The sequence below is a fragment of the Syngnathus leptorhynchus genome, chromosome 4, assembly GCF_054491065.1.
Source record: "Syngnathus leptorhynchus isolate UIUO chromosome 4, UIUO_Slep, whole genome shotgun sequence".
NCBI lineage: Eukaryota > Metazoa > Chordata > Actinopteri > Syngnathiformes > Syngnathidae > Syngnathus > Syngnathus leptorhynchus.
In genome coordinates, this window is record NC_141198.1 from 13,281,432 (window position 1) to 13,392,260 (window position 110,829).

Consider the following 110,829-nt stretch of genomic DNA (forward strand, 5'->3'; position numbering starts at 1 on the left):
GACGTCACTCGGACACTCCATTAGGTACACCAACATTTTCAGGTGTTCCTAATAACAGGCCACTTCATTAGGGAATAATCATGGTCAAAGCTTCAAGGAAAGTGAAAAGTGCCACACCCGCCCTCACCCCCACTTTCTGATTGGCTGTTTGATCTGTGACGTCACTCGGACACTCCATTAGGTACACCCCCATTTTCAGGTGTTAACTCATATAACAAGATAAAACACATAACACATATTGTCATATAAAGCAGTTCACCAAATTTCAGATTTTTATGTTTTAATTGGCAAATATAAAAACAAGGAATAAAACACCAGACAAGTTTTAACAAATGTTTATTTAAAAATTATAATAATAATTCATCCATCCATTCATTTTCTGTACCACTTAGTCTCCACGGGGGTCGCGGGTGTGCTGGAGCCTTTCCAAGCTGTCATCGGGCAGTAGGCGGGGGACACCCTGAACCGGTTGCCAGCCAATCACAGGGCACAAATAATAATAATGATGATAAATATTAAATAATCATAATATTACAAGTACATTTCAAACCAGCAATCCAATGTGAAATGGATTGACCCTAACCCAACCCTAACTCTGCACACAAATAAAAGTAAACAAATAATACACAACCTTTGTCCTCCACTTGTTATAGTTTATACTTGTATATACTGATCGGAACACTGGTTGGAGTTTGATTTTGGCTCTGGTCTTCCTGTGTGGAGTTTGTATGTTCCCCCGATGCCTGCGTGGATTTCCTCCAGGCACTCCGGTTTCCTCTCAACATGCATGGTTGGCCAATTGACTGCTCCAAATTCTCTGTAAATGAGATTATGAGTGTGAATGGTTGTCTACATACTGAGGAGCCATTTTTATTCTTTACATTTTGGTGTAGGGGTAATGGTATAAGCTTTTTACAGTAACCCGGACAGCAGGCCGTGGCACTCTAATCGACTCCACATTACCTCCATGGCAACAGAGATGCGAGATATATAGTGAAAAGACAATACAAGTAGGGTATAATTGAGATCACTAGAAGGAAAAGTAGTATTCCCTGGATGGAGCGTATCATCTGAAGTAAAAGACTAGTTTGTGGTCTACAGAGAGAGCGAGTTCTCCCCCAAAGGAGCTTATTATCCACATATAGACACATCACTTTCCTTCAACAACATGGAGCACTGGTTACGGTACAGTGCACACACACACACACACACACACACACACACACACACACACACACACACACACACACACACACACACACACACACACACACACAGATACACGTTTTCTGTGAAAGCAGGCTCTCAACAGTTTTCAGCACTCTGCTAATCTAAGATGATGAAGTGTCAATGGCACTCTGTTGTGTAAAATCTGTGTGCCCGTGTGTGCCTGTGTGTGCTGGTAGCCATTCTTGGTAGCTTTGTGGGATGTTTTTCATTTTGGTCACTTACTGACAGGCTTCAAATGGACCTCAAATGACTTCCGTTGGAATGTTAGAGGCAAACTTTTATAGTCTCCTCCGGAAAGGATGTCGGACTATCGAACTCGACCACGACCTCTGCGGCCAAGCTGAGGGCCAAGCAGGTACTTTCCATATTTTCTCAGTACGTGGAAATGATTTTTCCACATGAATGTTTCCAAAAGGCCCAACATAATTTTTACAGTCATTCACAATACCCTTGGTTAGTGTTTCCTCTGAAAAATAATTGACGTCACATGGACTGTGATTTTCAGATTTTAGCAAACATTTCCCCTGCATCGGAAATGTGAGGTTACACATGCAACAGTTGGAAATGTTCAGTGTAAATAAAGATAATGAAGAGATTTATTCATAGATGTTCCGGGCGGAAAAATACTATACAAAGTATTAAAATTAAAGCACTTTTTTTTTTTTTAGATAATCACATCCAGCCATGGAAACTTTGCTGCTAGCAGCGATTGTGCAAGCGGAAAAATGTCAGTATCCTCTTAAAATCTAAAACTTTGTCAAAGTTATGATGTGACCTACCATTAAGGAGGGCTGAATGCGATTTTCACAAAAGATGACCTACCCGTGCAAAAAGTTTAAAACCCTTGAAGAGCAGCCTGAAATATTATCACGAAGCAGATTTAATTTAGTGGATTCTGAAATCAAGCCAGTTTGATTTTTGCACTCAAACCAAACTACACTTCCAAGTTAATTTCTTTAAGGACAAGTTGTGGCCTGGAAGGGCACAATTTTTAAAACTAGGCTTTCATTTAATAAGAACTGAAGAACCTGTTTCAAGGCCAATAGTTCAGTCATGAAGAATTTCTCTTTAAAGTTTGGCTTGGAAAGTTTCTGAAGGTCAAAATATGGGAACAAATTCAATCTGTACAAACATATACAAGGATTAACTTGTGGACTGAAAACTCTCAATGATCAGATTTGTTCAGTCATTTCTGCACCCTGTTGCCTTCCAAGACAAAACTATTCTATTCTAACGCCTCCATAAACTGGTGTAGAAAATATATGAACGGACAATCGATGCCTCACTATGCACTACACTTGATTAAGCAACTCACAAAGCATAGGGAGTGAGTGAAAGTACCCCAAAGACCTTCACTGCTTCCTTTTCTTGTGTTTTGAACGTCTCCGGTCTGCTTGGTTTAGTTTGGCCATCAGTCTCAATTAAGCAACTCTCTCCACTTGTTTCACTGGAAATGCAGCATAGTTAATTGGCACTAGCCCAGGACTACAGCCTTGCATTATACTAAGTAGCACAAGATAGAAATAAATGAAGTGAAAAGCCCGTTATTGAAAGTAGGAGATTCAAATCTTCAAGGCTGTTGGGCCCATTATTACAATGAAAAAAAAAGGCACTTTATTTGACTTTCTGGACTAAACATGCAGTAATAGTGCACATAAAGCAAGAATTAAGGACTAGGGCTTGGGCTTGCCTGTTTGTGATTATGCCCCACACAGTCAGATTAGCCATAACGTGTTAAAACACTTCATTGAGGGCTGCCAAGGATGCCCTGCTTTCCATCATGTACAGTGATTTAAGCTTTTTAATGCCAACCTATAAAACAATCACATAAAGTCAGTCGGTTTAAAGGCTGCTATGATTCGCTCCACGGAGGTCCTGAATATTGGAGTAAGGACCCGAAAGCTATACAATGCGAACGATGATGTAAGTCAAATCAATGCGGTCCTGATGGAAAAAAATATCCACAAGCACTTGAATATGCTATTCATGTATATGTGTATATATATATATATATATATATATATATATATATATATATATATATATATATGTATAAAATGGTGAGCTCAAATGAGTTTTTTCTTCATGTTGTAAATACATCAGCCAAACTTTCTCAGTTCAAGGTAGAAGATTTATAGAAATAAAGTGACCCAGAATAACATTTATTCTTACTTTTGTCGCATTACCGATAAATAATATGGTAAATGTGTATTGCTTTCTGGAGGAGAAATAAGGGTGAGATCAATAGGACCATTAAAATGCAGGGAATGAGCATTATTTAGTGCAAGACATGAACATTAGTCAGCCACCCTTTGGGACACGAGCCAGATGATATCACGGCCACTCCAAGCATCCGCCTCGCCATTAGAAAGCGTCAGGAGATCATTTGTTGATTCCCATTTCTGTTTCTGCAAGATGAAGAGCTCTCATTTCCTACATCATTATTGCATTTTTGTTTACGTTCTGTCAGAAGATCAAACGTGAGATAACAAAAAAGCGTGCATGAACGCTTCTGTTATCTCCAAACACAATAACTTTAGATTTTCTCTTTTCATGATTTTTTCCTTTGTTTTTCATAATACATACTAACAAGTATGTCCAAGTACACATTGTAAAAGGAGACTGAAATTGGAAGGCCCAAATTCCGAACCACACACACACACACAAACACACACACACACACACACACACACCCACACACACACACACACACACACAAGCACACACAAAACGCACACACACTTTCTCTCTCCACCACATTCCAAGCGGGTCAGTGAATTTAATATTCAGCTTCTAGTGGCTCTGGTCTTCCATGTCCTTGACCCCGGTGCTACTGGCGGTCACCTCCTACTGGGGGGTCGGCCTGACTGGCATGTTTATAACTGGACAGAACACACACCGTCATCCAGCAAGTATTGAAGAACAGTGGAATATGACTCATTTTAAATAATGACGTGATGACAACCAGTGCAGTGATTTTTTTTTTTAAGCCGAATAACATTTCAATGAAATAATGAATATCTAGTTAATCAAGTTTTCACAATGTGACCAACACAATGTCAAGGTACCATTGTAACTATAATTTATACACATAGTCTCAGAGAGTCAGAGCTAGCCCCAGTTCACCCGAGTTCAAGTGGAACGCCAAGTAACTCTGATGCACTCGACTAGTTCATCGTGATACCTTCTTTTATTAGATAGAAGGAGAGATCAGTCATTATCATTGTCCTCAATCTGGATGAAGGCGATTATATTACCATGGCTACTGCAAATATATTTTTGTATCTGCAGTCACAAAAATTGTTAGTGCATCGTTTTGCAGTTAGTCCTCATTATTTTAACATAAACTCAGTTGTGCTTAGCTAAATGTTTTGTTGTTGTACTACTTTGAGGCTTGTTTAGTAAGCTTGTTATGTTAAATGCGGTGGCACAGTGGGGCACCGGTAAGCACGTCCGCCTCAGAGTTCCAAGATGCAGGGTTCAATTCAGGGTCTGTGTGGAATTGCCATGTTCTTACCATACCTGTGTGGGTTTCCTCTCACATTTCAAAAACATTTATAGTAGGCCGATAGAGCACTATCCATAATTTCCTTAGAGTGAGTCCGAATGGTCGTCACACCTCTAGTCTCGTTGTATCAGGACAGAGTGATTACGCCTTTATTTGTTTTATCCTTTGGGTTTTGTTCACGAGTTTTGTTATTCTTTTTAGTGTTAGGTTGTAACTTGATTGATTTGACACAAATTATAATTGACTTAGTCAAAAAGGTTTTGCAGCATTTGGACTGTAATGGCGCCGTGACCCTTGTTGACTCATTGTGCTTATGCTTTACAACATCAAGCAACATGCTTGAATGTCATCTCTTGCGGTGCACAACATGAACTCAACCACTTGTCAGGAAAGCATATTTGAAAACATTATTTTTCTGACACACGTGTTTGGTTTTGTATCACAAGACTGTAAAATCTACGCCTTGGCTGAATGAGGCTTCGAAAACAATGTGCTCGAGGGCAAATTTTTTATCAGTGTTTTTCCCTTCGGAGTAAATGTGGCTAATTCAAGCCTAAAGTAATTGCCATCAAACGAATGAGCTAAAAAAGCAATAAGAGGGTTATTACAATGACATACCAGCACTAGATCAATGTGAAGTCTTTGCCCTGGAGGTTATCAATTACATTCTAATGATTTTGTCATCCTCTTACAACAATAACTTCCTCCCCGTTTGCTTTTGCTTTGGTGAGCCTTGATTTATGCTTTTAATATTTTTGACGGCAAAAAATTGATGGACAATTGTGTCATTACCAAGATGATGGAAAGAAATACTGTTGCGATTCATTTTCCTTTTCTGCTTTAATTAGTTTACTTTTCCGTCTCATCCATCATTAACCCTGGAAATGAAATGTAGAGTTGAGTGGAAGAAAGAGCAAGAGCTCTCTCTGTGTTTTACATTCCACTTCCAAGGAGAAATAAATGTTGTCTACATTATTCATGGGGTTTTCCATAACTTTAATCCGATTTCCCGCTGACAATATCTCACTTTACAAAGCCTGGCCATTTCTTTCATTTCTGCAAATGCGTGGATGCATTAACAGAGTTGCCGCTGATAGTGTCATATTTCATTGTGTTGCATTGTGTTTAAGTGTACATGATGCAGATTATATCCGGGCTTTTTTTTTTTTTTTTAAGTATCTTGTAGTGACGTCACTTCATGCCTAGACTGGCACTAAACTCCAAAAAAGATCAAAACCTTTACAAAAAAAGTTGACTCAAAACATCAAAATTAGACGATCTCTGTGAGTAGCACATATTTTCGCTGAAATGGATCTTAAATGTCGGACATCTTGAAAAGTTCAAATGAGAAGGCGGGCCTTCCCCACAGTGATTTGATGAACAGATGACGATCCCTCAGTGTCTCTTCATAAAAGATGAGCTATAAGATCAGCAATTAAAATTAACGGACGACTCATCTGACACCAAGAGGATATTTTCATTGGAGCTGTTATGTCTTGTCAAAACCTTCCAGAAATTTGAAACAAATCAACTCAGACATGATAGTGCACAGCAATCAGCTCCTGACATGATCCTAAAAATGATACAACTCAATTAATTGTGTCTTATAACAGTGGATGTTTAAATTGGTGGATCCATGAAGAAGCAATTGCACTATTATTACTATTATTAGAAATTCTGTCATAAAGATTACGATTAACCAAATGTTATTATTCCATGTCATTACTCTTCAAAGTGCGAGCAAAAGCTAATTGGTCTTAAGGCTAACACATTTACTTTTATTCTCTTTGTGATCTCATCCTTAACGGACATTCATCATTTGTTTTGTATGTATTGGATTGAAATACATTTTAAAACATTTAGTATTAGCCATAAAATGGAATAATATAATTTGTGTGACTGACCTGGACCTGGTGGTTAACATTTTTGCTTCACAGTTCTGGGGTTTGAATGTTGGCTCCGACCCACTTGTATGGAAGTTCCAGAGAAATAATATAATTTATTTGATTGTTATGGTAAGTTTCAGATCAGACAAGGAATGCATTACAGATTCATGCAGTTCAGAGGAAAAAAAAACAAAACGGACACGGACAGTCTCATCAGTATATGAATAAGGAGGTTGGGTTGTATCACTTTTTTTTTCTGGCTCTTAATTTGACTATGCTCCCCTTGTGTTTTGGCTTCGTTTCTCAAGTGCAAATTAGCTGTCAGTTTCAACTAGGAAAAGCTCATTTGTGCATGTGTTGAATATTTCACGCAATACATCCACCGACGTGTGAATAAATGTGTAAAAACAAGCAGAGTGGCGACCAGCAAAACCTCGTAGCAGCTTTAGCACGTATGCTGGAGTGACCTTTGTTCCTTTTTTTTTTTCATCAACATTCGAGGATAAAGCAATGATGATCCTTAGTCACCAACCTTCTTTCAGTGGCCGTGAGTGTGATGTTCCTTCAAGCTGATATTTGTAGTGGCGTCACATTCTCCGGTAATCCTCCTCTGGATTGGCTGCAGCTCGTCATCGCTCAGCCCTGAAGGTCACTGTGTGAGGAGCATCAGTAAAACGCAGTGACCTGCAGCAAAACCACCTCAGACCTGAACAAGCCTCTGTCTGTGTTTGCATATTGATTAAAACCGAACCATCAACACGGCTAATTAAGAGAACACTTTCATATTAACTACTATTCTCAAAGTGTGGGCATTAGTGGTATGTGAAACATTCAAAGAGGCCTGAGTATGGTTCAGTTGTTTTTAACTTTAATTTTAATGTTGGTAAAGATGGTGATTGGATAAAAAATATTAGAAGCTGTGACCTACTTTATTCTTTGTCCATTTAGCATCCAAACGTTGAGATTCTCAGTCTTTGAATTTTCCATAGCGCTTGTCTTTATTGGGGTCACAAGTGAGCTTCTGTCTTTCCTGGTCCACTTTGAGCAAGTGGCTGTGCGCTATAGACAAACAAAATTTCACACGTACATTCACACCTATGGACAATTTAGAGTCTTCAAGGAACCTCACATGCTTTGGGGATAAAGGAGGAAGCTGGAGAAAAAAAGATGTAAGCACAAACTTTTTTTAGTCACAGAGATGTTATGTTGCCACCGTAATATAAAGCTTCCATTTTGGTCCTGCTAAATTCTTGTCATTTTTTTTTCTTTCCACCGCCGTCCCCTCACTTCCTCCCACCACCAGGATGTCTCTTCAGCTGACATGCGACACGCCAAATAAATCGTACATCCTGACCTTGAATCCCATCCTGACGAGTGTGAGCGAGCCTGTAAAATATATTCCGCTTATTGCTTATTTCTGGCTCGCCAACTCGCAATAAATACGAGGTTGACAAAGTTGATATGGCCTGGAGGCCTCCCCCCACCCCACCCCTCTGGCCCATCCCAACGCAAATATCTATTCATAAAGAGGCGCGGCATAATTGTGTGATTTATGACCTTTTCACACCACTGGAGCGATTAAGTGAAGACGTCATTCGGAGCTGTCAATCACAGAGCTTGGAAACAAAACAGCACAAGGCTTTAAAAAGACTTGAGAACGACGCCTTCAAAGAAAAACCTTGACGTGTCCTTTCGGGAATGGCGTCGGGTGTAACGATGCACCTGACTGAAAGGCCACCGCCAGCGTTGATGTGCTTCTTCGTTAAGATTGTAACTGAAGACAACACAGGAAAACAACAACATAAACCTCACACTGCACAAAATGAATTCTAAGTTTAAGACAAGTTAATTGCATCAATTATATTCCCAGCACGATCATTTTCTTTCATGAGAAGAATTGAATTGTTAAATTATTTCCTCTATGCAAAATCATCTTTTTGTTACATGAACAGATATAATCAACTGCAAGATGAGTCCCTGTGTTATTAACAGTTGGCCGTCGCAATAATGAATTCTTCTTCAAGAGTGATCATTCATTTGTCTTTTTATGAACAGCGTTCCTTGATGCCTCCCCAATTTGCCAGTGGTCTTTTCCCGTATTCTTCATCACACAGTCAGCGCGGCCTCACAGGTTGCACATGCCAAAATTTTACATTGCATTAAGTTTTTTCCAAGAGGCAGAAGGCAAGTGACTTTTGCTGACTTGAACGACAAAAGATGAGGATAAACTTGCGGTTGCACCCATCCTCCATTTTTTATTTCAATTTCCTTGAAAAACACCAAACAAATGAATTCAACTTCACTTGTGGATTGGGAAGATAAATCAAGTGTATGTCGGAAATAGTTGTAGAGAGAAGATCAAACGTTGACTAATGACGTAGTAGCCACTTCAAGATGAAAGACTGGGAACTAAAAAATTGGCAAACCATCATTGGGTTGTAGAAGGAATGTAGTACATTTTATTCTTCGGTTGTCTTTGGGAAATTTAGCAAACCATTATGGCTAGCCTTCTTGCTAATTTCAGATCTATCCATTTCACTGGCAAAAGAGCACATCTGTGACATTACTCCCAGCAACAGAAAAGCTAGTCTTTCTATGTTCATGTTAGCTACTATGTCTGAATTATCATCAACTTCCTATTTTTATTGTCAGTTTTCCTGTTCAAAGCTGTGAAAACCCACAAAAACTTTGATATAGTGTGGGATACCTCTTGACATCAAACGATCATTCGCAGTCAAAGTAATGATTGGGTGCAAGGCGCATGTCTTTATTGGCGTCTCTGTGGAGACACACCTGCATCTCGACAGCTCCCAGCAGGAAGAACAACTTGATGCTAATTGGCATAATCATGTGAAGTGTCTCCATGTATAAAGTGTCGCTTCGGAGCCTCCGAAAGGGCGCCTCTTTTTCGGAAAGAGATTGGAGAGGCTGGCTTCCTGTGCCATTTGGGGAATTTAAAAAAAAAATGTTAGTATGTTTCAATCCTAGCTGGGAGAAGAAGCACTTGTACCCTCTTCTTATTTTAATCAACTCATCCCTCACCTCCCCAAAAGAAGATTAGCATGAAGTCAAATTGCATGAAATCATCAAGAAAAGTCTGGGGTCCATAAGTGCAGATGGCATAGGGGTAGGGAGTGGGCATGTCCCCCACAGTTTGATTAGGACCCCCAGTTAAGCCGACAAAAAAAAAAAAACTGGTAGAGCAGAGGACTTGTGCTCCTCTTTCATTGGAACGAGCATGGAGCCTGCACAGCGTATGTTGTGCTGCAACTGCTGATGTGATTACGTTCCACCAAAAATGGTTGGGGGTTAGGAATAAGGGTTAGCGATTAGGTTTAGGTGTTAGTGTAAGGGATTAGGGTTTACGGTTAAGGTGAGTGGTTAGGGTTTGTTTTAGAGTTTAGGTTTAGAGCTAGGGGTAATAGGTAGTGTTAAGGTTAGGACTAGGGTTAAGGTTAGGAGGAGGGTTTAGGGGTTTGGGATAAGGTTAGGAGTAGGGTTTATTAGGGTTAATTTTAGCAGTAGGGTGGCGGTCAGGGGCTAGGGGTTAGGATTCGTCAAGTCAAGCGTTTAGGATTAGGATTGGGGGTTAGGGTTTAGGATTAGGGGTTCGGGTTAAATTTGGGGGCTAGTTTAAGGGTTTTGGGTTAGGGTTGATATAAAAGATGGTAGCTCTATTTTAATGGTACGACAACCATAACTGATTCTATTCCTAAATCGTAACCGTTTGCACGAATCAAACCTGACCAGGGAGATCCCAATGAATTTTTAGTCTTTGAACTTGTAATATAACATCTCAAATTATTCTAGCTTCATAAACACTCAGCCACAAGAACACACTAACATCTCTGCAGCTGCCATGTTCTCAGAATGAAGAAAACCCAGGTTCCAGATTCTGACACTATCTCCCTGAGAAAGCAACATCTATACAAAAAGTATTGTGTGTATATGTAGCGATACATATATGTATATAAACTAAATAAACAATTGGTTCTTCAAGGGGTCTTCACCAACCCTCCACACACACACACTTCCCTCATTTCGGTCCTGTGGGCTCACTGGCTTTCAGTCTAATTAGCCGAGATAATGGAGGGTGACGCTAAATGGTGCTGGTGGGGACCAGCAGAAGGTTATTAGGTATCCTCATTAGTGGCCAAGCAATGTGAAAGGCGCTTTAAAGTCTTATTCTGATCCTGATGGATGGACGGTGGTCCCCTGAAGTCTGTCTTAGGAGATCTACGAGTCTGCACTGTGGAGTATGTGGCACATGATGGAGTGTCACAAGAGTTTGCTCGTTCTGTCTATTAGCTCGAATCTTTGCTGATGAGCATTTGATTCGATTTAATAGTGTAACAAACGCCAACACATGCTCACAATCACCAATACGTGACATTTTTACATGCTGAATAACAAGTAGGGGATCAACTATACCCCAGGATGTTTGCGTTTCCACTATTGTCATCAATCATTCATGTCGCAGGCGTCACTTAGTTGTTTCTGGGGAGGGTTTGTGTTGCACAATCTTAACCAACAAAATGTTATAATTGTTCTGTGCTAGGCATGGCCACCATAAGCCTTGAATGATGCAGAGGGGGGTTGATCCTGAATGGAATATAAAATACAAATTCATTCATCTTCCGAACCAGCATGGTATCAACTCAAGGCCTTGGGGCTATATCTGGCCCGTGGAATCATTTCATGTGGTCTGCAAAGGCAAATCATAAGTATTGACTTTCTGTTGTCTTCACTTTTCATGACACTGAGGTATGAGGCATGCACAGTTTGTTACAAATACAAAATACATTGAAAAAAATAGCTAAACCAACCATTATTTACTGGCTTCTGATTGCAAAACTAGTCAATCAATTTGTTGTGTATGAGGTGGTCATACATTAATACGGGTTAACAGTCATAATGGTCCTCCAGGGGACACCATAACTGAATATGGATTTCCGGCAATAGTGAATAAAACGGCAGGCTTGTCATATTTTTCAGTTTTATTGTATTACTCATAGATGCTCAGACACGTGTGTATATACAAATACAGATCATTTTTGTTGGCTTTTTCTCTATTTATATACTGGAAAAGAGCAGGTTTGGAAATATCTTGCTCCACTGATGACAAAGTGAGCACAGGGTACAAAGAGGAAGGACAGCGCGTGATGCGATGAACGCGACACAATCACGAGAAGACAAACATGAACGAGGGCCACACAACCTGGATCCATGGTCTTGACCTCCATTGTTTGGAGGTGAGGGGGATGCACTAGTTCTTCCATGGTACTCAGGAGCGACATCTAGGCCTACACAAGATCGAGGCGGAGGGTTGTTAAAAAGTGGGGAGAGGAGAGGCGATGGGCTCCTGTTTTGTTGACGTGTCAAAGCACAATGGTGGAGGGCGTCTAAGGCATGGGAAACACTCTCGGCTGCCAAAAAGAGGCTCGTCGCTTCCCATTCACGGCAACAGCACCACATGAGAAACACATACCAAACGCAAAGGGCTCGTACATATTTTTGTCCAATTGAGTAACCTTCACATGGATGCGCTCCTCCAAGGAGATGGGCAGCAAGTCCACGGGATGACGTCATCAGAAAGTCTTTCGCAAGAAAATATAAAAAGAAAAAAAAGACAACATGGCCAAGCCCCACTGCAAGTACACAACAATGTCTGGTGGTTTTTGTACAGCACTTTTGTTATCTTGTCACTACAAGGCTTTATGACATCACTCGGATCGTAGATGCAAAGTAAAATGCACGACGTGAATGTGAGCTGAAAATCTAACACACCATAAAGTAAAACAAGCAAAAAAAAAATTTAAAAAAACTTTTTAAAACAATTTTTTTTTTTCTTATGTCATTAAGTTCATGCGCATGCCACATCATGAAATCGGCAAGTTCCTTCCAAATTCCGTCCAGTTCTTTCTCATGCTTTCCCACACTGAAGGCAACAAAAAAAAAAGGGTCCAAGTTAAGTCCTTAAAAATCCTCGCATGAAGAGATGGCAAAGGTTGTCTTCTGCCCACTGGAGTGCGTAACAATTTTTAACATATTAGCTCGCAGCTTCATTAGGCATTGAGGATCTCAGCGTTTGAAAGCACTCAGTAAAACCCAGCAATATTACCATATTCTTTTTTTGTTGTTTTTTTTTTAGAAAAGACATAAGAACCAAATTAATACTTTAATATCAAACACTATTTACAACAAGGACGCTTTCCTAATAATAATAATAATAATAGTTTTATCATCATCATAACAGTAATTATACAGTTTTAACAATGATTTTTTTTTTTTTTTTTAACTTTAGTCATCCAGAAGGTACAAAACAGATGCTATAACCTACCACTACATGTTTGATGGTTGACTACCTCAGGATACACAGTATCCAGTTTTTAAGTTGATCCTCATTTCCAAGGTTAGGCCGTGGTATACAATAAAATAGGATGATAGCAAACTTAAAAAAAAAGACAGGCAGTAATATTGGTAATCATAAAAGAGGGTCAACTTGAAGCTGGTTTTCTGATGGAACGGAAAATGTCCATTGTGACATAGATACCTCATTCATTGACCTGAAGTCAAGCAACAGCTGTGTAGCTAGTGTACATTTTTAGCATAGCTAATAAAAAAAAAGGCTTTGATAGGCTACAAAGGCAGAGACACATTTGAAAAGTTGAAATAAGCAAACATGAAAGTGTTTGAAGGCGCATGAGGGCCACAGTGAAAAGAAAGCAAAAAAAAAAAAAAAAGTAACGTCAAACTACAAGAATCAAGTCGTTATTTGTACTGTAAAAACTATTTATGTGGGGGAAAAAAAATCTATCATTTGGGGCATTAGTTGACCTTTTTTACGATTTTTTAACGTTTCTTATTTGCTTTGAAAATTATGACTTGATTCTCCTCATGTACATTTTTCAGTGTGGCCTTAACACGTTCCAATTGTGAAGAATGAATGATTCCAAACTGCATTTTCCAAAAAGTTTCATGAATTTTTATTCATTTATTTACTTCACACCATGCACCCTCAACAATGATATTACCTTCAGCTACCCCACGTCTCGGAACCCCTCCCGCGGGATTCCATTTCCGTCACTCACCACTTCCCTCAAACAGCAAGGTCACCGTTGCCTTATAACCCCGCCGCCCCAAATGAAATCTACACCCCTTCTCCCGAGACCCCCCTTCCGTCTATTTTTAATACCAGGAATAACTCCCCTTTGCGGCAACATGGGGTCCGCATGCCTATCATTTGAACCTCATTAGAGTCACTTAAACCAGCAATACGAGGAGCCGACATTGGGCATCTACTTTTCTGTGTGTTTTCTGGGGGCTTATTTGGCACTTTTTGGAGTTTTCCCAATCTTTGAGAAAAAGACAGCAGGAGCGATTGTGACGGAATGAAGCTGAATGGTATTAAACACAGTGACTGTATCCTTGATTATAAGTGCTATCTGTATAAAGCAAAAAGGACAGAACTGCTGTGCTTTGCATTGAATTAAGCAGAGCAATGAATCAGTGCCGTGTACCTGCAGCTAGCCTCTTTTAGAATCCACTGACTAATATCTGACCCATTACCACTGGTGAGGTGAAAGGGTCCTTTAAGCTTCTAACAATTTTCAATCTTTGGATTTGGATTATGGATGCGAGCATATAGCGTAAATGGATGGAGCCAAGAGAACAGTTCTTTGTCCAGCTCAGTAAACACAAAATGAGTGTGACTGCTGCCGTGAAATTGCAACTCCTAAAAGACATCGATCCTCCATCTAGTAGCGGCCCACAAAGCGCCTGCTGGGAGTCTACATTTCTCTGTTTTGTTATACGCAGCAAACCACGAGACTTTGGGTTTGGATTTCTTGAATAATCGACAGCGAAGAATTGGATCCAATGTGTGGAATTGATTGTTGATTAATTATGTCTTTTTGTCACAATTGAGGTGGTTCTGTGGATAATATTCCTCTGCCCAACATAACCCTGTTGTGGAAATTGGAGCTCAGAACATGCTGAAAGTAAATTGCATTAAAAAAAAAATACGATTAATTAATCGTTAATTTCCCCCCATTGTCAATTATGGGGAATTTCGTCAAATGCCCATCCTCGGTCATGTATATACAGTAGCTTATCCTCCTCTGACACAGTTGGGTGTTACTATTAAATTAGAAAACAACTGGACATCATTAGGTTAAGGTGCAGGCTGTGCTTGGGCTCCCAAACTGCAAGTCCGTTTCCTTCATTGCCATCGTTTTGACCCGCTGGGTCAAACGTCAGACTTTATGCACCGAGCAGAACACGAAGCCAACACAACGGAGAGAGATACCTACACACTTATGTACAGTCCTTCCTAAGAGTCTACTGTCTTCACTTTCCTACTCTGTAAATGATGCTACTGAACACAACATGGTAAGAACAACAAAACACTGAAGAGATTTGTTGAGCATATGTTTGTGTGTGTGTGTGTGTGTTTGTGTGTGTGTACTGCATTTGTGTGTGCTGAAATGGTTAAAAACAATGTAAAGCGCTGTCACAGGAAAGTAAGAATCACTAAGTGTCAGAAAAAAAAATAGATTTGGCATCTTAGGTTTGCGAGGGGGGTTGTCTCTCCCGCTTTTTTCCCCACTCACAAACGGCGAGACACTTAAAACTTTGTCTGGGGAAAAACAAAAATCGAGGGATTTCTTGCAAAGCCTGCTGGGATGCCCCAATCAAGCAAACAAGCTCCACCCTCAAATCCCACCCCTTTTCCCTGCAACCATGGGCAGATTCAGGCCACGCTGGGTGTAAATTGCCCCTCCGGGACAGGTGGGGGCGCTATAAGATGAAGAGCGCCGCCAGGCTGAGCAGCAATGAAGCCACGAGTCGACTGGAAGGGGGCGGGTGCGGTGCAGCGTTTGTTTCCTCGCTCCGGGAGGGCTCGGCGGGTTCATGGCTCGTGTCGTCTAAACAATGGGGGGGAAAGAATGCCACTTTACATTCAAATATTAACAGTCTTTTGATTCCACATCAAATCCTTCCATTGTTTGTCAGATTAAGTGGGAGTATAAAAATAATAGAGCCACATAAGGATTATTGACTCGTGTTAACTTTATTAGACACTATGTATAGATTAGTGGATTCTGAGTTGCCATATGAACTTGGGTTGCTATGTCATAAAAATACAGTGGTACCTTGATTTGTGAATTTGATTCATTGTGGCACCAAGTTTAAGTCAATTTTGCATACGTCAAAAAGATTCGGTCGTTTCGTTATCAAACAACTCCAAAAATGGAGAGTTGGGTCAAATTGACCTAAATTGTTGGGAAGTCTTTTTTTGATCCAGATAGTTTTTTATTTTGTTTTTTTAGCTGTGTATACGGGGGTCCGTGTTCCCCAATAAACACCACAAATTTGGGGGTCAAGGATAGCGTGAAGAAATAAACTGACCATGTCAAGTGTAGGTGTAACTCTAGTTTTCATTGGCTAATTAGTGAAATCAAAAGCTGTTGGTAAGCGAACAAGTGTGAATTGTGGCTGACAGCAGCTCCATGTGAGTGTTCGCTATTTATATTTCTTTTTTTGACTGTTTTGATCGAGTAAACAGAATAGATTTTATCGGCCACTTGTGAGGGCATTAAAAAACCTTTTTTTTTTCATCTTCACTCGTATTGGAAGCTCGCATTTAACCCCAATTTTGGCTCCCAACTTCTTTAAGAAAAAAAATCAACCAAGCGCCGACTTGTAACGTATGAAATACAAAAGGCCGTGTGAGTCAAAGTACCACTGTAGAGCGTTATTCTCCGAGGTGAGCACTTTCTATGAGCAGTAAAGGAGCAGGACCATGCAAAGGGGCAAAGCAGACATTACAAAGCTAGTATCAGGCAGTGCGCATGCACAGCTCATGTTTTGAAGCAAGCATCGCAAACGACTGAGGCATGCAAAGTGTAGACAGTACTGTAGAAGCAGGCACGGCAGTGTGGGCAAGGGGCCAGGCGCAAAGAGCGGAAGGTAGGGCATCAATGTCAAAGGCCTTTGCACGTCCGCACGTTGTCTTCACATGTCAATGTGCAATGCAATTCTAAACCAAAGTCAGAATATCCTGTCGTGACGACTGCGCCATGTGTGTCCCGACAACAAAATACAGACTCATGAGTACGGAAATGGAATCAAAGACAAAAAATGTAGTTGCAAAAGTGGTTCTAATTTTACTTGCATTTTTTTCTGCTTTAAAAAAAAAATCATCTTAATCTAGAGCTGTGAAAGTCTCAATATCAAATTTTGTAATTCTTGTTAATGTTTTCATCGGAGAGTGACATTATTTAATTTGTCTGAAAATTGCTCCACTAACTTAACCAAATATCTTTGTGAAGGCATGGAGCTTTGTTGGACTTTGAGGAGATCATGCGAGGGATGTGAAGTTCAGACAGCGTGACGAGAGAAAGGCATGGAGGCAGACAGATGTACGAAGAGAGTAAAAAAAAAGCAGGAAGCCATACTAACCTCGTGGTTCTAACGTATTGTCTACTTTGTCGTTAACATCAAAAACACGGTCATGTACACCTATAGTTCTCACACAGCTGTCTATAAACAGAAGATAGGGAGAATGAAATCATCATCAATAGAGGTTTATACACCCCAGGTAGACATTTGAAGCCCCCCTCTCAGCCCTACCAGTCAACACGTCAAGCAACAAAGCTCATGGCAACATTCAGATGAAATACGGAGGACGAGAGCTGGCCTCCTACTTTGGATGTTTGTTTATTTAAGTCAAACATATTCTTAGCGAGTAGCGGCAGTTTGGAGACAAATGAGAGCGGCATGTCGGGACAGCCAGCAAAAAAAGCTTTGTTGTGAATTTCAGAGACGACATCGAGCTCTTTGTTATTGTTGTTTTCTAAACACACTAACTGTGCATTTCAACAGGCTCCACTTACAAAGCCTTGCTTAGCACTTACTTGATGGTCGGACGAAAACCTTCAGCTTCAGGCAGGTTTTCTTCCCGTTCTCAGCGACGGTGGAGGCTGGAAAGCAAAACATTTAAATTGGAGGAGAGGATTAATGATGCATCGCACGCATCGGCCAACAACCAACAAAAAAAAAAAGACATTTAAGGGCTACACTCCAAAGAAATAAAAGGAACATTATGAGAATAGCATTGCCGTGCAAAAACTAAGATCGTCCTTATTTCAACACAGGTGCCACGTATGTATATTTATTTATTTATTTATTTATTTATTTTATCATGGTTTTATTTTGGTAAAAGTAAAACTATGACTTCATTTACTCAAGCTTGAAAAATAAGTATATTATTAGAAAACTGAAAATTTTACATTTTATTTGAAGGAAAATATGAAAAAATGACAACTTTATTTTTCACAAATTAAAAAAAAGTATATCATTCTTGAAAAATCTTCCCTTAGACAAAGCTCAGGTGTGTCTTTTCTGAGTGCTCAGACAAAAGATCCACTCGCAGCTCGTGTACAGGCTGTGCCACATGTGCCCTGTCAGGCAACAGAGTGCTCTTATAATCCCTCGTGCCAATATAGCGTGTGTGCTTGTTGACCACTAATGGCAACGTAGTGTGGCACCAGGTGTTGTCTCCACTAAAACGAGGATTGGGGGTGAGGGGGTCAAACACATGTCACTTGGAGTGCAACGGGACCATCCATCCTGGGGAGCGTTTTAAAAATACACAGGTCACGACTTTGGGTTTTAACACAAAACAATAGTTGTTTTAAAGTACCTTAGTTGTCCTCATCAGACACCCTCAGTCATCACCAAAATGATTCAACTCTTATTAGAGGGGAGCAGATATAAAGATAGCTACTGCTGACTTGCGTTTTTCTAAATGAATATAAAATCCTGAAGACGTTTTCCTATCAAAGGCATACTTATTTTTTTTTTTCCTCCAAATTTCCACAGCTCATCAAGCCTCCATCTTGCCGGTGTTATCCCTCTCGAGTGCTCTGTTAGCGTTAATGTTGACGCTACATCAGCTTTTATGTGCTCCTCGGTCATGTGTCAGCGTGTGCGGTAGGTGACTGGAGATCAGATTAGATGCTCTTTTCCACAGCAGAGTAGAGAGCGCCAGCCCTGATCGTTATTATTTCGACACACGTTAACGAACCTCGGCCATAGTCGCACAATGAATGTTACTCTTCTTATCTTCCACTATTATATTTGACGCACACACAAAGCTAACAAACACACACTTAGTGGCACGCACACATCCTCCAGATGTCTTATCTTCATCATCATCACCATCGTCGTGGGCAGATCTGAGCCCCGGCCATCGACACGAGCTACTTAGTGGCGGCAGCTGGTCGCGAGAGAAATACGGCTGCCACAAAAAAAGGGCAAAGAGCGCGTGGAGGGGTCTCCGTCGTGATGACAGTGAAGCTGAGCCGCTGGCATATTTAGACGTTTGTTCACAGCACACATGGTCTACGGCGAATGAGTTATAAAAACATTACATGAGCGACAAGAGGGCGCTTTTTATTAGTGTGTGTCCACGACAGAGGCCAAAGTTCTCCAAGCTACAAGATATTTACAGCTGCAATTAGATACTCTGAATAGTGAACACAATTAGAAGAAATCTATTTCAATCAAAACTTTTTTATTTTGATGTATTGAACCGCACTGTTGTGAGGAAATTGGGAATGATCTTATATAGCAGCTGACAATAATAGTAAATATACATGACACTTAGGCTTAGTAACTTCTCTATATTTGATTGAAATTAATTTTTACGTGAAAGTTGATATTAAAACTGTGCATCTATATTAATAGTCAACTGGAAATATGCTCCGAAATACGATCCCCAAATGTTTAAAAAGGAAGTCCATGAATTTGGCTCCATCCTAGTGGGAAAAGTCCAGCGGCCAAGCCCGGATGTGTCAATGTCTGGGACGCTCCCCATGACCGGGGTGTGTTGTTGCTTCTACAAAAGAAAGATGAAGCTTTGGCTCCACATGACTGTCTTGTTAGCAGAAAGCTCAAATTCTGAAGAGGATCCCTCCACCCTGGCCCATGCGGCCCATGCCTGTGCCTGTTTATTTTGGATTAACATACGGCATAGAGCCGGTTTATTGTTCTAGTACGCTCTAACATCAACACCTGCTATTCTGGTTCCCATCAGACCAGCCAGCCTCCTCCATCAATCCATGCAGAATGAGCAGAGGGGCGGCTTTGAGAAATGCTGTCCCAGAGATGGGCAGAAGGAGGGGGGGGCTGCAGGGATATTTGGCGGGTCAGGACGGCGGGTCAGGTTACTTCTTCAAGCCCTGTCCCAAAGCTGGTAATGGCCGGTCCCTGCAGTACATTGCATTATGCATCAGCATTAAGGCAAATGGAATGAAGCAGAATCCAATTACGGAAAAACAAACAGGTGGGCTCAACGCGGCTTAGGTGCTGTATTGTTTCAATCACGCATCGAGCCAAACCTTATTGCATCTGTAATGTTATCTGCAAAACACATTTCCTTGACCATTCCGTTGGAAATTTCTGCGGTCGCTGGAAAATATTGTTTATATCATGGGTAAAGAATTTCTTCCTACAAAATGATCTTGGGGTAGCTTGGTGACCAAGTGGTTAGCATGTCTGCCTCACACGAGAGTCCATTTTGTTCAGAGCCTGTTCTGTAATTACTTTTAAATCATGTAAATCAATCTGTATATTTAAAACTGCTTACAATCATAAAATCATAGATATGTCTTAAATTATTTTAAGACTTTTGAAAGATTGTCTTGTTAATGCCAATTAAGACCTTGTTTTTAAATTCATGGTTTCAATGCCTTTTATGCTTTTTTTTTCTTCTAAGGATGCATACTAGGACGAGAATTCAACTGCCATATGCTTTGACCACAGTCTGTAAATAAATACAGCGGCGCTCATTTTAACAATGAAATAGTTAAAGGGTTGCATTTTGAATCTGTCGCCGGCTGTGATAGTGATGACGATGATGATTAGCGCTGACATTTACACGCAGAATTCACATTGAACATCTGCTGTTCTTCAGAGTGCACCATTAACAGGACCTTTATATTGAAATGAGCCGGCGGCAGAGAGCCAACCAGAAGTTATTCCCTTTTATTTTATTCCCAGCATGACATTAGAAATACGGGTGCAGTATGGTTATTACTTTTTTATATATATGTCCAAATGCTCAATAGTGATTGCTAAAACCAAAAACATGTCATATCTATTCAAGTGTTGTGAGATATTTTGAATGAAAATCTCTTCTCAGAGAGGTAATTCATATCGATTATTAATACTAGCAGATTTCTCGTACACGATTTCTTGACTATGACGTCAATGTGGGCGAAACAGAATGAGGATTCCAGTGCAGAACATTCCGAACCGGGTAGCTCTGCCAGCTCACCGGAGAAAGGAACGTCGCGCCGAGTTGGTTTTGGCTTTACGAAAATGCAGCTGTGTTTGGGAACAGCAGATTCCAGGAGTCTGGGTTTATATAAACCAAGAGAGAGGGCCGCACTGATAAATATGGGTAAAACTTTGCTTTGTCATGTGTACATTTGCATTTACTAATGAGAGCATTTGCAAAGTTTGTCTCTAGGGCAAGGAGACAATGAAAGAGTAGACTTCAGAAAAGTTAGAAGTAAGGCAGGCATCCGGGGATGACTTTTAAATAGTGCATCCATTGTCAAGAACAGCATGCACCTAGCAACAAATAGAAGAAAACAGTAAAAACTACAGATCATCATCGAGAATCTACATGCGTGCTCGTGCCTGTCTGCATGCTGTGAGGGAGTAAGAAGATGGAAGAGCATCCACAGTGCTGAGGCCCATTAAGCAGATGCTACTGTGGTGAGCGCGCTACAGGAAAGAAATGATGAAGTAGGGAAATAGAAGAAATTGCATGCACGCAGCTGCGGAGACATGTCCCAATGGCCTGACATCTTCAAGCTTCTAGCCGATGTAAACCAAAGTCATTATTTAGGCAACCAATGCCAAGGTGAAGAGGTCACATCAATGAGGAATAACAAGGGTGAAAGGAAATGGCTCTGTGTTTTCCTTCTTATTTGCTTTCCTGTAAATCACTCCACTATGTTGTTTAACAGCAGATTCTAAGAATTTAACACATACATTCAGGATTGACACCTTGGTGGAATCAGCCCAAACTAATTGAGGTCAAATGTCTACTGATTGTAATTTCCAACCAATTTTCCTCATCCATAATTATCTATAACTTTTAGTGGTGTGTTGAAAATCGACAAGACTAAACTGTGATCCAAAGTTGCATTGACACGTTGGTCGTATTCATATTTAAATCACAATAAACTGTGATTTGTGGAGTTGAGCTTTTTAAAGCAACCACACTATAATAAATCACAGTACATAATGTTTCATTGCTGCACTTAGTCTATCTCCTGCAATCATAATATTGTTGTTATGGCCTTGGTTTCCACCCAAGGCTCAAAGTGCAAGCATGTGTGAGTGTGCATTAATAAGCATAATGACGGAAGAAGGAGGGATAACAATAATGCATGGGAAATAAACAATTGGGAATAATTGGGAATTATCAATACAGGTCACAGGTTAAGGACCAATTATATCGTCTTCATGGTGGTGAATCGAGATCAGCTTCTAAAGACACCCGGTTAAAGCATCACTAATTGTGGTCGGCAAATATGGGAACGCACATCACATACTTAGGATAGGTTTCTTTTTTTTCTCTGAATTCTCTCACGTTTGAGCTCTTTGTCTTGTTTCTGTCTGGTGAGCATGTTTGAAGCTGTTTTGTATCCAAGTATGCATGGACACCAGGTATATCAATCTACTTTGGAATGAACCAGTATGTGAGAATTAATCCACCGAAAGAAAATGGATGAGTGGATGGATGTCGTATGTTCCCAAGTAAACATAAGCTTGACATTATGAGGTCCGACACACTTGGTGAAAATGCTGAGTTTGTGTTTAACTCGTTCAGTGCCAGCCCAGTAAAAATCGATTATTTGACATTTATAGTCGTCAATGGTAGTGAATGAGTTAATATCCTCTTGTGTGCAAATCTTTCTTTTCTCTATATTTTACAATTACACATTTATGAGCCAATAAGGCTTTGATTATGAGGGATGTGAGGTGAACACGGAGGATGTGCTGTGAAAATGGAGGAGCAAAAGAGGAAGTGGGAAAGCCGTCCATCAATCGGGCCCGTAATAACGTATTCTAGACAGGGTGTGGCTACTATCCCTCTTCATTCATGTGCGTAGAAAATAGGCGACACATGCGTATGTGCGTGAAGGTCCAAGGCACATAACTCCATGCCGGTGACAGGCTTGATTCTTCATACAAACAGATGAGAGGGCTGCGTTATGGCAGCACCCATATGCAGGTTCCACCCTTGTGCCGCCAATGGAACGGGCGCCAGCTCTTTGTCACCATTAGTCATCCTCCCAAAGAGCTAACGATCCCGACTCTAAACACTGAACCCCTTTTTAATTTGTCCAGAAACACTATCATCTCTAATGTTTGTAAGAGATGCCAGAGGAAGCAATACAGTATGGAATGAAAAATGCTACTTGATGAAATTTGGAATGCTAGGAATGCAGATCCACTGTACCTAAAGCTGTGGTCTTAGAGAATCACCACACAACCGCATCAAGTATCCCACCCAGTCAGCCTGGCTATCTTTTCAGATGAGCTGATATTGGATATCTGCCCTCTTTCAGATTACTCAAATACAAGATGGTGTTCATATTATGAAAAAAACATGCTTGCATCAGCATTCCAGGAGATGGCTTTCACTTAAACCGCCGCAGCCTTGTGATCCCTGACCCAAGAAGCGCTCCTGCTGTCCTCGCTTATCTCTCCTGTCTGTCCAAGAAACTCACTCACTCCTCACTCTTAATGCTAGCTTTTGCTGAATTGCTTATGTATGTGCTCAGCGCTACGGTTTTAAATCCCGCTGTTGATTTTGACACACACTGACAATAACCCACCTCAGAAGCCAAAGACGCTTTTGCGGGAAAAAAAATCCCCAGCACATTTAAACTGAACTACTATTTTATGAGTGGGTTCCACAAGTAACATTTAATATTTAGCTCCAATGTTGCTACATTTTGCAAAGCACCTCAGTGTCCAATAAAGACATTGCGCCAATAAAAAGGATTTACAATGGAAACTCCGAGGTAGACCGCAATGTGTTTTGGGATGCTGGTTGATGTCAGATTTGTTTGTACTGTATTTCGTAACCTATTTTCATATTGTAATCATCTGTTCCAAGATCATATATTGTTGATTTTTTTTGCACTGACATTTTAACATTCCCAACAGTCATACGTACTTTTTTAATATTATTTTTCTTTGGAGGCATTTTTACAATGTATCAAAACTAGATTTTCAATCAGGCAAAATAAGTTTTTGAAAGAAAAATCATAAAAGTCCCGATTCATGTCAATTATATAATAATTCCAGTTCACTTCTCGTATAATATGCAAATATATATTCCTGACGGTGACATGATGCTGATATTAAACAAAACTGAAGAATGATGACCTCCGTGTGAGTACACTCCCGCTGCCCCACTCATGCTGATGAATCTCTTTTGGTTAGCAGAGCAGAGCGCGCCGCCTCGTCTTATTTAATTTCTTCAGATGCAACAAAAATCACCTCTCGACCCGCAGTAAACTGCAGAGGCGAAAACATCATTAAGCCGCGCTTTCTGCACATAAATATGATGTGACGTCTTAATACTAATCTACAAACAAGAAAGCTAATCAATCATACCACTGACTATTCATTTTTCATCCTGCTTTTGCCTCAGCTGCTGAATTTTATTAGAGATGACAAACGGCCACGATGGCTGTTTATGCATGCATGAACTATATGTATGTATTCCATTAAGGACCGTTTTAAATATGAGTGAGACCTGTAGGGAAATAACGATTGGGGAAACTCCTCATCCAAAATTTCCCAATAAACCATGTCACGAATCCTTTAAAAAATATACTGCTCCCCCTCATATAGTACATGAGTGCAGAATTTATGACTAATCTCGACGTTCAAGGATGGTGACCTTTGTCACAGGACACATTGGCATTTGTGTCTGGTGCAGGTGTGCAGTATGGCCTACTTGGGCGGCTAATGATGCATACAATTTTCTCTGTTAGCTACGCAACACCACACAACACTATGCACTCACACAAGGAAGGCAAATGTGCTACAAGGTCACCGTCTAACTGCTGAGTCTGTGCTGAGCTGCAGAGCTCGTCAACACTTTCAAACTGGAAATGTGATGTAGTGTTTATTTATGCAGCTATGGCAACATTCTATGTTACTTAGATTGGATGTTATTGTCTTAATTACTTTTCCTGCAGGGAACTAAAAGGTCATTCTGTTGCCCTAGTTAATCAAGCACTACATTTGGATGATTGGTGAATATAAAACTATGTTTTTTTTTAGTTTTATTGGATTACTATTGCAGTCAGTTTTTATAAAAAAAAAAAAAATAAACACTCATTAATACGTGGCTCCTTTTTTCTGAGTCTCTTGTCTGTTACGCGAAGGGGCCCCAGGGATCATGTTTAGGGCTCCGATCTATTTATTTATGCTGTTTTAGTAGTTTAACTAATTGGTTGTGGAAACGTTTGTCTGGCAGGTTGATGTTTAGGTGTTCAGCTCTGGTCTCTGTGTGAAGTTTGCATGGTCTTCAGTTGCTTTTGAAGGCGTGGATATGAGCATGAATGGTTAATTTTCTACGTGCTCTGCAACCGACTGGCAAGCAGGTAAGGGTGAACCACGCATCTTGCCCAAAGTCAACTGGGATAAGCGCCAGCTCACCCATTTCCCTGATGTGACGGATGAATGGACATACTTTTTTCAATTAACAGATGGATGGGAAAAGAAATACATGATTAGCAGATTGCCTCCATCAAGCGTGTTTAAGTATTATTTTGATCATCATCTGTTTGCTAGTTGGCGTAAATTCGCAAAGAACACTCCCTGAAACTTTGTACATGGATCACACAAAAGTACTTGAGACGCTTTGAAGACAGATACGAATATGGCTCAATTAATGTATTTCTACTTTTTGACTTAGGCGGCAGCCAGGACGCAATTTGAGTGTTACACATATTTGCTAAATCTTTAAACCTTCCTTACCCACGTCTTTACATTATTAATAGACTTGATCATGGTTTGCCAGCAATTATCCTCGTATCTGTACCAATTAATCCTCTTTGGACCAACCTTGTGCAGCTGATCACAATGCATTGGGCTTCTTGTTTGATTCAGAAATTAACAGTTTAATTACAGAACTCAACATGACGCCTTGACATTAAATCTGCAACATTTACCCCCCAGTCAGAACTCGCTACCAAAAATCCATCTGCTTAGAAAGATATTTGGGTAATGTGGCATTTTATATCCAAACCACCTCACTAGATGGGTACAGCCGCTGAATCGTGACTAAGGCTGCAACTATGAAATATTTTGTCATTTCAATATCCTATTGGAAATTCTATTGAATAAGCTGCTTGGTAAAATAACAATTATGAATACAGAATAGGCCAAATCGTTCATTATTTTATGGTTGCTTTAGTCCCGGTCGTAAGAAGGCTATCTTGTGATGAATGTTGAAACAATTGTTTACAGATAACTGTTGTCACCAGTTTGCAACAGTTGGCTCAAACGCTCTCTTGTTAATACATTGAACCAAGCATGTCAGCACGCTACGCACACAGGAAACAGAGAGTGTCCTGAAACAATATTTAACACTCAGATCACCATAAAGCAAAGCCAGTAGACCTGCTGGTGGCACATAAACAAGATTAGCCAAAGATTTTCCGCAGCTGTGGCATTCAGTTTTGCTCTTTTAAAAGGATTAGAGATAAAAGATTAGAGATAATCAAGTCTGAGCTGCTGTGTTTTTTTCCCCCACCATCTTAACTCCTGAATATTCACAATAACGGCATATTAAACCCAAATGTAACCTGAGAGAATCACAGCAATTAGGTTGCCCGTCTAGTGCTTTAATTTAACTGCCTCAGTTGAATAGTTGTATTTATCACGGGATTATTGGAACTGCATCGGAATACAAAGATGCCGTTTGAGAGGTCTCTTGTACTTCTACTGCAGTGAAAGTTTGCTTGATGGTGGTGATGACGATAGTAGAGAATGAAACAGACGCAAGTAGATGAATGAATGGTACAAGTGTATTTGCCTTAATGTAACTACCCCTCTATCTTCCTTCAGCTCTAGATTCTGTCCACCAAAGAGACAGGCCAATCCGTCAGCGGCCGTCCCGCCTGCTTTTTATGGACATTGGAGCTGGACACAATGGCGGCGGGGAAATCACATGTCAGACGACTTCATGCTAGATGACTTTAATATCCGCCATGCTAGCCAAAGAGCCAGTATGCTAGAATCATTCAATAGCCAATGAAGCCGCGGGACACAAAAGCAATACGCCGTGCTACAGCCAAATGCATGTGTTCCATGGAAGCCTCGTCGGTCGCAGGGTAATTTAATCTGGCCCCCAGGACAAGCATCTCTCAGCAGCAAAAAATAAACGTTACAAGTAGTGACATGAGCAAGTGGGGGAGTTGTGTAACCCACCGCTAACCCCTATCCTGCTCTCCACCTCCTCTCATCTTCATTAGCAAGACACTGTGTAATTTGGGTCAAAATGACAAGGAGTTTATTGCGAATTTTGATAAAGATAAATAGTCAGATAAGTGTAAGGCCTCCAGTTTAGTTTTCCAGCACAGAATCAACAGTAAACTTTGCAAGGGTCCCATTAAGGTGTGGTGGAGCAGGACGAGTGAAAAATGTAAAATTAAGCTTGGATAGCAATCTATGGTTACACTTCAGTTAATGGCGAGCATAAAAAGTTGCCGATGGAGAAAACACATCTTTGCAATCAAAGCCCTAATCGGCTGACCCGTTCTGTGCTGTTGCTTGGGGAGAAAACACAATAGTGTTAGCCAACGGCCGAACGGCTGGACAATTTGGAATTTGACCAACATTTTGCGGAAAAACTTGGAGGTTTGAATCATTATTGTACTGCAGCAGACAACGTTAGAGCATTGATTCCAGACTCCGGAGGCATGGTGGGGGTAATACGCACCAAAAGTCTCCCAATAAATGACACAAGGAAAAGACACCAGCCTTTTCTAAAAGAATGACTCGCAATCCTGAATGATTTTCCAGACAGACATCCATTGGTACGCTACATTAGCTGCTAGCGCTATGAAGCTAGCCATTATTGTGTGAAGGCGAACCATTACACAAATTCACGCGCTTGCTCCCATTTTGCCCCACATTTAGTGAATTCCACCGTTCCAATAGTATGACCCTGGTTAGCTCAGTTGGTAGAGCATCAGACTCCTAACCTCAGTGTCATGTTTTCGATTCCCACATTGGGCAACTGAATGAATATTCCCATTTATATCATCATTTATTTCCCTTTTTATTTTTTAAATTAATTTGGTTTCTCATCATTTATCATCATTTATTTGTCTTTATATTTTTCCCGTTTATCATTTTCCCCATTTATTTTATCATGATTTATCATCATTTATTTCCCTTTTTATTTTCCCGTTTATCATTTTTCCTATTTATCTTTATCATCATTTATTTCTTTTTATTTTTCCAGTTCATCATTTTTCCAGAAATTGCAATTCTAGTTGTTACTGTTATTGTTGTTAAATGTAGAGTGCTCTATTGAAACGGCACTGATTAACTGTTACACTTTTATTTAAAAATGACGAAGAATTTCATTTTACTTCATTTGAAGAGCGATTTGTTGATTTAAAAATGTTTTCAGCCCATTTAACACTGTTAAGTTAATAAATAAATGACATTTAGATTCTAGTTCATTCAATTTCAAGTAGTTTGAAACTGACTGTGTTCCGGCTTTAGAGTACAGTGAAGGCGACTTTATTGTGGGGAATAAGTTCCACGGTTAAAATACTTGATACATGAGGTTTGATCACAAACATGTAGGCCGTGTCGATGAGCAAAGAAATTCCACAAACTTTTGGTGATGCTTCAGGATATATTTGACTAATTTCCACCTAACTTCTCAGTAATGCATCATTTAAAAAAGATGCAAATTTGTATTGTTCATCCCTGGCAGAGGTCTGCCATTCTTGTCAATGTTATGTCTGAGTATTCAGTTAATCTTGCCTGGAGAGAAACTTGTTTTCCCTCATTAGTGCAAAAAGTGCACAAACCTTAAAACGTTCCCTCCAAACAGCTGAATCAATAATGCATAAACCAGACATGAAACTAATGGTCCCCCATTTCAGAACATAAATGTGCCATCAATTTTCAAGTTCTGTATTAAATTTGACATATGCTAGCGACTGCGCCCACTCCTCCATCTCCCAAGAGCAACGTGCCTTTTGTGGGAGGACTAACATCTCTCAATCATCTTTTACCCCATAAAGGCACATTTCAAGTGCCTTAACTTAATCTTATATGAACAGACTAATAACGTGTACAGTATATGAAATATGTTCCAATATAGAAGTGCATCTCAATACATTAGATTATGTCAAAAAAAAAATAGTACTTAAGTTAAAAAAAAGAGAAACCCATAAAATCACTGCATACAAAGTGATGACTAAAGCTTACAGGAAACAAAATCTCAAGAAATAAGATTTCAACTAACAATTAAATGTTTGTAATACACATATTTAGTGTGAATGGGTCATTTCAAACATATTTGTATCTATGTCAAAAAATAAATATATTTCATCTTTTGAATTAACTTCACTTAATTCAACATACCATATTGATCTTTACGAATGTATTGAAGTTTATTTTGACTGGATTCCCTGAACCTTCCATTTGTTGCTCCCGATGCAGTTGAGTAACGGAGGTTTTTGCTTGTTTTAAGCACCCATCAACTTGCGATAACCTCAAAGTGACTCAGTACTAATGCTAAGACGCAGACAACTGAACATTTATCATGAGATGAAGAAGAGGAGTATGATGGAAGGTATATCTTTTGAAGTTTCCAATATAATGCAGCTGGAGAATTGAGCAATAGCCTTCGAGCTACCTCATTATCCACCCTAAAGCCTACAAATAACTTTTCCATTTTAGGGAAAGGTTTTCCACAAAAGTGTCGACCTCAGCGCTCGGTGTGAAAACATGGCTGACAAATTGTGAGCTTGTGTTGGTATTCGTTTTATCTGAAAATGGTAGTATAACCGTTACCTGAATAGATTTATAATTTTATTACAGCAAAGGTTGGCCTGATGGAAGAGATTAATTCTATTTCTGTGATTTATTAATAGGAGAAAATGAATTCAAATTCCTTACTAAGGCCAAACAAAGTCCTGGAGCAAAATTTTAGGGCTTGAGTAAAGTCATAATGGGTGCATTCGTTTTGTGCAGGCATGTTTTGGTGTATTTTTTCTGAATCGTTTAACAAATCACTGTTTCAGGTTGCAATGGGCTAGGAAAACTTATAAATTATATTTGTACATTCTGGGTAATGGAAGCTAGATTCAATTTGGCTAATATTCACTTTTATTTCCATTACATGGCCTATATGAGTCACCAGTTTGGTAAAAATCAGTAAATGTTGCATTTCCACGACCGATTGATACATCACTAAGCTGCCAAGAAACAATCAAATGTAAAGGAATGAAGACTCACAGATGTAGTAATATTCTCTTCCCGGTCTGAACTCAAAGCCCAAGGAGAACGGGGTGAAGAGCTGGAACTTCTCAGAGAACTTGAGCGGCCCGGTGGGCGAGTGCGGCCTGTTACACTCCCAGCGCTTGAAGCCCTTGAAGGTGTGGTCACACGTGCTGTAGCCGTCGTAGTTGACCATGTAGAGGACGTAGCGTTCTGTCCGCTCCACGGGCACAGAGTCCGCATAGTGCGGGCAGTAGACGTCCAGGTAGTCATTTATGCACACGTCGATGTGGTAATCCTCACGATGGAATCTAGAAAACAGAACAAAAAGGATGTTTGAACTATCGCTCAAATTAGCACCGATGAAAGTGTGAAAATTGAGCCCACGTATGCAGACAGCGCTTTCTCGATACTCTGCACTCTGTCAGTGTGGCGTTGAAATTTACTAGCAGCCGGCTCTCATCTTCAAGCTTCAATAAATTTCTTTACACGAGTTTGTTTATATCTATAAATCTGTCATTGCGCCACATACTTCCACACACATCTGCACACACACAGAAAGTGAAATAAAGTGTGGGAAAGAAATGCTTCTCCAGACAAGAAAAAAACACTTTGCCGACAGAAGGACAAATGCAGACGTGGTACAAAAGACCGCGGCGATACAAGGGGGTCCAGATGAGAAATGTCATGATGAGAAAAACATTGCGGCCGATCCCTGGTGGCTGCGCGAGACGAGGCCACACGAGGGCCAGAGGGCTTTGATACATACCGATTCATCAGATGTCGACAACAAACCTAAACACGCACTCAACACATCTCATCTGCTGATGACAGAATAGGTCCCACACCTGCCGAATGCTCCAAATTAGAGAGCAATTGCTGTGAGGGTCCATAGTGGCCTGGCTTCAGGGTCACTGAGAAAACGCCTGTAAAACATGCTAGTATGCGCTTTTAACACTCTCCACAAGTGCTCTCAATGTGACAGTTAAGGCCACAAAATTGGACATAGACACTCATATGCACAGCTGGTGCCACTGACTCAGTTCAACACCGGAAAGGTGAGATGAAATGCTGATAGTATTTTGAGGAAATTTTGCAAGTTGACATCTCCAGACAATTAAAAGTGAGGATTCTCAAAAACTGAACAGACTAAACAACATGGTAAAATACATCAAATAAATAATAATGCAATGTGTAAAGTAACACTAGAGTAGATCACAAAAAACAGAGCAGCAACATTTCTTGATTGCATGGATGTTTTCCCTTCTCAAGGGGACATTGGCTTTTAGGTAAGCTAGTTGTTTACTCCATTACTTGTTGATCTGATTGGACTATAATGGATGTCTCGGGCAGAGCCTAAACAGTTATTTTTTAAGCCCTTGAACTTTTCCCAATTAGTTTCTATTCACTGTTCCCTTGATGGATTTGTGAAACAAACCATCTGGCATGTCGGCTTAGACCTAGTCGGTAAAACGGGACCAAACTTTTAATTGAAAACTTCAGACTATGGGAGGGGTTTTCTTCGAGGACCCCAAAAAGCATGAGAGAAACTTTCGAAGGCTCGGGATTAACATATATAAATCATGGTAAACTCTTTCTCTGTTCCTTCTTAAAACTGTCTAGCAGATGAATTCTCAGAAAACTGCAGGCAGCTTTTCCTTTTTCATCCTTGTTATGCTATTTCTCACTTTATATGCTCTCACTTCAACCTTCTCTAGTTGCGTCATCGGAGAGTTCCGACTCGAGGATGGATTTTGTCGGATCAAGTCGCTGCATATGTACTAGAATGCTGATCCGGCGTCTGCTGCACTACAAATCTACAAAGAAGCAATCCCAACACACATCACACGAGGGTTTTTAATCTCACACAACAATTGCGGCAATCTGCTTGGAGCGCCTTCACTTGTCACTTCATTTGTGTTGGTGTAATTGAATGATTAATGTCACAATAAAGTGGCAAATGTACCCACAGCCATTTTACATTACAGCTTGCATCTGTGTCAGCCGGCTTTGCTTCGTATATTCATTTATGTGCATGTGTGTCTTCGTGTGTGTGTGTGAGCATTTCTCCCCCTCCCTCGCCTGTGTTTACTCTTGCAGGGTAAATACTGTTGTGAAGCGTTTACAAGCAAAGCATCAAGCAGCTCATCTGTAACATCTCATTTAAAACAAGTTTGCTGAGGTCCAGGAAAAGCCACGCATCTCTCTTCCTGTCTTAAAATGTCACCGACTTAATGGTAACATCCTTTTCATCCACCAGTGTGTATGTGATGGAGAGGAGATTTAGAAAGTGTACGTCTGTATGTGTGTAAGTGTGATGTTTCATCTGCCCTTCTCTTCGAGCCTCGGGATTCATGGTGACGACTGGTCCCGACTGTAAATGAAGCCGAGGTTGTTTGGCCGGCTGAGCATGTAAAATCAGATACAAAAGATATGTGTCATGTAACCTAAACATGCAAGAAACACATTTGCAATTCCACGCACACTTGGTTGCCTGTGTTAGCTTTGCCCGATGAGAGCAGGGCGCTTGGCAAAGAAGCAGTGGTGTGAGAGCCAGAAGCTGGCACCAAGTGAGAAACAGTAAGGGAACAAGGAGGAAGAGAGCATTTGGTTCCAAAAAGTGAAAGTTTACATGAGGAAGCAGAATACTTTGACTCACAGTTCCTAGCTTGCGGTGAATCTTTGATACGACCTGAGTGCACACCTCTTTAATGAGGACTACAAATATGGCTGAAAGAAATTACCAAAGCTAAAATGTATGTGCTCCAAGTTACTTCCCAAATATGAGCTCAGCTCAGCTTGGGTCTGTCTGTTTTCCCATTTCTAACTCTCAGAAACCAAAACCACACTGTACTGAACACGGTATTTGGAAGGCGACACGCAAACATCTGGCAAAATGTATAAAATCGAAAATGCTAATCTAAATAAAGAGGCATCATCGGTTGGATCGTTGCCTTGCCATCTTGCGGCTATTCTTAGTATTCTATCAACTGCCTCGCAGCAGGGAGAGGAAGTCATTCTTCATCATAAAATGGACATGTTCAAATATATGGACATCAACATCTGTATGCGACGCACCAGCGAGATTCAAATGAACTGTAGCAGGTAAAATGAGTGAAATGGAGGCAGGGGATAGGCTGTCGTAACAGCGGTGAGCTGAGGGAGCTCTAAAGGTTTTGGGAGAATCTTCGATGACAGACATTGGTAATGTAGTCGCGGAAATTCTTGGCATTCTCTTTTCAACTACCCCTATTAAGAAACTTTATATGTAAATTTGGAGAAGAGGCCTGGACACCCTGGACTGGTCGTCAACCAATCGCAGGGCACATAAAGACAAAACAGTCACTAACTATGGTCAATTTAGAATCTGAGCCAGGTTTCAAACCCTCAACCTCAGATCTGTAATGCCGATGAGCTAACCATTATACCGCTACGCTTCCCATCGCAGCAATTAGAAGTGATTCTAAAAGCTGGCAAAATGAAGCTGGAGATGTTGTGGAATGACTAAGCCAAAAACACACTTAAACAATCCATTCCAGTCATTTTTCCATTTTATAATATACTTCTTCACAATTAACTTGCAAGCTAGGGGACGATATCTGGCACAAAACCAGTTAATTAAGGAGCAGTTTTAAATGGTGGGCTAATTGTAAAATGGTGATAATTACATGCCTGGTTTATGGTGCAGCTGTCTCAAAAGACACCACAAAAGTCAGCCAGGCGAATCAACTGGGGCCAGACATGGCTTGGATTTTCCAAAGTTGGGAGGGAGTCCAAAATCTTATCAGCAACTGATAACAATGATGGTCCAATAGACAGGGTCAAGAAATATCCACACACAAACATGCAGGCTGTAATATGAAGAGTCTAAATTTGGAAACGTGCGACTCGCCATCACACTCTTTGATTGGCTCATTCCCATTTCAATTACACACCCTGGTGACACCGCAGGGAGACAAACGCACACCTATCGGCACACGTGCCATCCCCCGCTCGCATGTCATAATGGACTCCCATCAGGCACTTTTTCAGAGTGGAAAGTGATCCAAGTCCTCCAAATCAGATGAAAAATTGAGATCCAATGGCAATTTTTGCTAAAAGGTGCAGTCCAGTAGAAGTGTCAAGATGGGATAATAGTGCTCCTCCACAATACGTCATCATTTGCACCCCAGTTATATCACAGATTTCTTTTTTTGGGTGGAACATATCCATCTGATTATCTGTGGCGACACCTGACAGAGAAAAAAATAAAAATAAAAAATAAAAATAAAAAATAAAAATCTGCGTTTTGACAGTATACGTATCTCCTCTAATGTTGCCACTTGTGGGGGGAAGGAGAGTTGCAGATGCACTTTTCAGACAATTATTAAACACCCGAAAACGGTAAAACACAGACCGCCCAAGCTGCTGTAGGCCTCAGCTCACATCTAAACTCTTACACACCACCTTATCCTACTTGTTGTTGTTTTTTTATGCTAACAAACGCTACACTAGGAAATTTCTCATCTTGGGCGCTGATCGAAATCAGGTAAGTCATCTCGATTATATTGCCAAAGCTTTACAAACACACAAAAACAGCCACACACCAAACAAACCTTGTGTGGCCGTAAAAAAAAAGCACACAGACCGAATGCCGTTTCGTACTGTCTTGACAGCCGCTCACGTGACAAAGCAATAGCTCTTCCTCCCTTACGTGTAACAGGTCTTTGCAGTATTTTCCTTTTACTTTTCGATTTTTACGCCTCCCTGAGTTCCTCGCTTCACCCGCCTTGCCCGTGACCCTGAATCAGATCTATTTACATTACCACACCTCTCCCTGGTGAAATTCACACATCTGATTTTCAATTTATATCCTCCGGCACTGTTTTGTTTGCCTGATAAATCAAATCACAAACCTAGAAAGTAGAAACGTACAAGGACCTTAACAAGAAAAGAAAAAAAACAGTGCAATCGTTTTCTCCATATTGTGTATCTTGTTGAGTGTTTGTATGCTTGAGAGCCTACGTGTTGGTGACGTGATGGATCATTTGTTGATTTTGGTCCAGAAGGAAAATATGTCAAGAGGGGATGAACTCAGACTGAACCTGTATTTGGATTATCCATGCAAAAACTATCCAGGATCTTTCAACATGTTTTGTATGCTGCAGATGCACCGCGCAAACACTTTGTGGTGGTTTGTGCAGATGTCTAATTACGTACGCACCACCAGTGTGATATAAGAGGAGCAATGCCACATCGTGCACATCAATCTGTTCCAGCATGGTGGTCGAGCAGATTTTGGATTTGGACATTTTTTCCCATAGGAAATAATGTGCAGCACGATCAAAAAGTGGTTAGCACTTCTGCTGAACACTCGAGATGTTTGGGATCAAATCTCAGTTGGAGTGTCTCTGTCTAGAGTTTGCAGGTTTTCCCATTGCTTACGAGACTTTCTATGGGTACTCCAGCTTCTTTAATTACGGTAAAAGAGTCTAAATTCTGCTCTGGTGGCAACTAGTCCGGCTGTTGAAGCTGCTCCATTTTTGGCACATGCCAAATTAAAATGACGTTTCTGCAAAAATTAATTTCTAGCTCAAGGGGTTCAACCTTCGAAATTCCAAGTGTACTGTAATACATTTCTTTGCGATTGCATTTTTCCAAATGGCTCTTCAAGCCAATGTGGTTTTCACCTTGTTACGTCTGATGGCAGGAGACTGTAATGAAGAGCAAGGAGAAGGAGAGCAGCAGATAAGTGCATCCAATATTTCCTCTCCGCAATAATCTTTGCTATTAAATTAATTTCCTCTCACCAGCTCAACATTTCTGCAAGTCTCTTTTCTTCAAAAGCTCAGAGATGGAAAACATTTTTCTCCCTTTTTGTCCGAGGGGCCGACAAGAAATTACAATGCCACCCTCAGTAGTCGTCATATCGAAGTCCAAGACATAAAACAGACTTTCTCGTCTATCACAGAGAACTGCGCTTAGGCTCAGACATGCTTCTGTGGAAGATAACAGTAAAGAGAGGAAATGAATATTTTAAATGGTATGATGACATTTCTGCAACAAAGTCAGACTGGAATGAAAAGAAATACAGACACTCAAAGCGGTTTGAGCAGATGTCCTAAACCCAAATAATGATCACAACCTCTCACAGCAAGCACAACAGTGTTGAATGTAGAGCGCCGTCAGTGGAGTTCTGTTACTATTCGTTATGATTGCCAGAGAATACTAAAAATAATCTTTGCTGTGATTGACAATGATGACGCAACCAACTGATACACAACTTGAGCCAGGTGGGAGTAGTGCCCCAATAGATTCAGCAGATGGCGCTGAACATGCAAAGTTGATTTGAGATGTTATGATTTGTAATCAAATGAATCGTACCATCACGTTCCACATTGTTTGGCCTTGGCATAAATCTGCAAGGAGACGGCGGGAAGCTCTGAGGTATCAAAGTACTGGAACAAAGCAACCGAAGCAGGAGCACTGAAGTCATAGTTGACAGACGCATTCCAGCTTGGCTAACAGGCCGATAGGTTTACGGTCTCAGCGGGAGTTTGGTAAGAAGACACACAGAGTTAAACTGTGTCGTATATTTCCGCTAATGTGGATGCAGGCGGAAAATGTTGCGGATGCTTTTAAAGGCAGACATGTTTTTCTTGGTTATTGTCGCGGCTTGCGCATCATGGTGTATTTTACTCTCTACATGTGGTGTTGCTTTATTGGGGGGTGGTAAGCTGAGAGCAGGTGGTCAAGCTAGTATAATATAGTGTCTGTCAGCAAAGAGAGGCACCTCCTCATACATTCCTTCATCCCGCTCACTTTCATCAAGCCTTTTGCTCATGCTCCCCTTTCGATCTTGTCACCAGCCTGCAACCGCAACCCACCGTTGCCCTGGCCACCACCGTCACCCTCATCTGCCATCTTAACCATATTTATTTCTGCCATTTACGTCTGTCAGTGCTCATTTCGCCCCAGGGACGGAGACAATGAATTAAGAGCAGCGACAGACAAGTTCTTGTTCTGTTCTTCCCGGGCGAATGTTTGATGTCCGCATCAGCTATGCCGTGGCTCAAATCTAAATCAGAGATGTGGAAAAGAATGAAAGAGAGACAAATACTTCCTCTGAGCTCTAGCACTCTGCCAACCGACCATTTTTATGGGTGTGAAACACTGATGTGTGGAGACTGGGGGTGGGTCGGGGGTAAAAGGATTTCTTTATGTCTCGCCCGTCACCAAGGGAGTCTTGGGAAAAATGACACATCCCTCCTGCAACATCCTGTCAGCCCCCGGGGCCATCCTTGTGAATTATAGCCTCCCCAAAGCCACTTCAATGCCTCTGTAAATACTGTACAATGTGTACTGGGATGAAAGGAGACGTGTGCTTCATTCATTGTATGCATGCTCACAGACAGTCCCTTAGTGTCAATTAATAGTCAATTGCATTGGAGACAAATTGGGAGGGGACAGACTATAGCACAATTAAGAACACATAAGCCTCTCCCAGTTGAAGGATTGGCAAAGTTATACATCTCTGCTGAAACAATGTAGTGAGTGACTGGCAAATGGTACTTCACAACTTTACGACTTTCGAAATATGAGAGATCCGTATGATACGGTGACAAAACCCCAATTGTTAAAAAGAATACCTCAGTAACTGTCAATCAAAGTGGAAACATTTTACACTTTTTATGTACCTCTTTAGACTTTTGACAAACCCTATGAAGTGGTAAACAAGTGTATGGGATCTTTAAAATATTGATATGATGCTAAAAAAAAAATACTGTATAAAAATATACATGACTGAGATATCCACTATTGTGTCAAATTGTAGTAGATTGTACTTAATGGAATGTCCAGCAAGTATGGATTCTTAAGTACTCGCTCTAGACCTTTAAAAATAGCCTTTTTGAAAGTGGAAAAAGTGCTCATTGTCTTTTAAATTGATGTGTTTGGCTTGTGAAGTGCTGCACTTGTATGAATAATACAGGAGCGCCACTAAGTAGACTTACATCATCCGCACACTATGAAGCCTCTCTCTATATAGTTTAGTCTTGGATTACTGAAAAATACTTCGATAGCACTCAGTTAAGACACTTTTCTTGTAGAAAGTTGTTTGAATGCCAGCCCCTGACACTATCTGCTTCTCAGATCAAAATGTGAAGAGCTGGACAAAAAAAAAAAAAAAAGAAGCTATATTATGTTCTGAAAACTGCAGAATATTGCGATAAAGACGTGATGGTCAATGACATACACAAACGCTCGTCACGTATGCATTGACACATAATGGCATCCCCCTTAACCATAGACTTTATCTGCTCGCAGACAAAGACACGCTGACCTTCAAAGTGCGTTTCCATGAAGCTGTTTCTGGATGGTAGAATGTCACTGATTCCGTAAAGTCACAACCCTTTCACAGTTAAAAAGCAGCAAGGGTGAGGCTTGCTCACGCCAACAGAGTGCTAAATGATCATTAAAATATATACAGAGACTTAGGTGGCGGAATTTGTCCTGGATAAATAGCTGTTCTCATGAGAGGATTGGATAAATACAAATTAAAACGTATCCACTTTTTCACTCTTTTAATAAAAAAGAAAAGAGGTTGCAATTTATATTTTTATCATGTAACTATTAATTACCGCCAGCTATACAGTTAAATAAATTCACAGTGGAATCTTGTTCCCGGATACTCATTTACTAAAATTATAGAACACATTTTTCGAAAAGAAACAATACAAATAGAAATCTATTGTTGTGTGTAAGGTGTAGCAAAGATAAAAAGTAAGAGCGAGTAAAAAAGTAAAAGCAAGACTTTTAAAGTCAATTTTTTTCTCAAAAGAACAAAAAACAAATCCCCAAGAAAAAGCCAACTCTAATTATGAGTAAATACTTGTCCAAATATTTTCTGAAATCAAAACGTCAGCGGCATTCAACTTGAGATGTTTCCACTGCATATCGGAGAAAAGCACCCAGTGCAAATGACTACCTGGCAGGATCTACGGCTATGATTTCAGAGTTTAGTTTTCCTGAGCCATTGGCTTGTCTGCTGCCATCCAGTGATGACAATATTTTACAACATCATGTCACGCTTACCCTCCCATTATCTGCTAAACTGCACATCGTCTCGGTCGGAGCATAGTTTACGCACCTTGGTAGGCAGGCTTGACGTGCCCGTCACATGACATAAAAACAGCAGTATTTCCTGATAGCTGTCCGCCCACCACCTTGCAAAGTCTGAAATATATCCCTCCCCAAAATAACAAATAATGGAGAGTTTCGTCGGAATAGTGAGAGTGCCATCACAATCAGATCACACGGGTGCCTTTCACCTCACTAGACCGATTTTGAAGTTTACATTTTTCAACAAAGTGAAGAGAGGATTGGGCATATTTTAGGATCGTTTCGAGATGTCACAGATGTCACAACTACTTTGTGGCATATCTGAGTCTTGGGATTGTAAAATAAGGGTCAGAAATTCTCTCAGAACAATCGGTAAGGATGTGTCTCTCTGGTCACATCATTAGGAACATTTTATAAAGGTTATCATGCTTGCTTTTGATTGGGTAACTTTGAAATTACGACCCCATTTTTTGTTAGGTAAGACAAATGAGACACACCGAAAAGAGAAGAGATGAATATTTTACGACCTCGAGTCTGCTTGGCTTCCTGCTTTTTAACACCCTGTCCTGGACTAAGTAGGTCTGCATTTATTTAATGAGTGCTAATGCACACATGCACGTGTCTTTGCCATGATTTATGAAGGGAAGAAGACATAGTGAGGGCGCTCAGGATGACAAGGCGAGAGCTGTAACTCCAGATGGGACAGCAGAGCTTTTGTCAGTGGTGATCCCATACCTCATGACTGTCAAAAAGTTATGCATGCCTTTAGCTGCGGCATGCTACATGTGGAGGGTGGGAGGCCTTATTCGTGTGTGTGTGCTTGGTATGAACGAAGCATCTTACAAGACCTTCTGGGTCAGCCTCCCATGGAGAAGCTGTCAAGGTTCCAGGAGGGGGGTTAAGTGGTGTGTCGGGTACTTTGACTGCATGTCTTATTGCGGATAGTGCCTGCATTCTATTGGGCGGCAAAGGTCACTTGATAATATCGAAACGGGCATGCAAGAACATACACGACGTACATACAATTCTCAATGTTGTACATCACGTGCATCATTATTCCACTCAAATTAATTTGCACAGTTCAGGGCCAGTTTGCAGTTATCCTTGTGCTGCTCTCAATGTGGTTGTCTTCTATGCATGAGGCCTTGCTCGTGGTTGTATTTATTCTCCACAGGCCGTGTACAACAGCAACATATAGACAGCCTTGGTCACGAGAAATAACACACAAAGGGCTGCTTTGTTAAGACGTGGTTAGGGTCAGAAAGTTTTGAGAGAAAAAAAAAACAAAAAACTGAATCCTCACTGCACCGTGCCAAACATGGGAGCAATAATTCAATACTAAACAAATAAAGGAAGCTGTCTGAAAAAGACACCCTTGTGTCTACAGCATTTTTGTCGACCTTAACCTGAAGAAGGTGAATTTGGGAGTAGGAAATAACAAGATTAAGACTTGTAGGCACACAAACAAGCACACACTTCTATAATCGTCTTAAAAAATAAAATAAATCAATAAGGACTTGATCACGTACTTAAAGTCACCTGTCAGTACACAGGAATAATTTTTTTAAACGAGAAAAAAGGAGTTAGGAAACCCCATGATGTCTTCTGGAATTTCTTCTTTTAAGCTTAATTTACTCAAAACTAGAAAAAAAAACCTGCGTGAGAGCGAAAAGGCGGGCAGTTTTGCACCAAGAGCCTAAATGCTTTGATGAGTGCACTTCACATGTGCATTTAAGGTTTTGCTTCCAAATGAGACACGCTTAAAAGAGCCACTTTTGTCCTGCAGGAGCTCTGTCATCTCAGTAGAGATTTGTGTCCAGTTAATACACTAAAAACTGAGCGTGGCTGCTTATGCGGAATGAGGACGCATTGATACGCTACAGAGCAAACGAGTTCATTTGTTCGTAACTCCGAAACAGCATAAATCACCAAACCAAGGACCTGCCGTGAACTAAAAAGCTATCCAATCTTTGGCAAGAAACAGAAAGTGAAACACACACACACACTTTAACATTCAAAATCTGTTCCTCGGTAAAATGTCTGATAATTAAATTGCTCTATTCAAACTAATTGACCTGGTTGAATTTTCCCCGAGGAGGTAAGACAGAAGGTTTTTTGGCTCTGAAATAAGGTCTGCGGGTCGCGTCCGTTACACGCTCTTCACACTTCCAACTGTGAGTTCGTGAACCTTTGAACTCGCCAGTCAGGGCAGGAAATTGACATAAGAAGCTCCTGGAAAGAAAATGAAACATCAACAAGTGGAAGGATTTGTTATATTAGGCAATGATTGTGGCCCCTTTTTGCGCTGTTTAGTTATGAGCGCTTGCCGGGTTGGGCAAACAGAGAGATGTGCACACAAAAGGGGGGTGGGGGTATGAAAGCATGTGTTGACACGCTCAGGACAGGTTTTGGGACTTTTACCGACATGTGTGTTCTAAAGTTAGAGCACTTGGAGAATGCTGCCCATCCTTTTAGTTCATCCATCCTCGAACACTGGCTCGGACGCAGCTGTCTCCTTCATCTCATCCTCTGACCTGAGCTGTCTGTCATTGCTACTGCAAAACGTGTTCACTACTACGAGGTCTTTATAAGGTGATCAGGCGTTCTACGATTTATTGGGTTCAAGTGAAACGGTGTTGTTGCTATTTTTTAAACTTCTTAAAATATTATTGTTTAAAAAAACTAAACGCAAACCACAGTTTTTTTGTTAAGCCAATGACATGCACATTTAAGACACCTTCGTATACGACAGAATTCTGTTCCTAAGGCGGTGATGCAACCCAATTGGAATGACTTGGAATATGACCTACATACACTGAAGCAATAGTAAAGTCATAATTTCAGAAAATGTTCGTTTGAAAACATACGCCCTAAATATAAAACAATCGAATGGAAAAACTAAGTCCTCTTCAAGTGTCTGGTCGTGGACGACAATGACTGGTTCTGAATGTTGCTCTGAGCAACGATAGAGTACTAATTTACACAGTGTTCTGAGATTGCTAAATTATATTTCAATTCAATGATTTTATAAAGACATTTTAAGCATTTCTGAGTATGTTGTGATTTTCTAAGTTTCACTAATAGCATACAGCTGGACTTGCCAATCATCTGAATAATTATCCTGTCCATCACTTCATCTTTATGTGTCTCTCATCACTTTCTCGGCCGGTGTGTTGAAAGATGAAGCGCCTGGCATTGATGTCCCTCTCACGACACAGCAGGGGCCCCCTTCAACAAGAGCGGCCCAAGATCTTCATTTGTGTCTAAGAGTTTCCATTCCGAGCTGCGCTTCTCCACACCTCCTTAAATGTGTCATGGGTCATTTCAAACTCAACAAATGAATTCCATGCAGCAAATCCAACCTCATTCCGTGAGCTTTACACTTTTCAACATCAAGAAGCTGCCGAGAGCTTCCGTCATATCTCCCCACCTTGTTATTTCTTGGAAAACTCAGCCTTCAAGCGGCCAGATAAACACGCCAATGCCCATAAATACTACTGACCTTTTGTTTCCCTTCCAGGCAAAAGAAACATCAGGCAGCGTTTCTTATTTCCTTTTTTCCACACTTCAGGATAGAGACGACATTATCCAAGACTAAGCTTTTATTGCCACCATGAAAACAAAACATGAACGTTTCATGAAAGGCAAGGGTGGGACGGAATGAAACGTGATTATAAAAAACACCAGGCTATCTACATGACCATCTCTGAAGTTCAGCACATCAGCATGTGGCATAGGATGTGCAATCGCACGAGGGGCTCGGCTTCAATATCACTTTCAGACCTTGCTGGTTGTAGTACTCTTCAGTTGGGATGATAACTTGCAGCAGCTCAGGAAAGGAGACGGAGGAAAACCACAGAGTACAATCTTGTTTAAGCAAATCTGACACTAGACAATGGATCAAAGTGATGCCAGATGCAATCAATGTCCGGCAAAATACTACCAATGTTGAAGCTTGCCAAGTCGAACTGTTGACAGCCCCTGTTGAACACACAAACACCACAATCCATCTCCAGATGAAATGAAATTTAATAAGGAATATTCGAAGAGGAGGTGTTATGAATAAACATCAGAGAACATCATTGGCTTGAGAAGATTATTTATGAGGAGAAAGCTGCTCGCTCAGGGAAGGAAGTGCATTTGGGATTCGGTGAAAGGAATTGTGGGAAATATGTCCACATGCCTCTCGGTCACAGTCGGTTGGACATAAATTAAACCAGCGGGCCGGTGGGCATAGCAACACGCGTGCATAAACACACGGGAGCAAATAAACATGCAGAATAATTTAGACAAACGAGTCAAAACAAATCATCAAGTGCCATCCAGTTGATTGACGTTCAACTTCATAGACTCTAAGGGCACCCAAAATATCTAAAAACGACACCGGCTTCCAAATTGATCTTGGCCGTGAACATCAAGAATCTTAAGTGCTCCTCTTGTGATCGTCGTCATCACCCCGGCATCCATACAAGTGACTTAAGACCCATTCAGGGCATCCAGCACAGAAAGCATCTCTTAATCAATAGACAAGCTCGTTAGGGCTGTTTGCTGCACCGAACACACTTTTAGGGAAAGTAGGATGATGACGTAGCTGGACAAAGGTGGGTCAATCCAGCAATACATCGGTGTTTACAGACCTTTACTGGGCCAAGCTACTAGCAGAATTTTACATTGCAAAATAATAAAAATAAAAAAATAAATCCCAATGAGAGCCTCAAGTTGACATTCAACAATGGCATGAAACTGTTTTGATGACGATGACTGAGGGCAGCAAAAAAAGTGCACTGCTGCAAGAAAGTCGAGCGGGATAGAGTCATTACATACATTTAGCATGTATAACGACCTCAGAATAATATTTCTGAAGGCAGTTTTTGAATTGGTTCATGCATTGGCTTTCATTCGAATGTGTAAATTTACCAAACAAAGGTCCTGGCAGTGCACATCTACATCCACAAACAATGCTCAAACATGCATGAAGGTCCGATCTAATCAAGTGCTTTTCTGTTGCGTATGTGTTTGCTTGCGCGCATGTGATCGAAAACCACTAAAAGCCGTTGAGGGATGCCCCAGGGAGCAATCCTTCATGAGCCGTCAACCGAGCGGGCGGACAGGCAAAACCGTGCATACACATCCACACACTTACATGCGCGAGTGCAGCCAAAGTGGTTCCCTAATCAACCCTTGTCAGAACACAGGTAAGGAAGGAAGGAAGGAAGGAAGGAAGGAAGGAAGGAAGGAAGGAAGGAAGGAAGGAAGGAAGGAAGGAAGGACATAAAGGTAAGAATGCAAGGATGGGGACTGGTGCCATCCTCCCAGGACCGCTTTGGCCTTGAGATCGATCGCTTATCACTGTCACCTAATCTGCCCATCTCTCCCTACCCCCAGCTCTCTTTCGTTCTTCCTCACTGCCCCTCTCCTCCACTTGCTCTCTACGATGCAGAGAGGTGTGGAGAAAATGAAGGGCAGACAGAGATATAGGGAGACAGAATGATGGAGTGTGCACCTCTCATGAATAGGATTAGAGAAGAGAAAGAGGCAGAGGAAGTCGAGATGGAGTAAAAAGCAGAGGCAAATAAAGACCAACGGAAAGTGAAGTGGAATGACAGAGGGAAAAGGGTGTAGGTAGGTGGGGTGTTGTCTGGTGGGGCGAGAGTACGGGGTGCAGCCTACTTAGAAATCTACAATAAATTTATCAGAAGCACAACAGCAGATGTTAAAGATGTGAGACTAAAATAACAATGATAAAAACAAGCCGCGGTGGGTACGTATTTAGAAATATCCCACAAAGAAATTGACGTTCAGTTATAGCATGATGGCAAGTACAGCATGTTTGAATTAAAAAAAAGTTCCCATAAAAAAGAATAATGGAAACTGAATCTTTTACTTCCAGAATCAAATTGTCATCATCACAAAACCTTAAACCACACTGAGGGACTAACATTTACGAATGTTGATGGCAAAAGGCGTGTTCAAGTCCGGGTTTATTCAACATCACAAAAGTTTGAAAAACTTTCTCAAAGTTATGTTGGCACATGTCAAACTTCTGGCAAAGGTTGGTGGCCTTATTTACCTTACAGGATAAATGGTCAGTCTGTTTGTCTATCCCAGCGAATGTTTAAAATCGCTTCTGTTCTTTATGAACTATCGCTCACTTCTATATGAGGAAACATACCTGTATTATTGCAACTCTAGCTGGGCTAGCTACCAGTGGGAGTATAATTTGAAAAATGATTAAGTGCTTCCTGCCTATTTAGGTCAGACTAATTGGATAGGTTCAGCTGGTCGTGAGTGGTGAAGTCCCAAACCAGGGCAAGGAATCAAAGGGTGAGCGAGACGCCAACGGCATAAGCCACCCAAAACAAAGTGTCCTGAAAACATCTCATACTGTAACACCATGTAAGACACAAAGAGCATCAAATGCCACAGCTGTGGTCTTTTGAGTAGCCACAGCGCAGCAGGAGAAAACGATCACTGCTCGACTGCTCGACTACGACCACACGTCCTCCTGTGCCCCCCCCCGTCCAGATCGCTTCCTCCCAGCTTGTTGTTTGGCGCCACACGAGAGACCATGGGGAGGAAATGAGACAGATGCACGGGTGAAAGGGTGGGGGGCGGTTACCTCATACATAAAGGACAACTAATATCTGTTGGCCATCTACAGTATGAGCTTGTGCGGGATAAACTGAATCACAGAGATAGAAAAAAAATATTGGGCGGTTGAGTGTATTTCCCAAAGGATCACTTTTAAACAATGAAGAGTAAATTACAGTGAGAGGAAAAGACTTGAAAGTGCCTGTGTGGTGCCTTTGCTCACATTAAGGTGGCAAATTAACACAACATGTGACCTCCTTCAGGGTGGGAGCAGAGAAGGTGGGGCGCTCTAAGTGAGAAAAAATTGATGACGATTCAAAGGGCCCACAAGTGAATGGGGCACGAGAATAAGTATTGTCGGTTTGAAACATTGAAGCGATGGGGCCTACAGTGATATTCTATTCACGGGAACCCAAATCCTCTGGCAAAAGTAAGAACACTGCACCCCTACAAATACAGAGCAGCGAGTAGAAATATTCAGACTTTTGCCTGAAAGCACGCACACATGCACGCATCTTATTGTCAGTGTGCATTAAATTTGCGTTCTGATTAAGTGCAACGACAGCAACAGGCGAGATGCGTCCTCATCTAATTACCTTGCTGAGCTTTTGACCTCAATGAAGGCAGTCTGGTCATTAACAAACATGCCTGACATTTTCAGTCGTGACTCTATATTTTATACTCTTTGTTCCTTTTCAAGGATTGCAATTTCATTTTCTAATACAGCACAATTTGAGTACAATCGGAAAAGCTCGGTTAAGAGCTAAATGTCATCTATGTGAAATTACGGTGCTTTTCCCTAAAATGTAATAAATTGAAGCTGCAAACCTCCATTAGCTACATTACACATCAGTCTGTCTTTTGTATAACACGGCTAATACAATAGAAAAGATAAGCATAATCGCGATTAAACAGCAATATGTGCTAATCTGTGTTGTATAAATACTAGAGTAAATATTCACAATAATAATTTTCAATTATTTTAATCATCATTATTTTTATAATATCAGATTTAAAAAAAAAGATCTCCGAATTTCCTATGCGGTGTCTCTGATTGGCTGCAGGCTGCCAAGTATTATCCGCAGGTGATTTTTTTTTCTGATCGGCAATGAAAGGAATTGATCAGCGTGATCGACGTGTGATTTTCCACAAAAATCAGCCAATTACGATCGGTGGCCCATGACTTTGAACACCAATAACACAAGATGTCTCCTGGCTGGTCCACAAACCACAATAGTAGATAAACTTGAGATGCTAAGACAACAATAGAGATGCTGCACTCTTTATTACTTTTCAGTCTATTGTAATTGTGAAGCTGTTATTTTAAAGTCAAATTTAATACATATTGTTGGTTTAAACGGGTAGAAAATGAACAGTTGTGTGCTTATTGCCACTATGGGACAGAACAGAATGACAGACAGCTGAAACTATCTTTTATTGCATAGCTCATAAAGCCCCACACATGTCTGCATTGCTTTCAACATATCTGTTTGGGGGAAGTCGCCGGTGTAAAACGTGCGTGACACAGCTCCTGTTTTCCCATCCCTTATAAACGCAGATGAGGGTGGGAAAAAAAAAACGAGGGTGACAGGGAGGAAAACAGACAAGTATCCTTCTGGGGGTAGCGCGGGTTGTGGCACCACAACCATCTGCATCATCCATCTAATCTTTGGCTCGTCGCGTTCAATCCATCCTTGGCTCCTCTTAAGCCCCCGGCAGCCTCCGGGAACGCTACGTGATAATCTGTTAGCTTGTTGTGTTGTGTGACAAGTGGGCACAAATGTTTGGGGAGGAAACCTGCAGTTTCTGTTTACAAAATCATCCAGATGAGATTTGGAGCGATGCCGTCGACAAGATTTTACACTGCGTTGAAGCGAGCGTGACCGCTTTTGCATTTGAGCCTCCGAGAGAATCGTTAAGCAATGAGAAACAAAAATGGAATGTTACACTTAGCTATTTTAAGAAATTGCTAAGAAATCTGGCAATATTTACATAAAAACCCCCACCCACCTCCAATTTGTATTCTGCAGAGGAATAAAAGCTATTATTCTCCTGCACATCTCCCAATCTGGATAATTGACAGAGAGAACAGAGAGGGGCAGGCGATGGTCTTTTTCATAAAGCTGGCGCTTTTGAATGCATGAATTTCTTGCCAGTGATCATTAATAAAGAAAAAGCCTGGATTGGCCCTTGATAGCAGAAATCCCTACTCCCTCTGGCTTTCTTCATCCCAGTCCTTCTACTTCTTTTACATCTTCATCTGTCAAATCACACTGAGTCATTTGACTTGCATTTATTTCCCACATTGTAAGCGATATTCCATCCATGCATTTTCTATAGTGATCCTTCGCTTTTCCTCTCAAGATTGAGAAGGGGGATTAGCAAAACCTGTCTGAAATGTTTGCCTAGGGCACAAAGAACTAAAAGGGATTTGTAGGTTTACCCTGTTGCGCCGCCGCCATTCACCTACATGTGTGCAGTGCCGTGCAAAAAAAGATAAAGAAGCACGTACACCTGTAGAATAAGTGAGCCACTGAGCCCCACAGTTATGGATTGAATTAGCGTAATCCCGTCACACTCTATTAATGGAGAAAAGGCTGGAGTAGTTTCTTCGCCTAGTGTGGTCTGCAAATTTTAGCTAACGTGTGTGTGTATGAGACCCCTTTTTGGGTTCATGCTACTGAAAGCAACCTACTGTGCGGAGATATTACAGAATGAATGGCCCTGTTTACGCTACACCGCCCAACAGAGCTCGACATTATTGAAGCATTCAATATCTCTCAATGACCTCCTTCCCCACAGAGATGATTGCGAGACGCGCACTCGAGACTTTAATGAAGAAATTAAACTTTTGAACACTGGTTATCCGCATTTTTGGCACTCTATGAGAGGACCGCAACAGGCTCGCTGGATTGTACAGTATGCGTCAGACATTTCACTCCACACTTTGCCTATTAGAGCTTGAAAATTATGCTTTGGCTCTAGCTTGAGCATATGCCAGGTGATTTCTCGTGAACTAAACAAACAAAAATTAAAGATACTTTGTGAATTGATGTGCACTGAGGTTGAGTTAATCAGACATTGTGAGGTTTTGTGGGCTGCATTAGGCAATTTTTTTAAGGGTATTACAAGTATAATTGTAGAAAATGGATGGAAGGAGACGTGACTTCATCTTGATTTAATTTTCATTAGAATAAGATACACAAATGACTGATGATGTTAAAGAGATGAGGATGTGATTGCAAATGTTCACTAAACATTGCAATCTCATGCCAGGAGTGAATTTAGGAATGGTGGCCTCTTGTGTGTGGACTACCCAAGGTCCACCCAGGGCCAACAGAAACAAAATGAAAGAAAGCGGACAAAGCTTTGCGGACAATCGTCCAATCGGCTTTAAAGAGCTTTCATGAGCTTTTCGATAGACTGGCAACAAAGCCAATTAAAGGTGCTGTGATTGAGCACAAATCCACTCACGGTGGAGCAAATTAGGATGACAAATACCGGCATCAAAGCCATTGCAAACACGCAGAGACAAAGTTATCACATGAGCTCCCCAAGGTAACTTTTCGGATTTCATTAAATGTTTATCACCATTGAGCGACTGCGGAGGAGCAACGGAGGGCCAGAGCGCTGAAGCGCAGAAGCGTTTTTGCTTACAATGCTTCTCTGGCAAAGAATTACTGACTAAACCACTACTGTGTTGAGTTGATACTAAACTCAGTTCTAATGATGACAAGCTTGCTAGCTGTCTGGATCTGACACTTGACAAAATCTATCTTTCCATACATGCTCATCAGGGTTATATTCGACAATAAAAAAACATTAACCTTTCACCTGGCCCTTAATGCACCCTGAGTGGTTTCACTTCAATTATGTACTTTAAACACCTCCATCTTTTACATTCTGTCATTGTGTGTATAATAATTAGTCCTCCCTGAGTGGGCAGGACTTCCAAGCTGCATTGGTCAGCGGTCAAGAGCAGACGCAAGCAATCTAAAGCTGCCGTCTGTCACCAGGGATCCACCCCTGCATTGCTGATTTGATCAGCTTTGATACGCTGCACAGTGGGCCAAGAGCCACCACAGGGGGGTCACAGCAATCAGTGAAATACTTGCACCCCAAGGCCGGATCGTATAAGTGCACATTTATATGCCATGCCGCAAGAAGTCATATAAATGAAAACAGACTCATACAGCCAGTGAGCAGAAAAAAAAATACTGAGTTAACGGGGGAGCACAAACCAAGACAGAGAGATAAAATAAGCAAGGGAGGAGGATGCGCAAGCTAGGAGAGAGACCTTGTATTCATTTTTTTTTTTTTTCCTCGCTCGGGCAAGTGCGTATGTAGTTTTTCGAGACCCCACTTGTAAGTCAGCCCCAGCAGGCAGGCAGTGTGGGAAGGAGAGGGGTGTCAGCTAATCTGGCCATGATTGATGGGGGACTTTGATTCCGCAAAGGTTTATGTAACAACACAGGGACCCTCATGATGATACACACAAACAGTGGATGAGATTTGTTGAAGGCTGCACCATAATGTATTTGACAAACCCTCTTCATCAAATATTGGAAATATTTCTTAACGATGAACTCATCATGCCCATCCCTCAGGTCTATAATGACGAGGACACATCTACTGGTGAATCATATGAATCCCAAGACTACACTGCAATACGTTATAGAGTCTCAAAATGTCTTTCAAGTCTTTTCCCATACATGGTTCTCCACATAGGTCCCCATCAAATTCTGGTTAACTTGAGACTGCTCCCTATTTCAACTAATTGACCTTGTAAATTGCTTGGAAAACATAAACAGTGACCGCCATTATATCATCAAGTGCGCACGTTTGAAGCCATTCAGACTTGACAGCTATGGAGACTGTCGAGTGTACGCCAAAAGGTATCCCTCTCATTTTGAAGTCTAACGGCCCAAATAACAGTGGCCAGATGTGGTGCGTTGATTTTGACTATCAGCACACACAACCAGTGGATACTAAAAAAAATATATATATATACAAATATGGCTCTGTTTCCCTACAGGACCTGCATGGCACATTTTATTTCAACAATCACGAAAACGAGCTAAATCAGCATTGCTCATCTTGAATTACTCATGATTCTGTCTTGATAAAATGTAACCTGGGCAACAACATAATAAACAAACATACTCTCAGGAGCCATAAATGTGGGGCTTACAAAGGCTGATGTCATCTCTCTATGAAGGAAGCAAAGACAAAAGTTTCCCATGCTTCGTCTAACACTTTATTGGACGACAATTTTATTGTTATAGCCTTACAAAGCTCCATCATACAAAACTTTGAGAATTGGAGACAACTAAAACTAATCTATCCGGTATGCTGGAATGAGTTTCAGCCAGGCTTGGCTTGTGGAAGTGAAATAAGAGAAGCAAATATACAAAATTAACATCTAAAGCTATAAATTGTCAAAGACTTTTGTTTTCCTGAATAATGATCTCAAGACTTGATGAAACTGACCAAAGCTGTTTGTTCAGGTTGAGTGTGAAACGTGATTCCCTGGTCACATGCAAACTTCCAAACATTTGCAAGAGTGTTTCTGGCCGATGTTTTCGTGCTAACATGCCAAAGTGAACATTATGCAGGAATGTCTTTGTTGCCAGTCCAACCAAATTGAAATTCCCACATAACGGACATTCAGAAACAACACAGCTCCTCTTTCCTCTTTACCCAATTAAAACTTTTACGGGCTGGCACGCAACAAGGAGGTGAATGCAATTTCCAATAGGCACCTAAACAAGTCTTTGGTCGATCTACAGCCAAGAGGCCTGCGTTCGGCGCCGAATAAGAAACGAGCGACATTGACATTCCGCACGAGCGTTGTTGATGGGGAAACCTTGGCTTGTTCTGCTCTGCTGGGCTGTAATTCTAACGAGAAGCTATTTCTCCGAGAGGGACTGTCATTCCTGGAGTGTTTTACAGCAATTCAACTAATTCAAATTGAGTTTGGTCAGGGAAAAGCGGCGCTGGTTTCAGAATGCGAGCATACAAACATGTTGACATGGCAAATAAACTGACCTCATGCTCATCATGCGATGCTGAATGACAGAATAAAAATGATCACCACGCTGGACTGGAATGACAGTGAAATGTCCCGCTTGTGTAGAAAGAGTCACAGGAGTTATAATAATAACTTATTAATACAGGGTGGCCACAAAGTCACGCACCAATGTTAATATTTATTTTTTGTTAATATAATTTTTTTATTTTTTTATTTCAGATTGATATAACTTTTTTTAATTAACATTGGTGCGTGACTTTGTGGCCACCCTGTATAATAATATACGATAATATTCAGAAATGCAAAGTGTCATTATTAACAAGCTGCAACTGTGAAACTGCTTCCAAATTACATTTAGTTTTATATGTCATGAGGCGTTCATCAAAACCCCTGATTGGTTTTTGTCAGCTTCCCTGCTCTCAACTTTGTTCCTGGTGTAACCAAAGTAATTACCAGAGATTTCTATCTCGTCCCACGGGACAAGAATGAGAGCAAACTCTATCAGGCGAGAACCCACACGCACACACACATAGGAGTAATACTGTCCGATTTATGTTCACGTTCCCTCACCGGCCAGTGAGTGACAGTTTGCTGACGGGCTAATTAGAATCTGATTCACCCATTTAATGAAAAAAAAAAAATTTGATGGAGAGATAGTAACTAGGAGACAGTTTTTCACTTTTCATTTACACTTGGAGTGTTGCACCTTTAATGTAATTGCTTTCAAAATCAAATTACTCATCATTAGAGGCCAAGGTGTACACATTTACACAACCTCGTCCTTGCATGTAAAGGATCTTATACAGAGTAGAGGTGTCGAAATGAATCAAGTAATCAACAATTAATCAATCAAATTAACTCACATCAATTAAAAAAAAAAAAATCAATTCATCTTTAGCGCCATTGGTTATCTTAAAATTGTCCTAATCAGTAACGACTCCGTCCAAAAAGATAGCTTATCTCACCCTCAAACTGTTTTGTGTTTTCTGTATCAGATTGTGATTGGATACAGGCTAATTTAATTTAGTTACAGGGGAATTCCATTTTGTCACAGGGGAATTTCATTTAGTGGTTCTGATGAAGTCTGACGTCGGATCGCAAGCCTCTGACATGCATGAGAAATCTTTGTCATCACTGCGGGGATTCCTTAAACCTATGTACGAAGTGGCTGTGAAATAAAAAATAATTCCGTTACGGGATGAAGCTGCTGAGGATGATATTAAGCAATGCATGAAACAGCCCTGTCACACTTGATGGTTTAATTGTCAAATCCTGACTGGATTTAAAAAGCTCCATATTGTCACAGCAGATTATGCTAAACTGCGTGGCTGTGTTCAAAGCTGCTAGTGAGGCAGGGCTTTTCACTCGGAGGGAAGAGTTCCAAGTAGATTTCATCCGTGGACAAATCCACAGGTTCGTATACTGTACGTATTGGGGGTTAATTACAAGTCATCAGTATATCACTGTCAATTATTTACTTCAAATCCCTGTCCTGAAGGCTTTTAAATTCATGACAGAATATTGTGTTGCAATACAAAATATTTTTTCATCTCAAAACCAGCATGTTTTCTAACTTGTCCAGTATTGTGAATTGTAATGCATGGCCAAACCTTTTGTAGTCTTTTTCTACTTAATTTCCACAGAAAAACGCCTCAAACATTTTTATCTCTGAGCCTTTTTAGAATTCAAGACAAGCCGGAAACTGGAGCAGTGTGCTCTCAAGGACCAACTCGCTGTTCGTCCTCAGTAAGTTGATGGAGCGTTCACCTTATGCCTCATTGCGCCGAGTCATAGTAGCATTGCAGAGGATACGGCATATGGGAGAAAATAAATAAACAAATATCCCAAGTGTCCTCTCACCATCTTGCCAGTATACCGACTCATTGCCGGGGGCTGTTAACCCTACCACCTCGCTCTCACCCCCCCCCCCCCTACAGATTGAGCAGGTCAGACAGCCATTGGCTGCTATGTAGCAGATCCCTCACTGTGCATCATCAAGTTGGATCAAGCGTCACCCAGATGCCTGGAGAGCAGGCTGCCCGCATGCACCGCATCTTAAAGAAATCTGTCACCCTCATCCGTCTGCCTTTTAATGTTGACTCGCCTTCTCTATCGCTCGCTCTCGCTCTGCTCATCTCAAACAATGTGCACCTTTTTTGTCATGCCCTCCGGCGAGCTGTCACGTCTGCCAGGACGTCTAATACGATATCCAAATACACACAACAGACCTGCGAAGCCAGCTGGAAGCCAGGTTGAGTCTTTGGTGTGCGGCGTGGATGGGTAAATCGGTAGTTGTGTCCTTGGGGCAGCTGATTAGTGACTAACTGACACGAGTTCTTGCATGTGTACGCTAGTGGCACATGACAGGTGTGCGTTTCTTTCCTTGTTAGAAGCCATGCTTCATCACCGCTTCAATAATTTCTTGGATATGCAAGAATAAGAATCAAGACCAGACGACAGCTCAACTCAAACTTTGAAACACGCCCCGAGCGGCATACTGGCTCCCAGTTATGTCGCTGAGAGTGGAACAGCAGATGAAGTAATTGGCATGAGTGTGTTTGCAGTAAACAAGAACAAGAGCTGGCAGGCTGTTACTCAGGAATGCACCCTTCTCTCATCTTCAGGTCAATCAAGATAACGCCTCAAAACACTAACATGGGACATCTGAGGAAGATGTGTGATGGCTGCATATCCAAAAATAGATGGACACTGAAATCCAAACAATGTTCATGCAAGAACCCCCCACCACCAACCAATCACAAATAAAAGCCGCCAATCTTAATGAAATAAGTGGAAAGCTGTTATCTTTGCTCAACAGGTTTTAGCAAGAATCAGAATGATGCAGTAAATAATTATTTTTCTCCCCCCTGGTGTCTTTGTGGTCATTTATAATTAACATCTCCTTAACAAGACATTCTCATTTGATCTATTTTAAAAACACACAACAAGCTGTCTGCCACACACTGTCCTCCTATCCTTGTCGAGTCCCTTGATGATTCTGAATTTCTGGGTGGTGCCGTCATGTCACTCTTGAGTTATGATCCAATCTCTAACCACTTCCAACGCCTTCCTTCCCATCCCGTCTGCTGCATGCCGGCAACGCATTTTCATCAACACATGACATACTACGAAGACTATTTTGCGACTCCTTTGAAAATGGCCGTTTGTGTTGATAAACTGCCGCTTTCGGAATAAAACTTCCCCACGCCGTCGGAGTCCGGCTCCCATCCACAACGGCTCCCTCGGGCTAGACGAGATGGAAAACACACAGAGGGATCTCGCGGAAGCTCACTCATACATACAAGATGGGTTTTCCTCTGATCTCGGGGCTTGTGGTGCCCAGTTCGAGTTTGCTCACTCTCAGTTTGGATTACACAAATGTCTCGAGCTGCTGTAACAAAAAAAAACAAAAAAACAAATAGAGACATGTCAACAAAAGCGCATATCCAAGTTGAGCCATTTGTTGACATGTTCTTGGAGAGATGCTGAGCGGGTTTGCATTGGAACACAACACTTGAAATGATTGGTTTGTTGCCGTCGAGTGAGGCGGAATACCTGATAGGGAATAAAATGGATAGCTGAAGATGGGACAGGAAAATAGGAAACTAAGTGAGGAGTCCTAGCTTAGTAATTTACTCCTATGGGTCTGTAAATATGTTGCTTGCTTTGAACTTTACAGACTTGTGTTGCTAACTGTTAGGCCGTTAGATGAGATCTATGATTATCTATACTTTTCGACAAAACTACTTGAATTTACACTTTGTTACGTCACCAAATATTTCGTCAATTTTGTTCCCCCAACATTTGGCTTTCCATCTTCAATCACATTTGTCCCAGTAATCAAGTTATTTAGTGCCCTGAAAGGCTTAAGATTTGGGATGAACCGCACATCACGCAAACTTGAAAGTTGAACGTTGACTTCTTGGAATGGACGACAGAATTTTAGCATTAGACATTAGCTCAGTTTTGCTTTTTTCTCAGCTTTTTGTTTTGTTTTTTTGTTTGTTTTACCGCACACCATCATCGGTTTTTCTTTCCTACACAATGATAGTCAAGAATGTTACAATGTTATTCACCGAGTTAAGTGACATATTTTAGTCAATCAAGGTTTTATGCTTGTCTGCGAAATGATTTCAATTTGAATTGTTTTCTCGAGAAAAAAAAACCCTCGTCAGATTCAGTTTGACTTTAGAGGTTCCATGTACTGACTGTACACTGAATAAAATGGCCTCGAGTAAATGAAATCAAAGTCTCCAAATCAGTATTTTCCTTCTGTCCTTACAACGGATATCAAAGGAGAAAAAAAATAAAAAAAATAAATCATAGCTGGTCCTGGTTGCTAGGCGACCCCATGTCCACGCAGCACACAGCTATTCTGCAAGCTATTTTATTTACTCCATTGCCCGCCCTCTGTTCCTTTTTGTATTTTCTCCAGATTATTTGTACTTGTTTATTGATGTATTATATTATCCATTGCTGCCTGAGAAACAGAGAAAACCCCAACATTGGAAGAGCGTGCTACTAAAGAAAAGGGGGGAAAAGTTTCTTTATTTCATCTTACCTTCTTTTCTCTCCTCTAATCTCAGTATTTATTTTCTCTGCCAGGTTTCTTTCCTCATCTGTCTCCACTCCCCCTCTCACCCCCTCCCCTCTGGTCACCTACAGCCCTTCCTTACTGTATATTATTCTGTCTGACAGCAGCACCGAGGGGCTAGTGTGGGGAAGGGGGTGGGGCAGTTAAAGAGAGCAGTGGTGGCCATTAGCCATGCACCTCTTATCTGCCAAAGGCTGGAAGGATGAATGAGGAAGAGGAGGATGATGTAGTGTGGCTGATCCGAGATTATCTCGGTTGCATGTTTCCTCCCCCCGTTCCTTTATGTTTCGTTTTGTCCTTTGCCTGCATGTTCCTAATGGTTTCCTAATGACAGCTTGCAGGCATCACACACCCCGCCATTTATATCCATCTCGACAGAAAGACTGTGTGTGTATGGGAAAGTACAGTTTAAAAGATTGGAAAGACAATAAAAAGCAGATGAGAGTCATTCAGATTGCGCATACGCTTACACACACTTTGAGCTGGAACCTACCTTGGCATGTGGAAAGCCAGCCTGAGGGTGCACTGCACAAAGGCTTTTGCATCTTATCAAGAGTCGTGCTTGCCACATGTTGCATGCCATTAGTTTAGTAACGACGCTAAGCCTTAGTTTATTTAAACATCAGTGAGCTGCATTAGGTGCAGAATTACAGTCTTTGTTTCTTCAACCCCCTTAAAGGCGAGGACAAACATATAGTTTGAGACATTTTTTTTAAAATATAGCATTAGTGGTTGTTAATGGCGAATGGTGGTTCATGAATGTTGCCCCCCCCCCCTCCCTGAATCTTATATATCTCTTCCGTGACCTTTGAGGGCAGGACTTCCTGTGTCTATTGCCACAATTCTTTTGTTGGGTGTAGAGGGTGTATCCTCTCAAAAGACTTTTGTTTGGTGGGGTCATACATGAGCGTATCAGTTAGAAACTTAGCAAGATGGATTGGTGACATTACATTGCTGTATTACATCACCCAAGTCAAATCAACACAATAGTGGTCACATCATTTATCAGAGAAGGGGGGGTATTACATGGGTTCTGTTCAATAGGTCTTTAGAAATTCACAAAAAGCTAATGTGCAATCTTTGCCCAAAGTAAGAAGTGAACATATGATCACAGTGTTGACGGCTCCTAACACATCATCCTTTCAGATGAGAAAAAGCAAGTCAGTCGGAGAAGAAAAAGCTGACAAGAATAAGGTGACAAAAAAGGTAAGGCGAGTCCGCAGGGAAAGAGGCAGAAGAAAACTGAGAGGCAAGACGGGCTGAATAGAGACAGAGGACGACAGACAATGGAGGTAAATGGAGAACCTGGCAGGTCGTCACAATGCACACTTCAAAAGCATTGCTCCAAAGGTTGGGAAACTCTGCAGCTGTGAGATTGGAAACGTAACCTGCATCTTCAAAACACAAGGCGACGCTGCTATGCAGGCCTCGGCATGGAGGGATGCCCGTTCCATATCGGAAAAAGAGGGAGCAGAACAGAACTATGATGGGCTCTGTGATAATAATCAAACGGGGCATGCAGATCAAGTTTGTTGTTACATTTGAGGACGTCACTTTAGTTGTGTCAGCTCCTCACATCGAGCGCCTGATCCCCCATCTTCTCTTTCAGCTTTAATTCACTTAACATGGCAGAGATGAGACAAAAGAGCTGATAGGTGAGATAATGGAGCTGACTCACGGCCCGGCTATAGCGGGCGTATAAATTGATCCGGCGCTGTACATCCTCTTAAAGTTGAACGCGCGCAGACGGATGCCGGTGGCGGCGAGAGATGAGGATGGAGAGGATAATGAATCCGCTTGTGACCCCGGCCACTTATGATGCCCCTGTCCATTACCCAAATGGACAGCACTCTCTATTGATCACAGCCCTGTCTTGTTCGCTTCTCAATTGCTCTTGTCGTTTCTCATCTTGTTACCTCTTTGCTCATCTGCATCAGTCCACTGATGGCTTTCGTGGGCTATTCATGGGACAATCTGTCAGGGGGAATGCCGACGATTATAAGCGCAAAGGCCATCTGAGCGCACACTTCTCGACCTCAAAAAGCAGGAATGTGCTCAATGGGACCTCTTAAAGATGGCCGTCCGATGGGCTATGCCCAACCGTTTATACCCTAAAAGGTTGTGGGCGAGTGTCCGACTGAGGAGTTACGAGACCAGTAATAGAATCTCCCACTTCTGTCGAGGTCCTCGGCCCTCCCGATGTCCCATCAACTATGAAAACGTCAGCCATGATGAAGAGGGGCTGGAGCAGGTTTATGACATCATCAGTGAGCTGCCAACGCAGAGATATTGCACACTGAGCTTAGACCTGTCCGATCTATCCAAAAGGTCTTGAGTCATGCAAACACTCACAAATTGTAGGGAACGGGATTTTGTGCCTCAAACGTTCATTCTTCTCCAAGCAGAAGGAAGCATGTCAGTAATGCAAGCAGCGCAGGGGAGAGGTTTCAACTCAATCAGAAAGTTACACGTGGAAAACCAAACAGGAAGGCACTGGGATACTGGATATATGCATTTTCCTCCAGTGTTTCTTCTGCCACTTACATGTACCACTTTACAGTGCCAACTCAAGGGGAGTAATGCAATTGCTCATTGAGACACTCCAAACTATTCATACAGAGGAATGTGCACAGACACTTGGACATACAAACAAAGGAATCCACAGACGTATATATGGAGCCTGATCCAAACCGAGGCTTGGTCCCAATTTCTAAACATCTGGTTCGCTCCACTATACCCGCAGAAATGAAAGCGGCTGAGTTTTTGGAAAGCCCCTTTCCCTTGCTGTCGTGGGGATTAACGTTAAGACATGTTCCCCTAACAAGAACTCAAATCCTCGAGGAGATTGAATTTATAAAGTAGAAAAAGCTTCCTTGTGTGTCTTACAAATGAGGTTGTTATTTTACACTCAAGGCCTTAGTGTTTGCCTATTATGTGTGCTTGAGCTCAAGCTCATACGTCTCGATATCACACTGTACTAAACACCCTGTATGTATATATATATATCGGAGTTTGAGGAAACACACTTGGGATATGTACTTGATTTAATTTCCTTGAGCGACTTTGAGGCTAAATGAATCATCACTTTTTATTAAATGCCTTAGGATCTCTATCTGAACGTTCTGATTCAGTTTCAGTGCCAGCCAAATGAACGTTGCATTGAGGAATTGTGCCATAAGAGACATCTATGTGGATGTAGCTCAACTTCTCATAACTGATGTCATTTTCTTCTTTAAAAGGCAAACCCATTGAGATGTGTTTGCGGAGTGTCTTGTGGCGCTGCAATTACGGAGTGCGTCACACGGATACATGCTACATGTTCCTCGTAAATTCGTATGCGAATACGCTGCAGCATAATACTTGAACGCCGGAGAAGAACTGCAAGTGGAGATATAATGACGGATGGAGACTGGAGAGATTAAAAAGAAGAAGGCGGACAGAGATGAGATCAAGCAAGGAGAGTGCAAGAGCGGGATGTGGAGGAGAAGTTCAAAGATTGCTATGTGGATAGTGGTAAATGATAGGGTACAACTAAATGAGGCTATATAATTTGGGGTGTTGAGTAATTATACCAGTTTGACGGAGGTCTGTCAAATCTACCCAATTGCTCGATCCCCCTTGTGTTCCAATGCGCCAGCCTCCTCATGTTTTCCACATTTAGCCACCTTCTCACTCTGTCTGCCCCTCCCTCCCTCCCATTCCAAAGGTTTTAAATGCTCCATCCATCAGAAAGCTTTACCAGCTGCACATCCCGTCTACCCACCTCGTCCACTCGACAATCCTGGAACTTTTGGGCGGGAAGTGTGCATAGCTGTTTTATCGTCGCTAGCCAGGTCTATGAAACGCATTGAAATCGCTGGATGGTTTGCCAAAGAGTTGACTGCGAAGGAGCGTGTGATCATGTGGTGATTTATTTTACCCCAAAAGCATATTACGCAGAGGCGTGAATGTGTGCAAGAGACCTAAAGCTGAAGCAGCAACGGCTTCAAGGACGGCTGGTTGCAAATGTGTGCAAAAAGGAAATGTCGTTTTTTTTCTCAAACATCAATATCACACACCGAGTTGATAAAATCCACATTAGCCAGGCAGGAAACTGGCAATAAAACACAACACATGGAAACAGTCAGGCTCCCGCAAGTTCACAGTCGAACATAAGCTCTTGGATGCGTGTAAACCAGGATGATTAAAGCCGAAACATAAAATAAAAGTCGGGTTGGGATTGATTGAGACATAAAGACGGAGGAATCTTGCGCAAAAGTTTAATTTTCTTTCTTTTCAAACGATATCTGATGTCATCGAGCGTTGGGTTGATGAAAAAACATCAAATCTCGTCTCTTTTGAATTTTGACTTCCTTGGCTATGGGAAATAAACAGTGAGGGAATTCAGCTATTGATTAAACCATCCCTTTATTACAGAACCACCGTTTTTTTTTTAACAACTACAAAAACCAAAGTCGCATGCATTATCCTGCTTCCCAGTTCTATCTGACTGCCCAAGGCCCCTGACTGTGTTTGAACCCTGACCTTGTCACATTCAAATGAGTTTGACAGGGGGTTGGGTGGAATCTAGGGGCGTCAATTTTACACGGAAGAGGTCACCTAGAGCTCGATCCGCAGACAAAAGCCTCACTTGTGATGGGTGTCTGCAGGTCATGATCGGTCACAGCGGGTCAAGGGTCACCCCCATAGCGTAACCTTCTCTCTGTGGTTGGCCTTCTTCTCTTCCTCCCCTCTACCCATCTCTCTTTTCAAATGGTGAGGAAGATCCGAGGAACAATGGCGGTCAACAGCTGCCCACCCCATCATCTCAACAGTAAGGATGCATACTTAACTGGGAGCCATGAGGCTCCTATTTGCTACTTTGTCTATTTTCCAGTTATCTACTATCTTCCCCTGATCACTAACCTTTTTCCTCAGCCAATCTAAATTGTAAGACACCTACGACAGCCTCATTTCCAACAGCCCCTATTCCCAGCTCCCCACTCCACCCCTATCTGCTTTCATTCATTCCCTCTTTACAAGGTCCTCCTATCTGGAGGGCCTCATAGGCCTCCTTCTGCAGCTGGCACTATAAGCTGACCTTTGCCAGAGCAAAACAGCGCTAATGCTTAACCGTGCACAAAAACACAGCGACATATTCAACAAGATATGGGCTATACAAAATGCCGGCCTTGTTCTCCTTTCAATTGGAGGTTAAAGTGAAGCCTTCCTCCCTGTTCTCCACTTGGCCCTCCATTCTGTGCGCGTCTGACCTGTCGAGTCCTTCCTGTCGCACCTTAGTAAGGGGGCTCGCTGTGAACAGTGGTGGCCGATCCGGGTCCAAATGTGATTAATTTGCCACATTCACTGAGGTTGTTGCGCTTACACAATAGAAATGGACTGTCAGGGAGTCCATTAAAAGGCCTGACGAGCCAGAGGGCCCCCATCCCGGGCACTTGGCAACGAGCAGGGGGGTCACTCGCTGCCATCGTGTTGTTTTAAAGTATGTGAAAGGGGTACATACTTTAGTGTTTGAACGCCAGGTGAAACAATATTTTGCTAGCCCGGCACTTCAGAATATTGCACTCTGATGCTTCATAAGAAAAGGTGCAATCTACGGCCTAACGTGAGCCTGTTCAAGTCCTGAGGTAATCAATCATGAAAGGCACGTAATCCCAAAAAAGTGGACTGCACCAGAAATGTTTTAAAATAGTAACGTTTAAATCTCCTACGCAACTGACTTGCAAGTTTAATCTTTGAAGATGCCACAAGGCAGGAGAGTTTTAAAATGTTACCAATTAGCAGTCAAATAACTATAATTATTCTAAGACTCAAACTGAGACTTTAAATTCATCCCTGCACATGTGTACTGTGACTCAAAGCCTCACCGCTTTTGTTTCCATACGCTCTCTTTGCTCTCTCTCTCTCCAGCTCAGACTCATTTACTGGAACGAGTGTTGTAACAATGTGATAATTAGCACTGATTGATGCCGCATATTAATCAGAGCACAGTATTCTTTGACGAGCTTCTTGGCAAGTGAATGATGAGACTGACCCAAGAAAGCTAGAGTCATGGCAACTGAGGCACATCAACGCACCTAGAATGGGGGTGGGGGGCAATAGCTTTTTTTTTTTTAATTATTAGTTGAAAATAAATTGTGGTTATGTGTTGAAATAAAAGGTCAACAGAAGTCAACAGTCTCTGCGAGACCGTTTGAAGCTGCAGGCCAACAAATAAACCTAATGACTTTTTCATCTATGCCTTGGTGGGGTTTCCAAACTGAGGAGAGGGGGCCCAAATAGATCAGTTATTATGAGGTCACCAAGTGATGAATGGGTAAAATGCCGTTTGACTAATTTGATTTATGGTAAAAATGAATTGATGTTGTGTCGGAAGAAGTTCTAAACTGATTGTTAAGCTGTTGAAACAAGTGTATGTTATATCGTTGACCTCAGTTAAAGATGACATTCAGTTTGGTGAAATACAAGTCCAAATTGTAAGGTACATTTACTATGATCAGAAAACAATCGTTTCTGTAACTGTAAGAAAAAAGATAAAATTATTTCGGGTAAGCCACTGACAGAAACGAAGAAAGTTTTCTTGTCAACTCTCTTTTGCAAAAATCTGGAAACATTCTCATTTGAGGTTTGCACTCAGCAGCCTCTGTCCACTTTGTAGTAGATATGACTAAAAATCAATAATTTTCTTGCTTTGACATAGAACAATAATCCCTAAAAGGATCAGTGGTAAGCGGGATCCGGTTGAATGCTGAACATAAACGTCAACAGATGTGGCTGGCTGAGGCCAAAACCATCACATAGAAAACTACAATGAGAATTTCTGCCATAAATGTGGCAAAAGAACTATGGAAGCTATGTATGTTTTATTTTAATTTCAAATGGCTCAATTGGTATTCACACACACAAGGTCTGGAAACAGAGGCACTCAAACCAGATGCATTTAATCGTTCTTCCTGGTCATTCACAGATATGAACCCAGAACTGACAAAACAGAATTGGCAAAAGTGTCTCCATTGTAAAATTGTCCATCACAGCTGAAAGTTTGCGGGGTGGCTGTATCACAAAGCGACCGAGATTACAGGGTGCAAATGTGTAGCTACTGAATGTCGTTTACCATATCAGAGAAAACGCTTCCCTGTTGGTAACAGAAGGAAGCATACGTTGTTTTCGTTCAAAAAATAGATGCTTTGCATTTTTCTCGGCGTGAATGACTGTGCTTAGAGAGCTTTGTTCTGGTGTTGACATATGCTTAAACCCATGAGCCACACTTGCGGCAATGAAGGAGTTCAATTACCCAGCATTGTTTCTTATATGAGACATCCCTCAATGCTTTGAAACCACCGCAGCCAAGTGTCACGTCTCGGTCCAGCTAACAGGAGGTGAGCCTTTTATCTTTTCACAACAATACATGAGAGATCTTTTCACAACAATACATTAGAGACACAAGAAAATCACTATTTTCTTCTGTCAATCCCTGCCTATTTACTACATCTTTAAACTTACCTTAAAGTCTTAGAAGCTCGCTAACCCCTATGAGGGCGCCCGGTCCAATCACAAGCCCAGCCTGGGGGCTCCCCTCTTGGGGCTGTTGGCATTGAATGCTCCCTTAAGGGACCTCAAGACGTGGTGGAGGACAAGCACAGCAGTTTTTCAAACTACTGGGAAGATTTAAGACGCAAGTGTATTAAGACTTTTTTCCCGCCATGTGGATGAGAGATAATAAATAGGATTCCTAATCTAAAAACGACAACAAGGTTGATTTCATAAACAGGATGATGGATTGTATACAGTACTTTTCAAGTTTAACCAAATGGAAAATGACTGGGCATCTTTCTAGCTTCATCACCCACATGATAAACATATAGAATGTTAAAATCATATTTCACTAAACTTCTCTCCGGAAAACAGACCCAGCAACATAAAAAGGTCAACTGCCTCAATATTCGCAGCTGAGTCAGGTCGCCATGCTGATTACGCTACAATAACCATTTTGCACGCTGGATCTACAGGCTCTCAAATCCATGCTCTCCGTGCCTACTGCTACCGCCTACACACACACAAAGACACACACACATTTCACACTCCCCTTCCTCACACGTCCATTTGGAATTAAAACCGACCCCGAGTGTGAGCCCTGTCGGCGCCCCATCCAGACATACATAAACACATTCTCGCACAACCCTCCATAATCACGACCCTTTATGAGGGTCTTAGTATACACCCAAAGCCCTCGGAGACCCCTGTTCCCCACGCCAAGGCGCACCCGTGGAAATAAATGTTGATCTGGTACCACGTGAGAAAAGGGGATATAAAGCGTGCACGCAAATGGGCGAAAAGGAGAAATGCAAAACTCCATTAACACTCAGAGAATGCCCCGGCTTTACATTGGGGACTTGACCTAACCTCCAGCCCTGACCCGCTTTCTCGATTTCTTCATGCTATGGCAGATCAGGGGTAGATTAGATTAAAATCTACACTGCTTTAGTCCTCCGAGTCCTGCAACCTTTAACTCCCTGGTCCAAAAATGAAATAAAAAGCTTTGTCCTCCCCAAGCGTCAGCAAAAAGCAGCGTGGGTGGGAAAGAAAAAGTCTTGAGACAATGCCTTCTCTATAACACTGAGAGGTGGTGGATTTTTTTTTTTTAGGTTGGGATAAAACTGTAAAGACCATGTATAAATAAAGGGTCTCTATTGAACAATTCTTTTCTGCAGTAAAGGAGTGTATTATTGCTATTAAATGACACCTAGTGTGGCCGAAGGCTCCAGCGCTGCCTTTCCGAATCTCATTCTAATCCCCTCTAATGATGTAGCGCTAAACGTCTGGCTTTGACGCCGACAGCTCCTTACACGAGCCCGGTCTTGTGTTCTATTATGTGCCTGAGCCTGCCTTTTCATTCTGCAATATGGCTATAAACATAATAGAGCTACTAGAATGTGTACTGCCAAGCGATCACTCGTAGGGAGGAAATTTACGTGGAAGTTGCAGACAGAATCAAACAAAAATGTACACCCATGATCAAATCTTGAGCATCTACTAAGAATTCCGCTCACGCCTCTGTCCAGTCCCGTGTACGTTACGGCCGCATTTGCTGATTCAGAGACTTTTACAGTGCTTCTGGATAAATCAGTGCTAATTGTGAGTCTGACTGCAGCTCCAACAAGTGACAAACATCTCTGTCAATAAATCACATTTACCACCTATGAAACACCCCCACACCGGAATGCATCCAGAAGCATGAAAAATGAGCAGTAGGCACAAAAGAGGCGAGTGGTGACGGATCTCCTCCCAGGTCTCATATCTGCTCATGCTGTGATTTGGAACATCCCTTAGTGAAGGATGGGAGCGTTGTGTCATTTTGGCTACTGTGGAAGAGGAAGCTGAAATTACATACCTGTAAATCAATTATAACATTAAAAAAAAATCACACAAACATCTGCAATATCTAGTGGGACCGCAATGAGCGAATTCTGACTTGGTAGGAGATTACTCTCCCTTTGCAAACACGGCTCATATCAAAACACATGACCTCTGGAAGATCCCATTAGGCAAATACGGAGTTAGGTCATTGGCAATATGCTGCACGGAGAATAGAATATGAACAGGTGATAAAAGGCTGCGGTTGAATAATAGTCCTCTGCAGGTTTGACTCACCGTCTTATTTTCCTTTCAAATTAATCATCGTGCATGACATCATTAAGTTGAGTAGGACAGGAGCAGAGCGCCTTATTTATCAGAGTATCTGTAATAAACACCTGCATGTTCCCTGACACAAATCTGCATTTCACTCAACAGATAGTCATGTTTCAAACTGGTTGAAAGAAAAAAAAAAGATATGGCGCTCGAAGCCCAAAGGGGAAGAAGATCATTTTCAGCAATCAGTTAGCTCATTTTATTCCCAACTGTAAGAGAGATAGAGTGAGTCAGCGAACCCCAGGATACACCGGAGTGTGATTCATGATGGTTTAAAACAACAACAACAACAACAAAAACATTGCAGCGTCATCACAACTTGAGTAAGGACAAGATACTGTAAAGCAAAATAATAAGTCACAGCTTAGACTGTAGAGTCATAAAAAATGAAAACAAAACTTCCCCTTTAATAAACGTAGTATATAATCTTGCTTTCAAAATGTGCACCAACGCAATTATTAGAGTTACAAAGGAACCATTTAAGTCAAAAGTACCCGAGGCCATACAATTCAAAATTCGACCAAATTTTTTATCATGGTGACAGTTTGGTTCTTGAATGAGTTATTTCTATTTTTATTACCTATGGCAAAAACTGTTCTGTTTCTGGGACATTGTGTTGGACCTCAGATGTACGGCTAGACGTTTGCCCTTCCTCTTGTTAAAACATGCATTCATTTCACTTAAAACATAATTATCGAATGGACCAGATTGATTGTGAAAAGAAACGAGCCAGCAGATTAAAAAGGTTTCTGTACTTTTGTCCTGCTCAAATATGCATCTGATTTGAATTACTCTTAGCCTGTCCCTGGTTAATTATTTTACTAGATTATAAACAATCTTGTTTGTGATAAAAGAACCAGTAAAATAATTGACAAGTGAAAACAAAATGAACTTAGTACAACTGTCCCTGGTTAGTTACTAATGCACATTCCACTTTCTGGTTGCTACGGCAACTCCTTTTGTATTATTTTACTGGTTCTTTTACCACAAACAAGATATTTTAGGTTGCATTACCTGACATGTTTCGGCTTGTACTTCCGCCTTCATCAGTGTCACTGGTGTGACCACAATAATGACACTCTCATGCAAAACCATCATAAGGTGTGACCACACCAGTGACACTCTGATGAAAGAAAGAAAAAAAGCCAAAACATCAGGTAATCCAACCTAAAATATCTTGTATGTGATAAAAGAACCAGTAAAATAATTGACAAGTGAAAACAAAATGAACTTAGTACAACCAACCCCTTTATTATTTTCCCCATTACTTGATAAACAGCAGCTCTTTGCCCTGTATTTCACTCAGCATCACATTCAGCGTCTAGCTGGATTTCTCGAGTCCTCGTCATTCACTTCTGAGCACCGTGGCCTCAGTTTAATATTTGAAAAGAGAGGGGGAGTGAGATCTTGTTATCTCCTCTCCGCTATCTGACCTCCATACAGAATCAGGAGCCTGTCATAAAGCACAAGGCCCAGAGAGAGTAGACGTTCCTGGGGTTACCCCGCCCCAAAGACCCACCGACCAGAGTCCCCTGGCAGGAATAAAAACCGACAGACGGATGAAAGAAGGGATGACCGCCCCCTCCGATCTCCAGCCTGTCTTCTCCATCACCCTCCCGCAGGAAAATTTAATAAAGTCCACATACCACGAGCCACACAGGACAGCGAGAAGGCAACACATGAAAGCAAAAGATGGCAAGATTGAGCGAGGAGGCGATGGAGGGCAGACAGTGATGACTGACCCTCACCCACCGAGTCATCTTAGACCTTCGCAAGTGTCACTGAATCCCGGCGCTCGGATGAAAACAACAAACGGCAACAATGCCACTCACGTACACACCTACAAACATTAACACTTCTTCTGAACTTGGAACTGTACAAATTCTTCAAACACATAACACGGGTGCTTGAGTTAGGGAGGAGGGATTGAGTCTGGCGCAGAGGGGTGCCGGGGTGAAACAAAACATGCCGTGTTGGCATAACAATGCCCTCGGACAGATACTCACAAACGCACACGCCATAAGATTAACATGTGTCCTCTTTAATAGATGATTACTCCCAGCAGGAGACTGGGGAGGGGGAGGCAGCAGGGGGGGGGGGGTGAACATGATTCACAGATCAGACAGGAGAGAGGGGCAAGTTGGAAGTAAGTCAGAAGGGTACCAAAGGAAGAATACCAGAAAAAAAAGAAAAAAAAAAGTAGTTCCGCTGGGTAGTGTGTGAAGACGTGTCAGTGTTGTTTAACGTGTGTGCACTCACTTTGTGTCTTGCTAAGTGTTCACCAACAGATGGTGTCTAATCTATGGAGCCCCTCATGCACCCCCACCTATTTTCCTCTACCTCCTTAAAGCGCAGCAGGAGCTAAGAACCCACTCATTAAGCACAAATGAACTTCCTCTTTCAAAACAACAACACAGAAACACAGACTCTGATCTGACCTGCTATTAGCACATTAGACCGAGCTGCGCCGAAATATATTCAGCACTGACTAATCACCACCTACTTGAAGGTAGTGTTTAAAATGCTAAATATTAAGTCTATCTGCACATATTCATGGATCTTCAAAGGCATAATTGATTTGATGTGGCAAGTCACGAGCGCAAATCCCAGCATGCATGCTAATGTAGGTCTGACAGCACGACTCACAGTTTCAAAAATGTCAAAAATCTGCTCGGAAAACACAATCCAGGCTTGAATTTTTCTTTAGAGGTATAACAAAGAAAATCATGTTTTATTTATGTTTTTTTTTTTAAGAAAATCCGCCTCCAACATAAATCAAATGCAATTCAATGAAGGGTCAAGGGAATTTTGAGATGCGGCTCAAACGTAAACATGAAAATTCAGCGTGAATATTGCCTTCGATCTAGACGCTACACGAAGACTTCCATTTCCAACTAAGTGGCTGCTTGAATTGCATGCATATATCCTTTTGTGTTTTTTTGCCCTGATGTCTTATAACACCGTCGTCTTCAAAACAACAAGACCAAAACAGGATGCGGCCTCCCTACTTATGCGAGAGGTAGCAAAAAATGTTGGTGGTTCTTGGAGGTGTTCCGCACACCTTTGCAGACTTAAGATTTCTTGGGTGACTTTTCTTAGAAGTCAAATTAGTGAAATACATTTTGTCATGAAATTGCTGCCATTTCTAATCTGTCACTAAATGAGGAAAATAGGTTAACATTTAAATTAGCCTGAAAGAGCAGGTGAGCGCTGAAGGAAAACCTTTTTTTTTTTTTTAAGACAATCCATCCATGTCTGTAAAGCTGTGTGTGTTCCGTTTATGCTGTTGCTGCTGTGACAGCTGCAACTTGAGTAAGCTCCAATATTAGCCCGATAAACTGACGAAACCTGCGTCTTTGCACATGTTCCCCACACATTTGAGCTGCCATTTCCATCAAACATGGATGTACCACCTCTACCCCCCAAAAAATATTTTCATATTAATTATAATTAGACATAATCTTTCGGTGTCATCTTTAACAGCAACAAAAAAAAAGCTGGACTATCATAGCAACCTCTGAGCAAGCCTCGGCATTGACAATGAGAACATTCCCAGCCTCATTACAAGCCATCTCAAGGATGAAGAGGCAAAGAGGGGGACGAGGGCCACCGTAAATGCATTTTCAATCTCTTAACTTTCTCACCTTGCTGCATTACATCTTTGCTGTGATGAGAGCGAACTCGCCTGTACACGTAAACTGATTAAATTCACAAAGGGTGACGGCCCAGGTTAGATTGGATAGACATTTTTTTTATTTCTTAAAGGGGTGGCGGGAAGTTGCATGGGGACATAAGTCGAAAATGACCAACAATAAAAAGAACGAGAGAAGGCTGGTTTATAATTTGGGATTAGAACACTATTTTGCTAATGATAAAATGACACGTTCATCTATTTTGTATAGTGCTCATCATCAATAAGATTGCAAGTGAGCATCGCTAGCTATCCAAAATTGTCAGCACTTGGTTCATTAAAACAAAATTTGGCTCGTATCTTGAAACGGCGCCACGACTTTTAATAAAAACAAACAGATCGGAGCAGTGAGTCGTGGGCCGGCCTAAAATTATGACATCATGTGTTGTTATGAATGACGATTGATTGATAGGTCCAATGACACCGTAGCGTGAGAGATAATGACACGATACATCACAATATTGATATTTGTCCTACACTTTATTTATGTATCGCTGACTCCAAGTGTAGAACTAGTGGCTGTGCTTGTATTTTATCCCAGCATACATGCAGATACTGTATCGATTCTTGCTGTGAGGGCTCAGCAACTGTGGAGGGGTATTAAATAAAAGAAAAAGGAGCGGCCGGGGGGACAAGAAGATCTATTTTCTTTAGAAAGAGAAGAAAGGAGGGATGGAAAAAAAAGAGGACTAAAATTGTTGCCAGTCCCTTCACGGTATATCTTCTTTCTCCCCAAAGCACACAGCCGCTGCTGCCGCCTTTTGTTGCCGGATGCCCCGGTCAGCACATTCTGCCTCTTGGTCTGCGGAACCTTCACCTTGCCTTCTGTTGTCGATATTTGTAGCATGACTACTAAGGCTGGTGGAAAGGCACGCTTGGATACACAAGCAGGTTGGCCAAATGCAGTCTGCATGTAGCATTCAGGACATTGCGTGCCAAGAATCTTCCTGAGAGATCTTTGTGGAGTTCACCACATGACCTCGCCTACATTGGCGGCGCACGCCAGACATGGACCACTTATCCTCCTCACTCCGACCCCAAGCCCATCAACAGAACAAGACCGGGCAAGCGTGAGAAAAGGGGCAGCGGGCGATAGACACGAAAGGCGTCACGAAATGAAGAAAGGGAGCCCCTCGGAACGACAAGCACACAGACGTCTGAGTGTGGTTAAACTGCTGGCATTCCGCGCACGGCCAGAGGCAGCTGTTCTTAAGAGAGACGCCGTGGCTGGGCTGGATGGAAAGAATCTTCCCGGTGTGAGAAGATGGCAATTTCACCTGCTGATATTTTCAAAATAGCACATACGTCTCTCATGACAAGAGTACAAATGATGCACACGGGGTGCGCATGCAATAAAATCTCCACTAATGATGCTTTAAAGGCATAATTCAAGCGTGCAATATCCACCATCCTGAGGGTTGCTAAAATAATAAGAAAATTACATCTTCATGCCTGTGGGTGGGTTTGGATAACCTTTACATCGGCGGTGCGCGCTGATCTCCTGCTAGTCTGAAACACGTCCCCCTGACCTTCCAATTAAAGCTCAGTACGGAGGAGAAGCAACACACTAAATATTCTCCAGGCTGCTGGTTTGGACACTGGTGTAAAACAGCCTGCAATAAAATCATTACGAGTCGGTAAAACACTGGAAAAAATTCCAATTAAAGAGGCCAAACACTGGGGGTAAACAAAGGCAGAAGGAGGGGGATTATTTGGACTCCAGATATGTGTGAGTATTTGCATAAAAAGGTAGAAAGAAAGAACATGCAATCGAATGGGATGGTCAGTGTCAAGAATAGGACGCGGTTTCAAAAAAATACACAGAAACAAAAATACATTCGAAAGATGTTTTTAAAATAGAGACGTTCATTAACTCAGACACAACACACTTTAAAAAAAAGAATCTGAGCTGCTCATTTGAGCTTTGCGATGACATTTATTTAACGCAGCCTACACTTAAAATTACGCATAAATAACACTTGTTCAGATAATTGTAGCACTCAAAAAAACAGTTTATCCTTAATCATCCATCAGATGGTGCCGGTTAAACTAAATGGCATCTACAGGCTTGTGCAATGGCATTTCTTGATTAAACTCTCGCCAGCTAATTGCACTAAATTAGCCTTAAATGTGAGGGTTCATTACAGTACAGAAAATAAGCACATTTGGGATGCACATAGCTTGTCTATGTTAACGCGCCGCTGATGTATAGCTCTGTTTAAATATGCAAAAACAAGTAAAGCAATTAAATGCAGTTGGCTCATCTCGCCCCTGTTCAATGTAATTAGCGGCGCAGTAATACGCTATTATGTCATATTGATGGAGGGTCGTTGTTGTAATGAGCTGAGGTTTGGTCACCACGCAAAAGGTCACGTGGTCTCTTCCGATTAGAATCGGACTGGGATTAATGTTAAAACTGCAAAGTGCAGGCCCGCTTGCAACGTAGGAGGAGGATTTCCTCGATTAACTTTTGCCGTGAGACGCAATCCATACCTGCCGGCACTGATAGCAGGCCGGAGTTGGCATGCGGCGCCTCGCTGTAAATAAATTAGCATAGGAGCTCAACTAAGCGTAGTCGCAGACGCCAAATGGCGGATGAGCAAAATTGTATTTCACAGAAGGCTGCCTGCATTGTTTCCAAGCAGCCATGTTGACTTGGGTGCTCCAGTTAATTAAAATTATTTTGAAAACTTAATTAGCCCTTTTTTTACAAACAAAAAATAAAAATTAGTGCATTAAAGATCCGTACAAAGAGTTGAATGCAGATCCTAAAAAAAAAAAAAAAAAGAAGCTAAAAACATCTATTGAAGAGCTGGTGAGGGAAAACAACTCAATGCGGCATTTAGCCCGCAGGAAGAGAACAATAGCACAAATCAATGGTAAGCTTGTAAAATGCCGCAAATTTGAAAAAAAAAGGAGAGCTTAATTAGAAAAGAATGGGTAAATCTGAGATTAATAGGAGCGCTATCGCTCATTGATCCCCGTTTAATACTTTTAAATGCATGTATTTGGAAGGAGTTTGGTGCAATCTTCTGTCTACATCTTTATGGGGCAGCGCCACTAGGTGTATAGGCCTTAAGTGCGCTCGTAAATTGCTTTTATGACTTGGTGAGACGTATCGCCGTTAATGTTTCCATTCGCCGGCTTCGTGGTCATATTGGAGAAACCTCTGGTAAAATGTACTTTCAAATACACAGAATTGGCATTACTACACACACACACACACACACACACACACACACACACACACACACACACACACACACACACACACACACACGTGTATATATATATATATATATATATATATATATATATATATATATATATATATATATATATATATATATATATATATATATAATTTTTATATTTCATTTAAAATTATAATTATTTATTATTTGATTTAAGTTGAAACTACTTACAATAGAAATTGTTGACGTTTATGGCAATGATATTAGTTGGCAAAACAAAGAGAGCAAGTGATTTTCCTCAAAACAGGTTATTGAGTTCTTTTTAGTTAAATTAGTTCTGTAACCTCCTGTTTGATTTTTAAAAATGTAGGAAACCAAATTTTCAAATATTGTGGTGAAATTTCCAACGTAAATTTTTATCAAAATTTGTTGCCTTGAAATTTTGAGGGAACACATCTTTTATTTTTTACAGTGTATGGATGTGTATCAGTGTATTAAAAAATACAAATAAAATACATATAAAAAATAAAATACAATACAATAAATACATTCTTTTTAATTATAGATTGATAGACATACCATCCTTATTGATCTGAATTGGAAATGTTAATACTTTTCAGCACTTAAGTCACAAATCTCAACAGAATCCTACACAAATTTTAAGCCCAGGGCTTTTTAAACAGACATGACCTGACCTTTCCTGAGATTAGTGACGCAAAACCGGATTTAATCATCAAAATCAGGAGACAATCATAAAAGGTCCATAACGTGATACCCTTGTTCTTTGTCTGGGAGCATTATGGTGCCACACACTCCCTGTATTGTCCAACACATGTACTTCCACAGCTCTATAAAAGACAGGAGGCCTTCGGAGTTCTGTTCTACTTGTCTGTGACCCGCGCCATCCGATCCCCGCATCAAAGCGGGCCACTTTGCCAAACATGATCCTCGGCCGTTGTGCGTTGGTTTGGTTTCGAGAAGCGGATTAAACGGTTCCCACCGACGCCGCGATGTGGTGGACGCTATCTCGGGTTTCATTTCGCACTACCGGTGCTGTGGCGTTATTAGAAGCTAAAAGGCTTTGTTAGGAAACACAAAAGGGAGAGCTCAGCGGCAGTTAGTCAGGCTTTGTCGAGGGTCAGAGAGGTGTTAAATAGACGACACCTGGGGCCGTGTTAACAGCTTCACCTGAGACGTTCACGCAAGGAGGGGCCATTTAAATAACTTGTAACGGGTTTAACATCAACAACGTATTTACAAAAGCGTGAAAATTGGGCACAGAGAGGAACTTAAAATGTAACAAAAAAAAAAAAAAGTAACCTGCAGCAGCAGACATTTAACACAATGTCTAAGAAGAAAGTTAATCAGATAATTATATTCAGTCATTATATTAAGTCATTTTCTAAATATTGGTTTTAATGGAATTGGAGTATTTTTTACTCGTAATATTTTAGAACGCATTTGCAAAATAATTCTGCTGTATTTGAATGTACATACTTGCAAATACTTTTCAATATACTTGTAGGTTAAATGCTAAAAACCTTCTCCCATAATGCCACAGCGTATGGACTTGAAGTTCGATGGACTCTTCGAGCCCCCTTGAACACCAAACACATGAAACATTTACTTTGTGTACCAAGCTTTGACTGAGGCATCCAAACTTTCCGAATAAAGAGGATTCCGTTTCTTGCCCACCCTTCGACGGGTTGTTTCATTGATTAAGTGACATCTCATAAGTCTTTTGCCAATATCGTCCATTATTATGGAAAAAGAATATTAACCTTGAAAGAACATTTTAAAAGTCAAAGAGGTGTATGTGGTCCTGTCGCGCTATTGAAGAGGTCATCTCGGCCGATTTATCCTTACTTAGCCTCTCTTTACTTTGGCGCACAAGGGCAATGAGTGCGCTTCCTCCAAGGTTGCTCTTTATTGATGCCACTCACCTGCACAAGCCAGCAAGTAAAAAGCCGCGAAAAGACTCGCTGGAGGGCCAGCACTTCATTGTGTGTCTACCGTACAGATAAAACGACAAACTTTTCCAATCACCGTGAAATTCAACAGGCTTAAATGTTATTTTCGCACACAGCTGTGTCCTATACAGCCACTTTTGGGGGTAAAACGGAGCGCATTCTAGGCCGGCTCAGCGTCAGGCCTCGTTACTCTGGATCCCCTTCTCCCTGCCACCTCTTTCATCCCCATCTTATCCCCTTTTTATCCCCCTCTCCTCGCCCCCCTTTGCTCGTCTGGCTGGTCTACAAACGCTAAAGCCCCGCAAAGGCCGACACAGGCTCGGTGTTAAAAGGTCCTATAGGGGCCCGCCGCCGTCAGTACCCCGCCCCTCTTTCCTTCTTGTGCTGCCTGACTAGACTTTCGCTTTGCATTACTTCTGCTATTCTAACTTTTCCACTTCTGAGCACTATCAATTATGCACTAAAATAACAGAGGGGCCCGGCTCGGAGGCAGGACATAAAGGCCGATTATGAATTGAATAATTCAACCGCCTCCGTGCCATGTTCTTCCTTCGAGTGATACAGCAAAGATGGCTTCCCCCAGCAAATGTATACACGAGTATCCAAGTTTAATGTGCAGAATTCCGCTCGCTCGCTCGCTCTTGCTGTACCCTAAAGGCAAGAAAATGTGAGTAGAGTGACGAACTTGATTTCTTATGCTTTTGCAGACCTGGTGAATGAATCCTGTCAATTTGTTTCCACTTTGAAAATCTCCCGGCTTGTTGTTTATGTCTTAAGTCGACAAGTGAGATCAACAAACTCAGTCGCCCTAATGTTCCAAACACGTCTACCTTGACTTCATTCTCCACCAATAGCGTGCAAAGGCTTGTAGATGCAGCTTCGGCCAATTCAGACACCACAGACACAAATGAATATTTCATCAGGCCAATAGAAGTAGAACCCAATTCTACAAGACAAACAATCCGTCTGTAATCCAATACAACAAAAAGGATGCATCTCTTCTCCCAGGGGCTAATAACAACAACATCAGCCCTGCGCCTCATTAAGAATACGATGGCTGAAACATCTGCACATTTTTTCTTTTTTTTTTTAGGTACACATGACCGAAAGGCTGGTTTGCATTTTGTTTGTGAGTAGAGCAGGAAGCACTTGGGAAAAATAAAAACAGCAAGGAGGTGAATAAATCATATTATCAATGGTCATTAAAAGACAAAAATATTTGAACAAGAAAACAAATTAAATGTAAAAAAATATATATTTTCAAGCAAGACAAAAAATAAACTTTCCTCAATCGTATATTTTTATTTGTAACTGCAAAATACATGCTTTTTAATGACATATATATATTTTTATATTTAAATATTTACTGAATTGCTATTTAATATATATATTTTTTAAATGTGTTATTCCTTCAGACTCACATTTAATTTCTTCAGAGTTGGCCCAAGGTCAAACCTTTAACAGCCACAAAACAGCTGGGCCACAAACGGTCACTTGGGGAGAAAAAAAAGAAAGAAACAAAAATCCCCAGCAATCCTTCGTATTTGTGCTTCCGTTTGCCTTGCCGCGCTATAATCCTGACTGGAATGTTGGACGGCCTCAAACAACTGAACAGCAGGTGAAACGGAACTCTCTAGAGACTTCTGTTGTACTAGAAGTAGTTCTGCTGTACTCTTGTGGAGGAAAAGTTATTATGTTTTACTCAAAATGTCTGGTGAAAATAGAAAAGAAAATGGGTATATGAGGATTGGATTAAAATGGATTAAAATATAGTACATTCCTAATTTCCACTTCTCGTGCCTGGCTCTAATTGAGCACATATGTCAAGTGGCTTTACTTGAAGTAATTCTGGATTGGAACAAACATGATTTAGAAACAAAAAATTAAGTGGGGGAGGGGGGTAAATGGGTGCATAACAGCAGGTAGTCAGCATGTGTGCTAAGAAGATGGCTGCAGCCACAACATTGAGGCTTGGTAGTGGTCATGCTGGGTCACATCAGCAGGACCACCAGAGCCGATGACAAGGACAGTCAAGTTAAGGAGCTATTAATCCTTCAGGCCAAAGCGTAGACAATATGGCATGAGAAGCAAAAGAACGGGAGGAAACCAAATGGCCTACATTGCATGGATCCGCGACGGGATCCAGACTTAAAAGCCGAGGAGCAGCGGGAAGACGGGATCAGAACAAAAAGAGGGATGGAAAATATCCGATACACCGTTACTCATAACCACAATTATGAAAAATTATTATTATGGAAAATATTATGGAAAAATCTTATCGCTTTCAGGAAACATTTGTACTATGAAAATTAGGTTTGAAAAAAAAAACTAAAACATTTTTAAAATGTTATGCTTTGCAACTTTTTGTTTGCCCGTTCTTTTCTAAGAAAAAAAAAATCCAACCCAATTCTAAATACTTTTGTTGCTCTATATTTGGGTTACAAATTTGGCTCCGGCCTTCCTGTGTGCAGTTTACATGTTCCCCCCGTGCCTGCGTCTGTTTTTGAACCCTGACCCATAAACAACACGCTTGCAAACCTTTGCCGCTCAGTGAGATACGGTTTTAAAACTGCCCAATGGCAAGATTAAAAACGAGCAACTTTGGAGTGTGGAAGAGCGTTAGGGGGTGAACACTCACCCAAGGACGTAGCCATGGGCAGCACTCAACACATCTGTTCATGTGGAGGGCGTAGGCCACTTTAGGGACTCCCCTTAAGTCTCACTTATCTCATTAGACCCTAAAAACTGATAAATCTGAATGCCAGCAGAGGCCAGCGAGAGACATTCAGAAGATAGGAGAGAAGGAGGTAACGAAGAACGAGGAGGGGGGGGATTCAGAGGAAGGCTTTTTTTGTGGGTGTCTCAGGACAATGAGCTGATGGCTTTTTAAGCCTCTCAGTGGCTCGGGGTTAATACCCCTGGCTGCAGTCATGGGATAGGGCACAGTTCAAAGGCTGCTGCTCTTTCCAGCTTGATGCTCACTGACTCACAGAGAGAAAATAAACAAGCGGGAAAAGAAAAACAAAGAGCGCGTCTCTTGCAACTTGAACACATCACTGAAGAAATAATGAAGTGGGGCTACTGAACCAGACCAGCGTGTGTGTGTGTGGGGTTGAAGTGTGCTTGCGGTTGTTGGTTTGTGTTCATCGGGGTGTCATATTTAGTTATGCAGGGTTGATATTCAGACCAGGCTCAGATGAGAGCAGAGGGTGGAAATGGGATTCATCACACATTCCGGGGATCAGCCGTTTTCCCTCTAGGGGTGAAAGAAAAAAAATCTTCGACACAAGAAAACCATCTGCTGTACATAAACAATAAATGACGGTTACACACACAGCTGACATACAACTTGTTGAAACTATAAAAGGGCGTGTAAAAAATCGGGTCAAAAATAGTACGATTAAAGAAAGTGGCTGTGTTTGCGCTGCTTTCTGAAAGCAGACTTTGAATGGTCCATTTCATCCATTCCACCGTGTTTTACAGACGAACCTGTTGGACACCTTGGCAGAGTCATAAGACCCAAACATTATTAGGAGATGTTCCGACATATGACCAAAATGACACATTAAGTCACAATATAATGTAAAAACAACACAGTCAAAAGAAAAATGGAGAGACAATCCCGATGAGCTGCACAGTGTTTGAATTACAACCAGGTTTAATTAGGCGCATAATTCATCACGATGACTGTAACAAGTCCGTTTATGACCTTCACTTGCACAGACACTTTTGAGGACAAAAACAGTTGGCTATTATTGCGCCAGTCAGTCTCGTCAGATGATATATATAAATATATAGTGCTTTGGCGCTAAGCCATCCATTAGGGCGCTACATTACACACGCTGTGATATATGCGATTTAGAGGCAACCGCAAGGGCACAATGCAATATGTCACAGTGGCTGCAAAGCAAGAAGCAACTATCGTACCACGGCACCATCCCCACTGATCTCCCCCCCAAACACCCGCCACCAATGAAATAAGGCATGTGTGAAGGAAACAAAGCGAGGGGTCCGAACCTGAGGAGGCTTAATCCCGTCTCTGCAGAAAATAACCCCGGGGTCACCGACCACAAAGACGACACCTCCGCTGGGTGAGGAACCCGAGTCTCCTCCCCTGAGGGACTGCCACAAACTCCTCCAACCTCTGTCGGCACGAGGGAGACAGCCAGAGACATGCATCTTTAAATCTTGCCAAGGACAGACAAGGATGGAAACGGAGGGAGGATGGATACGGCTGGTTGCAAATGAGGGAACCTGCCAGCCCCCCACCCCAACCCTCCTCCATTCAAGCTGGCCTCCTCACCCCCAGCTACTACAAGCATCTCCCCCTCATGTCTGCCGTTGACTCTACTCCTGTCGTCGAATTTTTTTCCTCCTCCTCCAGTAAGCTTAGGACAACTCCGGCTCTCGGTTTCCCTTCACCATTCACTCGGGGTTCTACCTCGCTCCCCTGCCTTCGCTCTCTTTTTCAGTCTCTATTTAAAGTGCATGCATTACTTTCAGCCCATGTAAAGTGGACAGGGAGAGCGGAACAATGGCCGCCTTTCAGCGGAACGGCCCAGCTTTGGAGATGGAGGTGGTGGGGGCGACGTTGGCTGCTTGTCGTTTTCTCAACTCAAGCAGGCGAAAGAAGCAAGCTTATTATTGGCATTCAAGAATTTTGGAGGTTCTCTACAAAAAAAAAAAAAAAAAAAAAAAGAGTCCATTGACATTCGTTCGGCAGTATGGAGCTGCCAATACGGATTAAACTGTTTTGACAGGGAAATGCTAAAAACATTTTTCCCATAATGCTACTGGAGTATCGACACAGGCATACTACGAGAATCATAAAAATTACAAACTAACAATGTTTACTTAATTTTTTAGCATATCGTAGGCCAACTTGGTGAGAAAAATTTGATACCCTGTGGCACTGGCTCATATTTGCCAATATGTTGAAACACATTTGCAATTATCTTAAAATGTACTTTCAAATACTTAAATACGTAAATGCAAATATCGTTCAAACGTACCGGCTAATATGTTCAAATGTGATTGCAAATATATTCAAACGCATCTGCTAGTCTGTTCAAATATATTTATCAGTCAAAAATCTTAACTACAAAATGGCCGTTATGTGCTTCCGCACATAACGAAAAATATACCCAAGTATTAAAAAAAAGACTAACTTTAAAAAATTATACACATGAGATAAATTCATATGATTTGCACAATTTAGCAAAACCACATTTTTTGACTGTTTATTTTGACAACAATAATTTGCTTGGTTATGATTTTGTTTTGTAGTCCATTTCCTAGCAGGTAAAGTTCTAATGACAAGATACTCATTTATAAAATGTTATCTTCTGGCAACTAAAATGTCCCAATGTGAGAAACGGCAAAGAGTCTGTTCCACTTCTAAAAGAACCACATAAAAGCGTGTCGGCTGACTGTTTCCCAGCCGGTCAAGACGAATAAGCACACGAATCATTTACAACCCGGCTGAAACCCATCAATTAGGTCTTTATTCACGAGCTGGAGATGTGTTCCCTTCTGGGATCTATTCTCCACACTGTGGTCCAGCTAGAAAAACATCCAGTCACTACTCCCCCGCAGACCCTCGAGTTAAATAAGGAAAATGCGGCAGAAAGGTCCGAACGCAGCCAACCATGACCGGAATTATCAGTGGAAAATAAGTCTGGTCTTTAAAATTAAAATGTCAATTTCACTTGCTGCCCTCACATTTTCCAGCTGGATGGTGACAGAAAGTAAAGAAAATAAATAAAAAATAAAATAAAATTGGAATCCATTAGTCCTCTTGGCCTTTACGAGCGGGCGTGGTTCCTGTAAAGCCAGTGGAAGTCAGACAATAAATGAATTTAACAAGGTCAAATCACCCATAGCAGAAAGAGCTGGTTAAAATCAGCAAATGGATTTAAACGTGTGCCCATGGGGTGGTGGTGGGGGGTTAAGAGCAGAGGTCCTCCAGAAGCTCACTCAGCAGCACCGCTCTCTGGTCAGGGGTGATAGCTCAACCAAGCGTTACTGCTGGAACAGCTGCTCCTGGGCCACCATCTTACAGAGCAGAGGAGCCCGAGCAAGGATATGCGAGCGCCATTTTCCCGTCTCTTAAGAAAGGAGGGAACGAAGAAAAGAAGATTCCCGGAATGCTGTTTTGGTTCTTATCAGAACTGGCAGCAATCCTTCTTTAAGAAAAACAATCTGGATGAAGTTTGACAAAATTACACTCACATGCGAGAATTTTTTTTTTTTTAATCTCCTGTCCATATTTAGCCAAGTCTGGTTTGATCATATTGACGGAAACATTCAAATCCACTTGAGAGCAAAAAAAAAAAAAAAAACACCCAACTTAAAAAAATGCAAAGTAACTGCCCGGCACTTTGCACATCATTGATATTTTAAGAGCATCACAAGCCAGACAGCTATTGCAAAAGAGGCAAGGAACTTCACAAAGTGACTCGTAGCCAAAGTAAATTGTTGGCGGAAAAAATAAAATAAGGTATCTTTCGTTGGACATTAAACTGCTGCTGCATAAGCCGGTTAATTCCAAGCAATGCTTCCAAGTTCTTTACAAAAGGGTTGAATACAAGACAGATTGTTCCACTGATAGCAGTGTTTCAGCACTCCATCTGACCTTGGAGCGATTACTGTGAAAACAAAAACCGGGGCATTAAGAACTGGGCCCCAGTCAAGGGAGGAGGGAATGTGAAAGTGAAATAAGCTTGACTTCCATTAAATGCCGTCCATATTTTTCAATTTAATATGACATCTCACTCCAGTGAAAAGGGCTCATAAAACGGAGAAATTTGGCCATGTTTTGGTATGTAGACAGCAGTCACATTAGATACACTTGGACCATCGACCAAGAACTGGTACAAAAATTCTTCCCGTACAAACATAACTCCAATGACACTCGGTAAAGCAGACAGATTTTTAGGGCCAAAACATCGAATTGTACTCCTTCCAAGGAAGGAACTAAGGAAGTGAAGTGAAATAAATATATAATATATAAATATCAAAATACGAATGATTTAATTTGGATCTCCACCAAAATTTGTAATAATTAATAACATTATATTGATTGATACCATATCATATATAGATATAGATATATAAGGATGTGATGGTGATGCTCTGAAAATTTTAATGCAACTCATTAAAAGGCTTAATTTAGGGAGTCAAATTGTAAGATGCCTATACCCGATCACGTCTGACCAACAAAATTTCTTCAGTGTGCAGTGTAGCAGCTCCTCGAGGGTCACGGCCAAAAAGTCCTCGCTCTCCACCGCTGCCACACGCCGAAAGAGCAGCTGCTCTGCCAAGCACATGGACTCCGCATTGACTGCTGCCTGCCGGCCTCATTTTCTTGTTTAATAGGAAAAAAAATCTAATCTAAATGGAAAGTGCATTTACAGGTCTGTTGAGAAAATACAATGTGACATCTAAACCTTGACTAAACCAAGAAAAAAAAAAACAATTTCTCATTTAAATCATCCCTGCTCACAAACATTGTTTTTGTTTTTCTGCCTTCTCCTCCTGCTCGCTCTCTGCGTCGCTTCCACTTTTGGACCTGGCAGCTCAAGCCAGAGCTGGTGGCTGCCGGTCCCGTAGGCAAAAAAAAAAAAAAAAAGACTACGGAGCAGAGGGTCATTACTGAGAACTAATCAGTCCTCAGACAGAGGAAGAGAGCGCTGAGGAGAGAGTTGAGAAAAAAAACTGCAATAAAGCACTGGATAGAAGCACATATTACGTTTATGAGGTATTATGGTCAAAACCTCACTTATTCATGCAATCAAAGTTTACGTCAACTTGATTATTTTTAAAGGAATACTTTCCAATGGAGTCAGGAAAGCATGACATTTCTGGTGCAAATTAATTTTCCAGACATTTTAGTCCTTGAAAGGCTTTCAGAGTTTGTAATGTCGCCACCTGGCGCTTGGCCATCTTCAACACTCTCCGTTTTTCAACAATTCGTATTAAATTGTTAACTTGGTACGTTGAATCATTTTAAGAACTTCTGGTAGTGTATTGATAATTGTTTTTGTTTTTTTTATTTCCATTAAAAATGTCTCTTAGCAAATTGCGCAAATAAAAAAAAAAAAAATCTGTGCAAAACAACTGACGCTTTTTGCAGTTTGTAATACACATTGGGACGACTTCGTTCCAAGCGATCTTCCACATACTCTATCGTTGGACCTTTCAGGTGAAAGCCATGACAATTTGAATTTCCGATACCCTCAAGGCTTTGTGTGCCTAAACATATTTGGGATGGTGATTTAAAAACTGTCTTTTCTTTTTTTCCTAGCACACCAATATTTTTTAAGATATTATTTTTGCTTGTGCAATATGAATTTACCATGCTGAGTAAATTATTCATAAAAAAGTTAATAAAAAATCTACCTGCTGCTGAACCTAATCGTTAATTCATGAATATAGTATTAGTATACTACATATTATATTACTTCTAATATTGTGAGAATCGGATGTGCTCCAAAAATAACAGATTGGGAATCAGCGCAAAAAAAATCTATCAAATTGCTGATTAAAATGTTTGTAAAACTTTGTTGACGAGTGGGATTCTTTTTTTTTTTACACGTTAGAAGGCCGGCTGACTGAGAAATGTGTTTTTCTACATTGATACATTTATTTTTAAAAGATTTATTTTTTTGATCACAAAAATTTAACATGAAACGTTTTACAATGATATGTAAAGTACATACAATGCACTGCAATTGCTTCTAAAAGCGTGAATCGTCAACAGAATTTATATTACCAATTAATCGATTCTTGATATTTGTCCTTAATACATTTCAAAATGTAAAAACTGCACAAGTACATTATTTTTATTTTTCAGATGTAAAGTACTGTTTAAAATGTTTGCTTGAATTCCGATGTATCGTGTTTGTTGTTTTTTTTAATCGAAAAAAACTCAGCGGAGACTCATGATTTCTGCACATTACCGCCACCTTGTGTTTGATCCATCTTCCGCACACTCAATGAGTTGACATTGACATCACAAAGAAATGGACATTATAAATTCAGTGTGTCGAGACGCATAACATACAATACAGAGTATTACTAATTTGCACATTACACAATTAAATTAGTTTCCCTAAAGGTGTCTAGTCTGTTGGTTAACACTATGTCATCCGTAATATGCAGCGTGAAACTAAAACAACGAGTAATCGGCACAGTCAAGAACGCACTGGCCGACAAACACCTTCCAGGAGAGTCACAAAGTTCCCGCCTAAAGTCGCATGACCTCTCAGAGTCATCCTGACCCCAGAGAGCCCACCATCGCGTGCAAACGGATTCCCAAAATATCTAATTGTATTCATTCGTGTTTCCGCGCCAAACAAGGAGATACAGATTGAGAGAGAGGCGGCGAGGGAGGAAAGCTTAGCGGGACATGTCGCAGAAGAAAGGGCACTAGTCTGTCCTCTCATTAGAATAAATACTCACAAGCAAAGGCAGCCGGCTGAATCGCAGAGGGCAGACGCTGCCCAAGTGAAATGTCCTTTTATTTAGAAGACGTTTCAAGCTGAATGAACCCTGTGAGAGGACGTGTATTAAGACTTCCCCAAACACTTCTTGACTGCCCAGAACGCTAAATGAAGGCAGAAGACAGATCAAGGAGCGGTTCAATGAGAAAGTGAAGTTACTAAAGTTGTTTTGTTTTGTTTTTGGTCTTTAACGGTGGAATTGGTAGACAAAGATGGATTGAAGCCAGGAAATCCCCACAGCCCCCCCGACTAACAAATGCATGCACTGATGGCGAAGAATTTCAAACCCGCGTCAACTTTTTTTCAAGGTTAATAAGAATAAGGTTCCCAAATTGCGGAAACAATAACCTGTCCATGTCGGACTCTAGCAGTATGATTTTTTTTTTGTTAAACTTCTACTCAGTCTAGTCCATGTTTTATTGGTCTTATATTTTATTTGATTGTATTTATCTTTGGAAATATTATTTAATATTGTCTGGTTAACATGATTTAACTTGGTTAACTTTGGTCGAACAATTTGTTTTTTAATGTACTCGATAAATAAATTGGATTTAAATTGGATAAATAGTTCAACTGTGATTGAGCACAGTTTTGATACAGTTTTCTTGACCGTGCAGTGTAAAATGTATTTTACATGGATGTATCTAATGAATGAACGTATTTTAAACCATTACTTTCAATTTTGATAATCGCACTGGAAACATACATTGTGTGACTTCTGCCTGGTAATAAAGTTGGAGGATAATATGATACAAAGACATAATATGTCCAACATGGGCGTAATAAATCAGAAACCAAAGAAATTTTGGGACACCCCAAACGACTTGGGGTGATTAATTACCTCAAGCCAGTCATTTTCCAGCCGGGAGAATCTGCGGTTTTGCCGGCTGGAAAAATGAATGGTCGCTAAACGGCTTCCTCTCCAGGAGTTAGCCTGAAATGATGTCAGCTTTACACTTTTGAAGTCACCTGCTGTATCATTTAGGACGCCTCGCTTCATTAGATTGCACCTCAGTGGACTCCCGGAGAGCCGGGATCACTTTTCCGTGCGCGGAGCTGACACTAAAATTGATCGGAATGACTTTAAGCACAAAAAACGGCAGCAGCTTTCACCAATTATTTGATAGATGTTTGTCAGTGGACTAATAAATAGGACAAGTCGGGTTTGGGAGCGAACTTGCATGCAGACTGACTGGTATGAACAAACTTACAAGATTTAAAAAAAAAAAAAAAAGTTCCCTTCCTTGAGGCAAGACACAGGATTTGGAAGACCAACAGGGCTCAAAGCCGGGCTTTACTTCACACTGTGCATCAGAAAGAGGCAAAACATGAACCCAGCTTGGTGCAAACTTCTCGTATTGCCCTCTTCTCGATGTTAGCGACTTTAACTTCAATTTGGTATTATGAGCTGAAAGTGGGAAAACCTGTCAGCACATCTGGAAAAAATCAAGTTAACAGAGCGTCCAGTTGAGTCAAAACTTTCTCGCTGAAGAAAGGGGAGAAAACAAAATATAGTCCAGTCAAAGGATGTCTATCAACAGCAGGAATCAAGGTCAAAATTATGGTGAGAGAAAAATAAAGTCAATAACGGCAAGTCGACCGCAAGCCGTCGTCAAGCGTGAGGATATCAGCGACAAGATCTACACACACCATTGGATTTTGTAAACTTGACCGCTAAACTGCTAAAATGACCCTCGTCTTTCTAAACAGAGTACAAATACAGAAAATGTTTTAGACAATAGTTCCCCCCCCCCAAAAAAAAGAATTATAAAGGGTAGGATGATTTTCTTACTCAACAAATTTTTATTTCCATTCCCCAGTTGTGTGACAAACAACTCTCGACTGAAAGTGTTTCGACTTAACACGTCTGAGACAAAGTTGCTCAGTCGGACCCCAGAAAGGGAAACGCCTGACTAATATGTGCAACGTTGCTGCTTCACTTGAAAAGTAGTCAAGTTGTCTCTTACATAAATGTTAACTTGAGCCTCTATGCTGTGGATCGGCCGCGAGTCTTACAGATCCTAACTTGGGAAAAATCTGACGGGTGTTTTGACAAGGAGGGAAAACTGCTTTTGTACTTGGGCCGTTGTTAAATTTCAGGCGGTAGTATGAATGCGTGCATTAATCTATGACCAGTGTGTCAAAAAATGGCCAAAATGGTAGAAACAGTTTTTTGTTAAATGGTGTAAAAGTTTTGAGAAAAGTTATGAAAGGTTGCGGTTTCATGTTAGAAGTGTAAAAATCAGGTTTATGGTTTTGTACTGAGAACTTTTACGCAGTTGAGTAGCCTAACGCATGTCATAAAAAAGCTCTTCAAAAAGTATTTTTATTACATTATTTATTTACACTTGAGGGAAAATACGGACAAATGTGATGATTTTAGTTTTTTTAATGAAGTTTAACTCGCCACTGAAATGGAGAAAGCAAAAAATGCAATAATAGAACATTTAGGTAAAAATCACTTAATTGTTGGTCATTATTTCATGACAGAAAATATAATCTTGCTTTTCTGCTATAATTTTTTTTTAGATTGTACTCATAGCCAACTACTCAGTTTTGTCTCACGTTAAAGTGAGCCAGTAAGTATAACTTTTTTTTCCCCCCTCCTCTCCAGATTGTCTGTAGAAATTAGATTGAGTGTAGTGTTAAGAGGTTCTGATCAGAGTCACATAGCAGATCCTTTTGGTCCGGTCTGCTCGTAAGGTTTGAATATAGAATTGCCAAGACTTTGGATGTTCGATTTGTCCACTCCACAACCCGCGATGGCCAGACCACTGCAGAAAGCTGCACAGCCGAAGCCGCCCTGCGTGCGCCGCCGTGTCAGCGAGCCGGAGCGGGGCAAACCGCCCGGAGGAAGACAGCGAGGTAGTGACTTACTTGGCGTTGGTCCGGTTCCAGAAGACGGCGTAGCGGTCTGCCACCACTTTGGAACTGGGTTCCTGGCTAAAAACACACATCCACAGCACCAGGCAGACGGCGAGGATCATTTCCACTTGCAGCATCACTACGGCAAAAGTTGGCCACGTATTCCTCCTGGTTGGTGTGGCTGCAGGTGAGGCGCTCTCATGCACGACGCTCGCTCGCAACGGGCGCTTGAGTCGGATCGGTCCAATGTGGCGTGTGTCCCTCGGAGCTGGGGATATATGTCCCCCCCCTCCTCCCCTTCTCGCGTTGGGTCTTCAGGGGTGCGTCAACAAGGTGAATGACGAGGAGCGCACCCTTGGGTGCTTGGGGAGTCAGTCTCACACACGCACGCACGGACGCACGCACGCACAAAAAGACCGATGGCCACGTCAGAAAGCCATGTAGTCCGCACAACTTTTGCCACTTCGTGCAACGTAAGGGAGGGGAAGGGAGCCTTGACGATCAGATCAATCAATCCAAATGACAAGTGAGCGAGAGAAAAAAAAATCGCGCTGTCTCCTCAGCTGTGTCTCGGTGTCCGGCTTGAGGAGCTTGAGTCAAGAGGAGACACTTGTTTAGGTGCGCATCCCACCGCCTCCTCCTAAATGAGCCATCTTGCAAAAAAAAAAAGCGGGGGGAATTAAAACAAATGCGTCGAGTCCCACGCGCGCGACTTGCGTGCTTCTTCTTCGTCAATGTATCCGGGCGTGTGCGTTTATGGATTCGGATGTGTGTGTGTTGGAGAGCCTTGGAATAGTGCGCGCAGCGCCCAGCAGCTCTAGACGCCGACTGAGCGAGTGGCTTTGCTTTACTGCGCTGCCATTGGCTCATGTTCCTTGGTCCGCCCATTACCCACTCCCCGCCACTCCCCACGCTTCCCCACGCCGACTCCTCAAACCCAACTAAGGTAATTTAATTTCAGAGAGGTAAGTACAATGTTGTTGTTTTTTGTGTGTATGTTATTATTGAGGAGGTACTGAGAGATGCCTTTAATAGTAAACATAAATATTATTGGAATTTTTTCTGGCAATTAAATGCAAACAATCAAAAAAAAAGTCAAAACATTTAATTAACCAAAATTATTTAGGGAAAAAAAAATAGCTCTTCAATATGATTTTGTTCAGTTGTTTTTAGCTGACAAAGTGATGCGGCATGGTGGTTTAGTGTCGTGCAGTGATTGCTAACCAGGGTGCGTGGCACACTAGTGCATGTGCAGACGGCAGAGAGATTAGGGTATCGTGGGAAATGATCAACTTGCACTACATTTGTCTAAAAAATATTATGTATTCATTACAAACTATTATTTGTTAAGCTGCAGCTCCATTTAGTGACAGACAGAACAATTAAATGCTCTTCCATTAGATGGCAGAAGGTACAATAAACGTGTGTATCCATCCACCTGTTGCCTTTCATAGTACAGAATAAGCCAGGCTCCCTGCAAGCAGCTATATCAGCTTTGTGCTCAATTTAACAGGACTCAATTTCACACTTAAAAAAAAAAATAAAGTCAATTGGGACTGAACTGTTATGGGATCATCACAATTTCTGTATTTTCGTTCTTTGCTGTTCTATAAAAAAAATTGTTTAATGAGAAATTAGTGTCTTGGCTCAAATTGTACCACAGTATTGCAATTTATGTTTTTTTTAATGTCTGGATATAATTTTGAGTGAAATTGTGTTGTTTCTCTATTGTTGAATGAATAACATAACATCAGTCAAAACGGTGCATGGTATCTTTGCAATGACTGATATTTTGGACACAGCTCACAAAATGGATATTATTAGATTAAGTCAAATGCAATGTGGAGTTCATTGTAATATTTTCCTAAGCTTATTGAGTTACATGAGTGGAAAAGGAATGTAGTGCATTTGCACACTGAAAACTACAACTACATAGTAAATATATTATTAAAATATACATCATTGATCATGTCAATCAAAATTGTCATAATACTTTTAATGACGTAATTTTTAATTCAGTTCTTTATATTGGAGCTCATTAGGAGGCGTACGTTGTGGCCTGTGTGTGTGTGTGTGTGTGTTATCTAGAATTCTGCCTGCCACACTGCAAAAACATCAACAGCAAAAACCTTGGACTATATTAACAGACCACATGTAATTATTCTAAATTGTTTTAATGGCAGCAACTAAAGCATTTAATGTTCTTTATCACCGCTCATTAAAATAACAATAAATACCCATCCTATAAATAATGTCATTGCAATTCTGCAACGTGAACGTGTGTTTGCGCGAGTGGTTGGGGAGGGTTAGGGGGATCAGGCACCGCTCCAGCACTGAGACGCCCCGCAGTGGCGACCAGCTGGGATCGCTGACTCAGCCGGGACCAAATCCAACTTTGAGTCTGCATCTGTCATCGACTTAAATCAAGACCAGCGCTCCCTTGTAGAATTTATAAAACTTTAGGAAACGAGCTGCGGCCCTCAATCCCAAACAAGGAATACCAGTCACATGAATTCATACCGAACAGATTTGTGGATATGCTTCATGTGCAGGAGGATGCATGTAAAATGTATTTTACCCAAAATGTTGGAGGGTGCTGTTTTTATGATAATGCGAATCTAAAGTTCCACCTAACGTGAAGCAGAACATTATGGATATTTTTATTCTTATAAAGTGAAGAAGAAAGACGTTTCACACTCACTGCGGGGATTTGCACAACAGGTGCTGACTGCCTTCAAAGTTGGACAGGGAGAATGGATGGGGTCAGAGGTGGGCCAATATTTTAAGATAATCCCCTTGACCTCTTCTCTCAGGCCTGTGTAAACTCTGGGGGCATTGTCTTGCTGTTCTCAACAATAACACACACACACACACACACACACACACGGACTTCAATCTACTCACTACGACGCTAGATGCTTTTTCTTCAAACATTTTGGCAGTACACACAGGACACTATCAATGAGCAGGGGGAGGAGGGGTGGAGAGGTCGTCCTGGAGGTCATTGAACATGGCTGTTTTCACACCCACTTTACAGCTATGACTACATTCCTCTCCTGCTGTGTTCACTCACACACCACAAACACGCACGCACACACGCAGGCACACGCAGGCACACACACACACACACACACACACACACACACACACACACACACACACACACACACACACACACACACACACACACACACACACACATTGATAACAAGCATATTGGACTGACTAGAGGGCAGCACATACACCTCATGCTGCTTTCGTTTTCTCTGGCACAGACGGAGCTTTTCTCCTCCACACCCCTCCTTAACCTGCTGTCACGGACATAATGGGCTGCACTGATTACTTCAACAACGTCAGTGGGGAATATTAACATGGACAATTGGTGATAGAGCAAAACACTTTTTCCCTCCTGAATACTTGCAAGACACACATGAGGCACACCCAATAACCTAATACAAGAGCTGGATCACAAATGTGCACTGCAAAATCTAATCACAGTAATAGGCATACTGTTCAAGGAATAGACTGCTCCAAAAATAAAGGAAACGCATCGTCATCACAGCGTCACTCCAAGTTGATCACACTTCCCCGATCTCAACATGTCCTTTAGGAAGCAATTACAGTTGTGAATCAATTTCATCTACTGCTGTGCAAATGGACAGACACAGGGTGGAAAGGAGAGGCAATTAGCAGTCCAAGGAATAATTTTGTGGGTGGAGGTTTTGCATCCTCCCCTCCCCTCCCGTCCCCACTAATAGTTGCATAAGGAGTAAGAAGTACTTAAAAGTAGTTCTCAAAGAGAGATGATTAGAATCTGAAAAACAGTTGTGAAAATTGGCTTTCCTCAATTTCACAACAAAGACGAGTTTACAGAACGGTTATCCCCAATTAAAATAGTTAAAAACAACTTGCTTTTTTGTGACTCTGACATTGTTAATGTCAGGAATTTATATTTTAAAAAGACAGCAAACTAATTCACTTTAGTTTTACTGGAATGCCTACCAAAAGAAATATGATTTTAAAGACTGCATCATCCTTTCACTAGTGGAGGCAGCGCTTCACCGTTTTCGATTTACACATTTCAATTTGTGTAGCCAAGCTTTGCAACATCCGAGCATATAACGGTTATCGGACGTCAACGCTGATAACATGATTAGCTAATGCTAATCTCTGCTAACACTGCACCTCGGCTTTCCCTCTGAAATTAACCTCTGTGTTGGACTTCTCATGTATATTTGATACAAGATAAGTGGGTTCCCCAAGAGTTTTACTTTGATGCATAGGAGTAATTCGGGGTAACCTGACAAATTTCTGGCCTTGAGCCCAGAAGTTCTTCCAAAGTCTCACAAACAGTCTCACACATTTAAAGTCTTAGGAGGCCCAGGATGAGGGCCGGTTAGCACCTTTTGTTTAAAGGCCGCCAATCTTTTGCCAACAGGACAATTGAAGCCTGTATAATAACACAGGCTCATTAAAAAGATGTGAGAATGTGGCTCGGTTTGTCTGGTGTCAACATGGCAGCTCGGGCAGGCCGGCAGGTGATTAAGGACATAAAAAGGGAGGGGGGGGGGATGAATCCCAGACGGATGACAAATCAAAGGGGAAATGGGATATGAGAGTGCAGAAATTGAAGAAATACAGATGATTCACCACAAAGACAGGCGTTGCTGAATGGTCACTCAACATTTGGAAGCAACGTGTCCATCTGTTTCCACACACAAGACTCAAAAGCTGATTCAAGAGAAAAAAAATATTGCATCCTTATGTTTGTCTTTCTCTGGCAACAAGTTGCATCTCTTCGTAGTTTTGAATTGCGGTTCAGTCGGTCTGGGCCTTTTCGTTTCGAGTGTAAAATATTTGATTGACACAATGAAGGTTGTTGACGTTCCTTCTCTGCCTATCCTCTGTGACACTTGCTAGTATACTTAATTGCCAGCCACAGTGACAACAAACTAAAGTACAAAACACATAATTGTACAAGTGTACCTAATAAAGTGTCCAGTGTGTATCCATTACAAGGATACACACAGAAGTAACAATGGAACACCATAGATCAAGTAATGTAATAGGAATCAATGTATTTAGCGAGTGAAATACAGTACCTTCGAGATTCGTCTTGTATACAGCTCACATAATAAATGTGATGCTGTCTTGCGCGCTTACGCAACAGAATTGCCGTACATGTATTGTGTCTTGTAAGCCTATTCAAACTATTATACGCTTCAGACTGTAAGCAGAGATAACGCTGGTAGCATGCGTGGAAATTGGAAAATGGGATTCTGTGTCTTCAGGTTTACAGATGTAACATTTTCATGCCCCCTTTATTGGAAAACGATCATTATTTTTGTGCGCAGTGAGATGGCGATGATATGACAACCCACTTAGTATCACGTCCCAAATCAAAAGTCGCACATTCATCTTTCAAGATCGAAACTGTTGGATTTAAAGCATGCCAAACCTAAGCATCCATATCCTGTATTTTCCTAAAGTTGACACAAACATTCCTCATTGCGTCAGAGCTCATCGGGTACATTAGCTCTCTTCCCTGCTCTGCTGCCTGGCTTTTTTTTTTTCCTCTTTGATACTCTTCCTCCTTGTTCAAGATGCGCATTAGATTAAATATTGTATCGTCACACTCAATGCACTTAGAGCGTTGGCAAACTAAATCACAGGAAGACGGCATGTCAGAGAGGAGACACCTTGGGTTGACTAAATCGTGGCAAGCTGGCACAAATCGATGAGCTGGACTAATCAGATGGATCTGCTGGGGCGGGCCCTGCCCCGAATTCAAATGATGGACACCAGATGGGGAGCGATGTTGCCATTAGTCAGTACAGCATCAGTAAGTCAGACAGCAAAGTGTATGGACAAGGTCTTCGTCGTCAACAAGGAATAAAATCTTCAATACTGCCAGTCGAAGTTCGTTACATTCCTAGAATCGAGATACCCGGCGTGTGTTTGAGCTAGAAAGATGTGTACATTTGATTTTGCCGGACTCCGCTTGGGACTGCCAGAAGCTATCAGAAGAAAATGAATGCATCAGACTTAAGGCACTCACTACAAATATTAAGGCACAAGAGATATTTGATTCTTGTATCATGCATTCAAAAACATCCATGTAATTCCAGTCATACGACTTTACATTGCTCATCTTGTATTAAAGAGTTGAAAGACAAAAGCAGTTGCTCCCAGTTGAAAGTTTTCGTAGGGATTTGGACATCCCAACGACTGATAAAGTATGAAACTTTCTTTAGCCGGATTGTTTCAATCAACAAAGCAGCTGTTTTCTATGACCGTCACCCAGTTTATCAGACAGCTTACAGTAACGGTGTTTGTTTTCCTCTCTCATTGGTTCCACTTTGAAATGAGTGAGTAGCAGAACGTCTCCACACATACGACCCAATTGTCTAAATGTTTATTTAGCCTGTAACTAAAGTGTTTTGCTTCTCGAGTTTTATTCCCAATGTTGGGATATTCCATCATACAGCCAAATGATTAAATAAGTAGGCCGATGTGTGTGTGTTTGTCTGCGTGTGGGCTTGAAGAAGATCCCCACAGCCCACAACCCACAACCCACACCTCGCCAAATGCAAGAGACCCCTGCATACTCGCGGTTCGGCGCCCTTGGATTCACAAACATATTCAAATTATTTTAACCCTAAACCCTTTCAATATTTTCTAACGTTTTTTAAGAAGTTGGGATCAAGTACGAAGAAATGACTCATATTTATCCTTTAGTCCAAGCCAGAAATGTCCAGCATGGTCTCAAGCATCTCATTACCAGCACCTGAAGAGGCGCAAATGACAAATCACAGTATGTGATAAATAAAGATGACACTGTGAAAATCCTCTGGCTGCTCCCTATCTCATCATTATGAGCGCATTATGAGAGCATTATGAATGAATGTAATAAAAGTGAATTAAGGCAGGACACCGCTGATACCGATATTATGAGCGCATTGTGTTTTCCCTATCATGACTTCTGCGATGAGGGCTTCAATTTGTAGAGGTTGTCCTCAACCGTGAGTGATACTTAGTATACATGCAATCATGAGTGAAAAAGCTGCAAGGAGAGAGGGGTGGGCGACTATCAAGTCCTCTTTGGTGCTCTACTCTTTCATTACAGCAATGAACGCACATTCAGTTCTGCATGCTCAAGTCTCGATTTGAAACCCCGCTACGAAATTGATGCTTCACTGTCTTTTTCTGGCTTTGCCGTAGAAAGAAATTATAGTCCCACGGACGGGGGACAAAGCTAATAGCCAAATTGTTCAAAGGAAAGTGGCATAGAAATAGCAGCATGAGATTGTTCGAGCTACCGAACATTAAATCTCTTATTAATGCCACTTGATTCTCTGTTCAAACTCGACTTTCTTAGCTTCTCTCTGTGTCATTGCTCTATGGGAGGGGCCTTCATTGAGAAGCTCAGCACTGCATCATTTATGAGGCCACAATAGCATTAGTGTATGTTTGGCCTGCTAATTGTCGCCGCCATTATTACAAAGTTTTTCAACAGTCCCATTTGTCATTCTGCACATAGAAAATGATCAAGAAGATGATTGAATTCATATTATTTTATCCCACTGGAATGTCAAACAATGTCAACTGTGATTGCTATGGGGGTCGATCACCGAGAGGGTGGTGACAAATAGATTTGTAATGCCATCCACTGTCAAAAAGTGAACGTTTTGTTCTAGTGGTATCTTGAGTTAAAAGTAACGCATATGAAAAAAAAAGAGGATTTTTCTTAGTTCTTATCTGTTGCTTGGTAGATGTTTTGCTCTGTGTCGCGAGCCAGCAATCGTGATGCTTGCTTTTGTCATATTTGTTAAAACTGTCAGTGTACTCTGACACAGCACACAGTATGACAGAAGGTATGGCTGACAAGGTGTCAATCGTTTCTTGGTCACTCACAGGCAGACTCAAAGCAGGCATACCCTTACTGACCTGTTACTTTGGGCTTCAGAAGCTTTTTTGAAACTATGGTGCAATATTCTTAAAAATTAAATAAATGCTTATCCCTTGTTTGCTAATAAACCGGGCATAAGACTAACAACCAGAGACAGAGCAAGACAACAATAAAAGATTGAATAAGAGTGACTAGGAGATATTTTCAGAGCTGAGAGGATGCAAAAGTTTGATTCATCACATATTTTGGGCTTTTTTAACTGATTGAACATTCAAAAGACTTTGTCCAGCAGCTTATGAGCTGCCACCTAATTAGCATATGTCCCAGACAGGCCATTGTCGAAAATACTTGTTTCCCAACTGACCTCACAGTGACTGATTGGTCCAACTATTTTTCAATCGCAAGAGATTATCTTTTCCTGTTCTTAATATGTCTTTCTCCGTTGAAGGATTGATTCGGGAGTTATGACTTTACTTTTTCTAGGAGTGACGCCCTTCACACGTGCAATGTGATGTCATTAATTCTCTCACGCTCAATGACGTGATGCACAGAAAACGTGAGATCAATCACAATGATTTTCAGATAACCGCCGAACGTTGACGAATGACTATGGCGGCACGTACCTCAACTCATGAATCAGAGGAAGTAATAACACAATATCAGATATAATCCTGACAAAAGCCTAGAAATAATGTGACTGATACTACATGCGAAGAGAACACCCTTGACTTACCTGAAGGATTTGCAAAGGCATCTAGAGTTTGAGGACTTTTAAAGCTATTTCACCCTTCGCCTGAAAGATATTTTTGGATCTAGGAACTCTGAATTCCCCAAACATTTACAATGATATTCATTCTTAACCACCCTTCAAGAGATTTCATTTTGATGAGTGTGGAACTCTAGATCTTAACAGGCTGTATGACGTGGAGTGTCCTCAAACTGCCCTGTTGTTGCCTTTGAGAGAAGTCTTTAGTAGAAGTGTGTGTGTTGAGCAATTTAGGAGGGATGACAAAAGTCCTTCACAAGTGAAAGTCTAGTTTCCTCTCCAGGATTTGGACTTGTGCTTTTATAGTGTGACTACAAAGTTTCTGTACATTCTCTTATATTTGGTCCCAGGCCCCTCTTTCAGCTGTTTACAGTGGTAACTACAAATGTTTTGGAATAGCACTGCATACAAATCTCTATGTTTAGATCATTGTTTTTACTTCAACTAAACCTGTTTTGGAAAGCATTCATTTATCTTTGAAAATCTTCCAAAGTTTCAAGTAGATTTTGCCCTGGGGCTCGAAAGCTTAATTAGATTTCTATGTGGACTTTGGAGCAACACATTGGGATTTGGCATGGCTGAGGTATTTTGGATATCTGACTCTGGATATGATGAGTGAAGCATGTAAATCACAAAATGAGTGTGATGTTGCTGTCAGTATTGCACATTTCACAACCTGTGATCTGGTATGGCCAGAAGAACACCAAAGGCACACTCAGAACCACTGTGTTTGACTAATACCATCTTGTCAGCACCATGTATCACTGCGGTCCAGGATATTGGAGCAATTACCTTCATAGAGCCCCCCCACCCCCCCTTAGCAACAAAGAGGTCAGCCGAGTCCAATTCATCTGCAAGACCCACTCAAACAGACCTAACAACAACAACGTCGTCATAATTACTGGTGGCATTTGAAGACAGAGAGGCCAAGCGGGTCTGGCCTCCGCTGGTGTTTTATCATTAAAACAAAGAACAGAAGAAGACTTCTATCGGACAGCGAGCGGCCTCTCACTCATCTCAAACAGATGTCTGCATGTTTTTTGTGAGAATCTTGACGCAATCACATGCATTATCCGCATTCCCCCAAGACACGCTTTCAATTAGTCTGATGTTCCCGATCCTAAAGTTCTTCCGTTCATGTCATATTGAGAAATGACGCTGCATTTGAGACTGTTGTCCCACTCGGAGCTTTCAAGGTCAAACCTCAAAGTGTTTCAGTCAAACAAAAGACATGGCTGACAACCATGATAAATTAAACTCGACTCCCTAGGACAAACACAATCCATTCAAGGGTTGACCTCAGATTTGTTTAGATTTCGAAACATTGGAAATTGCAATTACCCAGTTCCAGTGTCAAACTATCTCTATAAAACTGTCGTAAAAAAATCTAATAAGCAGCACGGTGTTCCAGTGGTTAACGCATGAGTCTCTCAGTTCTGGAAATTTAAATCTCTACTCTTGCTTCAGTGAAATTTGATTGTTCTCGTTTCACCCTCTCATCAAATTTCTCAGAGTACTGATTGCAATCCTACCTGCAGAGGTTAATTTTTAAATAAAATGATTATAACTAAACGCACCTCTTTTATGATCCTGTGCTGAGTATTTAAATAAGGTGATTCGAGTGGGTATCTTCTGTGACATCCAACAATAGTCTTAGACTCGTCTAATTACCGAGCCTTATGGGGATTCGAGGGTGCTCTGTCAGGTTTGAATATTTATCCTGCCTCATCAAACTGCAGTAAGAGTGTGTTTGAAACGGCTCTGTGCTGTGGGTGCTAATGAGTTAATGAGCTCAGTGTTCTTGTTAGCCTTGTTTTGCACGGCATGAGGTCCAATTGCATTTCCATGCCGAGAAAGAGGGATGAGCAGTTACTGCATGAACGAAAACAATAGAAAACAATATTTTTAGGAGGATCACAGTACCGAGATCGACCTGTGAGAGACAACATGGTGCCACGGGGCCTCCTGCAGTATGCCAGAAAATTGAAAGAACAAAGAGTAGCAGTAAAAGAAGAAATAGATGAAGCCAGACTAGCTGTTAGTTTATCTTGTCGAGCCTTACATTGCAAATGCAAACTCTTTTCATTATTATAGTGAGGAACGTTATACAAACATAACTAGTAGTCATAAACTATAGGGGCTTTAGAAACACAAGAATTTGAACTTGGCTAAGGTGTACAAAACCTCGAAATCAAAACCAGAGCAATTTATGTTCCGAATGACATTCGTAGTGAACATCTCTATGTAGTCATAGCGGGACCAAATAGCTTTTTTGGAACATCACCCTGGAGGAAGAAACCTCAGCACAGTAAATATACGTTGTGCAAAGCAAACCTCGCATCACCCATTTCTGTGGCATGCGTCACATCCGAGCAGCGGTAAAAGAAAACACATTTGCCTTCATGTCAATCAAAGACACATCACAAGGAATTGCTGGGGGAAAAGAGAGCGGTGAATCTTTTTTGAAGATAAATAAGCATAAGCGTGTCCCGATTTGCTCACTGTCACCCACACAGGAAGTACGTCGCACGTTCCCGCTCTTACCTGTAGCAGATTCTCTCCGGCTTCCCCCCCATCCGGTTGCTTCTCTCATGCTTTCTTGCCTCAGGCAAGACATGGGACCTCCTGACATGGGAGAGGCAGGCACATGGGTAGCAATGACAGTTTTTCGATGGATTTGTGCACCAATGCAGGTCTTGGAGTACATCTGTGGAGAGAGAGAGAAGGGGAGACGCAATGAGCTGGACGAAGACAAGCATGTGGTCTAAATCTGGAAAAGTGATGAGGTTTCATGCAAAGGTTGCTATAGACCACAAGAATTGGTCCAAATGTACTCATAATGCAAAGTATGAATAGGATGAATATGTATGAACTGATTGAAGATAACATCGGGAAAATCTAATGTGCCTGGTGAGCTATTTTAAAAATGCCACTCATATGGTCCCTGAGGTACACCTGTTGGTGACCCCAATAAAAAATAATATGAGGGTCACTAATGATTCTTTAGACCTTTGCGGAGTGCGTGGGTTTACTTCCCAATCAATTATGGTATGAATGGAAGTGGCTGTCCATCTGTATGTGCCCTGTGATTGACTGGCGATCGATCCGACATGTAATTCAGCTTTTGCCATGACCCAGAGATTAAAAAAAAAAAAAAAGTAAATAAATGGAAATCATTATGCCAAAGTTACTTTGAAACTCAAAATAAAAAGTCATAGAAAACTACTAAGTGCCAGTTTGCCTATTTTGATATCTCAAATAATATTATAAACACATATTTAAAAAGTGGTAAAGGCAGAGTAAAGGTAAAAGTGGCACCATACCGTTATTGCAAAATATTTTGGGGGAAAAAGTACACTTTTACCACATTGTGTCAAACACATGAGCTGCAGAAGGGCTGGAAATGTTTGCTGAGTAAGCATATGGTATTGGAAAAAGTTTCATGAGAACAGTATATTTAAGCAAACAGTTAGATGTTGAAGTTATTGCTGGCTATTGCTTCACACTGTGTGCTAATAACAACCAGTGATGGTTTCGATTGAACAACTTTAAAGACGCTATTGTCCCTCAAACCATTTTTTCTTCAAAGGCTGATGATTCTCTACCATCTGTTCTAACACAGATGAAAAACAGCCTCTTGGCTATCTATGGCAAATTTATAGCGGCACTATTATTGTGAATTATCTCTGTTAGATTGTAAAAATGATGTTAAAAGGTTTTAATTGAGCAAAAAGGAATTTTATTTTTCCATTTAGACCGACAGATCTGGTGCCATGTCTCGTTTTGTTGCATAAAATGCACACATTTTCATTTCTGGTGGCTACTAATCCCTGAGCTCCAAAAATATTTATTATAATTGCTAATGGCTTGTTTAACACATTGTCAGTTTCTTGGTCTCTATTCCCACGCAGACCAAGTGCCAGCTAACAAGAAATTTATAGCCCGTTCCTCGTGTTGTTTTGACAAAATTAAGTGGAATCAGATGGAAGGTTTTTTTTGTGGAGCTTTGAGAGTGGTCAATGTGCGACAGGTCTTGTCACGAGTAGTTTATGGAATTGGCTCGTGGAGACACATATTTGGGTGGGTGGGATATATTGCGTTACAATGCAAAGATTTCGAAGATCCATCCGTCCATTTTCTATAAAAAGGAATATCCAGACAATGACATTGTCAGAGATGGATACCTTTAAAAACAGCTGCTTTTTGAAAGAGCATCAATCCACTCTAGCAGGTTGATTGAAATTTGGTGTATAGTTTTACTTTGATGGAATTTGTTCTCATTATCTGGGCCTTTAAACTATAAATATGAATCTATATAAATTTTAGGGTATAACTTTATTTTCTATATTGATCCAATAACAAGTTTTGTGATCTTGATGCAGAACCAAAATATGGATACCAGTGCAGAGACCTCCATCCATCTGTCCGTCCATCCATCCAGAGGAAACCATTTATTTACAAGAAAGAAATAGCAATATGCCAAAATTCAGATCAGATTTTTTAAAAAGAAAATTCTTTGTGTGATTGAGATCAAACGGGTTTTTGCAAACATTTGGTGTGCAGCTTCAGTATGACCTAAGACATGTTGCTCAAGTTCAATTGTCCTTGTGATCAAAAGATCCCTCAATGCGCCTAATTTTTAAACATCAAAAAGCGTTTGCGTGATTTTTCTCATGAAAGCTTTTGCTGCCATTCAAGTCGCTTTTGGAAAAAAAAAAAATCCGGAAAGTTTTATGCTTCAGTACTTGGGGACTTTTTTGTCGAATGTGATAGATTCTACATTTGGTTTTTCATGGGAAAATTATAAACTTGATAGTTTTTATAGTATAAAGGGAAGCAATGAATGAGGGGTGTAGAGATCAGAGTAGAACTACTGAATATAAGTGACCCTATCTATTATTATTAGTATAATTATTATTAATACATTAAGATAATTCAATTTATAGATCTGACAGAGCAGAATGCAAGAATTGCCCGACAAAAGCTGCATCCTTATCACAGTCCTATGGATGAATAGGAGAAGACAGATTGAGGAGGGCTTGACCGCTATGGGATAAATGAGGGCCAGATAGGTCATTGTTTTGGCAGGCAACAAATACTGGTAAAATGTTAAACAATGAGCAAGTGTGGGAGAATTGGTAATTAAAATGTATGACAGGATGTGATTTCAGTGCTGAAAAATGTCATTAAAATTGGATTGTGTCAACTTTTTTTTTTTTTACACATGGCCATTGTCTAACATCTGGTGACTTAATGCAGCAATAGCTTTTTTTAGCCACCAGGTAACCCCCAAGGTGTAGCACTGATGATGAGACATTGTGATTCTGTAAGAACATTGTCAAAGTGATCATTTGAAAATGTTCCCTAACTTACAATTTTGAGAATTGCGACTCAGCGACTGACCCATGCTCAACTCCCACTAGCTGCGACAAAAAATGTGAACCAGTGTTCTTAGCGTGAAAGAACGTTTTGAAGCGCCAGCTATATTATTTCATTGAATGACAAAACAACCTGCTGTGATGGTCAAGAAAAAAAAGCAGATTGAGATTGATTGAGGAAAGAGATTTTGAGTGGCTGCTGGCAACCCCATTTATTGACTGCACTGAATACAAACTTGCATTCGTTTTTGGTGTCCAAAAGACTCTTCACGCCTCACTGTTTAGATGCAAGTATATATGAAATGTTTCATATTCTTGACAGTCATGAACTGGATATTATTTTGTACACGTAACTGTGATATGTGAATGTTGGCCAAAGATCATGCGATGGCATTTTTGGACATTTGCAACTGCATCTGAAGTAGTTGCGGACAGTCAGCGATGAAAACTAATTGTAGAAGCACAGCTACAGGTAGAACAACCAGATGGCAGAATGTCTAATTAAACTATGTATCTACCTCTTGACATTCATACAAAAGAATAATAGCTTTATGTTCAAATAAACAGGCCCAGTATTCACATTGAGTAAACTGAGATGAGATCTTCAGTATAAGTATATATATTTATAAAGAAAACATACTTAAGCACCCATACTGTAAACAACTAGTCAAACAGATCCGCATTGCCTGCAGGCAAGAAGCAATTAGTGAACAAGGAGATGCTTTAATGTAATGATTCTGTTGTATTCTTCTGTCTGTTGACTTCACAAGCCTTCTTTCCTTCATTTAGAGCCTGCTGGTATAAGACAAACACGGTGGCCCAAACAGGCCTCAATTCATGCCACTAACGTCTGGAGAGTTTTATTGCTCGGCTGCCAAGGAGCCACTGGAGATTCGCTTTATCTCTGACTTTACATCTCTGCACCATCCATCATGTCACAGGCTGATAGTGAAAAGCTTTAGTCACGTACACAAAAGCGTCTCTGGCACATTTCCTACATCTACCTGCCCACATCTACGACTGTTTTTGTCTCGCTACTTGTACTGGAGGGGGAAAAGGTTAAATCAGGTTGTTTAGATTGGCTGTCTCTGGGTAAATCTTCTGGGCTGAACCCTTTGGAGTGAGGTCATGGAAGAGCAGTCGATATGGATTAAGCCAAATTGCTGGGTTGCTTAAGAAAAAAAGAGTCAATGTGGCTCAAAAAAACCCTTTCAAAACTCCTTTTTATTCAGGCAACACCATCCAATACATCCAAACATCCATCCGGGCTATGCAATGAGATTCAAGTTGCACTCTGCCTCAAAATGGATCTGATGCTTACTTGGCAGCAACTCCACCAAGTTTCCCAGAAACCACTGGTGGCGGTTTATGCAAAACCTTGTAAAATACAACGGCCAATACCGGCCAACCGACCAACCAACCAATGTCGGCCATAAAAACATACTTGGCGGGGAGAGCGTAAACATTTCTTTTACATTTAACTGTATCGCACATGACACAGGCATGCTACGAAATAGCATGTTGCAGAGCTAGTCCTATTACACATACGCACACACACATACATAGCAAACACAAAGTCTGACATTCCTTCTGGTTCTGATTATCCGGGCATCATGAGACATTTTCGTGGGTGACATTTCCAAAGATCCGTCACTCGAAACTCTTTCAACTTTCCCTTCGGAATGTGTAGGCTACATTATATATATTTTTTAAAAAATGAAAGCGGTATCAGGGTGGGTTTCGTTGACACATTCAAGAAATTCCATAACAATAATTACTCTCCATTGCAGATTAGTGAATAGCCCACAGATGGTGGCTGATATTGGAGTTTTTTTTTTGTTTTTTTTTTTAAATGAACATAACTACAGGGTGGCTTCAAAGAAGAAGCGAAGACTATTTTTGGGCTTTTTCTACAGTTGTGATATGTAATTGATTGTTAAGCCACACATTTGCATATTGTAACAATTAGATGTTAGACCAACCTCAGTAGAAAGCTCTGGAAAATAATGGACATATTTATTATATCAAATATCATAGATCGTTTTGCTGCAGACTCGTACCAGATTATTTTTTTCTGTCGTGACGCTCGAAGAGGCTGTAAAGAAGAAACCGGCTCCTTTTTCCCATTTCGTTCAAGTATGTTGGACTACGAACCTTGTTTGTCTTGGCCGCAACTGCCCCGTATGACGATTTCCTTAAGTTTCCTGTTATTGTTTCCGTTTCCCCAATGTTCTTACCCAGATTTAACAATCAAATGGCATTAACTTTGTGTTGGGACACAATAGGTTTTACCTAGTGTGACAAGAAAGAAAAACATTGATTTACACCGTCCCGGGCAGGTATGTCATTTTTCTCGGTGTCGGATTCCAATAAATACCAAGATAGCATGTTATTGTTTGAGTGTGTTGGGCAGGTGAGCCCCTTCCCTACTCTTACAAACACAGGGCGGATCAAATTACTCTCACTGAATTGTAATCGTGCCAATTAAGGGATCGCATGCTAAACCTGTCCTCGCTCAGCATGTGACTGACATTATGCCACAATCTTCAGGAAGGGCCTTGGGCTCCACGGACTAATATCCATCACCCATAAAGCACCACGGCGGCCCTGGGCTGCCCATCACAAACGAAACCATCTGCCTCTTCCATCTGTACCCACTTTGTTAATTATTTTTTGGGCCCGGAACAACCCTTCCCTCAGTCTTCTCCGTACCAACTTTTGAGGTTGCTCTTGCCTACGTGCGGACATGTTTGCCTGTTGCCATGACATTAAATCCCGGCCGGCACCTTTTCGGTTATTTGTGCGTGAAACGAATCCCTTGTGTTGTCCGCTGATAAGACTCCAAGCTGCACTCCAGGCTGAGTGCCTCTTGTGTCTTTCAACGTCTTAATAAAAATGTAGATTGCATCACATGTCTACTTTTTAATCATCCCAATCCATCCGCATCGTTCAACACATTTGTACGTGCACCCCGTGTGCGTCCGTATATTAAACTTCCAAAAGCCCAAAGCTCTTATCTGATTAATGAATCGGAGTCTAGTTAAGCTGGGTTAGCCTGCGGTGGTTCATGTGCATAAATATTGCCATGTGGACAATTTTTTTTAAGCCCACCAATCTCTTCATTATTACTATTTCAACCTGTGCCTCTTCTGAGGTCATGTCTGACATTCTAATTGTAGCCTGACTAAATTAACTAGAAAATTGCCTTCCTGATAAACTCAATATAAATACTTAAGATGCTTTTCTGATTGAATTTGCACTTTGTAGGGCAAGGAATCAGACTTGGTAATGGGAGCTTGAATCAAAAGAGACATCCCTCTCTATAAGGTGAGAGATTTCTCACAGCCAATCAGCAAATAAATAAATAAATAAATAACATCCATACATTTATATCCATTGCTGTTCTATAATGCTTCTCCTTATGAGAGCCAATCCATCTGAAGCTGAGTACACCCTCACATGCAGAAGGGTCTGAAGAGGGTCAAGAACCTCTCGACTGTGAGGCAGCCACGCTAACCACTAGTCCGGCAATCCAGCCAGTAATGATACAATAATAATAAAATGGAAATCTTGTTAGAATGAAGTTATACGTCTTATCAAGTGAACACAATCATAACATCGCGATGAAAAATGGCAGTATTATGAAAATAAAGTTGTTAAACAAGGATATAAGCAATAAGATCAAGCATCATTCCAGTTCTAACATGGAAAATTGCATTTAGCTGCATGTACATATGATCAAATCTCTCTCAAATCTCATGAGATTATGTTGAAAACTGTGGTGTATATGCTGGATTTTATGACGAGTAAAAGGATAATCATGGGAAATGTGACATGACGTTATACGAAGATGGTTTTTGGAAGCAAGTCAATAAGCAATTCAAATACATCAAATTCATTTTGATTCCCACCTTCCACACATTTTCTGGCCACCGAAAGATTTTCCCAAACAATGTGTGTTGAGCTTGCACCATCACTTAGCAAAAGATGATGCAGTAAAAGTCTATGTTAGGAAAAATGAAATACCGTTTTTGTTTTTTGTCCACCATCATACTTACTACATTGTGTGGTGATTTAAAAGAATGTTTTATGTGAGATTCATGTCTTCATCTGCTTAAAAGTCTGTTTATCCTGTCAGAGTAAGAGAGAGACAGACATTGGCAAGCGCTGTCAAACCAGACTAAAGGCTCGGCGTCAACAAAAAGCAAGCAGGCAGACCTCCGTGGAGGGAAGTTAATTTGCTCCTGATACATCTGTTGTTAAAATGTCATCTTAGTGTCACAGTGTTTGGGAGCTTTGTGGCTTGTCAGAGAGAGTCCAATATTTACTTCAGTGACTGTGGGACTAAACAATAACTCTTAATTGCTGTTCACCTTCACAACTTAACTTGACACACCAGGAAAAATACATTGTTTGTTTTCTGCCATCATCTGGGACAACCAACAGAAACGGTTTGGTTGATGGGCGTATGTAAATACACTGGACTATATGAATAGTTGGGTTGACATTTAATGACCCTTTTTGGGCCATTTTCAGCAGTAATTGATAATATTTTGTCTAAGTCGTTTTACAATTAGTTTTATGTACATTGAACACCAATAAAATCATATTTTGGCACTTGCTGTTGATTGAAAATGACATCACTCAGGGCTCACGTAATGACCAATCACGGCTCAGCTTGCAAACTTTACAAACGCCATGATTGGTTGTTACCCAAGCCGTGAGCACATGTGATGTCATTTTCCGTATTAATGAAGAAACTCACCTCCCGAGCAAACAAAGTATTGTAAGCCCCCGCTACAACATTTTGTTCAACATGTGTTAAGTTGGTCAAATCTCAAATTCTTAATTCATTCTATTTCCATTATTTCCAATGGGCTGAACTGAACACGACTGGAATATGCACATTTTTCTCACATTCCAAGGCATGAAACTTGCACATGAAATCGCAAATAGGTGCACACAAATCAAAATGATTGTCTGCGCCCTTAAGGACTCAATAAAACACAATCCGTTATATCTTCTGGCTGAACCTGCGAATGCTTCATAACTCGGATAAATCTTGAAAATATCTACAGAAAGAGGCTGTAAATAACACGGGCGTGTATCCTTCAGTGTTTGGAGCTAAAATTTGGAGATATACAGTCAGAGTCGAGCTCGGAGTGTCACATGCGGGAGTTTTACTGCGCGGGCTATCGACTGAAGGGCTGTTTTATTAAAGTTAAAGATGGAGGGCCGTGCCCCTTCCACCACCCAAGCCCAAACTTAAGTGCTTGCAAGCGAGTTACTCTCCAGATGTGTAAATCTGCCTCCTGCCTCAGACCGCTCAACGTCTGCAATATAGTCCCGGTGCCGTGTGTGTGGTGTTGTGGGATCAGCGGGGAGCGTTTGTGTCTTGTCTTATGTTTATGACGCCACTATGTTGCGCTTTAAACACACACTGAGGCTCGCTGTGATTGACTCCCTTGACCCTGTCCTGTCAAAACCTACATGCAAAGGTCATCATCCAATTTGCAAGCGTGCAGGGAGATGAAATAAAGAAAAGGAGTAAAAGGGCAAAGATTGTATAAAGACCTTGTAAAAAGAGGCCGTATATACGTCAAAGTGAGAGGCGCCGTCGGCCTCCTTATCTGCGTTTACAAGTTGTTTAAGTCTCGCGCGCCTCGTCGAGGGATAGGAACAGGGAAGACATGCTGCGGGATGAAAAATCAATACGGCGGGAAATTAGATCATAAATGTACCGAGCGTAAGGTGGAGCTGTCACTAAACATGTCTTACGCTTTCACAGCGATCGTATTTTGTGGTGGCTTTATGATGTGTGTAAACAGACAGCAATGAGCTCATCTTTATTGCAATGCTTTTACAGTTAAAATATTGATGGAATTAATATTTGGAGTTTTCAATTCTTGAAATGAGTGGTCTATAAAGAAGTGATACTAAAGCTATATTGAGCCAAGGCACTCATTTAACATTGGAAAAATGTCACATAAAACATAAATGTTACAAAAAGTCTGAATATGAATGATAATCACTTCTAAATTTACTTTTAAAAAAATACGTACACTCACAAGAAACCATGATTTATTACGTTGTGGATTCTATTGAGTGGTTAATTTTACTTTTTGCCTAGCTGCCCAAACATGGCTAATAAAAACCTTGGTGTGGGCACAAGATATTTATCAAATGTTTATACAGAAGCAAGCAAAGTCATTTTTCCATAAGATGTTCACTTTCAGCATTAATTGAAAAGGCCAAATGTGGTAAGATGGAAGGGTGGGAAGTGCCGGATGATGTGAAGCAGTCAGTAGGGTGAGAGTATAAATACAGCAGGGATTATAAAGTCACCCTGTTCTGCTTTCTGCACTCCATCTCTTGTGACAGAACAGAGAGGAAGAGGCTTACTACTGGCGTAAGTATGCATTGTCAAGTGTGTGTGTGTGTGTGTGTGTGTGTGTGTGTGTGTGCACGCGTGTGTGTGCAGCGTCCACCGCCGTTTATCACAGCTACAGACATCCAGTCAGGGTTGTGTCTACAGGCCCATCCCAGGCATGACCTCTGTGCCTCACGCTCTATTTATCCATCCTTAGCAGATCACAAATGCAGATGAACTAATTTTTCCTGTCTTTATTTTCCCTCCGCCCATCGCATCAGCCTTTTCCAATACAGCTCAAAGAGTAATAGCAGTCTGGCCGAGTTCCAGATTTTGATTTTTCCTCTGAAAATAAATGACAAAACACCATAACAGTCGATAACAAGCTATCGAGAAGCAATTTCATATCAACGAGTTGGTGACCGCCGAGAATATTTGGATGAACGACTCTCCGTCGACCCCCTTAAAACGATCACGGGCTAGGATGAACAATGCTGCCATGACTCAGGGCCCAAAGTGACATTCGGGGTCATTTAAAAGTTATTGATTTGAAGCCACAGGAGAAGAAATATTGCCACTATTCAGATGTTAAATAAATGAGTGAATATTTTTCAATGTCCTCAAAGATGATGTAGCATTCAGGTCATTTGAGTGCCAAGCGGCATCAACGAGGAGCGTGTAAACATAAAAGTACAATTGTTATGAAAGTCACTCGATGAAAGTCAGACTAGACAAGCTGCTTTGGAAATGTATAATCACGTCCAAACAGAGAACATTAGCCTACCTTGGCACAGGTGCCGCTTTTGGACACGAGTTATCTTCAAACTACCTTTGAAAACAGCCAAGTCCGACTCCATCAATTATTTTCTGGAGAATACAGTTTGCTTTGCTTTCATGAACGACGGAAGAAATCTGAATTTTACTTTTGAGAGGATGAAATAAATGTTGAGGTAAACAATGGCTTATCAAACAGGCTGTTGATTCATTTGGTGATTGATTAATTGTAAATCAACTAATTTATTCCGATAGAAAACAAAATTGCACCATCCTCAACTTTTCATTCTCATAATCTTTTTTAATCTTATATAGACTTCACTATTGCAACATTACAACTATGTTCTAAACAACCATTTTATTCTTTATTTTTATTATGATTTTATTTGCCCAGATAGTCATTCATAGAAAGTAAATAAGAAAAGTTTTCCATTCTGAAACAGAATCCAACTGGTTAATAATAAAAAACTGAAAGCATGACATCAGAGTAATAGAACTGTCTCCAAGTTAAAACTCATCCACCGAGACAGTGTGCATCTACCCACTCAAGCCCACACTGACCCCGAAGGCTAACACTTGCCAATCACAAACAATATGATTTGTCACAGTCGTACAAAAAGTGTTCTTCCTCATCATCATCCTTCCACCCCCCGTGGGTGGGCAGCGTCACATTAGAGGTGCGAAGACTCGACTTTACAAGCGAGAGCTGTCGACTTCAGAGTGGTGTCGCACCTTGACGCCGCCTTATGTTTCATCTCATTGTCAATCATGTTTATTTTTACAAGCACTAAATATCCCTTAATGAATGCCTATTCTTTGAAATTGCTAACACGCTGAGGCCACTCTGGGATGTGTCTCCATCAGAGCGTAGCATAAGTTTAAATGATGTCAGTCACATTATGACTGTGACAGAAAAGTGGAAAAAACATTAGCCCAAACATGCGTACCCACAGGCCTCGGCATATCACGCTCATTGTTCACTTTCGTCGCGGAGGGCTGTTGGAAGCGCTACACATCATGTGCATCGTGTGCATAGAGACCTTGAAAATGACATCTCGTGGCCTCCCGCCCCACACAGCGAGTTTGACAGAATACTGTGATACATGCATGCTTCCTCAGATCATTTCTGCGAGATTATTCTTACTACAGTGACATCTCTAAAGTCAAAAGCAATCATAGAATTCTTGACTTTGATCAAAATCTTGGGAAACAATTAGCCTAAGGCTTGCCCACACACCGAGCAATGTGACCAAAAACTAAACAAAGAAAATACAGTCGGCGACTCGACGTTGCACATCAAGCGGCTGACCTTTGTACTGCAATAGAATAACTGCAACCCTCTGTGCTCCTTTTTTTTTTTTTTTTTTTTTTTTTTTTTTTACCAAAGGCTACATGGCATGATTGTCAAGTGAGAAATCGATTGCCGGGTCCACTGCAGCAGAGGCTATTGGTTCCATTTCTCGACTGCACTTGTGCATTTCCATGACAGAGACTCTCCACGCTTCACTTTTTGACCCACAGGTACATATGACACTTTAGATCTACTATAGGTAATTATTGTTGTATCAAGAAGAAAATGTAATTCATTGTTTAAGTTTGGTGGGTTGGATGTCGCTCATACGTGGTAATGTAATTTCATTGTGTTGGTCAAGCATCATCAAAGTTTGAATGAGCATATTGTCGTTTTTAGATTTGTATGACAGGATAATGAAATGTTACCTAAAACACTGCATGTAGATTTAATTAGTTTTTATGAACGTGACCCCTTCACCCTGCAACATAATATTTCTATGTACGTTATTTGTGAGAGGAAAAATTGATTCCAAATGTGAACAAATGATAGGTTGTCAAAATCAAACTAATACAAGGCCAGTCAAGCTCCAGTCAAGTTAAGTTGTACATGTGGGCATGACTCAATACTCGAACTATTTTGGTACTGGTAATGGAATATTAAACGGCTCCTGTCAACACCATCATCGACACGTGGGATTAACTGCGAGTAAATGTTACCGAAAGCAAGACGGAATGAAAATTTGCCCTCCAATTTATCTTGCTCTTTTCATCTTGTTCAATTGGCAGCTTTCTAAAATGAAATAAAAAAAACAGCAGTTAACACAGCAATGGAACCAAAGTGGCGTTTCATTCATGCCGTTCCTTTCCTTGAGCCGGTGATTGAATTTTCCCCTCTCCTGCATAAAGCTAG

The 110,829-nt window shown here is 41.2% G+C and overlaps 1 protein-coding gene and 1 long non-coding RNA gene across 2 annotated transcripts; both read right to left on the bottom strand.

The window, feature by feature from the left end:
* Positions 1 to 409: 409 nt before the first annotated feature.
* LOC147058217 (uncharacterized) lies at positions 410 to 7,679 on the bottom strand. The gene is made up of 3 exons (XR_015065956.1): positions 7,553 to 7,679; positions 7,157 to 7,276; positions 410 to 817 (listed from the first exon to the last, which is right to left on the bottom strand). It is a non-coding gene; the product is annotated as an uncharacterized LOC147058217 (long non-coding RNA).
* A 6,131-nt stretch (positions 7,680 to 13,810) lies between these two features.
* Positions 13,811 to 88,201, bottom strand: efna5b (ephrin-A5b). Its single transcript, XM_085910015.1, has 5 exons — positions 87,442 to 88,201; positions 30,220 to 30,512; positions 17,544 to 17,609; positions 17,089 to 17,169; positions 13,811 to 15,551 (listed from the first exon to the last, which is right to left on the bottom strand). Exons 1-5 carry the CDS (start codon positions 87,564 to 87,566, stop codon positions 15,424 to 15,426), a joined length of 693 nt encoding a protein of 230 aa, XP_085766141.1. The 5' UTR covers positions 87,567 to 88,201; the 3' UTR covers positions 13,811 to 15,423.
* Positions 88,202 to 110,829: the final 22,628 nt, after the last annotated feature.

Bases quoted from the DNA above. Each gene is read 5' to 3' on its own strand.
- efna5b (XM_085910015.1), bottom strand. From the start codon at position 87,566: ATGCTGCAAGTGGAAATGATCCTCGCCGTCTGCCTGGTGCTGTGGATG. The intron at 30,513-87,441 runs GTAAGTCACTAC...TCTGTTTTCTAG, and splicing joins TGGAACCGGACCAACGCCAA to ATTCCATCGTGAGGATTACC. The intron at 17,170-17,543 runs GTAAGTGCTAAG...TTCTGTTTATAG, and splicing joins GGTTTTCGTCCGACCATCAA to ACAGCTGTGTGAGAACTATA.